We start from the raw sequence: 104,162 nt of genomic DNA on the forward strand, positions 1-104,162 counted from the left end.
CTAAATAATATAGTATCCCCCCTATTGCTTGCCTGCTGCCAGGGAAGGTGGGTTAGCCAGGGAAAAAAGTCAGCTCTCAGCTTCCCATCCTACTGAAAGCATTTTCCAGAGGTTGGGCAAGGGCATTTTTAAAAAAAAATTGATTTCAAAGAGAGGGAGGGAGAGAGAGAAACATCGATGATGAGAGAGAATCATTGATTGGCTGCCTCCTGCACACCCCTTACTGGGGATCAAGTCTGCAACCCGGGCATGTGTCCTGACTGGGAACCAAACTGTGATCTCCTGGTTCGTGGGTCGATGCTCAACCAGAGCCACCCTGGCCAGTTGAGCAGGGGCATTTTTAAGTTTATGTCCTTAAATAATCTGTAGGTGTTCTCTCCCCGCACCTTCCCCCACTGGTTTATTAAAGAAAAATAAATCAATTACTAGCAGTTATTAGTTGATCACTCATCCATTGACAACTTGCATCATTTATTCAGTGCTATATTAAACAGCATATTGGAAGACAGATGAACAGTTCCAAGCCTTTTAACAAGTTAAATGAAAATTACAAAATGTTTGAGACCCTATTTTGGAATACAAAGGGTGTCTGACTTTCAATTTCCATTCTCTGTAGAACAAGAACAGGTCATTCCTTTATAGACATGCATAAAATACATCACATTTTCTGTTCTGCTGATGCTATAAATTCAATACCAATTCTCCAGCCACATCAGTTATGAGCATAAAGTGTATCATGTAACCTCAGATCTCTAACAGTGGAAGGCTTAAACAAGAATGAAAGCTGCTAGAATAATGCTGTTTCCTTTGATGTGACAAGTGGGCATCCATCTGCCTTTCCCTCAGATGATTTCTTCAGCATGTTAGAGCAGTGAAGAATGGTTTTAGTCTCATAACGAAGTTAGAGTGAAGACACTGGCCACATAATACACATCCTCCATTAAAAAAAAAAATTCTGAATCTTGGGCAACTGTTCCCTTGTAACTACTTTCCAGTTTCTAAAAGCAGTTAATCTCCAAAGCTGGAAGAACTTAAGTCTCCTCAGATGAGCATGTGAGTGAATGGAACGGAGGTAAACAAAAAATAAATAATGAGGTCTGATAGGGGAGCAGCTGGACACAAAAATAATAAAAAAGGAACAGTAATTTAAAGTTTATTCCAGCTATAATGCAGGTTATTCTGACTCTAAGGTACCATCATATGGTATACCTCTGAGTCCATTCCCCAGATAGTTTGTTGTACTTATCTGTTTTATAGATCTGTGCAATCTCTTGCACTAGGGGGTCATCTGGGTTTGGATCACACAGCAGTGTACAAATGGATAAAAGAACTTTAGAAATAGTTAAAGCAGGAGACCGCTGTGATCTTAGAATATCAAGACAAATGCTGCCATTACTGTTAACACATTGTGTACTGCATAGAAATCTCTAAGACATATGCCAGGGACCACACGTTTTTGAGCAAACTGCACGTTACTTAAATCATCATAACTACAGATCATAATACACTTTAGGTGTTGTTTTTCAATAATTATAACATTTTTATTTACAAAAATAATCAAACAATTAAAGTTCCTAGTACTTTTTTAATGTATGGTACTGCGTAAAACATTTTCCTCTGTGAAGGGGGACCAGACAAAATTTACATAAGTATCTAGATTCACTCCTTTTTCCATGGGCGGCACAAACTCTGCAGGCTCTCGTAGGAAACTTTCTTTCCACTCGCTGGAATACATGTAGGTTCATGCTGCTTCCTATCACCCGACAACCTTTTGGGTGGATCTTAACGAGGTGCTCTCCTTGCACCCCAGGGGAAGGGCTGGACAGATTTGTCTCTGGTTCCAGAGAGCCTTCATTATTGTCATCCGTTATCCAGTCTCTCGCCACTGATAGCAGAAACTGTTTATACTTCATTTTTGCTTGTGGATTGAGGACGTTGTAACCTCTAAATGAATTGAAAAGTCCACAGTTTATAAGGTACAGCACTGCTTTTTTTGTCCATTTCATAGTTTTCCTTAGAATGGAACAAGAAGAAAGGAATTGATCCACACGGTCAACGCCTTTCATATGGGCATTGTATTCCTCGATGCAGGCAGGTTTTATAATATTCTCTCCCGTTTTTCTATTTTTTTTTTCCTGTTGTCGAGACAGAAGTGTCATGGATCGTTGATATCATTTGGATAACCCACTTGTCTTTCCATGCTAGGAGAAGAATATCACCTTTTCTGGAAAATATTATGTCACTTTTCTTCATTCTTGATGTTTTCATTTTCAAATTTGGTGGTAAACCTCTACTCTCCCACAGACTCTAGTTTTGTTCTGTAGCAGCAATTCAGCAGTAGATGTAGCATTGTAATAATTATCCTGGTAAATATGGTGCCATATGCCAAGATAGGGTCCAAAGACTGAAAGAACAGTTTCTTGCAATTTCTTTCCTTCAGCAGTGTATATCTCCATATTGCAGATACAGCTGGTGTCACTCTCGCACACCATCCGAACAAGTAAACCATATTTTGTTATTTCCGCTGGGTTGTACGTGCGAAATTTTAAACGTCCTCTCCATGGAATCATTCCCTCGTCCAAAGACAACTGTTGCTTTGGTTTGTATATTGTTCGAAATTTATGCAGGAAATAATCCAGCACAGGTTGGATCTTGAAAAGTCTCCCCGAACAACTGTCCATTTTGGTGTTATCATTGAAATGCCAGAATGTCCATATTTGCTCAAATCTATGGCGACTCATTGTCTGTGGAAATATAGGGGTACATATCAAACGATCTGTTGACCAATAGTCTTTCAAGCTACCTTTTATTGTTTGACCCATCAGAATAATTAGGCCAAGGAATTTCTTGATGTCCTTCTGTGTAACCGGAGACCACTTTAGCGTTCTAGATGGTGTTTTATGTTTCGTTGCAGTTTGATCGTGCTAGTTGGACAGCTCTTTGCACAACATCTCAAACAATTCATCACCAAAAGAGAGATTGGTCACAGAGGGTACAGAGTCACACTGAGATGGAAATGTAGTGACCCCAGCATGACCTTCAAACATTTGTAAGCACGGTGGTGTGTTAATTTCAGACCAACAATTATCAGTAGCTTCGTCAGTGTCGGAATCAATTGAAAGCACCGCCACCTTGCGCTTCCTTACAGGTCTAATAATTTCACTGTGAGTAGAATTGTCTCCAGAATCGTCAAAATAGTCATCCGCATCTTTGATCTCACTAGGAATATCTGATAAATTATTGTTAAATACTTCCAGAAGTGTATCAGTTTCGTTGGTTTCCTTCCTTTTTCTGAGAGGGCATTTCTAACAGCGCCAGGAACTTGAAGACGGAGACTATTTGAATGACCAAAATACAATGTAACTGCAATGCTTTATGGGTTCGTGCAATTATATAGTTTTTCGTAGGATGACCTGCATGGTTTCCACCAATGAGATCGCTTCATTAGATGTTGACAAGACAGTGTGTTGACATCTAAGGTCCATAACAGATGGCGTGTGAAAAATGAGAAAACTCGTGAGCGGTCCTTAACAGATGGCGTGCGAAACATGAGAAAACTCATGAGCAGTACGCAATGTGTTAAGATTTGGATGATAAATGAGATGGTTTGAAGGGGTCTGTAGGAAAATGAATTGACAGAAAGAATATACAACCTTGGTATAGACTGTCATTAGGTCTCATAATTGTGGCTTGCCAATGAAACGTATCATCCCCACTGGACTTGCAGAACATTGTGCTGGAGGGTAACAGGCCATCACTAAGCTCCTTATTAATCAGTTTCAGTGCCATAGTCTGTGCTTTGCATCTGGCTCCTCACTATCTCAGTGTGTGCTCAAAGGTCTGGCCAAAACTCTTGATTATCCCGGCAGCAGGGAAGGATTGTGTCTTCACCACACACTGGCTCTGCCAGACGTAGGCATTTGGTATTAAGGCAGATCTCCCGATAACCTCGTGGCTGCCTCACAGGAGTTATCTGTAGTTGTTCTCTTACTACTACTAACTTGAAACTCTTACTTTCTCACTTCCTAGTTTTCCAATCTCAAGTGTCAAATCTTTTTTAGAATCAAACATGGCATAGCTTCTCCAATGATTCAGTGTTTCTGCCTGGTCAAAGGACATCTCTGGATAAAACTGGAGGTTGTGCTCTTATTAACTCTGTCGTGTTAACGTTCTCTGAGCTGGAGATGCAGAAATCCAGGAGCAGAAAAAGTGCACCACGGAGCTTCAAGTCTACCTCACCTGACCCACTTTGTGGGGTAGTCAGCAAGGGATTGTTTTAGGCATAGTTGAGTCTAGATTTGCCTGAGTATAGTGCTTTTTATCTGTGGGGGGATGAGTGGGAGAGGGAGATGAAAGGAGTATCAATACTTAGATCCAACATAAGGCCTCAATGGGTAGACTCTTTCTTGGATTCAAGTCTTGCTTCAACCATAAGTGTTATAAAACCTGGTCTCTTCCCTCCACACACTTCTGGGTAGGGCTTTTGTTAAGCTCTCCCACACTATATGTAAGTATTCTTAAAGTTCCATTGTTACAAGTGGCTTGGGAGTAGGGGGTTGCCCCAAGCTCCCTTAAAGTGCAATCTGGACATGTCCTTGGGAATAGAAAAGAGAAAGCAATGACTGGCAGGGCCAGCTGGTCAGTGTTAGTTGGGGGATGTTTCTACCCTGAACTTACTCCATTTCCTGAGGTGTTTTGGCATGGCTTCAATTGAGGGATTAAGTTGACAGAGTAGAGTGGGGCTGCAGGAGGAACAGAATAGAGGTAATTGTGTTAAAACTGAGCCTTTCCCCCCATAGCTTTACTGAGATATAATTGACATATAACATTATATTAAGGTGTACAACATGATGATTTGATATACATACATTTTGCAAAATGATTACCATAATAAGGTTAGTTAACACATCCATCGCCTCACATACTTACTTTTTTTTTTTTGTGGTGAGAACTTTTAAGATCTACTCTCTTAGCAAGTTTCAACTATATAATACTGTATTGTTAACTATAGCTATCATGCTGTACATTAGATCACTAGAACTTATTCGTCCTTCATAACTGGAAGTTTGTACCCTTTGTCACCTTTATCCATTCCCCTCATCACCACCACACCCCCTCACCCCATCCTTGGCAACTGGTCTCCTCTGTTTCTGTGAGTTTGGTTTTTTTAGATTCCATATATGAGATCATGCAGTATTTGTCTTTCTCTGTCTGACTTATTTCACTTAGCATAATGCCCTGAAGGTTGACCTCTTATTTTATGTTCTGAAAGTGAGATGAGAGTATCAGTTCAGTATCTTGAACAGCACCCCACACAAATATGTAACAACAATCAGATGAATTCTTGGAGAACAAAAGCTTGGCAAGTCAGGTCTAGAATTTTATCAGTTCACTGCTCCATGGCTTCCTTAAGGTGTGGTATACCTTTAACTCCTGCCTTGAGACTCTAGCTGCCTTAACAGCAAAGGAGAGGACAAAGGCCCCAGAAATCTTCTACATTTTCACGCGTGAGTCTGTCCTACCTATTGTGCCAGGCTCACTCCTAAAAGGAAAACGGCACGGAAGAAAAGGCAGTCAGTCATGTCCAAAGAGCAACATGGTACAGCAGAAATATTGGGAGGCAGGCCTGATAGGAAAAAAATCCTAACTTTTCTATTTTTCTAGCTGTTATTACTTAGCTAGAGTCTACATTTTCTCATTTGTAAAGTGGAGATAACACCTCCTTTGCAGAGATTAAATGAGAAAATCTATGTAAAAGCATTTAGTAGCTGCTAACTAAATGCATGGTAAATGAAGTCCAATGTGCACCAATGCTCAGCTTTTAATTTTCATAGTTCGTAAGACATTTAAGTTGAAGATTTTTTATACGTTAATTTTAGCAAGTACCAGGATAATGGAAGGTAAGACATAGAAAGAATAGTGTAGTAATCAGTTATTTGCAATCATAAATTACTTAAACAATCTCTTTAGTATAGGAAATTTCACATATACAGAACCAGAGAATATAAAGAACCCCCAAGTATCCGTCTTCCACTTTCTACAATTACCATCCCGACTACTCGTTTCCTTGATACTGCCAATTCACACCATCACAACTCCAGATTATTCTGAAACAAATCCTAGATATCATATAATTTCCTCTTAAATATTTCAATGTCTCTCTAAAAGATTGTTTAAAAAACATACTATAATCATAACAAATCATACTGCAACAAAAGTATGATTTCTTCATATCATTAAATATCCAATCATCAGTGTGAACACTAACTTACAGAAAACTAAGTAAATGAGTTCTCACCTGTATTTATATACCACTTATTTCAACTCGAGAGACAAAATTCCAAGCCATTCCTGAGATGCAAATTAAAATGCTAAAATTGAAGGATTTCCCAGTAGTCACCTGTCATGCCTAAAGAGATTGCTGTTTCTAAGTAGTGCAGGAACTACACAGACAGTATGTTGGTTGCAGTTAATCTGAAGAAAGACAGGACATTATTCATAGTTATGACCATTTTTTTTTGGATAGAACTTTATGAATCTGTGGAAAACTAGAGATACATTGTCTTAGTCAACTCAGGCTGCCCTAACAAACTACCATAGAGTGGGTGGTTCGAACAACAGATATTAGTCCTCACAGTTTTGGAACCTGGGAAGTACCAGATCAAAGTGCTGGCTGATTCGGTTCCTGGTGAGAACTCTCTTCCTGGCTTGCAGAGGGCCTCCTCACTGTGTGCGTACATGGCTTTTCCTCTGTGGTTGAGCTGAGATCTTTCTCTCTTCCTCTTCTTATAAAGCCACTTCTAATCCCATCATGAGGCCCCCACCCTCATGACCTAATTTAACCCTATTTACCTCCCCAAAGCTCCATCTCCAAATACCATCACATTAGAGGCTTTAGGGGGACACATTCAGTTCATAACAAACTTACAAATTTATAAAATGATCAAAAAGTATGAAAAGCCAGTAAGCTAGCGTGCCACAACTAATTCTTTACCTCTCTCTAAGTTACTGTGGCTCCAAGTATCTGAGATCACCATTCCTGGAAATCTTTCTTCATACCTTAGTAACTCCAGTGCAGGTAGAACTCATGACCTAATATCCCTTCTTCCTCTTTCCCTGTGCCACCTCAACACCGGAGCAAAATAGTATAAAAATAATTGCCAGCTCCTATCATATTAGAGGAATTTTTCATGAAATGAATTAATTTCCTCCCTCTTATCAGGCTGAGTCTCTACAATTTAAACAAAGGCTGAAGGATCTTTTTAGATCCTGCTAAGCTTGCAAATTTGCCAATAAAATGTAGGTGGAGCTGTCTGTAGTCATTCTTGGTCCCTTTCCAGGTTTGCTGGCTGCTTCTACTGCATAAGCAACCATGTTTTACTAGTTGTGGGTGTGTAGCTGCAGGAGCTGAAGCAAAGAATTTCTGTATCCTGAACAATCCTATTAACAGAATTGAATTTCTCCCAGTTTAACCAAATGATTTTGTTATTGGTTCTGAAAATATTAGGCTGGACTTGAAATAATCTGCCCTTCAAAAGCTGGCAGAGAAAAACCCAAAACACTTTAGTCTTTCAGCAATGCTATGGAGAAACATTTGGTACATGGAGGGCAATATGGCAGTACTTATCAATATTAAAAAAATATATATCCCTTTTGCAGAGCAAATCCACTCTGGGAATTGAGATGAGACATACTTAAAAGAAGATATGTGTACAAAGATATTCATCTAAGCACAAATTAGAATATAAAAGATTAGAAACTCTATGTCCCTCAGTTGGATAATGATTGGTTAAATCATCTGCAGGAGTAAGAAAAAAATGCCTTTTATGCATTTAATATGGAGAAGCCCAAGATGTCCTAAGTGCAAAGTGCAGAAGAGCGTATCTGGTATCCTTCCTGTTAAATAAAAATGGAGAAAAATAAGAATATTTATTTTTACTTACATGTACAGACAAGAAAAAAATGGAAAGAATACACAAGAAAATAAGAGTAGAGGTTACCTTGGAGGTGGGAACTGTATGGATGGAAGACAGTTGATGATGTTTAAAAAAGTGTTTTGAGCCCTGGCAGGATAAGCTCAGTTGGTTGGAGTGTCGCCTCGTACACCAAAAGGTTGCAGATTTGATTCCTAGTCAGGGTGTATACAGGAGGCAACTGATTGATGTTTCTCTCTCACATCAATGTTTCTCTCTCTCAAAAAAAACACAACTATAGAAACATATCTTTGGGTGAGGATTAAAAAAAAAAGTTTTTTTTTTGCACCAGTGGATAGATTCAAATAATTTTTAAAAATCTTGCTGGGAGCCATAACCAACCAACAATTATTAAGTGCTCACTACCTTAAAATAGATTAAGAAAATAAGGAGGTCCAAATGTAACCTTAACATGGGGTGTAAAATATAAGCTTGAGGAAAGTGGCAGTGCCTAAACAATTCCTGGAAATCAAAATTCTCAATGTGTCTGGGGAATTCTGAAATCAGTAACTTTGCCAAAGAATTTCACTTGCTTACTGGAGGTCTTCTCTAGAACTCAGAAAGAGGGGGTAGAAAAGATAGATGCCATCATGCTCCTACAATCAATGTAAAATTCTTTAGTAGTATTTCTGCCAAAAACACACACATTATTCATGTGTAAATATAAAAACATGCAGGAAGAAACTAGTAATTGCATTGTGGTGCAATTTTTCTTTAATGCTAAAATGCTATTCTAATAGTAAACAAACAATTGTCTAGTAGGGAAAAATCTTCCTCATTGATGACAGTGGATTACTCTAAATTTTGAGGCTGCTTTCTAAAGGGCATGTGTGTTCATCACAAGTAAAAATCACCTTTCATGGAGATTCCAAGAAAGTGGTAGATTAAGTGGAAGCTACACTGACATTCTCCCAGGACCAAACTGGAATTGTAACTAAAATATAGAAAAACCATCCTGAATAATCAACTGAAGATTAGCTGGAAAGCACCTCCATAACCAAAGACCAAAAGTGGAGAATGCATAGAGACTGGTAGGAAGTGCGGAGGTGGGAGAGGGCTGGACCACAGGCAGCCTCTGAAGGTCTGGAGGGATATCTCTGCTGTGGGGGGTTGCCCACTGAGGAGTCTGGGGCCTAAACCCCAAGCTGGGCTTCCCAGCCCAGAGCACCAGAACTGAGAAAGGTGCCCACATAACATCTGGCTGTGAAAAGCAGTGGGGTTTCTGTCTGCCAGGGAGAGGCAGCTGGAAATGCAGGCACCCTCTTAAAGGGCCAACACACAAAATTTCGGATGCAGCCACACACCTTGGGCTCTGGCAGAGGGAGGGCAGAGTGGACTAGAGCTGTGTGAGAACCAAGGTTTGAGGGCTCTGAGGATAGAGCTTGGATTTCTGTGCTGAGTAATTCCCCCATATGGAAGAGAGAATCTTTCTCAGGCAGAACTTTACCAGCCAGGCAGCTTTGCCTCAATGGGGGTGGGAGGTGGGGAGCGATTGTCCCACCCTGTTGAAAAATCTCTCGCCCCACCCAGTGGAGTTTACTCGTTGCTGTGGTCTACAGCCTGAGACTCCTTAAGAAACAGAGAATAACAATTAGCCTGCAGGCAAAGATAGATCTCTGGATGCTTTGTCTTTGCCTGTTCTGCTTCTGGAACAGGAGCTACGAAAAGCAGACTTGGTGTGCACTTTGGTCCTTTCCAAACACACCCAGACCCAGCAGAGGGAGCCACAAGCTGTGGACTGCTCAAAGCTCCAAACAGCGTACTCAGGGCCAGTCACAAACAGCATCTGACACTGTTCTGCACCAGAGACCCTCCAAAAAGACTGGGAGTCCTAGAAGATCTACCTAATACATAGAAACAAATCCAAACAGGCAGCCAAGAAGGGGAGACAAAAACACAAGCTCCAAATGAAAGAATAAGAGAATTCTCCAGAAGAAAAGCTAAATGAAATGGAGATAAGAAATTCATCAGTTATATAATTCCGAATAATGACTGTTACGATGCACAAAAGCATGAGAAAAGATATGGAAACTATGAAGGAAATTAAGAATGACATAGCAGTAATAAAGAACACATTAGATGGAATAAACAGCCAATTAGAGGAAGCCAAGGATCAGATCAGTGAATTAGAAGACAGGGTAGAAAAAAATCAATCAGAGAACCAAAAAGAAAAAACAATTAAAAAACAGGAGGACAGTGTAAGGGAGCCCTGAGACAACATGAAATGTAAGAATATTTGCATCTAGGAGTAAAAGAAGAGGTCAAGCCCGGCCGGGCGTGGCTCAGTGGTTAAGCGTCGGCCTAGGATCCAGGCGATCAGGGTTCAATTCCTGGTCAGGGCACATGCCCGGTTGCGGGCTTGATCAATGACTCTCTCCTCATTGATGTTTCTGTATCTCTCTCTCCCTCTCCTTTCCTCTCTCTGAAATCAATAAAGATATATTAAAAAAAAAAAAAAAAAAAAAAAAGAGGTCAAAAGTAAGCAAGGGTTAGAGAACCTGTTTGAAGAAATAATGGCAGAAAACTTCCCTAACCTGGTCAAGGAAAAAGTCACACAAGTTCAGGAGGCACAGAGTCCCAAGCAAGAGGAACCCAAAGAGGCCCATGCCCAGACACATCATAATTAAAATACCAAAAATTCAAGACAGAGAGAATCTTAAAGGCAGCAAGAGAAAAGCAATTTGTTATCCACAAGGGAGCTCCCATAAGGCTATCAGCTGATTTCTCATCAGAAACTCTACAGGCCAGAAAGGAATGGCATGAAATATTCAAAGTAATGAAAAGCAAGGATCTGAAACTAAGATTATTCTATCCAGCAAGGCTATCATTCAAAATTATGGTGAAATAAAGAATTTTCCAGACCCCCCCCCCCCAAAAAAAAAGGCTAAAGAAGTTCATCACCACCAAACCAGCATTGCAAGAAATGTTAAAGGGACTGCTGAAACAAGAAGTAGAATGCTCGGTAAAGCTCCCCTGTGAGGCCGTCTAGACCAGGGTTTTTGTTTGCTAGGAGTTTTCTGATTACTGCTTCGATTTCATCAGTTGTCGCTGGCCTATTCAGGTTTTCTGATTCTTCCTGATTCAGTTTTACATGATCCCAATCATATGTGGAATCTAATGAACAAAATAAACTGCTGAACAAAATAGATCCAGAGACACAGGAGCATGGAACAGACTGACGAATCTCAGAGGGAAGGTGGGGGTGGGTGGGTGAGAAGAGATTAACCAAAGAACTTATATGCATATTATGCATAACCCATGGATATTGACAATAGCATGGTGAAGGCCTGGGGTGGGGGCAGGTGTGGGATAGAAGAGGTCAAGGGGGATAAAAAGAGGACATCTATAATAATTTCAGCAATAAAGAGAAATTTAAAAAAAAAAAAAAGGAAATTTAAGCCCTAGCCAAGTTACATGCGTAATCTAATTAACTGCTACCTGTAACAGAATATCTCTTTAAGTGTCATTGTTTTAGGTAATTTCATCCATGCAACTTTAAAGACATTCATACATTAATCAAATTCTTAAGGAAAGACGAATCTGTACTCTACCAAATCCCTTCAATGCCATCCTTTTTATTTTCACTGTATGTTCTAAGAAGCTTCCCTATTACTCTTGAAGACTTGTTTCATCTTCCTGAATTTAGAGTTTAGTTTGAATTAGTGTATTTTATTATTTTTTGCTCACTATTAATCTGATATTTAACCATTCTGTCTGTGCTTCCTTTTTATTACAGACTACAAAGTACACCTCTTTTGTTTTAATTTTCTGAACGTCTTTATGTAGAATTTTATTCCAACATTGCTGGTTGTCTTTAGTAAGAAGACTGCTCCAAATTACTTTTCTGCAATTATCTGAAGTGGAAGTAGTAACTGTTATTTTATAATTTATGAAAACAGAAAATTGGAAATATTTCCATAATAGTGTACTTTTCCTGTTTGAAAAAGTCACCTATAAAACTCATAATTTAAAGTTAAAACAAACTGTTAATTGGAAATCTCTAATATGTATAAAGTTCTTGTGAAATAAAAATTTCAGTTAATTTTGGTTTCCTCAAAAAAAATCTTTCATTCAAGTTCATATATATATATTTAATCCTCACCCAAGAATATGTTTCTGCTGATTCAAGAGAGAGAGAGGGAGAGAAACACTGATGTGATAAAACACCCATCAGTTGCCTCTCGTAAATGCTGGAAGTGGGGATCAAACCGGCTACCCTCTTGTGCATGGGATGATGCTCTCCATCTGAGACACCCAGCCAGGGCTATCTTTCATTCAAGTTTTAATGACCTTGGCTGGCAAAGCCATCTTGATTTTTTCGCTCAGAATTTCAGAGGACTGAAACTGCACTCTAAACAGTGAACACTATTACATAACATCCCAGTGTTTCCCAGTGTAAAGGACCCATACTACTGGTGATACTCAAGACAGTTCTAGGCAGAACATAAAAAGCAGCAAATATCAAATCATATAGTGAGTTATTCCTATCTCTTTCAAGCCTTCAGATTCAAAGCACTTGGCAAGGGTATCTAGCTAGGCTTTAACAAATGACTTTGTTTTCATTATACTAATTTTTACAGTTGCCATCTTGACTGTCTTCTTATTGTCAGAGGTCTAAAGCACAAATGTTTGTCTGGATTACCTGCACCCATAGAACCATAACAAACAGGAGTGCAGGCACTGCTACACACATTCCAGGAATCCCATGGCCACAAATCACAAAAATCCAATGGTTTTTTCCTCAGGACTTATCTTTCCTTGACTCAAATTCTCCACAGGCTTATGTAAGAGATACCTGTTTCTCCAGGAATGGTGTAGTAGTGTACTGTATAAACTGAAGTCAAGCTGATTTTTCAATGCTGGCTCTTTTGCTGTGAGCCTACAAAGTCAGTCAACCAAATGAGGCTAAATTAGCTACCTTGGAATTTGAGGGGAATAAATAAGGCAAATTGCAGACACACAGTTTAATAGGTGCTCAATGAATGCTGATTACCTCCCTTCCTTTACTTCTGCCTCTGTCCTAAGTACTCTATTTTTCTATATTTTCTCTCAATGATCTCATTTACTCTATGGCTTTTTCACCCCTATTGTGGTTAACTTCTAATTATCACTGCTTCTGACCTTTTTTCAGAATACCAAACTGTAAGTTCTGCATCTGTTTAACAACTCCACCTTGATGTTCTCACATGGTCTTAAACACAACATGTATAAAATAGAATGTGATCTTTCTCCAAATCTGCTTCTCCTTCTCTTGGTTTTCTCATTTTGTTCATGTTATCACTATTATCTCCATCTCTCAGACTCAAATCTCAACCATCCTTCCCCCCCCCGAATCAGAAATCAATAAAATTTAATATGGCCTTTTAATAGCTTACAGAGGGTTATAAACAAAAAATGTTAAGTTTTATTAAATACCCTTGCCACAGGTGAGAAAAATGAAATTAAGGCAGGTTAGGAGATATGCCCAGGTCATATAACTACAGAGTGGTTAGAGCCTAGACTAAGTGATCAGTTAAATCTTGAATTTGAGGCTCCTCACTCCAATTGCCATGGTCTTTCACCTTCCCATACTGCCTCAAGTTCTGTAGTATTTTTTGCGTCTTTCTCGCCTCTCCTTTACCACTGCCACCCCTAGAATTCAGGCCTACCTTATCTTTCATATTTGTAATAAATATATAGAAATATTGGCTCAGCGCAAGGTAACAGTTGATAGTATATATCAAGCATTGCCCAGGAAATTTTTTTCTAACTTAACTCCAGAAAATCTTTTAAACCATGAAATACGTAATATACATACTGAAAAGCACACCCACCCCAAAACCTACAGCTCAATGAATCACAAAGCGAACACCCAAGTAACCCCCACTCACGTCAAGCAACAGAACACTGGCTCAGCCAGTGTGGCTCAGCAGTTGATTCCTGGTCAGGGAACATGCCTGGGTTGCGGACTTGACCCCTAGTAGTGGACGTGCAGGAGGCAGCCAATCAATGATTCTCTTATCACTGATATTTTTCTCCCTCTCCCTGAAATCAATAAGACATATTTAAAAAAACAAAACAGAACACTGAAACACCTCCAACCCCTGTGGTATCATTACAAGCATTACTCCCCATCCCAAAGCTAACCATTTCCTTCCTTCCTTTAGTTTTTACGACCTATATATTCCTAAATCTAGTTTGGTTTTGCCTTTAACTTTGAATTTTCCAAAGCGGCTATACTAATATGCATCTCCACCAGCAATGTAATTTCAATTGTTCCAACTCTTGGCATTTTGTTTTCTATTTTAGCCATTTTGGTGAGCGTGCAACAGTACATCATTGTGGTTTTAGTTTGTATCTCCCTAATGATTAAAAAAGTAAAGCACCGTTACGTTTATTGGTGACTTTACGCTTTTTTGAGGTCTCTTCAAATCTCTTACCCATTTAACACTGAGTTGTCTTTTTTTAAAAATTGATTTGTGAGTCTATAAATTCTAAGTAGGAGCAAAGCAGACATATTTCTATTGTAGAAATGAACACATTTGCCTGATGCTGTTAGAATACCACTAACTCCCCTTACTCTGGTCCCAAATTTACCAATGAATCCTCTGGGAGAAATGTACAGGCATACTTTGGAGATTCTGTGGGTTCAGTTCCAGACTACTGCAATAAAGTGAGAATTACATAAAGCCAGTTGCAATCTTTTTGCCGGTGGAGGGTCTTGCCTTCAATTTGTAAAACATGCAATGTCCGTGAGGTGCAATGAAAATAGGTGTTTGTAGTCAACTTCATGTATTCTCCCTAAAACAATGCAGAATTGTTGGGCCAGGGAATTTGCTAGATATTGAGACTATAATGGCAAAGAGGGAATAGGAACAATCACTTTGAAATGAGACCTATATTGGAATCCTGTCTTTAATGTTCACCACCTTGGTGACTTCAGGCAAGTCAATTAACTATTTTAACCTGTTTCCTCATTGGAAAAATGGGGCTATTAGCATCTACTTTATAGAGTTGTTGTGAGGATTAAATGAGACAATATATGTAACAGGCTTTGCACAGTGGCTAGCACTTAGTAAGTATTTAATAAGTGGTAGCTATTATCAATTTGGTTATTTCCAGGTAGCCTTCCATTTCTATATGGAAGAAGAAATTAAGCAGATGTCCATTCCTCTGCTAGCTGTTACAGTTCTCACTAAAAGGAAAAAATGTCATTTGGATTTAGATAAGTATTCTGGGAACTTGGTCCTTCTGAATAAAAATATTTTTATTGATTTTTTTTAGAGAGAGGAAGGGAGAGGGACAGAGAGAGAAACACTGATTAGATGCCTCCTGCATACCCCCTTCTGGGGACAGAGCCTACAACCCAGGCATGAACTTTGATTGAGAATCGAACCGGCAACCTTCGGTATACAGGACTACACCCAACCGAGCCACGCAGGTTGGGGCCTGACTCACCTTATCTTGAGAGCCTCTAGAGCAGTGCCTCAGAAATCATCTGGGGTGAAAGATCATAAAACATAGAAACAATTTACTAGAAGGAAATAAATACGAAAACAAAGATATACACAGCAATACAAGACCAAAATTTTTATTAGATTGGACAAAATAATTCATGTTAAATTGCTATAAAAGTTTCTAAATTCTTACTCTCAATTTCTGTAAATGCCTTGTCATGAACCAATAACAAAGGGTTTGCAGACTGGCATTGGCCTGTAGACCACTGACAAAAACCAGACTTCTAATCGAAAGGGCTAAGGTCTGAGTCTGAAATGTGGGCACTCAACTGAAGGGTTGCTCCTGGTTCTGAGTCAAAAGCTGGAAACCCAGTGGCCTTTTTCTAGCATCAAGCACAACAGTGTAACTCCCTACTTCAAAAACTATCCACAGTTCCTTTTGTTTTTAGGGTAAAATCCTAGTCCTTTAACATGGCATTAAAGGCCTTCCCAGGCAGGTTCCAACACACTTTTAGTCTGATTTTCCACTATTCTCTACTCCATTAGACTCCACAGTGCAATATAGTAGCAACTAGGCACTTGTGGCTACTGAGCACTTGAACTGTGACTAATTTAGGAACTGAAATTGTAATTTTAACTTTAATTTAAAATTATATTAAAAATCTGATACATAATTCAATTACTGCAAAACTTTTAAGCATGTTGTCTTGGGTATGTGAATCTACTTTTTAACTGTAAATCTTTATGAAATCAAGTATTGAGATATGCTTGTCAGGTAAAATACACATGAGATTTCAAACACTTAGTAATGAGAAAAAGAATGTAAAACATTTAAAAATATTTAATACTTAATGCTGATCACATAGGAAATACTTTTTTTTGGATAAATTGGGTAAAATAAAAAACTATTAAAATTAATTTCAACTGTTCTTTTTACTTTTTTAATGTGGCTACTATAAAACTATGTATGTGGCTTATATTTATATTGGACAGCTCTGGTCTAGACAACCATGCCCTAAACCTTGGAATCACTTTTTAAAATATATATATATTTATTGACTTCGGGGGGGGGGGGGAAGGGGGAGGGGGACGGAGAAAGAGAGAAAGATCAATGATTAAAGTCATCATTGACTGGCTGCCTCCTGCATGCCCTCAATCAAGGATCAAGCCCAAAATCCAGGCATGTGCCTGGACCAGGAATTGAACTGCGATCTCCTGGATCCTAGGTTGATGCTCAACTGCTGAGCCACGCCCAGAGAGGCTGGAATCACTCTTGATTCCTCCCTTTCCCTCACTCATGTTTGATTCATTAGCAACAAAATGTATCTACAACCCATCCACTTATCTTTACTACTACTCTCCATTCAGTGGCTTCTAGAACACTTCAACTTACCAAGAATGCAGACTTCTTCTACCATTACTTTCTATTTTCTAGACTTCAGCCACACTAGCTTCCTTGCTAAGCACAACAAACTCTCACTTCAGGATTTTGCCCTGCTATTCCCTTTGGTCTCGAAAACTACCCTTAACTTATTCCCATTCAGGTTTTAGCAGAGAATACCTTCTCAGTGAGGCGACCTTTGACCAACAACCAAAATTTTGTCTTATCTGCCCCAGAACATGGCTTTATCCAAACACCCTTTCAATGTCCTTCGTGGAACATATTATGGGATATTATCTTTCCTCCTCTTTTGTAAAACTTATTCATAGTCTGTTCCCTCCACCAGAAGCAGGAGCCTTTGTTGTTCTTGTTGCTGCTTAATCTATTCCAGTGTGTAGAACAGTGCTAGTGACAGATGAGTAAATGAATAAATGAATAAACATTTAATTACCTACTAGGCATATCTGCTTGGTTGGTTCACAGGTACTTCTATTTCTACAAGGTTGTAAGAAAACTTTCTTCCTTCCCTAACATGTATTTCTCTTCCCTGGTATCTAATCTCAATGAAGGCATCAGCATCCTCCCAGCTGCTCTCCCAACAAACTTGGGAGTCATCTTTGATATCTCCCTCTCAGTCATGCCCTTATCCAATTGACCATATCACCAAGCTCTCAACCACTTTGGTCGTATTCTTCAGGCCTATCTGCCGCTATCTCCATAATCTCTCATCGATTACTGTTCTCTATGCCTTTGATTTTTGCACAAGTCATCTGTCTAAAATGCAACTCCAATGATGCTTCTATATAAATCTTTCGACTGCTTCTTCTTAGCTCTCAAAAGCTAATTCCTGCACATGACATTTCTGGCCTTCACAACTAAACTTCAGGAATATCTCAGGTACTCCTGAAACAGCATTCTTTTCTTCACCCAACAATTTCTCCAGAGTTTGCCTCTTAACCTTTGAACTTACTGCTTCCTCTGCCTGGAAGGCCCTTCTCCAATTTCCTTCTTAAAGCTAATTGCTTCTCCAGTCCCATTCCATTCCTCCCTCCCAAGGTAAGAGATTCCTGAGATGTCACAGTGTTCAACAGTTTACCCTCATTCTACTGATGATGCCTATCTATTTCTTGGCATCCTACAGCGTACGACCAATGAGGGCAAGGATGATAGAGAAACCATTAGCTAAATAAATTCAAATAAACTCAAGGTTAAAAAAAAAGAGAATATGACCAAAAATTTGACAAATTTATCAACTGAAGCAATGAAAATATTAGATCAAAAGGAAACAGAATATGGCCCCTATGTCATTCGCTCTGCTTCTATTTTAGGCACAACGCTTTAAAAAGTTACACAAGGACCGTACAAATCTTTACTACATCAATATTACAAAAGAGTAAGCAGAGAAAAAGATTACTTATCCGAGCCCACAAAAGTCAGTGGGCAATATGGACTTAATTAAACCTGTCAGGTCTCCTCAATTCCTAGATACAGGATACCAAAAGTTGCACGGTTAGTAGGCTGGGTAAGCTGTGCGGTTGAGTCATTCCCAGGCTCCTGTATTAAAAACATCTCCCTGTGTGCCCGGCCGGTGCTCAGTTGCTTAGAGCTTAGTCCTGCTAGGCTGTGGCTTTGATTCCCAGAGAGCACATACAAGAAGCATCAATAAGTGAACAACAAATCAATGTTACTCTCTCTAAAATCAATCAATAATAAAACACAAACATATCAGTGTGTTGGGTTTCTCAGATCGGCCCACGAAAATTAAACTCATAAGGCTTTACTTTGCAAATCACCATATCCAGATCAACTTTTACTACTGTCTTACTAAATACGACACAAAAATCTTGACATTCCGGCTACAAAAAAAGCACACCTCTACCTCTGGTGACAGTAATGCAAGGGAATTCAGAGAGCCGTTAGTAGGGTCTACGAAGTATGAGACAGCATCAGGACTTAAAAAAAAAAAGGCTACAGTAATATATACGTCATAAACCTGACCAGCCTTCGTCCCTCCCCTCGTACCTCAACAGCGACTCCTGTCCCAGCCTGCCTAGTTGAATCTAGGGCCACTTTTAAGTTAAATCCTGGCTGCCCTTCCATCTCCCAGCACTCTGTTGGCGCCTCAGCTTAATCTCGGAGCCCGGATCCGTTTCTCAGCGTTTATGCCGGAGAGACACGGAGGTTAGCACGCGTACTTCAGTTTTCCAACTCCTAGTCCCCCGAGGAGGAGGCGGGAAAGCGCGGCGGCGGCGGCCGACTGCTCCGCGGCGCACATGGCCGGCCGCAACTCCCACCCCCGTGCCGCGCAGGCGCCGGGCGAGCCGGGACTTGCGGTCGCCGAGAGCGGATCATTCCGCCACTTTCTTTGTGTGGCTAAACCTCTAGAAATGGCCTATTTCCTTCCCCTGCGTTAAATACGAAAATCACACCCTCTCGCCCCCTTCTTCGCTCCGGAGTGGGGTCGGGCAGTGGGTGGGAGGAGGATCTGCTGAGGAGGTCCGGGGCGGAAAGGCTCCGACGCCGGGTTGCCGAGGGCTGGTCCGGGAGGGATGCTGGGAGCTTTGACTCACTCGCGATGCGCGATGTGTTCCTCCGCGCGCAGCACGGGGGACTTTTCGGTGGGGATTTTGGGCGCCGACCAGACGCGGCATTTTCGGAAAATAGCGCCTTGTGCAGCTGAAGCGCTTTGTGTGTAGCGGGGCCGCGTCAGCCCGGCCGGGTACGAAGCGCCTCGGGTCTCCGCACCACCTCCTGCTGCTCCCCCGTCGCCGCTCCCGAAGCTTTTCCAGGTCAGTGCGGGTCTGTGTAGGGCCCTGTTACCACCGGATGTGGAAGTTGATCTCTTCGCTGGTAAAAAATAATTCCACTTCCCCCGGAACCCAGATCATCCCCGCGATTTCCTGTTTATTGCATTAAGGCGCCGGGTTTCCGGGGCTCCTGGCCCCGCTTATTCTGCGGGGGTCGGCGGGGTCGGCCTGGGCGCCCGCTCCGCCCGCGCCGCCGCCGCGCATTGTCCGCTGGGCACCCCGCTTCTGGGAGGGGCGGGCAGACATGGTGGCGGCCGCCGCCCCCTCCTCGGCCCCGGCGCGTCGCGGCCTCCTCGCCGCTCCTCTCCCGGCCGGTCCTGAGCGGCGTCCCCGGAGCAGGGGTGGTGTCGGGCCGGGGCGGCGGGGGCTCCGCGGGCATCGGGAGGCGGGCGGGGGAGAGAGGCAGGCGCGGCCCGGCCTCCGCGCCCGCCGCCCCGGGAGCCGTGGATCTCTTTGTCTGGGCGCCCTGACGGCCCTGCCGGGCGCGCCGAAGCGGGAAAAGGGCGGCAGGCTCCGGGCGCGCTGTGCCGCGGAGCCTCGGGGGCCGTGAGGCGCTTGGGCCGCGGCGGGAGCGGACGGTCCCGACAGGGTTAACCGGAGCGGCGGTCCCGTCCCGCGCGGGGCTGCCACGGCGACTGCCTCGGCCTCGGGGACTGGATTCCTGTGGGGACGAAGCCTGCCACTGTGGATGCAGGGACCTGCTTTTGGGACTTGGCCGCCGGGATCTGCGGGTGCATGGCTTCAGGGAAGAAGTTGAGAATTTTGCCAGGTCATTTCTGCCTGGGCACAGTTAATGAGTGTGTCTTTAGGCGTGTTTCACTGAAGCTCTCCTACCGTGTTCAATCTGCGTGCCTACCCTCACGGGTGCAACGTGAAAACTGAAACCAAAGGAATGATGTAGGCCCGCTTTGTGTGTGTTTTCCCACTTTAAGCTTGTTTGCAGTACACATACTCTTGCTTTAAACCTCATTGGACTCTGGCGAGCAGACATCTGTTCAAAGGAGGGGCAGAGACCACAGCGCTTCTGAAGGGGGCTTGGTAATGTGGAAATATTTTAAGTGCTCTCTCTGGACAATGATTTGCTGTCTGGATTCAGGCAAGTTACTTTCTGAAATACAGTTTTTACCTGGAAAATGGTTTGATGTAGTTACTAACGGACCCTTGTACTTTGCCATCTCAGATTTAAAGATGCACTGTAATTTATTATGCAGAAGTTAGTGGTCAGAAGTTCTTTTTGCAGTTTACTTCTTTCACATATAGATCCACCCAGCTTGGTTTAAATTTCTCAGTGACTTAACCATCAGCCTTGACACTTCCACTTTCAGGCTCAGACTGAATTTAAGGAAACTAAAGACGGCTTTACATTTTTCTTAATTTTCCTCTTTTTAAGTATTTAAAAATAAAACTCATTGCATGTTAACTTAAGTGACATTGGTGAAAGAGTGATATTGTTTTGCGTTTCTACAAGTCTTTTTAAATGTCCAGTTGAACGAGACAACTAGATTCTTAAATCTACTTCTGCATTCAGTCTGTTGTGGTATCACACCATATAACCTCTGGAACAATCCACTGTATACTAAGGCCTTTTTTTTTTTTTTTTTGTAAACTGAGAAATGTATCATTTCTAGACTGTGCTCACCATACAAATCAAACCAGGATATTATACCATACACATTTTAAAAGTATGGATAGGAAAGCTGATTTCCATACCTTTTTCTTAGGCTCTAACTTTTTTCAGTTTGGGATTTAGATGCATAAACAACATCACGAATACAGATTGGATAATCCCATGTGATTCTGGAGATTTGGAAACACTTGAAAAGATTTTAAGTAATTAAACTTAATTTTTAATTCCACAATGTATTTTTAATGAAGTACACAAATAAAACGTGAGTTCCATATTGGATGTGCTTGTGAAAACTTACGTAGTAAATGTAATTTTTGAAGATAGGACACTTTTCAAAGCGCTGTAGGAGCTCTAGTTTAAGAGGATTCCTGCAGTGAAACCTTTGGTAAACAATTCTTTTGTAATGTATATATTTACCCTTCAAGTTAATTCTGTTACTTAAGAGTTCTGTAACTTAGAGTTCAAGTTCTCTATCTGAATCAATCTGGGTTTTCTTTCTTGAGGGGCACTTATACGGTAAATGTGTGAAAATTTAAGGGCATACTTTGATTTAATGGTTTTGAAATGAAACTAAAATTCATTTCCAGTTGTTTCTGTGAACTCTAGTATGATTCTGTCAGTCTGCAGATCTCTACTGTTCCATCAACAGGAAGCATCTGGTCATTCTTCATGTAATTGTTAGAAAATGCCAGATATATTTTTGATGTTTGCTATTCAAATGAAAATAAATATCAGATTGGATCTTGGTTGCCCCCGATCCTCTCATCTCTGGGATGTATTTATAATGGGCCACATCTTTCATAGAATGGACATTTTTATTTTCCCTTGAGTACCTCACGAGTTAGAAATAATAACAGGTAGAGCAAACAAATCATAAGAAATTCAGAAGTTATTACATGAACTTTTGAATCCTGACTTCATTTTGAACATGCATTTTTGGCTGGTGTGGTGTCCCTTTGCAAGTAGCCTGAGCATGGATGACCTCACTGATGGATTCCATTGCTTCTCTCTATGCAAACATTAGAAAACAAGCCAAATAAAACTTAAGAGTTCAGGGTAACTTAGTTTTCTAATGAGTCATTTCTTTGGCTCTACAGCTTTCCAACTATAGTAATCATATTTCTATAATGTATCTACAGCTATAATTAGTATTATACTTACATTTTCTGTAGGTGTTTGTTCCATCATGCTCTCTAGAAGATAAGTCTATTAAATTTTAGTACTAGGGCTTGTGTTTCCTCACAGTGTTGACAATAGTGCTCTGCACAGAGAAGATGCTTTGGTGTAATGAGCTGTCAGTTCAATCTGGTGGGCTAGTACACCTTTATTTGGACTGAGTATGCCCATGACATAAATGTAGAGGTTTAAAAGCATGAAGTGATTTTTCTACTGAATGTAAATCCATATGCAGTGCCAATGATACATTTTGAAATAGAAATCTAAAACTCTTAGCCTTAGTTCTCTTACCTTTTAATGGGAATAATTGTAAAGGCTGGAAGTTAGGGCCCAACATGCTAATGCACAAATGGAGAATGTAGAAAAGACTTGATTATTTTAACTGATTGTAGAACCAACACCATAGTATAATTTTTTATTTTTAAAGTAAATGTCATCCTAAAGTTGGTAGAAAGAACATCATATATAAAGAACATGATGTTAGCCCTACTTTATTTTGTACTGGTTGTATTATACCTGGGGCATTAGGTCAGTTTTTTAGGTAGCATACTATCATAAGTGGGACTGTCTATCAGTTCTCACCTGGCAGACCAATTAAAAAAAACAAAAACCCGCAGAGGCCCAAGCTTAAGTAGCATAGGATGTGGGCCACTTTGTTTTTATCAGGTTCCCTAGGTGATAGACACTGAAGTTTAAAAACCAGAGGACCTTGATCATGGGGGAAATGGAAAGGAGGAAAGGTTCAAAAAACGTTTCGCTCCAAGGACAAAAAGCTCATCTAAGAAATGATAGTTATATGTAAATATTTGGAAGTCTTTCACACAGATCAGGTTTGATCTGACCAGAAAGAACTAGAACCAATGCGTGGAAGTTAGAAGGAGGCAAATTTAAACATTCTCCCAAGAAAACTTTCTTCAAAACAGTAAATAAATATTGTTTTGTGTGGTAGGTTGCCTGCTGTAACTGACAGTGTTCAAGTTGGGGACTCTAGGGTACAGGAATTGATGTGCTGAGTGAGGATTTGGGCCCGGTGTCCTTAAGTTCCCTATAAATTCTGAGACTTTACGAAATATGTTTAAGTTTCAGGTACAAAAGTGGAAGAGCAAAAGCTAATTGAAACAAGCTAATTAGCTCAACTGGATCATAGTTTTAATTTTCTTGGGTAAAGAGAAATGAGTGTTAAGTGAGAGAGCTATTTGATGAGGTCTTTAAACCCAGCTGTAATTTGGCAGACTCCAAAGCCTTTTGATGTGGAAATTCCCATTTAAGGGAATTTGTCTTGGATGTAATAAAAATATTATTGGTAGCTTGTGAGCATACCAATTGCAGCATTGTTGATAATAAAAGCTGTGTATTAACATATTTAATATTTAACCCCCCTTAATCAGATACAGTAGGTAATATCCCATTTTTCAAGAAGAGAAAACTGAGCCATAGAGAAATGAGGTGGCTTGCTCAAGGTAGCAGAGTTAGTGGTAGAGCCAGGGCTTGGATACATGCCATTGGACTCCAGAGCCAGTGACTCTTGATCATTATGCTGTAAAATTGTAAACCTAAATACTTCACAGTGAGTGCTGGGATATATCCGTACAATGGGTTACTGCCTAATCCTTAAAATGATGTTAGAAGGATGTAAAAAGAGGTCTTGGTATATGGAAGTGAAAAAACATTTAAAAACAATTCCATTTTGGTTAAGAAAAAAATAACTGACATCTGGAAGGATATGTGCCACATTGTTCAGTGGTTATTTCTGAGTATAGGTTTATAGGTGATTATTTTCTTTTTCTTATCCAAATTTTCTAACTTCTATGAATATGTATTGTGTATTAGTTGTAGTTGAAAAGATATTAAGATATTTACGTCAATTAAAAGTATTAACATAAGCTGAGGAGTTTGGATTTTATGCAGTTGATGCAAGTTAGGCATTCACATAATTGAGAATTTGTAAGTGCATTAAGTGTTTCGTATTTTTTTTATTCCTTAACATTTTAGAAGTAATATATTAATTGAATAGAGAAAAATATCACTGACTCCTACCACCCTACCAGAATAATCAGTTCTCTATTTTGTATGTTTTCTTCAACTTACGTGCAGTGTTTTAAACGTCATATTCATTCTAGACTAGTCACTCTCTAGCTATTTGACTTTAGGCAACTTGTTCACTCTGCCTCAGTTCCTCCTTTGTAAAATGGGGATAATTATAATACCTCCCCCATGGTAGTTGGGAGGATTAAATGAGTTACTGCATATAAAGTGATCAGAACAGTGCCTGACACATAGTTGATAACTCAGTAAATGTTAGCAATTATTATTATAGGGTCATAGCCCACTAAAACTCTTGGGTTCTAATTAATAGGTTTTGGAATTAAGACTTTTTTGGATATAGGCAAGGTAATAATGTTATATAACTTTTCAACAGAGTCTCTCTTAAACATGTTACTATTTCTGCAGGAAAATGTATGAACATTTACATTAAATGGGGTAAATAAAGACTATAAATAGCTTCATGTCAGTGCCTGTAAGGTTTTTACTGCTAAATAAGTTATTTTGGGTTTCAGAGGTGGTTTGGATTTTGGAATTGCAGTTAAGGAACCTGTGGGATATTTACTCAATTTTGAATCCTATTTTATTTTAACATTAAAACAAAATTTCATTTTATATAACTTTGTAATCTGTGATAATTTAAAAGTTAAAAAATTAAAAGAAAATAACAAAATACTCACTTCCATCTCCTTTGATTTAAAAATATGCTAAACCCACTGATACTGTGGTCCTATTGCAGTGTAGAATTTTCTAGAAGAGGTTTTCCATTTCCTCTAGTTAGCTTTTTTCTGTCTCATTACACTTGAGGGATAAGATATTTCTACTATGAAGGTTTACTACAGCAGTGATTTTTTAAAGGAGCTGAGTGGATGCCACCATGGCACCTCTCTTTAATATACCCTCCTATTCTGTAGATGTGGGAACTGAGGTGGATATTTATCCTAAGTCATATTATAGAGCTGGACATTGGAATTAGAATACTTCCTCTCATGATAAAGTTATTGGATGTGCAGCCCCTCTGACTCCTGTATTCCTTCTGTCTATAGCACTTCCCATGTAGCCAAACAGGTAAACTTTTTTTAAATTTTAATTAAAAAAAATATGTTTTTATTGATTTCAGAGAAACATCAATGACGACAGTCATTGATTGGCTGCCTCCTGCACACCCCCTACTGGGGACTGAGCCTGCAACCCAGGCATGTGCCCTGACTGGGAATTGAACCATGACCTTCTAGTTTGTAGGTCAGTGCTCAATCTCTGAGCCATGCTGGCTGGACTTAATTTTAATTTTTTATTAAAGTGTAGGTGACATACAATATTATGAGTTTCAGGTGTACAACATAGTTATGCAACATTTATATACCTTGTAATGTGGTCACCATGATAACTCTAGTAACCATCTGTTACCATACAAAATTATAATGATACTATTGACTATATTCCATATTCCATCCCTGTGATTTTTTTTATAACTAAGTTTGTATCTCTTACTTCCCTTCACTTTTTCCATCCGTCTCCCAAATCCTTTCCCCTATGCCAGTTATCGGTTTTTTCTTTATAGCTATGAGTTTTTTGTTTTTTAGATTCCATATGAATGAGATCATATGGTATTTGTCCTTCTCTGTCTGACTTTTTTACTTAGCATAATATCCTCTAGGTCCATCCATGTTGTCTCAAATGGCAAGATTTCATTTCTTGTGTAATACCGTATCTTGATCCGTTCATTGATTGACAGACATTTAGGTTGCTTCCATATCTTGGCAATCGTGAATAATGCTGTTTTAGTCTGTTTGAGCTGCTATACCAAAATACCAGAGACTGGGTAGCTTATAAACAACAGAATTTTGTTTCTCATAGTTATGGAGGATGTTGGGTCCAAGATCAAGGCACCATCATGGTTGGATTTTGGTGAAAAGTCTTGTTTAGGTTGCAGACTTCTCTGTTGTATAATCACATTAGTAGAAAGGAGTAAGGGAGCTATCTCAGGTCTCTCTTCATAGGGGTATTAATCTCATTCATAATCTTATTTGCTTTCAAGACCTAATCACTTCCCAAAGGCCTCATCTTATTATACCATCACTTTGGGCTTTAAGAGTTCAACATACAAAATTGGGCGGTGAGGGGGGAGAACACATAAACATTCAGATCTTAGCAAACAGTAGGTGTGTAAGTGAATGATCTAAAAATTTCCCTTACATCCTAACTGGTTTGTGTGAACTCTTTGATCTTTGCCCATGTAATTACTCCATCTATGTTCCTTTATTCTGTTCATAGAGACCCTCAATTTCCTTCCCTTAGCTTGTTACTGTATACATTAGATTCAGCCTAAACTTGACATGAGTCACCTCTCATATTTTACGAGGCTCTTGTTTTCAAATCTTTCTATGATCTATTTCCTCTGGTTTTCCTCACAGGTTGCAGTGTATTTGTGGAGGGAGGTGGGTAATTATGAAGATATTTTTGGCCACTCAGTATATGCTTAACAATTCCAGTGGGCTCTTGGCCACTTCTTGGCAATTATTTTATAAATCCCAGAATTTTCTGTTGTCTCATACCTTCTTTCTCTCCATCAAAAGATATCATTGACTTCTACTTAATTGAAAAATAGAGTACCAGTTTGCATTTTTTTTATTGTCACCATGAAAAATATCTGTTCTTTCATCTTATTTTGTAAACGGAATGGAAGTGGAATCTTTACTTTTGTAGGACTCTTGGTGCTACACCTTTCCTTTCCGATCACTTTGATCATTATTTGCAGTGGTTTCTCCCTGCCTTGAAGCATGGTACAGACTTCTGTATTTGGGGAGGAGAAAAATCAACCTTGATTATTGCTACTGTTCTTTCTAGCTATCTTCCTTGTTTTCTTTCAAAAAAATTTTAAATCTTAGTTAAAGTTGCTACCCTCAGCTCTTTTGCTACTTCTTTCCTCACATGCTGCAATTATGTAAGGTCATATTTAGACTATTGCTTCAAGGAACATCCTTCTACCCTGATTTTATTCAGCCAGTCATGTGCTGCTGAATGGAGGAGGGGATCTGTTTGTTCGGTGATTTTATCATTGTGCAAACATCATAGAATGCACTTACACAAGCTTTAATGGTCTAGCCTACTACACACCTAGGCTATATGGTATAGACTTGCTCCTAGGCTACAAGCCTATACACATGTCTGTGCAAAACAAGAGATTAAATCAAGCACAAGAAAAAATGATGCAATCAAGAGACATGGTAAACACGAGATGTAAGAGACTGTTGCTGGTATAGCACAGCATACTGTATTACAGCAAACTTTTAAAAATATAAGTAGAAAGAGTATACTCTAAGATAATGATAAAAAGTATAGGATAGCTCTGGCTAGTGTGGCCCAGTTGGTTGGAGCGTTACCCTGTACACTGGATCCTGGTCAGAGCACATACCCAGGCTGTGGGTTCCATCCCAGCTGGGGGCAACTGTGTGTGCAGGAGGCAACTGATTGATACTTCTCACAGCAGTGTTTCTCTCTCCACTCACCCCGTCCTTTCTCTAAGATCAATAAAAAAAGTATAGTATAGTAAAATACATAAACCAGTAACATAGTTGGTTATTATCATTATCAAGTATTATGCACTATGCATAATTGTCTGTGCTACACTTGTATACAACTGGCAACAGTAGGTTTGTTTACATCAGTATCACCACAAATACATGACTTTAGGACTGCTGTGCCAACACTAGGTGATAGGAATTTTCAGCTCTGTTATACTCTCATGGAACTACTATTGTATTTGTGGTCTGTCATTGAAATGTTGTTATTCACTGCGTGAAAATATATTGATTTCCACCTAGGCCTCTTACCATTCTTTCCTTGCCCCATGTTAGTGTGCTATCCTGGTTTTCCCTCTCTGACTACTACTTTTTGTTTTCTTTGTTGTTTCATGATCCTCTTACCACTTATTCCCCTCAGTAGTTGTTCAATCCTCCCCTCTCTTTGTCTTCTCTCAGATGGATGTTTTATATGCTGATGCCTCCTAAATGTGTACTCTCCAGGTTTGTATCTCCCAGTGGCTTACTGAATAAGTCTATTGGGAGGCTCAAGAAATTTCCATTACTTTTAATTTTTTTTTATTTGTTGATTTTAGAGAGAGGAAAGTGTGTGTGGGGGAACAGAGGAAAACACCAATTTTTTGTTCTACCCATTTATGCATTCGTTGGTGAATCCCTGTATGTGCCCCGACCAAGGATCAAACCACAACCCTGGTGCGTCTGGACAATGCTCTAACCAACAGAACTACCCTGCCAGGGCTCCATCACTTTTAGATTTATTACCAAACTTCCAACCTGTTTCATTTTTCTTTGTTATTTTATCATCATCATGCTTAAATCTTAAACTTTTCTGTGATACGTGTTTCTCCTTTATTTCTTATATCCATCAGTCAGCACAGTTGTTTACATTACTCTTTACTGTATCTCGCTTTGTCCTGGGATTCTGCATTGCCTATTATTTGCCCTTTCTAACTTTAGTCTCCTTCCTCGAAATCCATTCTGCATATGGCTGCCAGAATAATTTTCCTAAAACTTTTTTGAACCCATTGGTACTAAACCTAAGCAATCTGAGGAGAGAACATGTGGTATCGACCTTTGCACTCTCCATTGTGCCAAGCAAAGTGAATTGAACTTGTGCTGAATAAATGTTTGAATGGATCACCATTGCTCAAAATGTTGAATGACTCCCAATTGTCTGCAGGATAAAGTCCAAAATCTACTTTCTGGTTTTCAAACCTTTTTATTATATTCTTCTTCAACCTCATTTTTTTACTCAACATTATTATCAAAGTAGTATTTCCTCTGTAATATACCATGTTCAGGCACAGTTCCCCGTGTTCTTCCTTTTCCTTTTCCTTGTCTTTCAAAGCCTATTCAGAAATGTTTGCCCTGTGCCAGGCACTGTTCTAATCTCTGGTGTTACAGTAATGAACAAAACAGAAGACACAGTCTCTGTTTTCTTGGAGCTGACATTGGGGGTGGGGAGGAGGAGGGGCACTGTAAACAAATGTCAGGTGGTAATGAGAGCAATGAAAGGGAATAAAACTGGATAAGGGAGTAGAATGGTAGGAAATGGTTGCTATATTAGGTGGTCAGGGAAACCTCTCTGGGTGTCTGGAATGAGGGAGTAAACGGTGCAGTTATCTAAGTGAAGAGCTTTCTAGGCTGAGGAAACAAAATGTCCAACCAAGACCTTAAGGTGGGAACATGTTTAGCTTGTTAGAATAATTACTAAGACCTGTGTGGCTATAGCAGAAAAATAAGGGGAGTAATAGATGAGATTAGAGAGGTAGTGCACACTTCAAATGGCTAAGTCTTTCATTGAAGGAGTCTTCCTTGACTGCATCATTTTGTTTGGTAATTTAAAGCTTTTCTGAATTCATAGAGCTTTCAAATATCTCTCAAGCCCAATATAGCCAGTTTTTCCTCTAGTGATGAAACATAGGACTGTTTTCTCAATTGTCCCCTAGAAGAAGTTGGTCTACATCTATGTTGTATCAATAAATAAATATAAATAAATAAATAAAATAAGTAAATGTCTTTTTTAAACATTAAACTTTCACCCATTACAATGTGAAGTTCACTCTATAAGAAACATTTGTGAATTGAGACCTACTTAAGAAATGGGAGATTCACAATTAGGCTAATTCTGGGACTTATGTTTATGAAATTGAATGGTAGGTGTCCAACTACTTATTTTTTACTTAAAGTCAGTCCTACTGTATTCTATAGATCATTGGAATACATGATTATATATATGTTATAGAAAGCTATTTTGAGAAATTTGACCACAGTTTAAGACTTCGGCAACATCCAAAATACAGAAATTATAAACAGACTGGGAGGAATATTTGCAACATACATAATCCAGAAATATAAGTAATGCATTCCTACAAAGAAAGTGACATAGAAAAATAATTAATATGAACAGGCAGTTTCAGAAAAGAAAACATAAGTCGCCAACAAACATTTGATACGATATGCAATCTTAGTAATTTGAGAGATACATATTAAAACATAATTTTTTTCTTTTTACCCATCACATGGGCAAAATTTTAAAAAGCTTGGTAATACTAAGATTGGCTATGTTGTAAGGTAATAATAAATACTATAAACTGTTCTTGGGAGTATAAATTATATAGCCAGTTGGGGGTGTAAATTGGTATGATTAATTTGGTGGTACCTATTAATTAAAAATGCTATTCCCAAGAAATCTGTCTATTTTCTACACTAGGGGAACAATTCTATATGTGCATAAGGAAGCATGTACAATTTTGTTTATTGCAGCATTGCTTATAACAGTAAAACATTGGAAAAATAAAACTAGCCATAAGTAGGAAAATGAGCAAGTAAATTGGTACGTTCATACTATGGAATAACGTGTAACAAAAAATGAATAATTACATAAACTATCATGGTAAGTTGTAGAGTAGTATGTACAGTATGATAGCATTTATATAGATAAGGAAAACACCAGGTTAGTGTTTTATGTATGCAAATGCAAAGAGTAAGGTCTGCTAAGATAAATACTAAACTTATAATAGTGATTAACTCATGGGTGGTGGATAGAAGTTTGGGTTTTGGGAGTAGAGATAAGGAGGGGTGGGGTGATCAGAGGGAACTTAAACCTTTTTAGTAATTTTTAACATTTTAAAATTAGAATGTTATAGTGTATATTTAAAAATTAAAAATAATGATCAGTTTGGCAATCGGATGAACAATGGTTGGGGAAGGATGGAGGACCACTTAAGGGGTGGTACATCGTTAATATAGGCATGAGAGTGCAGTGGCAAAGAGAATGGTGAGGAAAGGACTTACTTAAAAATGACACAAGGGCAATTTGGCAATGTCTATCAGAATTATCTTTGTTCCAATAATTCTATTTCGGGGAATTTATCTTACAGTTAAATGAAATGAAACATCTACAGAGTTATTAATTTTAGCATTGTTTATAATACACATAGTGTCCATCTATAATAAAATAAAGCTTATGTACACAGTGGCATACTAAGCAGCTGTACAAAAAAAAGGAAGCTCTCTATGAACTAATAGGAAAAAAGGTCTCCAGGCTGTATTAAGTAAAAGCAAGTGCAGAACAGGAAGTATGTAGTAATGCTGTCTTTTGTTAATTATAGAAATACTGGAGGGATATCCATGAAACTAGTGAAGGTGGTTTACTTATAGTGTCTGGGAGGAGGGTGGGAATAGTGTAAATGCTTTCATTGAGACTTTTCAATGTGTACATTTCCTTGTTTGGATTTTTGAATTGGACCAAAGTACTGCCTATTGAAAAAAGAAATTAAGAGAGAAAGATGTGAAGTACACCCTAAAGGACTTGGTGACCAACTAACTAACTGTGTGTAGAGACATGAGGGAGAAGAAGGAATTGGGGTTAGGTACCAGGTTTCTGATTTGTGAGGTGGAGAGGATGGTAGAGGATCGTCAAGTACAGGAGGAAGATTAGGTTTTGGTACATGCGTGGGAAGTTCTGCATATGCTAATTGAAAAATTCTTACTCTTTTTTAGAGTGTGTGTATATATAATTTATGTGCTTTAGGCATGGAACTTGACCTTATCTTACATATGAATACTAAATAGTCGTCAATAAATATTTTTAAAAGATTTTTATTTTTTTATTTTTCGAGAGGGAAGAGGGAGAGAGAAGCATCGATGTGAGAGTGAACATTGATTAGCAGCCTCCTGCATGCCTCCTACTGGGGATAAAGCCCAAAACCTGGGCATGTGCCCTGACCAGGAATTGAACCAGCAGTCTTTTGGTGCATGGGAGAATGCCCAACCAAATGAGCCACACTGGCCAGGCCAATCAATATATTTTATCTTTAGATTATAGACATTGATATTCTAGGTTTTATGTAGAACAGGTTTGTAATGATGTCATAATTTTACAGTCAAATAGGTCCATTTTTATGCATGAAGTTAATGTAGTTAGAGAAATAGAGACTGTTTACTGATAAGTACATAGTTAATGTGGAAAGTAGGGACTTGATTTATCAGCATGGCTCCAATTTAATTACATCTTTTGGTACCTGAAATTTGAAGAAATAAAAATGGCTTTGAATGAGGAAGTAATCTTTAGGGTAGACGAGATGATATTGTAATTTTTAAAACAATTATTAGTCCAGCCAGGCGTGGCTCAGCAGATGAGCATCGACCTAGGATCCAGGTGATTGGGGTTCAATTCCCGGTCAGGGCACATGCCCGGGTTGCGGCCTCAGTCCCCAGTCGGGGGCATGCAGGAGGCAGCCGATAAATGACCCTCTCATCATTGATGTTTCTATCTCTCTATCCCTCTCCTTTCCTCTCTCTGAAATCAATAAAGATATATTTAAAAAACAAACAAACAAAATAACAATTATTAAAACTGGTTTAGGGACGTTTATAGTAGAGGATAAAAGTATATATAGTGGTACTTTGGTTTTTGAATGTAATCTGTTCTGGAAGACAGTTCAAGTTCTGAAATGTTCGAAAACCAAGGGATGCACAACCAACAGCTAGGCCTCAGGATCTTGCCCTCAGCGGAAGCCGTGTGGCGTGTTTGAAAACTGAAGCATTGACTTCCGAGTTTACGGTGTTCGTAAACCAAAATGTTCGTCAATGGAGACGTTTGAAAACCAAGGTACCACTGTATATATACTTTTAATCTTTATCTGAGGATATGTTTTTTATTGATTTTTAGAGAGAGAGGGAGGGAGAGAGAAAAACATCAATGTGAAAGAGAAACAGATTGGTTGCCTCCCGTATGTGCCCTGACAAGATCGAACCTGCAACCTAGGTATGTGCCCTGAGTGGGAATCAAACCCACAATCCTTTGGTGTACAGGGTGACGCTCCAACCAACTGAGCCACCCGACCAGGGCCCAAAGTATGTTTTGTAGTACACTTGGGAATAACTGTATGTAAGAGAGGTTTACCTCAGTGGAGGAAAGGAGTCACAATATTGTGGGTGCTGCCTAAAAGCAGCCCTTAAACAGTATAATTTGGGGTTTAAGATTTATTTGAATGTTATATTTCAGAATCTGATTTGTGAGGTGCTAATTTATTTCTTATGACTTTTACCTGATTATATTTTGCTAGAATAAAAAAAGTAAAAGAACCCAGGTAAAGCACATACATGTCAGGACTTGCAAATGAATTTGGTAGTTTTTTTCTGGGTTTATGTTAATAAGGATTTGGGTGTTGACTAGCAATAAAAAAGCTGTTAAGTAATTCTTGCTTGAGATTTAAAATTTTAACCATTTTATGAAGAGAAGATGTTTTACTGAAGATAGTTTCATTAATGCTTTAAAAATTACAAATAATATTATATATAGAATCCTATAACAATTGGAGATGATCTTGTTTAAGTGAGGGTGAAACTGTTATGTCACCTCCAACCTGTGCTTACCTCCTTTCCCGCTGCCTTTCTCAGTACTGCCGCCTTCTGGAGCTTTGGGAAACACAACTTGAGAAATGCTAAATTGGGTTGGGCTATTTGGGTTTGGATGCACTCTTACCTCACATATATATGTATATATATATGTATGTAAAAAAATAATATATATTTGAGAGAGAGGGGGAGAGAGAAAGAGAAACATCAATGTGAGAGTGGAACACTGATTGGCTGCTTCCTGCATAGGCCCCTACTGGGGATTGAGCCTGCAACCCGGGCATGTGCCCTGACCGGGAATCAAACCAGCAACCTCTTGGTGCACAGGACAACACCCAACCAACTGAACCATACTGGCCAGGGCCCCCTTACATATTTTTGATGTGTCCAGTTGAGTGAGAGGATGATAATAGCTTAGTGGATAGAAATTAACTTTAATTCAGGTAGCATTTAACTAATGGTTCCCAGGGGTGATTTTGCCCCTAGGGGACATTCATTAATATCTGGAGACTTTTTTGGGTATTATAAAATGGGGGGAAGAGGGTGCTACTGGCATCTAATGAGTAGAGACCAGGGATGCTGCTAAATATCTTACAAAGGACCGTCTCCCACGACAAAGAACTCTTAGGCCCAAAATGTTAATAGTGCTGAGGTAGAGAAATCCTTGGTTACTTGAATGCCAACTATGTGTGCAGCACTGTTCTAAAGTACTTATGGGTGCAGATGACACTAAAAAAAGTCTTGTCTCTATCCACAAGAAATTTATGAACTAGCTAAAGCATCTCAAACTAGTGGCCAAACTCTTAACATTTGACCCACCCTATTCCACTTTGCCATCTTTATTTCAGTAAGTAATCCTACTTTTCACTAGGTTTTTCAGGCCAAAAACCTAGATACCATCGTTGACCCCTCTTTTTCTTGTACACAGACATGTAATACATCAGGAAGTCTTGTTAGCTCTACTTCAGACTATATCTTGTATCTTAGTAATGGTGGTCTAGATTATTTAGACTAGTCCTCTTTTTAAAAACAACTGAAAATGCTTTATAAGATATATAAACTACTACCGTTTAAGCTTTGAAGAACTGGGAAGATAGGGGAGTCTGGTAAGTTAAATTCTGGCGGAAGTCCTAAACCAAGAGAGGTTAGCAGAATACCTGGATAACTGAAGCCACGTTGCTCTGAGTATGTTTGCTGATATCAACAAATTTAGGTTTCTGATCATCAGCCTTGTGTGGTAAGACAGAAATCAAGACCCATAGCCTACCCAACATATGGACATATAAAGTCTTATATACTTCCCTACTAGGCTTGGACTCCATATGTTTACACCTGAGGAGTAAGGATGAGCTGGAACTAACCCCTGCCCCTCTTTCATTGCCTACTTCCCAGCCAAATATTAAGGGACTTCAAGGCAAATTGTCTTGGCACTGAGTGGAACAGGAGAAAAAAGAGAAAGGAAACAAAAATCTTTGTAAAGTTGTGGCCATAGCCTAGCAGGGTAAGAACCTTAAGGCATGATCTAACTTAGATAGGTCCCTTAGGTGCTTGGCAGAAGCAAATGCAAGTGTTCCCTGGAGGAATGCTCCTTCATCTTAGGAATTCGCACAAATAATTTTCAAAGACACCAGCACACAGAGATAAGCAGACATACAAGGAGACAAGAAAACAGGCAAGAACCAGCAGAAACAACAGGCAGCAGAAAAACATTTTCGCAGGCATCGTGTATTAGAATTAGAAGATACATAATAAAACAACCATGTTTACTGTGTTTACAGAAATAAATGAAAAACTTGACAAGAAATAGGAAACTAAAAAATGTAACATGGTAGATTTGAAAGAAACAAATACAACTGCTGGAAATGAAAAGTACAATAACAGAATTAAAACTTAATGATGTAATTGCAACAGATTGAACACATCAGAAAAATTATTGACTTGGAATATAGACCAGACAAAAATTCTGGGATGTAGCTTAGAGGCAAAAGGATGGAAAATATAGAAGACAGGGTAAGAGATACGGAGCATGGTGTAAGGAGATCTTAATTGGAATTTCAGAAGAAGGAGAGAGAGAAAATGGGGCATTTGAAGGAAGAGATGATGGCTGATATTTCCATAACCAATGAAAGATACCAAACCAGAATTCAAGAGTTCCAACATAGCCTAATCAAGATAAAAATAAATCCATACCTGGACACATCATAATGAAACTGAAAAAACAAAAAAGTGACAGAGAAAAATCTTAAAAGTAATGAGAGAGCCCGGTCGGGCGTGGCTCAGCAGTTGGGCATCAACCTAGGATCCAGGAAATCATGGTTGATTCCCAGTCAGGGGACATGCCTGGGTTGCAGACATGATCCCCAGTCGGGGATGTGCAGGAGGCAGCCGATGAATGACGACTGTCTCATCATTGATGTTTCAACTCCCTCCCTCCCTCTCCCTTCCTCTCTTTGAAATCAGTAAAGATATATTAAAAAAAAACAACACCAGAGAAAAGAAGATAGCTATGAAAAGAACCAGAATTAGACTAACAGATGATTTCTCAACAGCAACAGTGGAAATCAGAAGATAGTGAAATGATATCTGCACTGCAATATGAAATGAAAAAAGCTTGGCAACATAGTAGAATTTTACACATAGTGAAAATATCTTTAAAGAATGATGATGGAATAAAGATATTTTAGACAAAAACGTTATCAATGTTTGTAGCATTAAAGATAATTTAAATCAATAGAAATTTCTGTGATGATGGACATATTCTTTATCCGTGCTATCCACTATTGTAGTCATAAGCTACATAGGGTTATTGAGCACTTGAAATATAACTAGTCTGATTGAGAAACTGAACTTTTAATTAAGTTTAGAGAGTCACAGGTACCATATTAGTGCAATTCTAAAGGATATTCATTGGATAAAATGAAATTGATCCCACAGTGGAAGAATAAAATGTATGAAGGGTTGAAAAGTAAAGAAAGTGATATATATTTGGAAAATGCAAATTGATTGTATAAAACAGTAAAAATATCTAATGGATTAAAGGCAATAAAGAAAGGGATAAGTGGAGTTTTAGGTTCTAAGGTCCTTGTGTTATCTAGAAAGAGGGTAAATTTTAAAAACTCTTTGTATAGATAATCTTAAATATATAAAAGGAAAGAAGAGTATATTGAACCCCCATGTATATATTACTCAGCTTCAAAAATGATCAACTCATGGCTAATCTAGTTTCATATATATTCCCAAATTATTTTAAAAATTTCAAGTATCATGTTTAATCATAGAGTTTTTATCTCTAAAAATATATAAACTTAAACTATAATACTATCATATCTATAAAAAATCAACATAATTCCTTAATATCATTACATATTTAGGCAGTGTTCACGTCTCCCCAGTTATCTCCAAAATGATTGGAGAAATGCATTTTAAGACAAGGTTTTTAGGGCAGGTTTAGGTTCACAGCAAAATTTAGAGGGAAGGGCAGAGCTTTCCCATACACCATCTGCCCCCATGCATGTATAACCTCCTAATTAACAGTATACCCCACCAGAGTGGTACATTTGATTTTTGAATTGTGGAAATATTATATACATTTAAAAATTACAATTCAAAATAAAAACAATCCCTGAAATTAAAATCAAGCTTAAACAAAACCTATGTGTATATCAAAAAAAGCTGTTTAAATACATGGAGAAAAACACTACCTCAAGTGACTTTTGAGCTCAACACTAAATGGCATATATGAAAAGGACAAAAAGAATACTTAAATTTCATTCATTTACTTGCTAGTTTTAATATTAGCATTTTTACTTTGGTGTCAGTAGGTTTATATTGTAGGATAAAGCCAGTAAGTTTTTATGTTTATATATTAGGAGCCAGTGCAGATACATTTATAAAATCAAAGAAGTTAAGCAAAAAATCTGATAATGTTGAACTTGAATTATAAGTGTCATTATGAATTTATGATTTAAAATGTTTCTTAATGCTATTCAAATATATATATAAGCATATATATATATATTTCTTTCATAGCTCTGTTCACTGAAAGCACCTAGAAACAAGTGTGTCACTTTGGTAGATATGAGTACTTCTGTTACCCCAATGTTGGTCTTTAAATACTTCTACTTAGAATCCAGGGCTTCTCAAAGCAATGGCTGATTTCAGGACTGGGGCAGGGAACATATATAGTGAGCCTGGAACACTTTGTGCCAGAAGCGGGAAGGCTTTTAAAGACACAAAAGCCAACCTGAAGAGGCTCTGGTTGGCCAAAATTGGGACAGTTCGAACATCAAAAAGAATGAGAGTAATTTATTGAACATAAAAAGAAATGGAGATGACTATTATATCTATTCTTTACTCTGAAAATTGGTGATTAAGCATTGGGCCCTGGCCGGTAGGTCAGTTGGTTAGAGCGTCGTCTGGATATGCCAAGGTTGAGGTTCAGATCTCTGGTCAGGGTGCATACAAGAATCAACCAATGAATGCATAAATAACTGGAACAACAAATCTCTCTCCCCCCTCCCCTCCCTCTCTGCCCTTCTCCCTCTCTCCTCCCCCTCTCCCCCTCACTTGCTACCTCTTTAAAGTCAATAAATATTTTTAAAGAAGCATTTGAAGAGCCTTTTTAGTAGAAACTTACTACAGTTAATGAGGATTGCCAGATAACAAATACAGAAGGAATCATTGAATTAGAAAGTCACAATTTGTTACAACCTGTTAAAAATTATTGATTTGGGCCAGGATCATTAATGGATGCTAAAACTGTTAGGCAAAAGGTTCATTGGGAATTAGATATTCACATGGTGCAACAGTAACACTCCACAGAGTACTAGGTGGTCTCAAAGTAAAACAATATACCTTTACAGTGGAAGGATCAGGTTATCACCAATCTAATTATTAATCTTAGTATCACTAAAAAAGAACCAAAAATTTTTGCTTCCCGATGAGATTCAAGTATATAGATAGTATCAACTATGAATTATTTTTGTCCAAAATTTAAAATCTGAATTTAGTCAACTTTAGATTAACTAAGAAGAACAGTCTATAAGAACATGGGAGATGAAAGAAATTAAGTACTGCCTCAAAGTAATCAGAAAAACCCAGAATGTGACATAGCAATGAGCTGGGCATTTAATGTCATGGGCGACAAAAACAGGTGAGGTTGAGGTAGATGGAGGGAAGGAAAATTGTCCTAGAATAAAACTGATTTAGGAACTTAACAACCAAATGCCATGCGTCAGCTGTAAAGTACATTTTTTAAGAAAGGAGTAGGAGGAAGCAAGATAGCCAAGTTGTTTTTTCTTTAGATTTTTTAAAAAAATAGGTTTTTATTGATTTTAGAGAGAGAGGAAAGGAGAGGGATAGAAAGAGAGAAACATCGATTGGCTGCCTCCTGCATGCCCCCTACTGGGGGTCGAGCCTGAAATCCAGGCATGTGCCCTGACCACCGGGAATCGAACCCGTGACCTCTTGTTTCATGGGTCAGTGCTCAACCACTGAGCCACACTGCATAGGCAAGATGGCCAACTTTTAATTTAGAATATGGGTGATGGTCATATGGAAGTGTGTTTGTATACATACACATATATGGATATATTTATCTTTATATATTTGAAAAGTTTTATAATATTTTTCTGTTCATGGACACTTAAATTGTTTGTAGTTTTTTTCTGTTACAAATAATGTTTCTGCAGATACTCTTATACATGATTTCTCTTCTTGTGTACAAGTTTTAGAATACACAAGGAAATAAGTTAGCTTTCCAGCAGTGGAATCCATGGGTCAAAGTGTAGGTGCATCTTCAAATGGTGGTGCTGATGAGAGTTTAGACAAGGGAATCATGAGATGTATGAGGGTGGGGCGAAAGTAGGAGAATAATACAATAATTAATAAATAATGATACAAGAATAAACTCTTGCATACTCACAACTCTAAACCTACTTTTGCCTCACCCTGTGTGTTTTCCCTACTAGATGGTGAATTCTTGGAAGGTAGGTACTATGTAGAGATTCACTTATAGAAATGTTTGAATTGAATGAAATTTTAGGGGAATTGCCTGGTGGCAGGATGAAGAAACTAGAGCTAGGTCAGTTTTGAGGCTATTGTAATGTTTAAGGCATGAGGCAATGAGTGTGTAAGACGAGAGGTAGTGGAAGGAAGGGATGAATATAAGAAATCTTTGAGAGAAAGGATCAAAGTGTACGCATTCTTACTGTTGGGTTGGATGTTGATGGTTTACCGTTGTGACTTCTGACATCCATCAGTTCCTTGGTTTCACTTTATAGTAAGCAGATAAGTTATGCTTCTCTGATTAATTTGAAACCATCTACTGGCCTGGTTTCAGTAGAGTTATAGCCTTATTTTCACCCTCTGCTTGTGCTCTTTTCAAGTCACAGTCTCTTCCTTTGGATAAATACATGTGATTTAAAAAAGACTAGTAGTTGAATGGGGGAAAGGGACAGTGGGTTGCAAAAATGAGAATTTAGTAAAGTCTTTGGTTGCTTTTATCCCCAAATGAATTTATGAAGTCTTAGAAGGACAAAGGCCATACATATCCTCCTATAGTTTTTAGAGGGAATGTCTATCCAGTGTCTTAAAGGATGCAGTTTTTCTAAAAGAATGCCCTATATCTTATTTTTAAATGTTACAACTTTTTGCCCGGCTGGGCGTGTCTCAGCGGTTGAGCGTTGACCTAGGATCTAGGCGATCGGGGTTCGATTCCCAGTCAGGGCACATGCCTGGTTGCGGGCTTGATCAATGACCCTCTTGTCATTGATGTTTCTCTCCCTCTCTCCCTCTCCTTTCCTCTCTCTGAAATCAATAAAGATATATTTAAAAAAAAAAAAGGTACAACTTTTTGCAGATTTTAAAATTGGTGCCTTCAAGAAGTTTCTAGAACAACTTTGTCCAAATGTATGTCCAGAAATATAATACAAGCCACATATTTAAGTTTTCTAGTAGGCACATTATAAAAACACAAGAAAGAAAGAGGTGAAATTAATATTGATAATATATTTTATTTAACCCCATGTATCCAAAATACTACCATTTCAACATGTAATCAATATAAAAACTATTAAGGAGCTATTTTACATTCTTTTTGGTACTAAGTCTTCAAAATCTGGTGCTTTATACTTATACACACCTCAATTTGGACTAGTCACATTTCAGTAGTCATTATATGGCTAGTGGCTACTGTATTGAATGGCTCAGTTCTAGAACATACTAATTTGAAACCTTTGAGCTCAACTTTATTTTCTAGAGGTAATACTAAAATATTTACAGATAAAATATGTCATATTTGCTTCAAATTATGTGTCTGTGGGAAATGGATTGACCATAAATTGATAATTTTGAAGCTAGGTGGTGGCTGTGTGGCAGTTCATTATACTGTTGTGTCTATTCTTGTATTTGTCTAACATCTTTCATAATAAAAAGTAAAAAATAAAAGACTACAATATGCTATTATGATCTATTTTAATGTCTTTATTGTTTGTACTAGGACATTTACATTTTTTCCTGTTTTACAAAATTACTGTTATTTATGTTTCAGATAGTTTCCTTATGATAGATTATATGGGTGAAATGACTAGATCAGAGAGTATGAACATCTTAAAGGATTTTGGTTCATACATAGTGCTAAGTTGCCTGATGAGGAGCGTTAGAATAATTTTATTGGAGTGATATTTTATTCTAAAACTTTTAATGAGACAAGGCTTATTAAGTAGATTATAGGATTATATTTTCTAAGTGTTTTTATTCATATTCATTTTTAAGAGTGCTAGTAGCAATTCACATGGAACTAAAACTAGTTTACAGTTTTATAGAGTGTTTTCATGTCTAGGAGATGCTATAACTTCACAACAGCTCAATGAACTATGTATAAATTACAGAAATTCACAGCAAACTAGACTTCAAGCTTTAAAAATTTAATAATTTTAATTCCTGTTACCACTAGATGGCCCTCTCAGCACGTACAGGTACTTTTGAGCAAACGTAGATTTCATTTGCAGACTTTTAATTTATTTTATTTTTTTAGAGAGAGGAAGGGAGAGAGAGAAACATTGATTTGTTGCTATACTTATTTATAAATTCATTGGTTGATTTTTGTATGTACCCTGACTAGGGATCAAACCCACAACCTTGGCATATCTGGATGATGCTCTAACCAACTGAGTTCCCTGGCCAGGGCTCATTTGTAGACATTTTGAAGTTCCCCTATAGATTTTATTAAAATACATTTAATTGGAGTTAAAAAATAATGGTTTGTATCGGAATATGATAAGCTTCTTCAGAGGCAGTAAAGGAATTAAAAATGGAATTTATTACAGTGGGTTTTTGGGTTGGTTTTCTCAAGATGAAAGGAGTATTAAACTAGATGGCATTTAGTGCCATACACATATTTTCAGTAAGTGTTTTTAACATTCATTAAAATGTACTGAATTGAATTATGCTTCTTTATTTGATTACTTGATATACCAAATCACTTATTGCTAGGCCTTTGCATGGTTTTGTTTAAGTCTAATACTACTTTATCTCTCAGGATTTAGTATGTAAACAATGAACCAAGTAAATTGAGGGCTCTATCTGGGACGATGGCCCCCTTGGTCCATTTTGTTGTCTTAATGCAATTGAATTCCTTTAAGGGTAAGAATTATTCTATGATGTGTATGGTTTCCCTCAGATGAGGGTCAGAAGTGAAATTGCTACATTTTGACATTTTCATTATCTTAAGTTTTACTAATTATCCCAAATGAGAGCACCTTTGATTTTGGTCTTACTTGATCTCATGCACATTTTTAAAAAATTAAGAATAGTTTATTGATTTTTAGAGAGAGGAAAGGAAAGAGAGGGCTAGAGAGGGAAGGAGAATGAGAGAGAGAGAGAGAAACATTATTGAGAGCACAACATGGATTGGCTGCCCTCTGCAGGCCCCCTACTGGGGATCGAGTCAGCAACCCAGGTGTGTGCCCTGGCCAGAATTGAACTGGAGAATTCCTAGTGCAAGGACGATACCCAGCCAACTGAGCCACACCAGCCAGGGCTCATGTATTTTTAAAAAATTGATTTTCAGTCTTATTAGATCTGTTGCTGCTTTTTTATAATAAATATTTTATATTGCCCCTTTTGCTAACTGGAAATGAAAATCATAGTTAATATTACCAACCTGGGTGGGTGGGAAGAGATTAACCAAAGAACTTATGTGCATATATGCATAACCCATGGACACAGATAATAGTGTGGTGAAAGCCTGGAGGGGGGTGCAGGGTAGAAGGGGTCAATGGGGAAAAAAGGGGACATCTGTAATACTTCCAACAATAAAGATAAATTTTTTAAAAAAGAACTGGGAGTAAAGGAAAAGAAGAAAAAAAATTACCTCTCTGCATTACTTTAAAAAATCATTATAATACCCTAATTTTAATATACAGGAGAAATAGAAGGAAAGCAGCTTATAATAAAATGTGTATTTCAGTATGTAAATATTCCATTGGACTCCACTAGATGGCACAAGAGGTAGTCAAATGGTTGCCACCTACACATAAAATCATTGTGAATGTGATAGCTATGAAAGTGTGATTGATACAATGTTGTTTATATTGGTGATTCACATACCCAAATGGCATTGAGAATTAGTGACACGATTTAGTAAAGTTCTGAACAAAACAGATTTATAGTATGGTTGCATTTTGGGAAATTTGAGGTACATTAATAACTGTGGAAAATATATTTTTTTACATATTAAATTCTGGCCTTCAATATATTCAGTGGTATGCTTGAAATTCATCCAGGGCATGTGGGGATTCTTTGCCATAGTGGATTGTTCTTTGCATTGCTGCACCTCTGGTATCCCTGACACTTGCCCATTAAATACTAGTAGACAGTCTTTGCCCCACTCCTCTTTCCATCAGTCCCCAGAATGCCAGCATATACAAAGTGTCCTCTAGGGGGCATTGTTGCTACCATTAAGAACCACTGATTTAAAAGTATTCAGCTACATTAATCGACTACACAGTTGTATTGCTCATGGAATTTTAAAACCACAGTAACTTAAGTATCCTGGGTCTTTAAATATTATATGTTTTGAATAATTAAGATAATTGCAGAATTATGGGAGAAGTTGGACAAATGCATCATTGTTTTGTTGAAATTCTTGTAAGCAGATCAATAAGTTTGCTATTTTAAGTCCTTAATATCCTGCATTTTTGTCTTTCCCCCATTCTTCCTGTTTAGTAAGTCAGTAGTATATAATTTTCCTTAATGTCAGCATTTCCTTATTTAACAGTCATACAATATAATTTAAAATTCATCCAGGACATGTGGGGATTCTTTGCCATAGTGGATTGTTCCTTGCATTGCTGCACCTCTAGTATCCCTGGCACTTGCCCATTAAATACTAGTAGAAATCCACTTTTTAAATTAGGAAGGTAATGTAGTAACATTACAGAAGCTTTGTAAACTGGAGGCAAAATTTCTCATAACCACACCACTCTGTTCTTAATAATTTTCAGTATTTTGTTCTTTTTGTGCATATTTTGACATTCAAAAATTAATTTTGTATCTTATCTTTTCACTTAACATGACATAACTTTTTAATGTTACTGTATAAGTTCAAAACTATTATTTTAAATTCTGCATCTTATTCTACTAGAGTTCAGTATTTAACCATTTTCCTATCTTTAGATTGTTCACATTATAAAAATGATTATAATATATGTAGATATATATACATACATATTTACATATATAACCTTTATTGATGTTTCAATATATTTTTATCATTCCTTCAGTGTAGATCTCAAAAGTGGGATTATTTATTGGCTCAGGAGGCTGAGACAGTTTTCTAACTTCAGAGATTTTAAATTCATCTATGTTTTGTTTAGATGTCCCTGGTAGATTTGGGAAAGAAGCTTTTAGAAGCAGCACGAGCAGGTCAAGATGATGAAGTTCGTATTTTGATGGCAAATGGAGCTCCTTTTACTACAGACTGGGTAAAGAATGATTCTAATGTTGTGGTGTTTTTTTCCTTCTCATTTTTGAGTTTTTTCAAATACAAATTTAGTCAATATTGTGTTTAAGTGGTAAAAATTTTCTTTTGCAAATTTGTTTGCAACTTTAGAATTATAGCTATCTTTTAAAGGGAATGTTTGTATCATTTTTTGATATTTGATAACCTTATCCAAGTATTCTGTTCTCAAAGGGGTTTTCTTTTAAACTATGGAGTTTAATAATACAGGATGAATATAAAATGTGATTTAATTTAAAGGTCTTATAAATAGCACAGGTATAATTTATAATTCAGAAAGTAACAGGTAAAGATTGGGGTTAATGTTATAATTGCTTCTAAAAAGGAAAAAATGTTTGCATTTCAATCGATACTTGCAAAACTATTGCAAACATGACCAAAGAGGAAGACTGGAATGGGAAGTTCTTAGTAATTTTAGAAGGCAATAGAGAGGAAGACAGAAACCGTAACTCTATTTAATTCTTGGGTTAAATCAAAAGGAGGGATGCTTTTGGGAGTTCCGAGGGCTGGGAATCTAGATTAACCATTCTGTTGGTAACAACTAAAAATTTCAGATTTTTAATTTTGTTGGTTTTGGCTTACTTGTCCTGTGTTCTTTTTTATTTTTCATTAAAAACAAACAAACAAACAGAAATTTATTATGGACAATTTCAGACATATATCAACCCCTGCATACCCTTTATTCAACTTCAAAAATTATAAAATCCTGATGAATTTTGTTTCTTCTATAACCTCGTCTACTTTTTTGGTTATATATTATTTTAAAGCAGATTCCAGGAATCATTTCATTTCATCCATAAATATTTTAACATCTGTCTTTAAAGATTTTTTTGATTAAATATTTCAAAAAAATCTTAAGTGCACTCATGAGTTAGAGAGAAAATAGAGATTATCAACCTAAAAAACTAAGCAAAAGCCAGAACCCAGAGAAATTTTACCCTAAGACATTTGCTGAAGTAAATTTGCCTGTTGGTTTTCCCACCTCACTGGCATGGATTACTGAAGGCAAAGACCTGAGACTGCTCATAGAGACAAGTCTCCTAGGAGGATCTCTCCCCGTAACTCTGGAATCCCAAAGAGATGCACCTTCAGTACAAGGACAACCCAGAAGTACCCCCTTCTACCTGCTTCTGCCCCTGTTTTCAGGGTACTGCTAGGAAAAGGAACTGACTTGAACCAAGACATCAGATGGAGAGAGGAAAAAATTTGGAGTCACAAGCCATTCCTTGCACACATTTGTGTCCTGAACTCATAAATACTTGTGCATTCTATGAAACCATAAACTGAAAAATGAATTTAAAGTGATCTTTGGACTAGAGATTATCCTAGGTTCCTGGGAGAAACAAATGAATATCCTTTCTGGAGGAACCTACCTTCATTCCAGGCTTTATATCCACAAATTCCAATGAAAATGAACAGTCAAAAGTAACTGAATAGACAAGGAAACAAGGCATTTTGAACAATAACCCACTGAAACAACTGACAACAGAAGAAGACTATAAGATTTTAGTATAAGCAAATTGGGAACAGCTGAAGAGAAAATTAGTAAACTGAATGATATGGAAAAAAAATCCTGAATGCAAAACAGAAATTGATACAAAATATAAAAGCTGTCTGGAGCCATGAAGGCTAGTGTGAGAAAGTCTAAGATATATCTAGTCATAAACCCACAAGGAGAGAGGGAATAGGGATGAAATAATTTTGAGACATGATAACAGATTTTTGCAGGGCTGATGAAAGATGGCAGCTCATAGATTAAAGTGGCCCATCAAATCTTCAGCAGGATCGATAAAAAAAATCCATATCTAGACATCATAGTGATACCATAGTACATCAAGACAAAAGGGTCTTAAGAAGGATTAGTATCCATAATACAGAAGGAATTCCCGTGGCAGTAATAAAAGATAAGACAAAGAAGACTGGGCAAATTATTTGATATGCTACTTTACCAAAGAAAAAGTTCAAATGACCAAAAAACATGAAGAGATGCTCAGCTACATTAGTAATTGGGTAAATGCAAAGTAAAATCATGAAATATCATTGTATATCATCCACCAGATTAGCTAGAAAAAAAGTCTAGCAGTACCAAGCAGTGGTGAAGAGATGTGTGAATTGGTATAAACATTTTGGAGGACAGTTTGGCAGTATCTAGTAAATTCAAACCTTGTGCATACTTGTGATGTTGAACTTCTGAAAACATTCAAGTACATTCTTGTTCATGTACTTGAGAGCCATTTACAAGACTGATTTTAGCAGCAGCATCATTCATAGTAACAAAAAACTGGAAACCCAAATGTTCATCAGTAGATTAGTTAAATTAATTGTGGCTTATTCATTCACTACACTATTACAGAGCAAAGAAAATTACTGAACTACACTAAAATCACCAACATGGGTGAATCTTATGAACATACTCTTAAGCAAAAAAAGGTAAGTCAAAGAGAAATACATGCAGGATGACTAAACAATGTTCAAAATAGGCAAAAACAAAGTATATTATTTAGGGATGTATAAGTGATTTAAAAACAAACAAAATAAAGCAATGCTTATTACAAAATTCAGGATAGTAATTACCTCTGGGGCTGAGGAAGGGGAGTGGCACATGGGAAGTTTTGAATTGCTGGCAGTGTTTTATTTCTGGACTATGATGGTTGTTTCACGAGTGTTTACCTTAATTTTTTTCTTTAAACTACATATAGTATGTATATATATATTTTGTATTATCAACCAAAAAGGTATGGTCTCAAGAAGAAAAAAGTTCAAAGTAAGCCCTATTATTACACTGAGCAGAATCCATGGTTGCTAAAATGGGCCATTTAGATACTTCATTAAAGATTAGAATTTATGCCCGATCAGCGTGGCTCAGTTGTTGGGCATAGACCTATGATCCAGGATATCCCAGTTCGATTCTCGGTCAGGGCACATGCTCTGGTTTCGGGCTCCATCCGCTCCCTTTAGGGGGCGTGCAGGAGACAGCCAATCAGTGACTCTCATCATTGATGTTTCTCCCTCTCCCTTCCTCTTTCTGAAATCAGTAAAGAACATATTTAAAAAAAAAGAGAGAGAATTCTAAAAAATTAGAATTTATGAGTATAGAAAGTGTCAGTTACAGAAAAATATAGAAAGAATCTTTCTGATCTGTTAGAAAGACCTTCCCTAAAAATACACAAGGCTTTTATTAGTAATAAAATAATCAACCCCAGATTAAATGATTTCTATTTTTACCGTATACTGAGAGCACATGCCTAACTTTGTATTATGACTCTCACTTGTGTGACTTCAGGCAAATTGGTAACCTCTTTGTGCCTTAAGTTCTTTTACTGCCAAATGAGGATAGTAATAGTACCTATGTTATGAGGAGGTTAAATGATAACATGTATAAAGGTCTTAGAATAGCGCTTGCCATGGAAGGTGCTTAAACAAAAGCCTTAGATGCTATTATTACAGTAGTGGTCTTAGCAAATTTCATGTTCTAGTGAACTATCTTGGTTCTCTGAAACATCAGTGCCTTGGTAATTAGAGAGTTATAGGGACTTTCTGTGTCTCTAAATGCATGTGATAGAACAATTCTAATTTTTATATATTAACGGTGATGCCTCTGATAAGGTTCTTCTTCACTAACATTTTAGTACTTCCCTTGTATATTGTGAATATAGTGTTAATGTAGTGGCTCAAACACATGGACTTAGTTTTAGGAGAACTGGGCTCTGTTTTGGTTCTGTCCTGACTGACCTTTGGCAGGCACACCTCAGATCAGACTTTTCCCCTGAAATATGACTATGCGAACTAGAAATATCACTGAGGTGCTTTAATTAATTAATTTTTTTAAGTCCTACCAAACAGTTTAATATAAAAATGTGCACTAGTACATTTATTTGATATGAATTTCATAGATGAAAAGAAGTTTTGTGTGTGTGGTTGATAGGAGGAAAAGATTCCAATACTCCAAAAAATTTCTCAAACCCTAATTATCTCTAATTCCTGATGAAATGAATTTTGTTTAGGCTATTTTTATCTGAAATATTGACTTTTCCTCTTCACTGAAGAAATCCTGGAAGGCCTCTGTGAAGAAAATGTCATAAGTATAAATTATTTCTTTTGAGTTTTGAGTTACTTTGTAAACAGATAATGTAATTTTCCTATGTAAACAGAAAATATAAAATAGAAGGCAGTAATAGAAGTGTTGCAAATGACTATAAATGTGGATTTTTTTTCTTGTGGTATAGCTGGGAACTTCTCCACTTCACCTGGCAGCACAGTACGGGCATTATTCCACCACAGAAGTACTGCTTCGAGCTGGTGTAAGTAGGGATGCCAGAACCAAAGTGGACCGGACGCCACTGCACATGGCAGCTTCTGAGGGCCATGCCAGCATAGTAGAGGTTTTGCTTCAGGTATGTGCTCTCTTCTTGTACTTTGCTTTTGAAAGCAAACTTCTAAAGGCTTGATGGTTTTATAAGAGGGAGAAGGAAACTAGTTTTATTGAATGTCCACTTTCCCCGCTGTTACCTCACTTTGTGTGTGGAAGCATATCAGGTGAAGTTTTCCTTTGTGAGGATAAAACACTGTTCCCGGTGTGTTCTTCGCCAGGTCGAACGATTGAGTTCTTAGGTCTCTAGCTCTGCCATGGTGAGGGACTACGGTTCTGTATTAGCACAGTTAAAATGCTCATGGAAAAGGAACATTAGGCTTGGATAATAAACAAACAAACAAACAATACAAATGGGGATTTTTTTTTTAACCATTTAAATGCCAAAAAGAAAATTCTGAAACTGAGAATGATAGATTTAGATATTCTTAATCCTTTTTACTCTTGCCTCCAGATCAGTGATTGTCAACCAATGTGCTGCAAGAAGTTTTAAAACATGCAATACCTGACTATTTAGTCAGGGGCACTGACTTCTTTTCACTTAGATTGTCAAATAAAAAAATGACAACGGCCAACACAATGATAGCTGTCCAGTGTGAATATCCTGTCTTGAACTATAAATATATAAGTCATATAATAGTGCTGCATCTTACTGGTCACGTCTCATAATATAGTTGTTCCTGATTGGTTAATTCTTGGTACCAGAAATCCTTATATAGGTATAGGCACCTGATTTTTTTTTAAAAAAGTCACTTGGGAGCAAAAAGGGTAGGTAATTACTATTATTATTTTTTTTTTTGTAAATCAGTAAAAATACCTATTTTTTTGTCAGATCACCAAAAAATATATTTTTTGGTGTGTTGCAGAATTTTAGTAGTTTATGTGTGCCATTAGATGAAAAAGGTAGAAAATCTCTGCTCTAGATTAACCTGTACAAAAGAAGCCTAATAATGTAAGCTGCAAATGCAAATCATATGTACCTCTAGATTTTCTATTTGCTATCTTAGAAGAAGTAAAAAGTAATTTTAATATTATATTTTATTTAACTCAGTATATACAAAATATTATCATTTCTACATGAAATCAATATAAAAATTATTAATGAGATATTTTACATCCTTATTTTGGTGTTAAATCTTTGAACTCCAGTTTGTATTTATACATACAGAACATCTCTATTCGGAAGGCTGTATTTCAAGTGCTTAGCCACATGTGTCTGTTGGCTACCTTGTTGGACAGTGTACTTTTACATGGTTCCCTTTAAATTCTTTATATTGCACTGGTTGTTGGTTTGTTTTTTTGTGGGGGGCTTTAAAAAATGTTTATTTTATTTTTAATTTATCTTTATTGTTGAAAGTATTACACTGGTTTTGAAAGCAAAGGATATTTTTGTGTAAATAAGGAACTAGAATGAAAAATAGGATTTGGGAGGAATGCTCATAGTTTTCCTTCACTTCTTATTCTGTTCTAGACCTTCATGCTCATAGCTGGGTGACTGAAAAAAATAAGTGCTGCACTCCTAAGAAATTAGAAGGAAAACAATTAGGAAAGTCATCCTGATAGAAAATCGATTAAGTGACAGATGTGTGGTGATCCTGGAGCATATAGATTATTCAACACAAAAAAATGGTTGATCATGTTAGTAGCAACTTCTTTAAAGTGTAATGTCTAGTATTTTCATTTCAGCAATTTTTAATATTTCATATTTTAGAAATCTCTTATTTTGAAATATTTTTGTAGCATGGTGCTGATGTCAATGCAAAGGACATGTTAAAGATGACAGCTCTACATTGGGCCACAGAACACAATCATCAAGATGTGGTGGAGCTTTTAATCAAATACGGTGCTGATGTACACACGCAAAGTAAATTTTGTAAAACTGCATTTGATATTTCCATAGACAACGGGAATGAAGATTTAGCGGAGATATTACAGGTAATTTTTGGCTTTTAACTTAAGAAAATAAAAGGACCTCTGTCTTGTGGATGATTTGAATTACTCAGTTTGTAGCTTTCCATTTTGGACTTGGTTATTTTGGACTGACCTAAGCCCCTTTTACTTTCTCCATGTCCATTACTCTTCATTTTCCTGATTGTAAGCCTCTAGTCTTTGCATGTGACGTTAGAAGATTAGGTAAGGTGATTACTTTCTGTGTTAAGTTCCTGAATTCTCCTTTAAGACATTTTATTCTGTTAATTACTTTTGTTGCATACCATATGGTTTTGGATACCATATGGTGTTTCAAAGTTTATTATACTTTCACTCAAAAGTTTTTTTTGCAACCATAATAATGTCCCCTGAGTGAGTGATACAGTCTTTATCATTCTCAATGGTTTCTTTTATTTCTCGCCATCCTCAGAAAAATCTCTTAATGAGCATGGTTATTTATGGCTTTGGGCAAGTTATTCTAATAAGCAACATTACTTCTCTTTTCATTGGCTGGACAGCATTGATGTAAATTATCTTCTTTACTTCCTGCCTCCTCTTTCATATCTTCTGTTATCCTTCCCAATAAAGCTCTCCTCTAAGACCATCTGACTCTATTGAACTTCTGCTAGTTACTTAAAAGATATGTTCAGTAAAATGAATTTGCCAGCCTCTTCCAACTCTTTTGCTCCTAGGAGTGCAGTTTTGGGGTTAGGGTTGAAGATGTAGAACAATTAATTGGAAAGGACATGCTTTATATATGTAGTGTTATAGGTGCTGAATATAGTAGAGGAAATAATTTGATTTAAGTAATTTAATTTCTATAGTCAGAGGGCAGCAGCATACCTTTCAGCTGTGTTCTATAAAAGCCTTTTAGATATCCATGTCTCTTCTCATGGGATTTTGCTGCTTTACCTAATGGGTACTTAGAATATAAATTCATATGTTAAGTTTAGTGCTATATTCTCAGAAGACCATAAAAAAAGATGTCCATTTGTATTATATGATTCTTCTTAAATTACAGAATGTTCCTTTATGTTTGTGTCTGTACTACATCGAGAGGCTGTGCTATACATTCTGGTTATAATTCTGACAATATTGTGGTGATTTGTCCCCCAGATCGCTATGCAGAACCAAATCAACACAAACCCAGAGAGTCCTGACACTGTGACGATACATGCTGCAACACCACAGTTTATCATTGGACCTGGAGGGGTGGTGAACCTAACAGGTCTGGTATCTTCAGAAAATTCATCCAAGGCAACAGGTATTGAGATGCATATAGGATAGCTATTGGGATTTTAAGCCTTAGTAGGTATCCATCCTTTTGAGAAAGGACAGTTGGAGAATAAGGGTAAGAATATTTTAGCTACCTTGGTTTTCTTTGGTATAACTAGGAAAAAGAAATCCAAATTTTTATGAGAAAATCCAAAGAAAGGTGATATTGCAAAACATACTGCAATATTATCTTTAAAAAACTATTGCTGTCCAAGCTCGTTTTTCACAGAACTAATATTATCCACGCTTCATTTAAGAGTCGAATAAAGTAAAATAATATCAGATTAAGCTTCTTAAAAATTCAAATCTATTTTCTCTTTTCTCATAGATGAAACGGGTGTGTCTGCTGTTCAGTTTGGAAACTCCTCTACATCAGTATTAGCTACATTAGCTGCCTTAGCTGAAGCATCTGCTCCCTTGTCAAATTCTTCGGAAACTCCAGGTTAGAAAAACAGATCACATGTATACATTAAAAGCTGGAGATTCAAATATTCACAGAGGCCAGGATGGTATTATAAAAGGCTGAAGTGGGCAGGGTTGAGATGATGGCCTTCTAAAGAGAGGGGCAGGGCAGGGAGGCGGCAGCTACTCAGCTGCAGCTGATGATAGTCATATACTCAGTGTTGCCAAATCCTGCTTTTTCAGGGGGAGCTGAAAATCTGAATTTTAAAGGAATATTAAATATTCCCAATTAATTAAAATTTAATTGAAATTTAAAAACTTGTGTGGTTCACAGAAAACATGCCTGTGTACCCAATTTGGCCTTTGTTTTGCTAGTTCGTGACTTTTTGTATAAATAAAGTATGTAGATAAATATATATGAATTTGTTGTCCTTCATAACTTTTTATCTTTGTCATTTCCACTAGAATGACATAAAATCTTAACAACTGACAGAACTAGGAAATAGGATACCAGCACCACTATTAAGGGATGACAAACAGTATTAATAACTGGTTTAGGTAAAGTTTACCTTTATACTTAACCAAAATAGTTCTTGCTATAATTATGTAAGCAAAATATTTTTTTAATTAGGGAATAAAAAAAAACTCCACAAAACTATTATTCTTACTGTAGTTTAAACCATTATATTTGGACTAATGCTTATAAAATTAAAATGAATTTAATGTCATTTATTATTTAAATTACTGTTGTTTCAAAGTGTGATCAATAATAATAACAGCAGCAGCAACAACGATTCATTGAATACTTTCTGTGTGTGCTATACACTGTGGTAAATTTTTTACTTATGATCTCATTTAATCCTCACCAAAAAGCTTGAAGGTAGGTATTACTGGATTTGATTCTTCAAGGTGCTATTGACTGAAAGATGTATTTTTTCCGGGGGGAAGAAAACCTACCCCCGCCCCCTCTTTCTTTCTCTCTCTCTTCTTTGTCTTTCTCTTGCTCTCTCTCTTTTTCTACATACTAGTGATAATAAACATCCATTCTACAGCTTCTTTAGCATCATAATCAATGCTTCAATCTAGGTCTTTTATATTTGACAGTCTTCAGATTTTTCTGAATCACATTTGGCTGTTAGCAGTTATGTGCATCATCATATTGACATGCTGCTTTTAAAACCTATGCCCAGATCTCTTTAGCACCTTTGTAATTACATAAGCATATCAAATAAAATTAATTTCATTGGTGGTTTCTATTTGGTTAAATTTGCATATTTTTTCTTTATTTAAAGTATATATCTGAAAATTAAATAATTTTTCTTGAACGTTAGCTGGAAGTTTTGACATTTAGATTTTTTGGCTCCATGAATTAATTGGTCATACCAACTTCCCTAACTTTTACTTTTAATGTTATGTGTGGTCTAGTCTGAGAGAATTAGTAATTTCACTAGACTTATTACGTGTGACTTACAAAGTTTTGTGAGCACAATAAATTTTCATTTCAATGCTATATTATAGCAGAATCTTTTTGAAGATATTTTAAGTACTTGAGTTAAAGTTCAGTTGAGTACATTGCCACCAGTATAAATACACTACTCAGCCGAGGTGCATAATTAAATAAATTTGCATGTGCTCAGGCAAATGATTGCTTTGCCTCTTGCCTCTCCGGTTTCTTTTAACATCAATTGTCAGATTCATCCTCATCTTAGAAATGTTTATATATATTTTTCCAAGGACACCTTAAGATCTGGGAAATAAATTAATACTTCCATTTTACATATGATGAAATTGAGGTTTGTGAAGGTGAAGTAATTTTGCCCAAAGCATCATGGCTATAAAGTCGTGAAAGGAGGTTTGTGCTCAAGGCCTGATTCCCAAGTTGTGTGTCTGTGACCACTGTAATATACTGTCTCCTCTATGCGGTTTATTCCAGTGATCAGTGGGCTGGTCTCTTCTAGAGTGTTTATAGGTTGGTTTATGATATAGATATTTGTGTAATTATCATTTTGTCTCATATCTAACAAAAGTATCACTGTTTCTACTTTTACCTCTGAGGTGTGTTTGTTGAAACAGTCTGTTGAAATAAATGTTCTGCTCCTCTTTGGTCCTTTTTAAATGATTGAAGACCAAAATATAAGAACCATCAGTACACTAATTGGTACTGCTCATGCTCTTTTCTTTTACCAGCTAAGTAGTATAATAGACACATCTTTTGGATACCAAATAGCCAGAATATAGCAGCAAATCGACTGCATTTGAAATGGAGGCTGGCTGGCTGACATGGTCCTAAATATAAAGGGAAGGCACTTGTAACAGTCTAGGATACCACCCACTTCATCTGGGAACTATGATTTTAAATAGCACCTTCATGGTTCATTAGGGCCATCTTTCACATACAAGACAAATCTTTTATTTTTTAAACATGTTTTTTTGATTTTTAGAGAGAGAGAGGGAGAAGGGAGAGGTAGAAACATTGATTGGCTGCCTTCTGCACATTCCCCACTGGAGATTGAGCCTGCAACGCGGGCATGTGCCCTGACCGGAAATTGAACTAGTGACCTCTTGGTGCATGGGTTGACGCCCAACCACTGAGCCACACCACCTGGGTTGAGGCAAATCTTAATGTTAGTCCAATGGGAACCTTATAAAGAACATCAGTCTTTTATAATGCTTTCATTGTGAAACCAAATGATATCACTGTTTTTTTTTGATGTTATAAGCAAATATAACGGCAGATTGTTAATGCTTGTCTATTAAAATATCTCACCGAGTTGTGTCCTTGCTAGTGTTTTTTTATGTAAATATTTTCAGTTTTATTCTTTCCTTATAAGCCTTTATTTTTCCAAGTATTTAACTTATTTGATTAAAATCTCCATGCATAATTTTCATGATTCTTTATTTAAGAGAAGTATAGGGAAATGATTTGATAAGTCTCAATATACTCTGAATTTGTTACTAATGTTTATGCCTATGCTAATGTGCATAGTTGTACTAAATAATCATTAGCTTGCCCGGCCGGGCGTGGCTCAGTGGTTGAGCATCGACCTAGGATCCAGGCAATCGGGGTTCGATTCCCAGTCAGGGCACATGCCCGGGTTGCGGGCTCGATCCCCAGTCGGGGGCGTGCAGGGGGCAGCCGATCAATGACTCTCTCATCATTGATGTTTCTATCTCTCTCTCTCCCTCTCCTTTCCTCTCTCTGAAATCAATAAAGATATATTTAAAAAAAAAAAAAATCATTAGCTTTATCAGGCTCCAGTCCAAGCCAAAAAACGGTGATGAAACAATTTGTATTCGCTATAAATTCAATTTGGCATAGTGAGTTATAGAAAAATAATGATTAATATTTATTGGGTTCTTGCTGTATGCTTGTTGCTGTGCCAAGTGCTTTACATGCATTATCTCTTTTTGTTCTCACAGTAGTCATCTGAATTAAGATACTATCATTGAATTTTGACCAAGATTTAATTTTCAGCTTTGAGGTTTCAGAAATGTTTTATTAGTATATCCTGAGTTGCTATAAGGGACTGACACATGCAGCAAACTCATACGAAGGTGATACATAAATCAGAATGCTGTTATTTATTTTTAAGGGAGGATACAGCTGTCTTTGGACACATGAAATGAACTTATTTTGGAAATCAGTGAAAAAATGTATAGCATTTAAAAGTATACACACAATTTTTTAAAACCTTGTTTAAACCATTCTTCAGAATTTGGGAATGGAGTAGTTAAGGAGAAATATCAGGCAGCTCAACATTAATATAATAATTGTCATTTTCTTTTACATTATTAAACTAATAGAACTTCTGCTTGAAAATAGTTGGGAATTAGCTTGTTAATATATGCACCCAATGATCAGAAGGCTGTAGTCCTTTAATTATTCTCTAATTCAAGTTTTCTACTAATTTGAATTCTTTTCAGTTAACTTGAATTAACATGATAATGGGCAACAAGAGCAGAGGTAAATTTTGTGTGAATAAGAATCATCTTAATACATTTGCCCCAGTTCTATCTCAATAGATTCTGATTGAGTAGGTTTGGGGTGGGATCCCGACGTCTGTATTTTTAACATGCTCCCAAAGGTGATTACGAAGGCACACCAAAGTTTAAGAATTTTGCCCAGATTTTTTCATTTTTATATGTAATTTAATATTTATTTAATTATTTATTAGTTGCTTAGGCGAATCTCTAACAAGGAAAATATATGGGAGAGAGGAATGGCTTTCTTAATAGCTTGAATAGTTAAATATATCTAGATGCTTGCTAGTTAATGTTTTCAGGGGTTGAATAATTCAGGAGCAGGCTTCAGGTAATTAGGATATAATTAAAACAAAAATGTGACACTGATGATCAAGACCAGATTTGTCATATTGAGATGAGAAGAATGTTATGTTGAGCACTTTAAAACAAGGTGGAATAATTTTTCACTGTCAGGAATCTACAGACCCACTAGGCTTTACTTATCTTAAGTTTTCCCTTACTTACATATACTATTACCTAACACATTGATTTCTGTTCACAAAGGTTAGAAAAATTTTTTAGATTATGGGAATTCTTGTGAAATTGTATATCTGAGCATTAATAAAATTGTGGTTTAAAGAAGATATTACTTCCCTCTGTTCATAAAAAAAAAAAAAGAAGAATTGTTTCAGGGTGCTAAGTATAGTTACCTACTTAAACTAAGGGAATGCTTGTCTTTTAGTTACCTGTAAGTTAAGTAGTTGTCTACTATATTTGCTGGAAGCTTCCATTGTTAAGCTTGATAATTTTAGGGATTATACTTTTTTTGACTAATATTTCATCTTCTAATACCGTATTAGTAGTCTTATTTGCAGTCTAGTTTTGGTTCCTTTTTACTCTTTAGTATTTTGACTCTTTTGCTTTATTTGATCTGTTGCGGTGGGTGCCTAGCCCGCTAAGAGACTTAGCATCTGAAGATAATGTGTGAGTCCTGTGTGGTGTCGACCTAAGAAACATTCAAACCTGTGAAGAATTTTTGTGAGTTTATTTGAACCAAACTGTCAGTTGCCGGGAAGCAAAATCTCAACAGATGGAGATAATGCTCCAGAGAATGGCAGCTGTGCACCTTATTTTATACATTATAATCAAAAGAGGAGACTTGTGTGGGCTACAGGAGATCCCCTGGTGATGGATTAGGAGGTGGGAGAGGGCCCAGTGGGGAAACCTCTGGGACTGGATGAAAGGCTGAAGAGCAGAACGACAGACACACCTGTACCTGGGAGGATGCAGAATGGCGAAGAGCCAACGATTGACTCGTCACCGTGAGGGGATTTCTGGTCTCCGCAGAGTGGAGTGCTTTGAGGGGCCTGGAGAAAGGAAAATTACTTTGGCATTCCAAAGATATGTTATTGTAGATGCAAAAAGACAATAGACTCAGGGTAAAGATTGACCTTTGTCAGGAAAAATACCGGCCTAGAACATGACTGCTTACCATAAACTGCTTTCAGTTAAAAAGTTTTAATTTCCGACCATCCTATGTGGTTACGTTAGGTCTCTGAGTTTGCAAGGCCGCCACACAGGCCTGCCCTGGGCTTGTCAGGTTAGCATGTGGCCCCTTTTCGTCCAGTGTTTAGGCACAATTGAACATTTCTTTTGACCAGCAAGATTTGCAGAGGTTCTGTTAAAGTATACTTTTCCCCCCCTTATGCTCTCATTTTTGCTAATTTTGGGAAAAGCAAGTATATTCCTGAAACATACATATTTGAAGTGTTCTCATAGTGTATTTTCCTGTGCATAAAACTAAAGGAATTGACTTGGGACTGCTGATTTCTTTATTTTTGGCCAGCCCATTTTTTAAGGTACCTGAGCATGTATTCTATGCTAATAAGTTTTTAGGGTTTCTTGGGAGCACTTAGTCTTCTTATGTAATTGGTTTCCTCATTTTTTTCTTAAGTTCCTTACCATAGCGCATCTTAAAAAGAAAGCTTTTTAGATGAAAGGCAAAACCTCTTTTATTTTAATGACAGTCATTGCAAATAGTGCAAAGATGAAAGTTCTTGAGTTGTGCCTTGATTATGTGTGATCTCAGAAATTTCTTACAAACGTGATACTTCAAAATAGTCACTACTTGTAGTTAGCATTCAACAAGAGTGAACATTTCTTTTTCATATGGATATTTTCTTACAAAATCAAAGCAATAGTTAATGTGTTTGAAAACCTTAGTAGTAGTTCTATTGAATATATTACTATTTTATGTTCTATATCTCATATTATAATTATCTTCCTGAAATTTTCTTCAGTGCTTGGATATAAAGCCCAATTATAGTTTAAGACAAACAAAAATGAGAGAACTCAAAATATAAAGGTGGTTTGCATTTTGAGTATTATTTTCTGCAGTTTGTATTGTAACCCTTTAGTAGTTCATGTGTGTAGGGCCTCTCTGTCTTCAGTTGATCCCATGGTCATTGATATCCATGACATTCTGCTGGGAGTTGGTAGCAACTTCGCATGTTTCAGAGCAACTGTATCTGAATGGTAGCACTCGAGGAGAGCTTTTAAATTAAACTTTTGTAAAGAGTTGCCTCAGGTAACACATTTGAAAAAGCCCGTATCATTTAGAAATAGAAATGATTTTTCCCATATTAAAACTGGAGGATGAACTTCACACCTTTCACCTGTCTTCACCACCTGTTAACATCTTGCCGCACCTGCCTGTTCACCCCCACAGTCTTATTTTGCCAAATTATCTGAAAGGCTGCAGACTTCATGACACTTCATCCTTTAATACTTCAGCATGTGTCTCAAGAATAATGACAGCCCTTTACATATTCACATCTCCATTACATTTCCTAAAAGCATCAACATTACTTGGGTAACGATATTGACATACGGCCCATAATTCAAGTTTCCCCAGTTATCCCCAAGATGTCCTTTGAGCTCTGTTTTTCACCCAGGATCCAATCAAGTTCACACATGGTATTTGGTTATTGTGTCTCTTTAGTCTTCCCCAGTCTAGGACAGTCCCATGCCTCCATTGTTCTTTATGACATTGAAATCTTTGTAGAGTCTAAGCCAGTCATCTGCAGGATCACCCACATTCTAGATTCATTTGTTTCTTAATAATGAGATCCAAACCAAACATTTCCAGGAAGAACACAGTAGCATGTTGTAATCTCACATTGCATCACATTAGGAGGCACATGATGTCAGGCTGCCCTGATAATGACCGCCTGGTGACTGCCAGGTCTTTATAGGCACGCTTCCCCCTTTCTAACAAATGCTTATCTTCTGTGTCATACCTTGAGAACATTTAAATATCTTGTTTCCTCAGAACATTTCACCAGTGGTTTTAACATCTGTTAGGATGTGAAATGATAATTTTTGGGTTACAATGATAATTTTTCTTAGGTTAATTAGATATGATTCTTCTATCAAGAAGATCTTTCCCCCTTTCCTTTTTCATTAGGTATTATAGATAAATGGATTTTAAAAAATTCAGTGTGTTACAATTCCTTATTGTCATTCCTTTTGATGCTGCTTTATTGAATTATAACCTATATACAGAAAAGTGCATAGATCATAAGCATACAGTATAAAGAATTATCAGTGATCAATCCTAAATGGGTAATCATTGTTCAATTCATAAAGGGAAGTATGCAATATGTGTTTTGTGTCTGATTTACATCACTCAGCATGGTTTTTTTGTCAGATTTATCCATGTTTTACATTTAGTCACATAAATTCTGTATAGTATTCCAGTGTGTGATCTACCGCAGTTTGTTTATTCATTCTACTTTTGATGGCTATCTGGTTTGTTTCAAGTTTTTGACTATTTTAAGTAAAACTACAAGGACTGCTCCTGTGTTTGTCTTTTGGAATCCGTAGTTGGTCATAGGATTGCCTGTAGGAAAAGATTTTGGCAGTATTAACTTGTAATTTCTTTACCCACACAAATCCAGGGGTACTGTTTTCAGATGCTAGAATACTCTCTGAGCCTCTCATAAAATATTAAGAGCAACATTTTGGATTTTACTGATATAAATGTTAATATGTTATATTATGTACTAATATGTTATAGTATATCATATTACTATAACATTATAATATATTATACTTAATATATATTATCAAATATTGCATATTATATTATTCATACGATACCAGATCTGCATACCACTTGTTATCAAGGCAACCCCTGTTCACATAATCCAAAAAGGGAATATTGTTTATTCTGGCTACTTGAAAAATACAGATTTTCATGTTTCATTGGATATGGAAATGATTATCAACTCATATTGATATGTAAATGGAGTGTAACCACATGTAAAATTATCTTTTGGGCTGTGAATTTTATTAAGCAAGTATAACCTTTGTCATATTTGTGACCTTAGGAAACCTTATAAATTTTGTATCTCATATAACTAAATGAAGAGGAGTCATTTTCCTAAATACACAACATGCATAGATAGTTGAAATTCACTGTAAACTGTGGGATTTGTAGTCATAATATTTACATAGATATGTACAGCACCGCTGGAGACTAAAGTTTAAAACAATGTAAAAGCTTTTCTGTGTAAGAAAGAAGCAGAGAAAGCAAAGGTGCCAACACAGAAAGTCCTGTTTATATTTTTATATGTGTTCACTGATTTTCACTTTTTTTTTCCAGTAGTTGCTACGGAGGAAGTAGTTACTGCAGAATCGGTGGATGGTGCAATTCAGCAAGTAGTTAGTTCAGGGGGTCAGCAAGTCATCACAATAGTTACCGATGGAATCCAGCTTGGAAATTTGCACTCTATTCCAACCAGTGGAATAGGTCAGCCCATCATTGTGACCATGCCGGATGGACAGCAAGGTTGGTAGTAGGCATTTCCGTAAAGTTTGTGTTTAATCTCAATTTGCAGGAAGTCATGATATATTTTTCAGAGCATTGAGTTTTGCCTTAAATTATACTTTTGTAACCCTTTGCAACAGACTTAATTTTATTTCCCTAGGCTAGTATTAAAATTAGCTTGCTTTCTCTTGAGTATATACCAGGTGGAAAGAAGAATTGGCCCCAAGGCATTCTGGTTGGAAAATGAACTTAGATAAATAATTCAAAATAAGCATTGGATGATAATTTCTTAGGCCATTTTATGCACTTCAGATATCATGTGAGCTTTTAAAAATACCATGTGAGAAAAGGCTACTTTAAAAAAAAGTTGGATTTAAGACTTGTAGTAGGTATGTGGTGGTAACTTTTAGCAGCTTTGTTGAGAATTTTCCCATTTTTTCCCCTCTTGGAAACTGCAGAGAGCAATAAGATGGATGAAGCAGAAGCCCCAGCTACGTTTTCAGTGAGTCTAAAAGGCTGAGAAAACCATGAAATTCCATATTTTAAGTGCTTCCAAAAACATCTTAAGACTATTACAGCCAGGGCAAGAGAACTCTCATGAAAACCCACAACTGTGCATGAAGAAAAGGGTTGAGCTCAGAAATGAGCAATAAATAAACACTTCCAGCAAGATAGGGCTCAGACTGAATAGGAGGTATGGCAAGCAGGGCTAAGATAGAATAGGGCATGAATAGTGGAGGAAGCAGGAAGAGAAGGTGCAGAAAGCTCCCAGCCGAGAAAGCATCACTCTGCTCCCAGGCCCCGGAAAAAAACTGTGCACAGACATAACCTTTTAGAAAATGACGAGGATTGCAGAGACCATGCTTCTTCATGGCCCGTGGAGGAATTATGGAAGGGAAGGGCTGGAGGTAGAAGTTCTCCTAAACTGTTTGGTTTAGTGATAGAGGAGGTGTGACACTGTAGGAAAGAATTTGTCACTGTAGCGGGACAAGAGGAGACCTGGGAAGTCTGAGAGGCCTTTCTCCTGTTCTGCAGAAATCATCTGCTGGTAGCTGGTCTAAGATTTCGATCAGGCCTAGGTGCTTTCACAAAGCTTAGAAGAACTAATCCAATTATACAGAAAAGAAAACTTTCAAAGTATTTGTATCAAGCAGATACAACATTTTTTCCAAAACCTGACATTTATACAGCCAAATCTCATTGATGAACAAATGGAAAGAAACTCATAGTTTTGGATGGCAAGACTCACTATCACAAAGCTCTCAGTTCTTCCTGACTTAATTTATAAATGTAGTATGATATTAAAAAACCCCCACTATTTGCTAGGGCTATCAAAACAAAATACTATAGACTGGGTGACTTGAACAACAAAAATATATCTTCTCATAGTGCTGGGAGTTTGAAATCCAAGATAAAGGTGTTGGCAGTTTTGGTTTCTTCTGAGACCTCACTCTGTGGCTGGCAGATGGCTGCCTTCTTGCTGTGTCTCCACATGGTTGTTCCTCATCTGTGTGTATTGTCTGTGTCCTGGTCCTGTCTTAAGGATACCGGTCATATTGGATTATCGCCCACCCAAATGACCCCATTCTGCCTTATTCACCTCTTTAAAGTCCCTGTCTCCAAATGCGGTCACATTCTGAAGCACTGAGGGTACTTTGCGGGGGACACAATTCAGCCCATAACAAAGACCAATAGGTCTCTTTCTGGAAGTAGCCAATCAGAGGCTAAGTTTCTGTTGATAGGGGAGGAGGAAAGAAGAAAAAGAAAATAACTCTGGAAAAGAAGAATAAGAGGAACCTACTGAATATTAAAATAAACTTGTAAAGACTCCATAATTTTAAAATGTGTAAACTGACAGACATGTGAACATATATACTATGTAGGTAGTTCAATGAAACAAATACAAGGTTCTAAAATTCTTAATTTATAGGTATAACATAATATGAGTTAAAAGAAAGGAAAGACTTTAATTCTCATTATTTCTAATGTTTTAAATTACATTTCACTAAGTAAATATTAGTTTTACTTTTTTCATTTCTGTTTACATTTATAAATGACAGTTTTTAATGTTTTGACAGAAAAACATTAAAGACTATGGAACAATTGTAATTTTCCCCATTGTTTATTGTTGTGTGGTTTTTTAAAAAAATATATCTTTATTGATTTTAGAGAGAGGAAAGGAGAGGGAGAGAGAGATAGAAACATCAATGATGAGAGAGTCATTGATCGGCTGCAGCCCGCAACCCAGGCATGTGCCCTGACTGGGAGTCGAATCCCGATCGCCTGGATCCTAGGTCGATGCTCAACCGCTGAGCCACTCCCGGCCGGGCCCCCATTGTTTACTAAGGTGGTTTGCATGGTTTCAGTATGCAGCCGTTTCTGTGGTCCCATACTACTATGTAAAGCAAGGACGGCCTCTCTCTGTATAGTTTTTTATATTAAGAGATATTAAAAATTGGGACAGAGTCCAACAACCCAGTAGAGAAACAAGCAAAGCATATAAACAGACAACATTCATAATGGCGTATCCACACATCATTATGCAGCTAAATAAAAGAAAGCTCTCTATGTACTGATGAAACACACCTTAGATTCATGGAGTGAAAAATGCAATTGCAGAATGATGTATCTATTGAATGTATGTTTGAATGTATGTTTTATGTGTACGCTACCTTTTGTGTAAGAAAAAATGAGAATGTACGTGTTTGTTTTTACATAAATTAACACAAGAATAGTACACAAAAAACCAATAAAAGTGATTATCTGTGTTAGGAGTGGAGTGAGACCTCTCAAAATATGCTTGTTAAATATTGTTTTGATTTTGAGCTATGTGAATGAATATATTATATACAAAGTTTTTAAAAAATAAGTAAGTACTTAAACAATGAGTAGTTTGCAGTAAAAAAGCAAGAAGGTGAATACAAATATGGACATCCTCAAAAAAGAAATCAGTGCTTTGAAATTACTGTTTTGGAATAGAATTTATTTTAGATGATTTGCATCAAAAATGTTAGCTAGTTTTATTTCAGCTAAACCTTTCTGAAAATGAAGTAATATATACATTTTTTCCTTTTAGTATTAACAGTACCAGCAACGGACATTGCTGAAGAAACTGTTATAAGTGAAGAACCACCAGCTAAGAGACAATGTATCGAAATAATTGAAAACCGGGTGGAATCTGCAGAAATAGAAGTAAGGAGTCTTTTGCCCGGTGTGTTTTGCTGCAGTCATCCAAAATAAATTCAATTTGCTTTTCTTTATTTTTTTGTCTTTTATATTTATTACTGACAGTGTTGTTTTGATACAGAAAATACATAGTATTATTTTGTTTAATTTTTGCTTTATACATATAGCAAGTCCTCAATAAATAAACATTGAATGAATGAATGAGTGAAGAATTTGTTTGTAACAAAGTCTGCCATCCTGGTAACATTGGAATGTCTTTGGTTCTTGGACTCCATTCTTCATTTTCCATTAAATTTACATACATCATTCTCACAAGTCACTAAAGGAAATATCACTATATATTGACTAATTTTTTTTTTTCTTTCAAAAGCGAAATGCAAATGCCTATTTGGGCTGGAGGATACTCTTAAAGAAGGTTAATATTTGTCAACTGGGTTTATTATAAAGCTATAGAAGACTGCTTATTTTACTTAATACGTCCTTTAAGGAAATTAAATTTAGACTAGCTCTTGACAGGATTTAACTTTTTTACCTTTTCCCAAACTAGATTGTGAACGTAAACCATTGTGTAAGTATAACCAAACCTTGGTTACCTCACAGGTTTTTTTTCTCACATGACTGTAAATAAAAGTATGCCCCCCCAAGTTGGATATTAGCTTATATGAAGTGAAAATAAAATTATTCAAAAAGTTATTTTGGAGTTTTTATGAAAATTGAAAAACATACTCATTATACACAAATTCATAATATCTGATATGTGTGAATAGTAAATGTTGGTCAATATTTAAGGTTCTTTGTTATAGAAAAGAGGATTTGAAGGAAAAAAAAATCACTAGAAGGCAACATAATTCTGAGTGGGGACAATTAGAAAATATCCTTGCCCAAATTCATTTAAATGTAAGACTGGTATATTGTCGGCCACAATCACAAATCATTTTTGAGTTGAAATATTATCTGATTCATCTTGTAACCAAAATATTTGGTAAAATTATCACTTTAATTATTGAGGGTGAGTTGTTTCTTCAAAATTTAAAGTGATACTCAGTACATTGAAGTGCTTATAAACTAACAATTTATTTCATTAAACAGTATCATAAGTTTACTATTTAGTCATCTTTTAAATATCTTTTTCTGATATGTCAGATGGTCTTTTTTTCTGGCATATAAGGTGAAAAATATATACAGGTGTCCCCCAAAAATGTACTTTGAATAATTATAAAGGCAGTGTTTATTAAAATGCAGTTCACTTTGAATAATTATAAAGGCAGTGTTTATTAAAATGCAGTTCATTTTCAAAATGTAATAGAAATCAGCTGTTAAAGTGTGTATACATTTTTTGGGACACACTGTGTATGTGTGTGTGTATATATATATATATATATATATTTTTTTTTTTAAGAGTGATTTTTATTTTTATTTTTATTTTAATTTAAAGAATAGTGTATTGATTTTTAGAGAGAGAGGGAGGTGAAGAGAGAGAAATATTGATGTGAGAGTGCAACATTCACTGGCTGCCTCCTGCATGCCCCCCACCAGGCCTTGGCCCTTGGCTGGGAATGGAACTGGCAACCTCCTGGCGTGGGGTGATGCCCAACCAACTGAGCCACACTGGCCAGGGCAAGGTGAAAAGTATTTTGTCATGGACTTTGCTATAACTACTTAATAAAACATTTTTAAATTTCTTGAAAAAAGAATTTTAAATCCTCACCTGAGGATATGTTTATTGATTTTAGAGAGAGGAAGGAAGAGAGAGAGAAGGGGGCGTGGGGAGGGAGGGGGGGAGGGAAAGATTGATGTGCGAGAGAAGCATTGATTGGTTGCCCCCCATACATGCCCTGACCCCGACTGGGGATTGAACCAGCAACCTAGGTATGTACTCTGACCGGAGATCAAACCCTCAGCCCTTTGGTGTACAGGACAATGCTCCAACCAGCTGAGCCACCTGGCCAAGGCATTACTTGAATTTTTATTAAACATAAACTGACCAAGTTCAGTTAGTTGTATTTTTAAATCATTGAATATGCACCCTCTAGCTTTATTTACCTAAGGTGAGAGTTGCTGTTTTCCTCAAAGTTTTACCTGACTCCTCTCTTACAGTCTGAAATTTCAGAAACCAAGAGAAAATAATTGCAAATAACAGGAAAGTATGAATTGAGGTTCATAAATTAACTAGAACCATGGAGATAGAACTTCAGGGGATAGAATTTTAACTTGGTACAAAGAGTGTTTGTTTTGTCTTTAGTAATTAGAGCTTCCTGGTGATGGAAATCTTACTCTCCATCAACAGAAGTGTTCAAGCCGAGGCTGCGATGTCTTAGAGCCATTACAGAGAGGCGTTGAAGTGAGTTTAGATGGTAGAGGTGGGCTGGGGGATAGAATGAGGAGACCACCAGTGTCTTCATCAGACCAGGTAATCATTTCCTTGTAACACATGAAGTGGTTCTTTTGAAGTTATTTTCTTAGATAACCAAGAGTTGTCTTGGGGCAGGATTTTTATAATCCTCTAAGTAACAGTTTGGCCATTCACCCAAAAAGTCTCCCTAAGGCAGTTGTTCTCAACTGGGGCAGTTTTGGCCTATGGCAGTTAGAAAATTGATGCTTACACACAAGCAAATGGACAGCTCACACACCCTGCCCAGTTTTTCTCCTTGTTAAAAAACAAAACAAAACATTTAATAGTTAAGAATATGGGTCTGGAATCAGATTTAAATTTGAATTATAGTTTATAATTTTCTGATTGTGTGATATTGGTCACAAAGTTAATTTAACCTTTCAAGGCTTGGCTTCCCCATCAGTAAAAACAGGGAAATAATAGCACCTACATTATCAGGTTGTTGTAAGGTTTAGAGCAGAATACAAAATGGGAGGCATATAGTAAATGCTCAGTAAAAGATAATTGCTACTAGCTGAAGCAGAATTCAAGAGTCTGAAAATGAAAAGGCAAACTCCAGTTTTTCCTTGCTCTATTGTCATTGCCTAATGTAATAGCGATATATTGCTTGAGTTTGGAGTTGCGTAAGACAGATACCTTCTTTTATTGCTACCAAATCTTATCAGAATTTATTTTTCTTGGAATTCTTCAATGTTAGACTGTTAAAGGAAAAATACTTTAGTATAATTAGTAGGCTAAAGTATGTTTATTTTAAAATGTCAAAATTCTTTTTTATTATGGTTTTATTATAGAAGGTGAAAGCCATCAGATTGGCATTTCTATTTAAATATAAATCTCAAATGCCAGTCTGTTGTGCTGTTTATATGCACATCAGCCAAATTATTGTTTGCATTAAGGAAGTGCCTTACATGTAACGTGCAGTAAATATTTGACAAATGAATTTGGAAACAGGAGCTTTTGAGTAAAATAAGAAGGGATATTTTCCATTTTCTAGAGATTTTTATTTGTTTTGAGAAGTGAGATGGCAAAAAGATTCTTTCCCCGAATACCTATATATCTGAAAAGTAAAAAATGAGAGCACAAACTTTAATAATGTTAACTATGCTTTCAGTTATATTAAGATATGTTCTAATTGAAATATAAATCTACAATAAGGAAAACAGGATTAAACTGTAGTCACTGTTAGACTATTTACCTTACTCAGTTTGCTTTTATCTTTTAAAATAGTTGTGACTCCCTTGCTGTTTCTAAAGGTTAATAAATAGCTAATACATAAAGATACCTTAGAGTATCTGTTACAGTATTTCCTACCAAACCAGGGCAAGTTTCTTTTATCCATATTCAAAACTTTGGCTACCAAAGGATCTTATTTCTTAACATATGTGAAATTTTAAAACATTTATGAATGGCTGTAAGTGCTCCTGCTGGTTGGTGGGGGTCGAGCTCCTGGGGGAGTAGCACCCGTCTCCCACCCTTCCCATCGGTGTGCTCGAAGTCTCCCATAGTTCACAGCCAGGGGACTGACGTTGATTGCTTACATGAGGCTCATGTTTTGGGTGTTCTTTATGAGTTGTTCCTTCTCTGTCATCTTGCCTGGAGTTAAGGGTGAGAAATGGGTATGAAAAAGGTAGCAGGGTAGGGCATGGGCATTTCTTAAATTGGAGAGGAAGGGCACACCTTTCTTCTACTTGTACATTTTGTGTAATTGGAAGATTTGAAGACTGCTTGTATAATCAACCACTCCCACATTTGATGAATCCATGGGAAAAATAAATGTTAGATGTACCTTTATTCCCAGTGTGGGGAAGGGAGTGGGATTACAGGAAAGCAGGAGTGTTAAATATGCTCCCCTTGTGGACCACATGAATAGTGAAGAAGAGGGAACCTTTTGGTGTTGACATGGACAAGAGTCAGGGAGGCAGGGGAGGACACTCGCACACTGCCCTTTCCCCAGCAAGATGCTGACCTCTTGCCTTCTGTTTCCTTTGGTCAAGGGTCTTGTCCAAATGGCCTTTCCTATGGTTACTAGTTTTACCCTCAGCCCCCACCACGCTAATAGGTCCTGGGGCTCTAATTTGTTTGAGCTTGAGCGTGTGCAGGCCGAGCTTTTGCCCGTGAGCTTCGGGGCGGTACGGGAAAAGAATCTTTGAAGAGGCAGAGGAGGACCAGATTTGTTTCAGCTCTCAATTTATTGACGACTTTAGTACATACATTTTATACCTGAGTAACTTAAGCAGTCACAATAGAGGAATTTGTATTTTGTTGGTTTGTAAAATGGTATGATTTAGGAGACACTGATTCAGACCAGCACTCCTCATTGTAGAGATGAGGAATCACGCTTGCTATCATAGAGAAAGATAGTTTTAAGAACAGTAATACTAGAACCTCAGAAGCCTGACTCCTTATTGTTACCAAGGGAAGCCACATCATCTCTGAGCATCATTTTCCTCATCTGTAAAATGGGCATAATATCTATCTTGGAGGCTTGTCATCGGAAATCACCTTGTTTTGTCATATAATGGGCACTCAAATACTGTTTATAAGTATTACCTATAGATTAAAATGCAGATAAAGATGTGAAGAGGTGTGATTGTATATTTCCTTCTTAAAGTTCTTCACCTGTCTTTGTAGTACATATAAAAGTACAGGGACCTATCTGGGGTTCATTATATTAGTCTATTATTTCTAATTAGGGAATAATTCCCTTGAGGTCAAAAACTGTAATCTCACAATGTGGAGCACAAGATTGGGGGCTTTAATTATTAGTGAATTGGTTGAAAAGGCAAGAGGTCTAGGAAGTATCAGTAGGTGACTACTTTTAGCGACTACAATTTTTGTTGTGAAAGGATGCATGCTTGTAGATGTTAATACTGTATTTGTGCAAAAATTGAAAAAAAAACTTTTTGTTTTTAAATTAGGAGAGAGAAGCTCTTCAGAAACAGCTGGATGAAGCAAATCGAGAAGCACAGAAATACCGACAGCAGCTTCTAAAGAAGGAACAGGAAGCAGAGGCCTACAGACAGAAATTAGAAGCTATGACTCGTCTTCAGACGAATAAAGAAGCTGTTTAATTGAAATGAACATGTAGTTTGAGTTTACTTTTGGTCAAGAAAGAATACAATCTTGAACTGTACACAATAAGGTGCAGTCATGGGAAGACAAGATAATAGAAGAGACTACAGGTTGATAATCGGACTAAAGCCATGCGGTCTGAATTCTTGTAACATAAAACTTTCAAAGTTGTCAAATGTATTTAAAACTGAATTCTGTAAATAGTTTTTGTTTGTTTTTTACGGTTCTAAATGAGTTGATAAAAGATTGTTGAAGAGATCCAAAAACACAATAAGCCACTGTTTTTGTGAATTCTTTTTGATTTTAGTACGAACCTTCATTTCTCAGAAACAGAACAGTTTTAAGGGTGATCGTTGATTAGACCAAATGTTGTGTAATAATTATGTGGTGGACTGATGCTGGATTTACTCCTGTAGGTATAAACTTCTATATGAAGAGAAGATTTCTCCCAGGAAATCTTTGTACAGCTTTAAGTTGTCTCAGATTCTCTGAAAACATTTTTTAGAAAACAAATTTTTATATTTGTTGAACTTCAGCTATACCCAAGTAGATTTACATGTATATGAAGCAAATATTTTTTAAAGTTTGTGTTTGTACATATCCTGCATGTTTTATAATTTCAAAATACATCACTTGCATAGGTCTTTTTCCCACAAAGATGGTGAAAGTTACTAGGGAAAAACACCAATCTTTTATTGTGTAGGTCATCTTAACTAAATAAACTAGCAGCTGGTTTTATTGGAATGATACTGTTCTTGGAAGGAGCAGCTTACAAGATAACTTGAATTTACAAACTATAAAATCTATGCTTTTTTGAAAATTTCATAGTGGGGACGTGAAACTGTATTCTGTGCCTTCCATCATGATTTCCACATGAAAGCACTTTAAGGCAGTACATTTTAAGATAATGTTTTTGGAAAACTCAAAGCATATGGGTTTCTGAAATATTTCATGGACTCATTCCCCTCCCTCCCCCAGGAAATTATTCTTATGGAAAAAAAAATGCTTTTGTATGTAGAACAAGAACTTTTTGTACTACAGCGATGCATAGATACGTCTGCCATAACTTTTACTTTTCCCTGTGAAGGCTCCATGTCTGTGCCATGACTTGCTCATCACAAGATCGTCGAATTCCACAATGTATGAACATTACAGTCTGACATACTGTTAACTCTTTTTTTGTAAAATGTAACTTCAAACCTTTTTTCTTGCGTTATTTCTTGCATTGTTTTAACGCTTTATGAAAATGTTTAACCCTGAGGCCCTTCTAGATTATCTATACTGTATAAAGAAGCAGTTACCCTTAAAACTACTCTGGCCTACTTTTCTATTTTACAATTAAATATCTTTTCCACATATATTCAGTGTAGACTTATATTTTAACCCCATTTTATTCACATTAAAAAATGTTTGGTGTATTAAAGCCATATTCCACCATATGAAAATACATATTCTTCATTCTGTGTCCTAAAAGTCCTTGGGAATTTGTTAATTCTCCCACTGCAGTTGTCAGTCCAGCTGTTAATGTGGTAAAAGGATCTGTGGAATATCAGCCTGATAGTTATTATTTGGAAACTCTTAGAAAGGTTTTGGGGCAAATTTAAGAACTATAAGGAAGAGAAAAAATCCCTTTTTCAGCCTGGCTGGTGTGGCTCGGCCGGGTGAGCATCGTGCTGGCGCCGGAAGCTTGCCAGTTGGGTCCTGGGCAGGGCGCGGGCCTGGGTGTCGGGCTCCCGGGCGATTTCAGGCCCTGGGCGGTGCTGGCGGTGTTTCTCGCTCCTTCGCTCACCTCTCTCTAAGCGGATTCTCGGGTGAAGATTAGGAAAGAAAACAAAAAACCTTTTCCAGTTTTACACTAAATTTGACAAGTTTTAAGTCATCTAAAACTACATTTTACAAATGGCCGGCCACCTTTTCAGTAGCATGAAGCCACTTTTTCTGTGCCTGCTTTTCATCTCTTTCGTGCGTGTATGGACTTGTGCTGGGCAGGGCGCCTGACTCCAGCGCTGACCGAGAAGGGCCCACCTGTCACCCCAGGGCGCGGCCAGACACCTTGGCCCGGAAGAGCCTTGAGACTGTGCACGACAAGCTTCTGAAAGCTAATTTAATGCCTTTGATTTCTAGTTTCCTGTTCTGCTAGAGACTTCCCTGGTGCAAGAAAGCATTTTGATCTATAATAACATGGCATAGATGGGAGAAAATGATTGTTACTTAAAAGGAGCAAGTCTACGGTAGTATCAGATGGATGGGTATTCAGATGTCTTTGGTGAACGCTCATGTTTCTTCAGATCTGATTATTACGTAGGACTCGTGTAAATCCTCAGTCCTGATTCACTGTCCTATGAAATAACTTAGACAAGAATTTATAACTAAAGCAATGGGTTGCCTTTTTTCCTAGCTTCTGTTTTCAGTGAGGCTAGGAAAGATCATTGTAATTCTCAGTGGTGGCCTGAGCAGAGGATTAAAAGAGCTCACAGAACAAAATAATATAAAAGTTTTCAGAAACCCACACTTACTGTGTTTTTATTATGTAATGATGGATTTGCCACATTGATGGTTAATAATTTCCTTTTATGTGTCAACAAACCACCTTCCAGAGCAGCCTTTCTCAATGAGGGTTCTGTGAGAGAATCAAGCCCAGTGCCCCGAGTGTTAGGGCCTAATGAAGCAATTCCTTGTAATGAATTAGTTTCTTTCCTATACATCTAGAATAGTGCTGGTTATGTACTATCTTAGACACAGCTCATTAGACGTCTTGTTTCCTTATTTCTTGATTCAGATTTAACACTTCCTATTATAGTCGCTGGAACTCTAGGATTACAAATTCTAAGTTGAGTCTGTGATGCTTTGGGAAAATCTCATGAGTAGTATCTGCAGGGACTGTGCTTCTCAACTAATTTTCATTTATTGTTATTTGTTATTTTATTTATAGCTTAATTACTTCCCCAAAGGGCTTGTGATGTCATTTTTTCATTGGCTTTTAGGAATTATTTCCTATGTCAAGCTTTCATGGTATGAATGGCAAAGTAGTTACTCTGTTCTACTCTGCCACTGGATTGCTCTAATTGTTCATGGCAGTGGAGGGTTGAGTGTTAGGGGACTTTCTTCTGTGACAATCAAAAGAGCAAAGTTAAATAGATAAGGGAGTAAATGTGAAATCCCCTATAATTTGGACTATGCTTGTTTATAACAGAAAGCTCTGTGTGCAAATGTATTTATCCAAGACATATTGTTAATGAAAATGTATGTCAGTATGTGTTTCTTGAACATGATAATTTCTGAGGTTATTTATTGAAAATTAAAAGAACTCCTTGCCCATAACAGGAATCGATGAGTTGGTAGACATAGTCATGGATGCTTTATGCAGATATGACTGATTTTTTCTGCATTACTCTATACACAGTTTCTTCCAGATAAAATTATAAAGTTTCTTTGTGCTTTAACACCTGGAAGACCTTGAAAGCCGACTCAAAATATATCAAGAAGGAAAACGTTTTCAGATTAAAAAAACCAATATGATCGTTGGAACCTTTATGTCCATATGGATGGGTTCCCAAGGCATTAGCTCTCAGGCTTATATAGCAAATAGAAAAAAAAATCTCTTCTATTCACCTAGCTTCTGTTGAGCAAATAACTCTTTTCAGCATGTCAGGTCAACTTAGGAATGAACCAATTAATATATTTGTTGGTTCATTAAGTAATATTTACTGTACTTGGACTTCATTATAGATAACTAGTCTGTTGTAGTTTTGAATGATGTTTGCTATTTGCTTTCTCTCTATATTGAGGACATCTCAATGCACATTGGTTCACTTTGACGTAAGCTCTCCAAGTTCACTCTCAGATTACTCTGTGTAACCTCTGATGGAAAACACAGTATCATCACTGGAGATACGCTTCTGGTTCCAAATCAAAATTTTGGTATCAATATTTTTGTGACTCGCTAATTGTATTTTCCAAATGTATAGATATATAGGTAGTCTTATAGTTTATGATCACTTGATAGCCTGAGTTCCTTTCAAAATAGTTCACTTTCATGAAAATCAAATAGTGAATATAATTTGGGTGCAGTTTCTAGGGCTCTTTATTTTTAGATATATACTGTAACTCACCCCAAACTACCATTTGCTTCCTGGAAAACTTTTGACCTGATCTCTACGAATTTGTCCACTATACTTTATTAATTGCTTACAACGGATTTTCATTTGAATAGCTTAGATCTCATGTGCACAGTTGACATGTAATGTTTCTCCATTTACACATGCATAATACTATATAATCTAGCGATTTTCAACATTTTCATCTCATGGCACACATAAACTAAGTACTAAAATTCTGTGGCATGCCAAAATTTTTATTTTTTGCTGATCTGATGAAAAAATAGGTATAATTTTGATTGATTTCCAACAAAAAAATAGTAATAGTAATTACCTATCATCTTTGCTCCAAAGTGACTGTTTAAAAAACCGGTTGTCTATAGATTCCAAGATGGCATCAGATTGAGTGGAAGCTACACTGACACTCTTCCAGGACCAAACTGTAACTACAACTAAAATATTGAAAAACCATCCTGAATAATCAACTGCACCTGAAGACTAGCTTGAGAGCACCCTCATAACCAAGGACGGAAAGTGGAGACCGCACAGAGACTGGTAGGAAGTGTGGAGGCTTGAGAGGGCTGGCTGGGCTGCTTTTGCCTGGAGAGGAAACAATTGCCCTGCCCTGTTGGAAAATCTCTCTACCCACCCCTGGAGTTTCGACAGCCTGAGGCTCATTGAGAGACTGAATAACACCCTCTGGGTGCTTTGAGTCTTTGCCTGATTTGCTTCTGGACCCAGGGTTTGTAAAAGCAGACCTTGGTGCACATCTTGGTCCTGTCCAAATACATCCAGCCCCAGCAGAGGGAACCAGAAGCTGTGGAGTGTGGAAAACTTCAAACAGGGTACTCAAGGCCAGTCACAAAAGCGTCTGACATTGGCCTGCACCAGAGACCTTCCAAAAGACTGGGAGTCCTATCAGATCTACCTAATACATAGAAACAAATCCAAACCGGCAGCCAAAAGGGGGAGACAAAAAAAAAAAAAACAAGCCCCAAATGAAAGAACAATAGAATTCTCCAGAAGAGCTAACTAAAATGGAGATAAGCAACCTATCAGATATAGAGTTCAGAATACTGATCATAAGGATGCTCAATAGCATGAGAAAAGAAACAGAAACTATAAAGGAAATTAAGAATGACATAATAGAAATAAAAAAAAAAAAATAAAAGGAAAGAATAAACAGTAGATTAGAGGAAGCCAAGGACTGGATCAGAAAATTAGAAGAAAAGGTAGAAAAAAAATCACTCAGAGAACCAATAAGAAAAAACAATTAAAAAACAGGAGGACAGTTTAAGGGAATAGCATGAAGTATTCAAGGTGATGCAAAACAAGGACCTGAAACCAAGATTACTCTATCCAGCAAGGCTATCATTCAAAATGATGGTGAAATAAAGAGCTTTTGAGACCCCCCCCCCAAAAAAAAAGGCTAAAGGAGTTTATCACCACCAAGCCAGTATTGCAAGAAATATTAAAGGGACTGCTATAAGAAGAAATTGAAATAGAGAGAATGAGAAACATAGGCATAAAAAAATAAAATGAGAATAGATAAGTACCTATCAATAATAACCTTAAATATAAATGGATTAAATGTCCCACTTAAAAGACATAGGGTAGCTGAGTGGATAGGAAAACAGGATCCAAATATATGCTGTCTACAAGAGACTCCCTTAGAACAAAAGACTCACATAAGCTGAAAACAAAAAATGAAAAATTTCTGGAGGACTTTAAAGGAGAGATTGATAGCAATGCAGTCATAGTAGGGAAATTTAACACCCCACTGACTTTACTGGATAGATCTTCCAGGCAAAAAAATCAACAGGGAAACAGTGACTCTAAATGACACACTAGATTAGATGGATTTAATTGACATTTACAGAACATTCCACCCCAAAGCTGCCGAATATGCATTCTCCTCAAGTGCACATGAGACATTCTCAAAGATAGACCACATGTCAGGACACAAAACAAGTCTCTACAAGTTCAGGAATATTTAAATTATATCAAGCACCTTCTCAGACATTTACACCATGGAATACTATGCAGCTGTAAAAAAGAAGGATCCTTTACCCTATGAGATAGTGTGGTGGGACCTGGAGAGTATTACACTAAGCAAAATAAGCCAGTCAGAGAAAGACAATTATCACATGATCTTACTCATATGTGGAATCTAATGAACAAAATAAACCAATGAACAAAATAGACCCGTAGACATAGAAGCATGGAACAGAGGGAAAGCAGAGGTGGGTGGGTGGGGAGAGATTAACCTAAGAATTTATATGCGTATATGCATAACCCATGGACACTCACAATAGTGTGGTGAAGGTCTGGGGGGAGGGGTACAGGGTGGAGGGGGTCAATGGGGGGAGGGGGACATTTGTAATACTTTCAACAATATAGATAAATTAAAAAAAAAATCAGGTGCCTATATTTGTGTATAACGATTTCTAGTACCAAGAATTAACCAATCAGACACAACCTTATTATGCTACGTGACTCTATTATATGACCTATATATTTATGGTTCAAGACAGGGCATTCACACAGGATGGATATTGTGTTGGCTGTTGTCATTTTTAAATTTGACAGTCTAAGGAAAAGGAGGTCAGTGCCCCTGACTAAATAGTCAGGAATTGCATGTTTTAAAAATTCTTGGGCACAGTGGCTGAAAATCACTGATATAATAAATTTCCAATCTTACTAATAATTGATTACATGGATTATAATTTAGAATTTTATGGATTACTTAAATGTCTTCTTGATTTTTTTGGTAAGAATTTTTTTTTGTATGCCAGGTAACTCAGTAAAGCATTCATTTTTGTATTACAATTTTCTATAATTATTCTAGATGTGTCATCCTGATCATAACTCTCAAGAATTATTTCAGGTTAAAATTGCACTCACTTACTTTGCTATAGAAAATATATATTAAGAAAGCTCACACTTGAGTGAACCTATAGTCTCTTAAAAAAATGTTCAGTCTGCCAGAGAACTGACTCTGCTTCCAAACATTTGTGCTCAATATCAGAGACTCTTGGCATCAAACACTGAAGCACATTATTAAGAATGTTTATTACCTTTGTTCCGTACAATTATATACTCAGATTTTTTTCATTGTTGTTGTTTTAATAACTTCTAAACATATAGAAGGACACAGAATAATATAACACACATTCGTGTACCTACCACGCAAATTTAATCTTAAATTTACCTTCTTTTCTTCAAATATTTTTTTCATCCTCACCTGAGGATATATTTATTGATTTTAGAGAGAGAAGAAGGGAGAGAGAGAGAGAAACATCAATCGGTTGCCTATGGAAGGAACCCCAACCGGGGATCAAACCTGCAACCTAGGTATGTGTCCTGACTGGGAATCGAACCAACAACATTTTGGTGTATGGGACAATGACCCAATAAACTGAGCCCCCCACTCCCACGGCTCTTCAAATCTTTAAAGAAACTGAATGTTACAGATGTAATTGGAGTCTCTTTGTTTCCCTTCCTCTCTCCTAAAAGACAACCATTATCCTGAGGTTGAGATGTTTTGTTCTATCTACATTTTCATGCTTTTATTTCGGACTAAATTTCATAAATATATGGTAGAGTTCTGTGTGGTTCTTAAATTTTATTGAAGCTATTATTCTGTACATGTGTCATTCTGCATATTGGTGTTTTTCCAATTTATCAATGGTTTAGACATTTATTCATGTCTGAAAATCTAATCCTTCATTTTGACTGTTACATAAAATTAAATAAGAATATACCATAATTGACTTATCCTTTGTTCTATGTATAAATATGTCACTTCCAATTTTTGTTATTACGAATAGGATTGTAATGAGCATCCTTGCAATTCTATCTCCTTTTATGCATACATGTGCTAGGTTTCCCCAGAAAATGGAATTGTTAGGTTGAAGTTAGTCAGTTTTACCAACATTGATGGTAAATCAATGACACTGATGTTGTCACACTCATATTTTTTACCAACCCACGGGTATGAAATTACTCTCATTATTTGCACTTCCCTATTATTAGTGAGATTGAACATTTTTTCTCTTTTATTTCTTTTCCATTAGTGTTTATTCTTCTGTGAATTGCTAGTTTGCAGCTGTTTTTTGTTGTTGTTGTTGTTTGTTTTTTTAATATCTTTATTGATTTCAGACAGAAGAAGGGAGAGAGAAAGAGAGAGATAGAAACAGCAATGATGAGAGAGAGTCCTTGATCGGCTGCCTCCTGCACGTCCCCCACTGGGGATCGAGCCCCCAACCCAGGCATGTGCCATGACCAGGAATCGAACCCTGATCTCCTGGATCCTAGGTTGATGCTCAACTGCTGAGCCATGCTGGCCAGGCTGCCTGGCACTTTTTTAATGGGTTGAATAAATGTCAGCTATTATCACTGTCAATATTATTTTTCCCACCCCTGCTTTTATGAAAGATTTATACTATTGGCAGTATCCCTGGAGTCCAAATCCACTAGGCCATTTTTTTTCACCCAAGACCTTATGTTCCTGGGCATTCTTTTTTCTTTCTTTCTTTTTTGTAAAGTAAAGCTTTATTGAGATATAATTCCATATTATAAAGTCCCCCCATTTAAAGTGCACAATTCAGTACTTTTAGGATATTCACCGAGTTGTGCAACCATCACAATTATCAATTTTAAAACATCTCCAGCAACCCCCTACAAAAAACCCTGTTCCCCTTGCTGCCAACCTCTGACTCCCCATGCGCCTCCTCCCGGGCCCAGGCCCTGGTAACGAGTAATCTACTTTCTGTCTCTATAGATTTGACTGTTCCGACATTTCAAGTAAGTGGAGCCATATGGCATGTGATCCTTTGTGACTGGCTTTTTTCACTTAGCATAATGTTTTCAAGGTTCATCCATGTCTGTGTCAGTACTTCCTTTTTATTGTGGAATAATATTCTGTTGTACGGATATATCACTTTGTATTTATCCATTTATCTGTTGATGGACATTTGGGTTGTTTCCACTTTTTGGCTATTATGAATAATGCAGCTGTGAACATTTGTGTTTCTGCATGTCCTTTTATACACACACTCACTTGTGCACACACTCACACACACACTCACACACACACTCACACACACACTCACACACACTCACACACACTCACACACACACTCACACACACTCACACACACACTCACACACACTCACACACACTCACACACTCACACACACACACACTCACACACACACAGTCACACACACACTCACACACACACTCACACACACACTCACACACACTCACACACACACTCCTACACACTCACACACACACACACACTCACACTCACACTCACACACACACAGTCATACACACACTCACACACACACTCACACACACACACACACTCATACACACTCACACACACTCACACACACACACACACTCACACACACACACTCCTACACACTCACACACACACTCACACACACTCACACACACTCACACACACACACTCACACACACTCACACACACTCACACTCACACACACACACTCACACACACTCACACATCCCACCCCTCAAGTGCTAAAAGCGGTGACTCTGGATTGCGCATCCGTGCTTCCCGGTCGGTCCCTTCACAGCAGCAAGTGCTCTGTAGCAATAAAAACCTCCCCGTGGGGGCTGCTACCCTCCGCCCGCCCCACCTCGCGCCTCCTCCCGCCCCCGGGGCGGCGGCGGGGGTCGCGCTCCCAGTCGGTGCCCTCGGCCCGCGCACCCTGGGCTCGGCTCGGCTCGGCTCGGCTCGGCTCGGCGGGGCTGCGGGCTGCGGGCTGCGGGCTCGGCGGGGCGGCGGCCGGTCCGGCTCCGGCGGAGGGAGCCGAGGCTCGTCCCTGCCTGCCCGCGGCCGCCCGCAGGCTCGGGCTGCTCGGCGCCCCAAGCCTCCCGCATCTCCCCACCGCACGCCGTCGCGGCACCGCGGAAGGAGGGAGGAGGGGGGTAATTCAGCCTAGAGGGAGGGCTTTTGAAGGGCGGAGCCAAGGCCGACGCCAGGAGAACCCTTCAAATAGGGCCCCTCCGGCTGCCGGGAGCGCCCCTGGGACCCCTGCCTGCCCGCGAGGAGCAGCCCCAGACTGACGAGGCCATGGAGCCCCAGGAGTACAGGGAGAGAGGTGAGCCCTGGCCTCCCGGGCCCTCTGCCCAGCCGCAGGAACTGCTGTTGGTTGTGGGTCCTTAGATTTTGGGGTGTCATTTGACTGGGAGTTAGAACTGCCTTCTGAGAGCCGGCTGCCGCAAATTTTTTCTGAGAAGGGAACGTGGGATCAGACTTTGAAACTTTTCTCCACCCCTCCTTCGTCTCCCCTCTCACATCCCCGCTCTCGTAGACGTCCACTCCACCCTGACATGCTTTGCTTTTCTTCTTTCCCACAAAACAGAAGATTTGGATTCCTGATCCACTAAATGGCAAAAGGGGGATCGATTACTCATATCTGAAATAGAGAAAAAATTCCCTAAGTGTTCTGTAGGCACTGAAAAATCTTTTTCTTTCTTTCTTTCTTTCTTTCTTTCTTTCTTTCTTTCTTTCTTTCTTTCTTTCTTTCTTTCTTTCTTTCTTTCTTTCTTTCTTTCTTTCTTTCTTTCTTTCTTTCTCTCTCTCTCTCTCTCTCTCTCTCTCTCTCTCTCTCTCTCTTTCTTTCTTTCTTTCTTTCTTTCTTTCCTTTCTTTTCCTTTCTCTCTCTCTCTCTCTCTCTCTCTCTCTCTCTCTCTCTCTCTCTCTCTCTTTCTTTCTTTCTTTCTTTCTTTCTTTCTTTCTTTCTTTCTTTCTTTCTTTCTTTCTTTTCTTTCTTTATATTCGTTGTTTTATGTGTGAGCCTATCAGCAGTGCTCTTTCTTTTAGTCATACATCCTGTAGCTATTTAGTGAGCAGCTACTGTGTATCAAGCCTGTGTGCTGGGCAAAACCAAATGGCTATCCTGGGTTCAGGCCTGGCTCTCCTTGGAGGGGCAGGAGGTAGTTGCTTAGAGTTCCTCTCCCTGTAAGTTTCTATGTTTTCATCTTACTATCCGGTTGCATCACCTGAAATTCCTTTGCTGTGTTAAAAATCCAAGTTTTCCCTCTCCTCCGCCAGGCGTAACTCACTCAGTGGCTATCAGCCCTCAGACTTCAGTGCGCATTAGCTTCTACCATTGCTTTCTGAAGGCACTTTGAGCTGAGGAGCAGTTTCTGCAGCTGTGGACATTTCTCCTGGGAGTGCAACACAGATGCATTTCATAGTGTCCCCGGACAAGCAAGGGGCTGGGTGTAGGGCTCTCAGACCTCTGGCCGGGCCCTGCTGCGGTCCCCAGAAGCCCTGGGCTGTGGGAGGGTTGAAGGAGAGCAAGGCGAAGAGAGACGGGCATGAAATCTTTTTGTCTCATTCACACTTTTGTCTGAGGCTGGTCCTGCTCATAAGAAGAGTCTCAGGTTCCCTCTCCTTTTCTCTATTTTATTTTATTTTTTTGCATGGGGATAAGGAGCCTAAGGAGTACCAAGGAGGCATTATAGATCTGAGCGAGACAGAGAGGGGAGCACACAGACACAGACGGACACAGACAGACAGACATAGGCACAGACAGACATAGACACAGACACAGACAGACAGACACAGACACAGACAGACACAGACACAGACACAGACAGGGAGGTGGAGAGAGAGATGGAGATAGACTCAGAGGGAGAGACTCAGATGGATGCTGTCTCCTGGAGCACTGAAAGGAAAGAGAGAATAAACAATTTGCAGTAGCTTCAGAATGTTTGAACCTGGCTACCTTTCTTCCTTAGTCACTTGTTCATTCATCTGGTATCTTTTTGTCTTTCCTTTTTTGAGCATCTAAAAGGTGTGCTGTGGAGGCCCCGGGAGGGAGATAAAGTGATTAGGACAAGGCTTCAGGCTAGGGCAGGGTTCTTAGCTGGGGCCTACGGTGGTGCTTGAGGGATTCCATGGACCTCAGAAATTACAGACTAAATTTTGCGTGTATGTCGGCCTATAGTTTTAATCCGATTCTTAAAGAAGTTTATGGGTGTAAAAAACATGAGGAATTACGGGCCCAATGGGAGTGGTGGAGAGAGTTTTCACCTTTCACCAGAGCCCGGCATGGGAACTTGCCGCCGGTGCTAACAGAGAGCGGTGTGTGCGCGAGCGCCTGGGGGAGCCTGTGTGCCAGTATCTGGGGGAAAGGGCCGCAGAGTTTCCCCTGAAGCTGAGGCCGTGTATTCACAGGTGTCCTCTTTTTGAGGACAGAAGAAAGGTGGGAGAGATGATCGAGGCTGATGTGGATGGGGGGGGGGGGGGGGAAGGACATGTTTTACGCTGGCCCTGCAGTTTTGTGCTTTGGAGATTTCCTCTCTTGTTCATTTGTTCACTCATACATTCCCTCCATCACTCATTCACTCCCTCACTTGCTTTTTCTTCTGAACACAAGGCCTCTGCCGGGGATCAGACCCCCGCCCACCCATGAACCCATCTTCTTCACCAAGTTTTTTAGCCCAGACGTGAGGGGCACAGGCACTCATGGGCCAGGCCCAATCAGGGGACATGAGGCTGGTTCCTCTGCCTCCCTTGTAGGAAAGCAGATGGTGGATTACATCTGCCAGTACCTGAGCACCGTGCGGGAGCGGAGGGTGACCCCAGACGTGCGGCCAGGCTACCTGCGAGCCCAGCTGCCCGAGAGCGCGCCTGAGGAGCCCGACAGCTGGGACAGCATCTTCGGGGACATTGAGCGAATCATCATGCCTGGGGTGAGATACGGTCACCACAGAGTGGCTCTGGATTTTGGGGTATAGGGGGTGGGCGGTAGGCACGAGAGAGGCCTGGGATGACCCTTCAGCTACTTGGCCAACATCCAAGCCCAACTTCTGGGCACGTGGAAGGCCAGGACGCTGACTGAAATTGGGTTTCTGAGCTAGAGAGAAGAAGGACTGCATCCCAGGGCCTAGCTGGACGGAAGTGTGAGGTCTAACGGAATGCGGGGAGAAGTGAAAATTGGGTTTGAGGAGAGAAGATGGAGGGAGGAGGCTGGGGATCGTCCCCGAAGCACCAGCTGGCAGAACCAGGGACTCTTTCACAGAATTCTGAGACATGCCAAAGAGAAAGAAGGACACTGAGAACACATCCCCTGAGGGCACCCCGACGGTCAGGTTGGGCACCTGGGAGGCTGAGTGAGTCCCATCTGTCCCCTCCTTTCTCCTCCAAGAGGTGTCAACCGTGTCCTTTCTTATCAAGGGGGGGCGGGGGGTGTCTTGTGATTGACCTGCTTTTCAGGAGCAGGAAGGGGCTTTCCCTGAATCAGCCATACTCCCAGAGTCAAAGGGCTCAACCTGGTGACAGCCAGGGACCGGGGGATAGACAGAAGCTGGGGGGTGCACAGGGCTGGAGCTGAGGCCCGCGGCCATGGGCCGTGATGATGCCCTTGCCACCAGGAGTGAGGAGCTGTGCCAAGGCCTTCATGCTGAAAGTGCACCAGCCCTCCTCCCACGGAAGGGCTGCCTTTTACTAAGCTCCATGCCACGTGCCAGGCACTGTACCTGCTGCATAACTGGCCAGCCTGTTTTATCTGATAGTGACCCTAGAATCCCTGTTTTACATGTGAGTAAACTGAGGCTCAAAAAAGCTCACTGTCTTCCCAAAGCCACAAAATGTGTGCCTGACAAATCCAGGATTTTAACCTTGGCCAGTCTTACTCCAAAGGCTCTGCCGTTTCTCCTACGCCAATATCTCTGATAGTGAGTGACCGAGTGCCTTAGACTGAGCCCACACACCAGGCGCCACTCTTTGAGCTGCGCCCCAACACCAGGCTGTCTGCTCACTCCCCCTGCTTGGGGCCTTGATGTTCCAAACAGCACATGTCCAGCTGCTCTTCCCGAGGCCGACTGGAGGTCTGCTTCCATTACCCCTAAAGAGCTCTGGACTTAGGTGTGACAAGAAGTGTGCTTGGAGGCAGGGGTGAGAAATTGTTCAGACTCAGAAAGGGATGGCAAGTTTGTGGCAAGCCAAATACTTATTTCTCTCTGACCACCCTGTTTCACAAGCATCTTTCAAAAAATTTTGTATCAGTAACGCTTTACCAAGGAGGCTAGCTCCCCGATAAGATTATCTCCTGGATTTCGTTCTGAAAAATGTCATCTGCTGAGGGACCAACTGTAATTTGGTAGTGATGTGAAAGCAACTGTCAGAAGAGGCGGAAATAAGCTGATTCATTCGATTGAGAGGAATTCCAGCAGTTGCTGGTCAAAGAGGCTCTTTTCTGGACCCAGAGGTCTGTCTGTTTTGATAAAGGTTCCTCTGGCTTATCTTATTGTGTTTATCTGACAAGAACACACAATTGCCCCTTGATAGGATCAGGAAGTAGAAGCCCTTCTCTGGGTTTCCAAAATAATGTCGCTAAGCACGTCGATAATGAAGCCCAATCTTTCATCTCATCTCATAGGCTGTGCCAGCCTCTCAGAGACGGCCTGAAAGCTGCTGGCCCTTTCCTTTCTCATTTTGGCCAGCACCTCACTGACAACTCTGACAACTGGATTAGTTTTTCTCTCCTGGTCACCTCCTAGGCAGAAAGAGAAGGAAAACCATCATTTTGCTTTAATTCCAATCCTGGTTAAAAAAAACTTCATCTGCTCTCTTTTTAAAAAATAGTTTTATTGATTTTTAGAGAGAGAAGGAAGGGGAAGGAGGTTAAGAGGGAGAGAGAGGGGGGGAGAACCTGGGCATGTGCCCAGGCCAGGAATTGAACTAGCAACCTTTCAGTGCACTAGACGACACCCAACCAACTCAGCCACACCAGCCAGGGCAAACCTCACCTACTCCTGATGAGAGAGCAGCAGCGGGGGGAGAAGGCAGGATGCCATCCTGCTTAGGCGCTTGGCTCTGTAGTCGGCAGCACTGGGTGTTTGTGTGGGTGCTGCCCCTCCGAGGGGTGTGTGATCACGGGAATGCTGCCTCTCTCTGCCAGCCCCAATTCTCATCTGTAAAACAGGGATAACGGTAGAACCTACCTCATAGGGGTGCTGCGAGAATTAAATAAGATAAATCATGGAGAGTGGAAGATGTCCCCTGCGATGCCCTCTGCCCGGTGAAACTCTGAGGAAGAGGTCTGATCACCTAAGAGTCAAGTCAGGGTAGTGACATGTCCATCACCGGGTGATTATCATTAACATTAGCGCTTTACATTTGACACATTTCCTCCAGGGCAATTTATACAGCAACTCCGGGAGACAGGATTTAGTTTTTGATGAGAAACTGAGGTTGAGAGAGGTATAGGGGAAGATCCTGGTTTTATGGGGTCTGAATCCTACACAAATTTTAAGATCCCCTTTAAGAAAATAAAATTAAGGATAGAGCTCAAAAGAGACCCATACAAACAGGGGACCTTGTAGTTTAGGTTCATTAGCTTCACAGTAAATAGACAAAGTGACACAGCTGGTTAGGGGCAGAGGTAGGACTGGAACCCGTGTCCTTGACTTTAAACCTTAAGCTCCTTCTACCATACACGCTGTCCAGGACACTGTCCTAGCTCTTGAGGGGTAAAAGGAATTTGTGCAGCCTAAATAACTCGATACCATACTAAGATGTCATTATGATGAGTTCTCTAGTAGAATGAGAGTATTCCATGGGCTCCCAGAAGGGATCAAAGGGGCTAGGGAGCTGGGGAAGGGTTTGTGGAGGAAATGAATATTTAGTGGCTTTCTAAGAATTAACAGGTTTTGGAGGGTCAGGTCTGTATGGGAAGTGCCTTCCTGTCAGGGGACACAGCATTACTCAAAGACAGGAATGCACAAATGAACAGGGTGTGTTTGTGGAGAAGTGAGATAAAGCCAGATTATATCATCAGTGAGGCCGATGAGTCCCTGAGGATGCTTCAGAGATCTGTTTTAAGGGTCCTTCCTGTCTACCTGGCTCCTCCTAACATCTGATTAATCTGATTGTGGGCTCAGGGGTTAGCCTGGAGGCATGGGCCCATGCCCATGGGTTGGCACTTCTCCTGCCTTCTTCTCTCTTCTCTCCATCCTCACTGGGAAGCTAAGGACAGCTTTGAATCCATTCACACTGACCCTCTGCAGAAGCTGCATGGCCAGGGAGCTCAGAGATCCATAACGCAAAGAATGCAGCCTGCAAGCAACCTGCTGTTCCCAATAGTCTCCCCTTCTTTTTATTACTGGGCAGGGGTGGCATGGGAGATGAGCATTGGAGACTAATGGCAACATCACCCAGAATCCCCAACTCTAATTACTATAGAAATTTTCATTTCACATACTCCCTTCTGGTCTTTGCATATGTGCAGATGCTCCACCGAAGAACTAGCTTAGAGTATGAGAAATGTGGATGGCAGGAACACCATGAATATGCCTTATTTTTATGGAGTTGTGTCATTCATTTGGCTGCCTTCAAAATGTCAGCCCATCTCTAGACTGGGTGCTTCCCCTTGCCAGGGAGGGTCTCTGGAGGAGGAAAGCCTCCCTCTCATGCCTCCTGGTGTCACCTGTGTACATGCTCTGTCCCCAGGTGGTGCATTGGCAGAGCCCCCACATGCATGCCTACTACCCAGCCCTCACCTCTTGGCCATCACTGCTGGGAGACATGCTGGCTGATGCCATCAACTGCTTGGGATTCACCTGGGTGAGTAGCAACGGCTGTGTCTGTAACCAGCGGCAGTGGGGAACACAGCAGGAAGTGACATCCCGGGACACACTTATTTTATCCTGGTCTCTGAACAGGGTTCCAGGTTAAATATTAACAATGGCTACATTTTTTGAACTTAAGCTTTACATAAGTTATCTCATCTTATCCTTTAACCCCATGGAATCGTGAGTATTGGCCCCATTTTGGAAGTGAAGAAATTGAGGCTTAAGTAACTTATCTTGCCCTGACCACAAGCTCAAAGAGACAAGAGATGAGATTTGGACTGAGATCTGCTTATTGCCACAGTTTGTGACCCTAACTAAACAGTTTGGTGCCTGTGGGAACAACTTCCCTTGTGCTCTTGTCTGTGAGGGTTTCAGGAAGTGCCTAAGGCTTCCCTCACTAAGCCCTTAAGCACCAATCAGCCTTAAATTATGCCACACGCCTCCTGGAACAGCTTTATGTTTTAAGCCTGAACCCGGTTACAGGATGTGCGTGGGTGCGTGGGTGGGGTGGAGGGACCCGAGGGGAGGAGAGTTGCTTTTTCCAGGAAGGAGTGCTTGCTTTCTTAGTCCAAAAACTTCCCCTTGGCCTTTGGAATGCCTCTCAGCTGGGTATTTAAGGGACTTGGGGAAGCAATCATTTCTACGGCTCGGGGTCCCAGGGGACTCCACCTCATCGAGGGTGGCATGAATCCAAAGCCCCACGTTCTTTTCTCTTTTTGGTTTGGCAGAGGATGGGGTGGGGCTGGGGCACAGGGCCTGACATTGGCCCCTTCTCCAGAGGAATACTAGGGCAGAGGCAGGTGTATTTCTGGGGCTGGTGGGCACACCTTGGTGCCCTGGGGCTGTCCAGATGAGGTTGCTTTCCCTCTTCCAGGCTTCCAGCCCTGTGTGCACGGAGCTGGAGATGAACGTCATGGACTGGCTGGCGAAAATGCTGGGACTCCCAGAGCACTTCCTGCACCACCACCCCGGCGGCCACGGGGGAGGCGTCTTGCAGGTGCCTCCATTATCAAAGCTCCGCTAGCACAGGGAATAAGTAGAGATAGATAAGCCAGACCCTTGCCTGGGCGGTTCTCCTGTTCCCCAGGAGTCTCCACATGTCACTCACACCCCCACCATCCCTGCCACCACCATTGCCATTACCGTCATCGCTGTCACCTGGCTAAGTCACCACCTCCACCGGGGCCACACCCCACCATTGCCGCCACTGGCATCTCAGCTTCCACTTCGTTCATAGCTGCTGCCACTGATTCCACTCTTTCTTTTTCCTTTCCTTGAAAAAGATGAAAAAGACAAGGCATCATCACATTTCCGGTATGACTGGATTCAGGTTCTTAGTTTGTAACCTGACAACTCCCTTTTCTTGTCCCATTTTACACCTTATGGTAAACGGCAAAGAGTAGCAAGTAGAGACTCCTTCCCATCCCTTCTAGGTCCAGGAGATCCTCGGCAGTGAGAGAAATGAACAGCATACATCAAATTATCTTATCCTACAAGCCTGTCTTTTGTATATCTATCAAATGATGGTTCTTCGAATATTTCTCTCTCTCTCTCTCTTTTTTTTTGTCAAGAGTAATACAGCATAGTGGAGCTTTCTGGGTGCCAGCCAGAGACCACGCCCATTGCCAGGTGCTTTTGCATCTATAAACCCTTGACATTCGTGAGGGCATGGTTCTGAGAACTTTGAAGACCTCCAAATTCTTGAATTCTATTATAATGTGTACTTTTCTTAGTTTTATAATCTGTAAATAGGATAACATCATTTCCCTCACACCTCACACTCACAGAGTGGGTATGAGGATTTAAAGAATTCTCCTATGAAATAAAAATATCCACGCTGCCCTGAGATGAGAACCGGAAAGTTTGAAGGGTCCACTTGTTAGCTAAGTGACTCCCTCTCTCACTTCAACCTTGCACCAGGATTAAAATGTGAACCTCGCAAGAAAGACAAATTATTGTACGTCGTGGACGTTCTGGGTTGTAGCAAGTAGTTAAAACTTCAGATAGTATATCTGGGAGAACATGCTAAATGTCTGCTGTACGTGATCTTGCTTTTCCTCCATTCGTCTCAAGAAACCTATAGGTAAATATCATCATTCCTCAAGTTTTGAGATAAGAGCCCTGAAGCTCAGAGAGGTTAAAAACTTGCCCCGGGTCACACAGCTGGTAAGTGAAAGAAGAGCTTGCCTGATCCCATTTTACCCTGTATCCATCAGCCGCGTGAACTTGGCTTAAGTCCTGTAATCGCTCTGAGCATCATTATCTTCATCTATAGACCAGGATCACAAGAATCTCAGAGAGGTTTTATGAGGTGCCAATGGGATGACAGAATGTTTTGTAAATTATAAATTGCTGTGCAGAGGTAGGTGGTATTATTGTTACTGCTCTGCTGGCTTCCTTGCTGCGGAGTAATTTCCAGCCACTGACTATCTAGGGGGATATGGTCATACCACTCCCGTGACACTGTCTGCCGGGCTTTTCAGCAGCGAGCTATCAGCTGTGGGTCTCCTGAAGATTTCAAGAAGCAACGACACTGAAGACTGAGCGGATGAGTGATGAGAAACTGACGATTCTGTGAGGCTGCTGAGGTGCCCCCAGGAGGCCCAGAGCCATAACCAGAGCAAAGTCCTATCCACCGCTCATTGGGATGATCACGACTCTCAACCCAGAGGCAGTTAGAGGGACATGCTCCATTTTATAAATGAAAAAAGTCTTCCAGAGGGAAAGTATTAGATCAAGGTCCCAAGAGCCACTGGCAACAAAACCGAGGCCAAAGTCATCAGTCTCTCTCAAAGGCCAGGGTCCCTCTTTGAGATATCCCTGTGGAAAGAAACTCTGTTTCCATACCTAATAAATTGGGAGTGCTTTCTTTTAAGCATTTTTTTTTTTTTTTTTTTTACATGGGGAACAAACATATGTATAGGCAAACTTGTATCTAGCAGGGGCTAAACATTTTCTTTTTGGTCTCTGTGGCCTCGCTAATAAAGATGCTGGTTTTAGGTGAAAATTTGCTTTCATTGCTTCCCTGGAAAGTTAGAGAGAGGTGCCTCAGGATTGCTTAGGGTGCTGTGAATGGAGAATGCAGAATAGACATGAGCTTAGTCAGGAGATGTGTGCTTTTTAAGGAATAGCTATTCACACACACACACACACACACACACACACACACACCTGTGAAGAGCCTGGGGGACACTGGAGAGAACACAGGGAGAGGCTGCCACTGGCGATCCTTCTTCCACTACAGAGCACAGTTAGTGAGTCCACCTTGATCGCCTTGCTGGCAGCAAGAAAGAACAAAATCCTGGAAATGAAAGCATCTGAGCCCGGGGCCGACGAGTCCTCCCTGAACGCGCGGCTCATTGCCTATGCTTCTGACCAGGTGAGTTGCCCACCATAGGCCATTCCTTGGCTTCTGGAGTTATAGTCTTGGGGCCATTTTCTTCTAGACATGCATATACTGGGGCTTAGGGAAGCTCCGGCCTGTGAGATTGTCCCCAGGGACGTTAGGGACAGACAAATGTCAAATGCTATATTTGACTCTCTTAGTCTGGCTGCAGCAGTTTCTGGGGAGTGCTCCTCCCAGGATGACTCTGCTAACGGGTTTCCATGGTCCTGCCAGGCTCACTCCTCGGTGGAAAAGGCTGGTTTGATTTCTCTTGTGAAGATGAAGTTTCTGCCTGTGGATGACAACTTCTCACTCCGAGGGGAAGCTCTCCAGAAAGCCATCGAGGAAGACAAGGAGCGAGGCTTGGTGCCTGTCTTTGTAAGTCAGAATGTGTTCTAAGCTTAGGATGGTAGAATCTGGAGGTGAGGAAGGAATTGTGGCAGAATTCAGGTAAGTAACATGCTGTAAACAAAAGTAAAAAGGCTTTCAAGTGCAATGTTTTACAATTTATAAGTTGTTATTCACTGGAGTGTGAGGAAATAAATTTTGGGGGTCAAAACTAGCATTAAAAAGAAAAGACATAGAATAGAAAATCTCAGAGTGCATTCCTGTAACCAGAGTATATAATGTTTTGTGAAAATTTTATTTCAAATACACATGCATATATGCACTAGATTACCCTATAACATGTATTTCTTACTGTGGGTCATGGCAAAATATAGTGTGAGATACACACTGTTCCAGCAGGAAGGGCAGGGTAGATAACATCTGTGACTAAATTTTCTTTCAGGCCAAATGTGTCACAAGAGCCCACCTTCCCACGTTAACTTCCTGTGTTTTCCTCCAGGTCTGTGCAACCCTGGGGACCACCGGAGTCTGTGCGTTTGACTGCCTGTCAGAGCTGGGTCCCATATGTAAGTCTGCCCTGTCTGGCTGGGAAGACAAGTAATAAATTCTAGAATATTCCCTAGAGCAAGAACCTGAAACCAGCTCCGTCGAATTATCTTGCCCCTCCATCATCATTGCAGAGAGAGTGTGTGGGAAGAGCCGCCAAAGATCACAGATATCTTCCTCTAGACAGCCAGCTCACTGCTTTTCCCAGAGGCATGACCAAGGATTAGAGCTGCTGTCCCTTTTGTCTTGTCCTAGGAGGCAGTGGTGGGAGAGCCTCAGGCTTCTCACCCTCTCACTTGTATGTCAAAATCTGCTTAAAGCAGGCTGCCTCCCAAAGCACAGAGAGGATGAGGCATAGAGAAATATCTTCCAGTCTAGGCTAAAAAAAATGAAAAGTATAGGATAGGCAAAGCCATGGGGGGAGATCAAGACAGGAAAAACCTCCCAGCGTGAGTGTTTAAATCTCCTAGAAGAACCCAGCTCGGAAAGAGGGACATCCCCTCTCTAATGCTTCTGTTAGATGCATTAACATTGCTCTCCAGGCCAGTGGAAGTTGGTTTCTGTGTCGGAAAGCTCTAGGATGAGGCCCACAGGGTGTTGACCGCTGGTTAGTGAGGGGAAAAGGCCAGGGTGGGGCTCTGTGGGCTTTCCCTTTGGGAGGTGGCGGGGCCTCATTCTGCCCACTCCTCACACCGAAACTCCCTCTCATCGCCACGTGCCTTTGCGTCCCATGCCGCCAGAGCAGGCCGGCCTTTCCCAGCTCTTCTCCTGTAGCCCACCAGCCAGCTGGGCCGGATAAGAGACGCCTTTTAGCTGGCTGGTGGCAACCCCCTTTTACCCCCAGTCCCAGCTCCCAGCCAGATGCTGTTTGCCTCTTCAGGTGCCAGGGAAGGGCTGTGGCTCCACATCGATGCTGCCTACGCGGGCACCGCCTTCCTGTGCCCCGAGTTCCGGGGCTTTCTGAAGGGCGTCGAGTATGCCGACTCCTTCACCTTTAACCCTTCCAAGTGGATGATGGTGCACTTTGACTGCACCGGCTTCTGGTGAGTGTGGCGGCCCAGCTCCCGCCCTCGGGAAAGCCTTGCTGCCTCTGGAGAGGCCTCGGCCGCTGATGCCCACTGGGAAACCCACAGGGTCAAGAACAAGTACCAGCTGCAGCAGACCTTCAGCGTGAACCCCATCTACCTCAGGCATGCCAACTCGGGCGCAGCCACCGACTTCATGGTGAGTGGCCAGAGCGAGCAGCGGGGGGGCCTCTGGAATGGAAGCTGGACTGCACGTGACCCCCTCCCCCCAGCGTCTCCTGTAGGTCAGCTTTGTCAGAAAGTGGCACATTGGGAGTCCACCCCGTAATATCAATACTGCATACCTTTGGTTTCAAACTGTGCCCGGGATGAAACCCAGAGCACTTTAAAAACCCTAAAAATGAGACCAACCTTTGTCTGCATGTCTCCTAAATATTTGTGGCATTTTAAAATTTATCTTTATTCCCAGAAAGTCTCCTTACCATAAATGGACCAATTCTCTTCTTCCTCTGTCCTGGATAACCTTGTTTGCCTGCTACCCAGCAGCAGGGTAGGGTGGAGAATTTCCTTGAGTAGGGAAAGGGGCTCCTTGCTTAAAGCACTGTTATGTTTTTGTCCCTGTAGAGAAACTGTGGGAGGCTCCGCTGTGGGGTGGGGCCATGGCCATGCTTCCTGAGTTTCTGGATGCCTCTAGACATTCCCGGTGTCTCCACCAGCTGCATCTCAGTCTCTCCAACCTGCCCATGTTCTCAGCCTGTACCATCTCTTGGGGGAACAGGTCTTTCAGATTTACTCCCCAGTTTGAAGATGAGCCCTTCCTGTAATTGTAGGGCAGGCAGAGATGTGAACAAATAAATTGCTTGTCATGGCTAAGGGAAGACAGCAGTGGCCTTTGGGAAACTTAGTGGACCTTGACTTATTTCTTTACATTCAATATTATTTTGTATTAGTTTCAGGTGTACAGCACACTAATTAGACAATCATCTACTTTACCAAATGTTCCCCCAATATTTCCATTACCCATTTGGCACCATACATAGTTATCACAATATTATTGACTATATTTTCTATGCTGTGCCTTACATCTCCATGACTATTTTGTAACTACCAATTTGTACTTAAAAAAAAATCTATCATCTATCTATCTATCATCTATCTATCTATCTATCTATCTATCTATCTATCTATCTATCTATCATTATCTATCTATCTATCTATCTATCTATCTATCTATCTATCTATCTATCTATCTATCTATATCTATCTATCATCTATCATCATCTATCTATCTATCATCTATCATCATCTTTATTGATTTCAGAGAGAGGAAGGGAGAGGGAGAGATATAGAAACATCAGTGATGAGAGAGTCATTGGTCAGCCTCCTTCTGCATGCCCCCTGCTGGGCATTGAGCCTGCAACCCGGGCATGTGCCCTGACCAGGAATTGAACCTCGATCTCCTGGATCCTAGGTTGATGCTAAACAGCTGAGCCACTCCCTGCTGGGCTCATTTGTACTTCTTAATACCTTCACCTTTTACACCCATCCCCCCAAACCCCCTCCCCTCTGGCAACCATCAGTCTGTTCTCTGCATCTGTGAGTCTGGAACCTTACTGTTCATATTTCTACATCTAGAAAGTGCTGCCTTATGCTTTTTCTTCAGTCACCTCTAATCCCATGGATTTAATTTTCAAGTCTACAAAGAAACTCCTAGAAAACTAAAGCTGTTGCTTGAGAGCCTGGGGTTCTTCCCTACTGCTCTGACCTGTGCCCCAAGCTCTTTTTCACCCACGTGGCTGCAGCTCTGAATAGAAGCCCACAGCATCCTGGGAGAGAAGATTTAGGGACTTCATCCCTGGGGCCCTGGAGCCACCCCAAATCAGGGCTAGGTTCTCTGACATCAGGGATGCGCCCTCTCCCTCCCCCATAGTGAATGGGGCATTGTCTTGCCCTCGGCAGAGGAGACCTGCGAATTTTGAAAGCACACAGAGGAGGTTTGGGAATGCCTTGAGTTAAAGAAGAGCCATGTCACCCTTTGTAAGTCCAAATTTACTGTCCAAAAGGAAGTATTAGGTGGAACCACCCAGCTGGGTCAGCATGGGTTGGTTTTGGAATAGTGACAAAAGGAATAGCTGGGGATATGGACAGAGTGTGAGGAAATCAAAATTAAAATAATCTCCTCCTCTCCTTTAATTTGCTGGTGAAATAAAGTAGCTAAATGTTTTTTCACCCCCACCTGAGGATATTTTTTCCATTGCTTTTCAGAGACAGTGGAAGGGGGAGAGAGAGAGAGAAACATCGATGTGAGAGGCACATCAATTGGTTGCCTCCCACATGCGCCCACAGGGATCGAGCCTGTATGTGCCCTTGGCTGGCATCGAACCCGGGACCCTTCAACCCATGGGCTGATGCTCTAACCACTGAGCAAACTGGCTAGGGCTAAGCAGCTAATTTATAGCCACCTGGAAAACAATGTTTTTAGGAGAAGGCCTCTGTCAGACATTCATTATTCATCTAAAAAGTGGTGGAGTTAACGCCTTCCCTCTTACCAGGGATTTTGTTCCATGTCTGGGTTTTGATGCCCTCTGCTGGTAAATAGAAGTTTCCAAGCTGGTCTTCAGCACTTGTGCTTGGAAAGCAAAGGCTTAGTCCTTGTTGTGGGAGAAACACTGTCTCAACAAAAGGGTCATGTCCCAACTGTGCCTGGGGCAGGGCGCTGGGGTAAAAGATGAAGGTGAGCGTGTTTCTGAGGATTTGGCAATCCTGTGGATGAGTAGATAAATATCCAGTGGGGGTTAATATTTATTTCCTGTCAACAGAAATTGTGGTAGAAGCTTCCTGACATTTGAGGAAGAGGTCACTAGAAACCACGTTGCCTATCAGAATAACTGTGAATATTTTCCACACCCTTTGCTCTTTCAGATCTGAGAAATCGGTTAGATATCGCTTTGAAATTTTTCAAATCTATGGTGCCTGCAACCTTGAACTTTGAACTCTGTTGAATTTAGTCACCAGAAAAAAAGGTCAAATTTAGTCTAACAGAGGCCGAAATGCAGATTCTCATTTGAGATCTGAAAGCTGGAGCGATGACTCCCGAGGGCACAGGAATGTCACAGGGAAAAGTGAGGAGAAGGAAGTGAGATTAACTAATGACCATCTTGGTGCTCGGCAGAAATACTACTGTGATTTGTAGCTCACATTTTAATTGTATAAATAGCCACACTGACTGACAACTTCCTGTGAAGCTCTTTGTATCCGTTTTCCTCGAACCACTTCCCTGGGGGGGTGCTGTCCCTTTTCTGTCTCACAAGGACAGTGGAGTGGCACTGCTCAAGGTCACAGCCTGATGTGGTGGAGCTGGAGGAGAAACCTAGGTCTGCGGGCGCCAGCCTCTGAGCTCTCCACCACTGTACTTTACAGTTTGGGGTGGGGGTGGAGAATAGACATAGAAGTTTATTTTCTGCTATTCAGAGAACTGAGGTTCTTTTAGGAAAAAAAAAATATTGCCCTTATCTTGAGTTTCAGCCTCAGTTGAAATGTGTAAAGCTGCACTTAAATATAAAGAGTCTTCTTCGTTTAGGGTCATGGACTTGGTTTCCACTTGTCCTGCTCATGGACAAGGGCTCACTGGTCACCTTCACCAGGGACTTGGCCACATGATGGATCAGCCGTTGGGTGACTCTCCTGGGCTGCTCCGTAGCAACAGCTTCTGAGTTCTGGCGACACCGACCATCCCTGGAGGGCTGGGCAGGCGAGGACGATGAGGCCCAGGCAGGCACCCTGGTCTCTAACGGGCTCTGTGCTCCTCCCTTTTAGCACTGGCAGATCCCTCTGAGCCGGAGGTTTCGCTCTATTAAGCTCTGGTTTGTGATTCGGGCCTTCGGGGTGAAGAACCTGCAAGAGCACATCAGACACGTACGTAACAGTTTGTGCGAGGGCTGTGGGCTGAGCCTGGGCTTGCTGCGTGTCCCCGTGGGGAGGAAGGCTGGTTTCTGTTTTGCAGACCTGCCCCAGGGACCCGGGTGCTAGGCTCAGGTGTCCGGAACTGCTCATGTGCTCCTGGGAGCTGACTCTTCAGGGCGGCCACCTCTTTGTTAGCGAGAGGGACACAGAGCAGGAGATGACACAGAAAACTGCTAGAAAATATTGAGTAAGGTGCTTTCCCTGAGAGAGATCCTTAGGATTTGAACATGAAAAAAAGTTCCTGGGGCAGTGATTGGAGACGGTTTACAGAGACCATGCAGTGGAGAGAGAAGAGGGTTCTGGGTGAAGTTTGGAGCAATTTGTTTCCTCATCGTCAAAGACAGGATTAGCTGAATCCCTTGCCTTCTCTTGAAAGGGAGCAGCAGGTGTGAGAACCAGGTGATAGTAATTACTTAGTAAATATTGGATTGAGTTCCTTTTGGAGGCTTAAAGAAATTTTAAGAATTGAAAGAAAAGGCAAGTCCTGTTCTTGTTTAGTCAATATTCTTTGATAAAAATAATATAGGAAAGTTTTTAAAATGACTGAATTTCAGTGAAAGATTAATATGATACAAAGCTGAAAAGTTTTTTTATTGTGGTAAAAATATACATAACAAAATTTACAGTTTAGCCATTTTTAAGTTTACAATGAAGTGGCATTAAGTGAACTAACAATGTGTGCAACCGTCACTACTATCAGTTTCCAGAAGTTTTCCTTCATCCCCTGCAGAAACTCTGTATCAGGTTTGCAAACGTAACAGGTTTGCAAAGCCTCTCTGCAGTGTACACAGAGATGATCTGTAAAATGTGTTCTTTGTGGAATGCTGGGAGAAAAAGGGGGGTGCACACAGGGCATGTGAGGTGAAAGGTTTGAGAGGCAAGGGAAAGATGATACCTTTATGTTCAGTAGAAACAAGCTGTAGTCCTCACCAGGCACCTGCTGGGAGCGCAGAGCATGGCCTCGCTTTCGGCCCTCACTTGCCCCCTTGGTGGGGCAAGAAGCGGCGAAGCCAGGGGATGAGGCCAGATTGCCTCGATCACAGAATACAGGCCTTCTGGTTCTGGGGGTGAGTTGAAAGAAGGCCCTGAGACATGATTTCTGGAGGTAGATCTGAAATGACAAGGACTAGGGAGCTGCTGGAGGTTTTCCAGCTTGGACTATGAGCAAAATCAAACAGGGGAGAAAATTCGGCAGAAGCCATTCGGGTCTCAACTGCTCAAAGGTTTCCTGGCTTAACCCCGTGTAGCAGTGTGACAGTTTATGCGAGCGTGTCCCTTGCCTGACTACTAATCTCAGTTCTCTCTATATTTACAATTCTAGGGGACTGAAATGGCTAAATATTTTGAATCTCTGGTCAGAAGTGACCCTTTCTTTGAAATCCCCGCCAAGAGGCACCTTGGCCTGGTGGTTTTCCGTCTGAAGGTAACGCCTTCTCCCGCGGCTGTGAATGATGCTATTCGGTGATCGCTTAGCATTTTGGAAACGAAAATTCTGGGCTTCTGGGGATGCTTACAGGGGCGTGGTACAGACTGCACTTCCCTTTATCGTTCAAACAGGGTCCCAACTGTCTCACGGAGAGTGTGCTGAAGGAAATAGCTAAGGCCGGCCGTCTCTTTCTCATCCCGGCCACTGTCCAGGACAAGCTGATCATCCGCTTCACCGTGACATCCCAGTTCACCACCAGGGACGATATCCTGAGAGACTGGAACGTCATTCGCGACGCTGCGACTCTCATCCTGAGCCAGCACTGTACTTCCCAGCCTAGCCCTCAGGTCGGGGACCTCATCCCCCAAGCCAGGGGCTGCAGGGCCCTGAGCAGTGGAGTGTCCCTGCAGTGCGTCAGCGGGGCAGAGGGTGACCTAGCCCAGGCCCCAAGGATCCCCAGCGATGATCCTCAGAGGATGATCCTCGCCCAGGTCAAGCAGCCTGAGCGTGCGGGAGCCGGCTCTGGGAGGAGGGAAGACAGCCGCCACCTTGAATCCCTGCTGGACCCACCTGATGACTGCTTTTCAGAAGAGGCCCCGGCTGTCGCCAAGCACAAGCTGTCCTCCTTCCTGTTCAGCTATCTCTCGGTGCGGAGTAAGAAGAGGGCCGTGCGTTCCCTCAGCTGCAACAGCGTGCCCGTGAGCGCCCAGAAGCCGCTGCCCGCAGACGGCTCTGCGAAGAGCGGGGGCTGCTCCAGGGCTAAAGTCTTCTCTAGGTTTCCAGAGGAGATGATGATGCTGAAGAAAAGTGCCTTCAAAAAACTAATCAAGTTCTACAGCGTCCCCAGCTTTCCCGAGTGCAGCTCTCAGTGTGGGCTGCAGCTGCCCTGCTGCCCCCTGCAGGCGATGGTTTAGCCCGGGCCCTTCGCCGAGTCCACGGGCGTGTTTCAGGGAGTCTCTGAGCCCCTCGGAATTGTATGCTGAATTTGTGTGCTTATGTGTATGTGCATTTTTCTTGGGGGAGAGCCCATAATTTTGTATCAGATCCTCCTAGGGGTTTAGGTCTCATAAAAGGATACAAATGGAGAGTTTAGGTGAGCATGGTCCAGAGGCTCGAGCAGCCTGGGTAGAGAAAAAGGGCCCAGGGTGGTGAACTGACAGGCAGCTTCTGTGGTTCAGCTTGTGATATGAAATGTAATGTAGAAATAAATTGTGCTTGTCTCTGAAATAAAGCATATCCTGTGTGACTTGATTGACCACTGAAATATTGATTAATTAACCAGAGCATATCCTGGAGCCTAAATGCATGTGCTTGTGGATTCTGCTTTTTTAGGTTACTGAGGATTTGAGTTTGTGAAAAAGATGAGCCTGGAGGACCCCTCAGTATGAAGAAGGCAGGCAACTTGAGTCAGGCATTGTGGCTTATAGTTTACAAATGAGGAAACTGAGGCTCCAGGTCACATATCTTATAAGCGGCCATGACTAGGTCTGCTTGTCTTCAGTAAAACCCATGCTGTTTCCACTGTTACTTGATCAGGGGCTCTCAGTCCAGCAGGCCCCTCTGGTTCTTCCATACATTTAAGTTTTCCCTCTCTAGGGATTTTCACATTTCTCTGGACCCTGTAGTCAAATAAAAGCTGTGCTCACCGGCGGCTTGCCCATAGTTAGCACATCGGCCAAAACAATTATTTTTTTCCCATTTCAGAGGGCACTTTTATAGGGAGTAATTCTGAAACTGGTTACATGAACAATGCCAAAGGTAAACAAAGCTGGATGCTAGTTAAAGTGATAAGAACAGATTTTAATCAGTAATTTTTTTCAGTAATAATTACTATTGCAATAGAAAAAGAGTCTAGCATGAACTGGACTCAACTTTGGCCGGTACAGAGGTCACTGAGCATTTTAAAGAGAGAAAAAGGGCATAGGGAGGGGCCAGTGGGAACTCAGTAGAGTCAGAGAATTAAAAAATTTCAAAAAGCAAGGAAAGGGGGTTGGTCCATGTGAAAGCCACCTGGGTTTGCTCCTTGGTGCTTATTGAAGTTAGGCTCCTATCCTCCAATAGAGGCTGGGAAACAGGCCCACTTTCAGGTGTTGGATAGAAAAAACAGTCCATTCTTTTGGCATCCTTGAGTTTTTGCAGGCAGGTACTTTAAGGGGGTTCACAATCCAAGGATCGTGGCCTTGAGCTGTCAAACTATGTCAGTGTTTGTTCACGACTTTATAAGACAATGTTGAGGCCAGGTGGACAATGGGGCTTCGAGGAGCCTGGCATAGAATTTGGTCAAGGAGAGAATCTTTAGGAGCTTAAGGTTTCATGTTCATCTCTGTTCTCTATCAGTGGTCCCTGAACTTTGCTGTATACTGGAATCACTTGGAAGTCTTTAAAAAAAATACTGAAGCCTGGCTCCCCCTCCTAGAAAAATTTTAATCTAACTGGTATGGGGTGGGCCTGGGCTTTGGGTTGTTTGGGCAGCTTCCCAAATAATTTTAATGTGCAGCAGTGTTTGGGAACTGATGCTCTAGAATCACTTGCTACTCAAAGAGGGGTGCGTGGACCACAACCATTGGCATCTCCAGGGGCTTCTTCTGCACATTAAAGCTTGAGGAGCGCTGCTCTGAGCCAGTGGTTCTCAGGTTGAGCCTGCATCAGAACCACCAGGAGGGTTTGCTAAAATACAGATTGCTGCCCTGGCCAGTGTTCCCAGTGGTTAGAGCATTGGACCATGCACCAAAGGGTCATGGGTTTGATTCCTAGTCAAGGGCCCTTACTTGGGTTGTGGGTTTTCTCCTTGCCCCAGTTGGGGCACAGGCAGGAGGCAACCAGTCTATGTGTCTCTCTCACATCGATATTTCTCTCTTTCTCTCCCCCTCCTTCCTGCCCTTCCACTCTCTCTGAAAAGTAATGGAAAAAATATCCTCAGGTGAAGATCAACAACAACAACAAAAAAACACACAGCAGATTGCTGGGCCCATCCTGTTGGTTCTGATTCAGTATATGTGGGGCATGGCCTGATAATTTGCATGTCTAACAAGTTTCCAGGTGATGTTGCTGCTGGTCCAGGACGACACGCTGAGAACCACTCGTCTATGAAGACGTGTTTCTTCCTGTAAGCCCTAGGTGGGAGCTTAGTGGTGCCAATGAGCTCTGTGACTTTTGGCATGTGCGGAACCTCCCAGGCGTCAGTTTTTTCTTTCACCCAATAAAGAGGTTTGCCTAGATGCTCTCTAGGATTGCTTTTACTTTTGCTATAGCAAATGACATGCATGTATTTATCTATAAAATAAATATGCACTGTTAATGTGAATTTTCAAGAACAATTGTGGGCGAAAAGTGACAAAATGCTGCCTTATGCTGGGCTGTTCCTGGAGCTGGCACTTCGAGTCCTTCCAGGTCTAAGATGCGAGCCTCAGTTAATGAAAGATAATCCTGCTCCAAAGAGCTCAATTACGCTAACTAAGCACACATGAGGTATAACTCTGGACGCTTTTTCTCTATGCCAGTGGCTCTCAAAACGTGGCAACACCCAGGATTTGTTAGAAATGCAAATTCCAATTTTAATTCCAACCCTGGGTAACGGGTCGCAGCCATCTGTGTTTTAACAAGACTTCCCAGCGGTCTCAATGCTCAAGTCTGAGCATCACTGCTCTGCTTGAACTGGGAGACTCAGGTTATCTATTTTGTTCCTTCTCTCTGCCCCGTCCATAAAAAAACTTGCCTGGGGACCCAGGTATTTATCGGGGTTGCTAGATGAAAAAGCAACAAATAATCATCGCCTACTGTGTGCCAGGTACTGGACATGCGATGACCAAGAGAAGCAGAAACTCTGCCCTCATGGAGCTAATAGCCTTATAAAAGCAGGACAGCTGTGCAGAGGGCAACTGACCATCATGACGGCATGGACCATCAGCTGCATAAACACACTACCACACGGAGCCCCCTGCCCTTGAACAGCGCTGGAGTGATGCTGAGTGACGCCTTCCTTCCTGATAGCTGCCTCTCTACAGACTTCATGCAGCCCCACCAACTGTAGGGATAAAATAATTACTGTTGAAAAGTTAAAACACAAGGAGAAGATCTTCCTTTTAGGGGCCTTTTCAGTCAGCTTTCCTTAACCTGACCTGGCTTTCTAGAATCTAGAAAGAGGCTTGGAAAACTTTACCCCACTAGTGCTGAGCTCATGTCTTGGTCCATAACAGGCACCCACTAAACGCCTGAAGAGTGGATGTGTGATCGCTGCTCGGCCTTTGGCTAAGATCAAGTGTAGAGTGGATATACGAGCCAACAACACATTAACAAATCATCTCTTAGGGTGGGTCGCTGCACTTGATCAATCTTGTCCATTTTGATACTGATTCTCATTAGCTTCCATTTCATATGCTGACATTTCCTAGGTTTATCCCCAAATTGTTCTGGTGCCTGTAGCAACTTATCGATGCACTGATTACGTGTTTACAAACATACATTTGAAATTGGAGACCTGTTGAGCGATTTACATGGAATCAGCTTATGTTTTTAAAAATATCCATTTGTACTTTCAAATTATGATTTGTTCAGCTGTTTCGATGGGCACAATTTCTAATCCTTTTAACAGAGAAAAATCAGTCTTTAGAGTTGATGATCTGTAATAGGTAATGACTTAATTTTGTGTACACACGTGCAAACTGAAGTATCGAGGACATTGCACCGGTGCCTCTACCCATCACAATACCTGGCCAGAATCATGAAGGTTTGGGGAAATGGGGGGCCGAGGAAGCCGTCAGGCTGGGAAGGAGAATTTCTGAGTTTCTAATCGGAAAGCCTGAAATGTCAAAGGTGGACAGGCCCCAGTAGGCTCTGGTTGCTGGAACTCTGTGTTCTGGCTGAAGGTGTAAGTGCTGACCTTTCATCCAAAAAGGTACCCTTTGTGACAAAGAATGACGTCACTGGTTTAACCTCCGCTTTCAACTGGATTTGCTTTAACAGGATTCCAGGTAATACAACTGCACAATGTGATACTCTCAAAAACAAAGGTCATGCTGTCTCCCGCCACTTGGGTCCAAAGGCTCACTGGGAGATCCATAAAGCAAAGGCAGAGATACTTAGACTTTTTCAAAAATTCCTAAGTGCTGACTCACAAGCAACAATCGTTCTAAATTATTCACAAAGAGGCAGCGATGTCCAGCATCTTTCTTAGACTATCTGCAAGTCCCTTGCGCATTTTAACTGCTCAGGGAGTGCTTATTGTTGGACGTAATGGGCAGAGGCAGAGATTCTGGTCATGGGTCTTCTTGGGAGTGACCTAAGAGAGTGGAGAGAGTTTAAAAAATATTTCTAATATTGTGTCGGGGGTGGCAGTGACCATCCCTCTTGTCACATATCACTGAGGATCCCTAGATGTGTTTGCCTGGGCCCTTATGCGGACTAAGTTGGGGAAAAATTGGGGATTCTTATTAGCTCCTGGTTATCTGAAAGTGTCCTCAAGGGAAGGAAACTCCACTTCTCTTAGGGAGGCTGGGATGAACTTGGGTTATACTTCCTGGATGCGGACTTGGTGACCATGATGTTCCCGTGGCCTAAGACAAGCTCTGTAAAGAATGTGTTATCTCGAGTGTCACCACCAAAGACCTGCTCTTGGAATCTGTGTGCAACTGGCACATGCAGAGGTTAGGGAGGCCTACTCAGAAAGAAAAGCAGTGGAGTGTGAGGAGAAAGCCTGTCTGTAAGAGCTTCTCAAAGTTCCCACAAAGGGCCTCAGGTCCTTGAACAGGCTTTCTGGTAGGAGACTGGCTTTCGTATGAAACCAGTTCAGGTCCGAGGGGCACATGGGACTGCTGGTGCTAACTGGAGGGCTGGGACTTATCCGGTCCACAGATACATTTCATTTGGGATGCATATCAGTTTAAAAATTTTTGAGCCCTAGCTGGTTTTGCTCAATGGTTAGAGCATCTGCCTGCAGACTGAAGGGTCCTGAGCTCGTTGCCGGCCGAGGGCATGTACCTTGGTTGCAGGCTCAGTCTCTGGCCTGGGTTGGGGCCCATGAGGGAGGGGCAACCAATTGATGTCTCTCTCACATCAACGTTTCTCTCTCTCTGTCTCTCTCTCTTCCCCGCTTCCACTCTCTTTGAAAAGCAATGGAAAAAATATCCTCAGGTGAGGATTAAAAAAAATTTTTTTTGAGACTTCACATTTTAAAAATAGGGAGATTCACATATATACCTGGGCTTCTGTTTTCTGAATAACCAGAAGATCCCAGAAGTGCCTGAGCTGTATTCCCACACGACAGTAATCAGCCCACTGAAGCTGAGCAGTGGCTGTCCTCAAGGTTGCCACATTCTTTTGTGACCTGCTTCTCTCAGTCACATTATCAATGTGAATCCTGAAGACACCTGAGTTTGCAATGGTTGATGTAACTCAAAAAAAGTATTTACCGAACACCTTTTATGTACAGAATACTGATGCTATTGCTTAGCCTTCTT

At 39.9% G+C, this 104,162-nt stretch overlaps 2 protein-coding genes and 2 pseudogenes across 5 annotated transcripts; 2 read left to right on the plus strand and 2 right to left on the minus strand.

Moving 5' to 3' along the window:
- Positions 1-432: 432 nt before the first annotated feature.
- LOC107534878 (ubiquitin-conjugating enzyme E2 D3-like) lies at positions 433-18,843 on the minus strand (annotated as a pseudogene).
- Positions 18,844-19,354: 511 nt separating this feature from the next.
- On the plus strand, positions 19,355-71,647 carry GABPB1 (GA binding protein transcription factor subunit beta 1). Of its 3 annotated transcripts, none has more exons than XM_016210147.2 (9): positions 19,355-19,579; positions 44,728-44,835; positions 49,097-49,264; positions 50,980-51,174; positions 52,285-52,396; positions 52,772-52,885; positions 61,475-61,660; positions 64,716-64,831; positions 70,136-71,647. In XM_016210147.2, exons 2-9 carry the CDS (start codon positions 44,728-44,730, stop codon positions 70,286-70,288), a joined length of 1,152 nt encoding a protein of 383 aa, XP_016065633.1. In that variant the 5' UTR covers positions 19,355-19,579; the 3' UTR covers positions 70,289-71,647. The 3 variants fall into 3 exon arrangements, with proteins under 3 accessions (XP_016065633.1, XP_016065634.1, XP_087677610.1); XM_016210148.2 differs by lacking the exon at positions 19,355-19,579 and adding an exon at positions 20,011-20,693 and having other exon boundaries at positions 61,478-61,660; XM_087821484.1 differs by lacking the exon at positions 19,355-19,579 and adding an exon at positions 20,012-20,693.
- LOC148094136 (uncharacterized) lies at positions 19,695-20,371 on the minus strand (annotated as a pseudogene).
- Positions 71,648-80,499: 8,852 nt separating the features above from the next.
- HDC (histidine decarboxylase) lies at positions 80,500-98,701 on the plus strand. Of its 2 annotated transcripts, XM_016210161.2 has the most exons (12): positions 80,500-80,527; positions 82,960-83,132; positions 86,893-87,006; positions 87,889-88,011; positions 90,259-90,393; positions 90,634-90,777; positions 91,247-91,313; positions 92,174-92,336; positions 92,427-92,517; positions 96,135-96,233; positions 97,603-97,704; positions 97,839-98,701. In XM_016210161.2, exons 1-12 carry the CDS (start codon positions 80,500-80,502, stop codon positions 98,619-98,621), a joined length of 2,022 nt encoding a protein of 673 aa, XP_016065647.2. In that variant the 3' UTR covers positions 98,622-98,701. The 2 variants fall into 2 exon arrangements, with proteins under 2 accessions (XP_016065647.2, XP_087670756.1); XM_087814630.1 differs by lacking the exon at positions 96,135-96,233.
- The last annotated feature ends 5,461 nt before the right edge of the window (positions 98,702-104,162 follow it).

Source organism: Miniopterus natalensis, chromosome 1, assembly GCF_054644295.1.
Source record: "Miniopterus natalensis isolate mMinNat1 chromosome 1, mMinNat1.hap1, whole genome shotgun sequence".
Taxonomy (NCBI): Eukaryota; Metazoa; Chordata; class Mammalia; order Chiroptera; family Miniopteridae; genus Miniopterus; species Miniopterus natalensis.

Coding starts and splice junctions, on each gene's coding strand:
- GABPB1 (XM_016210147.2), top strand. CDS start 44,728: ATGTCCCTGGTAGATTTGGGAAAGAAGCTTTTAGAAGCAGCACGAGCA. Junction 44,836..49,096: donor CTCCTTTTACTACAGACTGG/GTAAAGAATGAT, acceptor CTTGTGGTATAG/CTGGGAACTTCTCCACTTCA. Junction 49,265..50,979: donor TAGTAGAGGTTTTGCTTCAG/GTATGTGCTCTC, acceptor ATATTTTTGTAG/CATGGTGCTGATGTCAATGC.
- HDC (XM_016210161.2), top strand. CDS start 80,500: ATGGAGCCCCAGGAGTACAGGGAGAGAG. Junction 88,012..90,258: donor ACGGGGGAGGCGTCTTGCAG/GTGCCTCCATTA, acceptor CTTCCACTACAG/AGCACAGTTAGTGAGTCCAC. Junction 97,705..97,838: donor TGGTGGTTTTCCGTCTGAAG/GTAACGCCTTCT, acceptor TCGTTCAAACAG/GGTCCCAACTGTCTCACGGA.